Source organism: Pan troglodytes, chromosome 3 (assembly GCF_028858775.2).
Source record: "Pan troglodytes isolate AG18354 chromosome 3, NHGRI_mPanTro3-v2.0_pri, whole genome shotgun sequence".
Taxonomy (NCBI): Eukaryota; Metazoa; Chordata; class Mammalia; order Primates; family Hominidae; genus Pan; species Pan troglodytes.
Genome location: NC_072401.2, coordinates 141,774,736 through 141,901,245, shown reverse-complemented (window position 1 = coordinate 141,901,245; position 126,510 = coordinate 141,774,736). Strand labels below are relative to the sequence as shown.

At 37.8% G+C, this 126,510-nt stretch overlaps 2 protein-coding genes, 1 long non-coding RNA gene and 2 pseudogenes across 7 annotated transcripts; 4 read left to right on the top strand and 1 right to left on the bottom strand.

The window, feature by feature from the left end:
* Positions 1 to 12,962: 12,962 nt before the first annotated feature.
* Positions 12,963 to 51,962, top strand: CLGN (calmegin). Of its 3 annotated transcripts, none has more exons than XM_016950982.4 (15): positions 12,963 to 13,299; positions 27,726 to 27,878; positions 30,180 to 30,253; positions 30,912 to 30,970; positions 34,691 to 34,832; positions 38,387 to 38,468; positions 39,903 to 40,095; positions 41,413 to 41,602; positions 44,196 to 44,309; positions 44,432 to 44,582; positions 46,367 to 46,582; positions 47,697 to 47,822; positions 48,082 to 48,190; positions 49,687 to 49,787; positions 51,111 to 51,962. In XM_016950982.4, the coding sequence occupies exons 2-15, from the start codon at positions 27,735 to 27,737 to the stop codon at positions 51,189 to 51,191; spliced, it is 1,782 nt and encodes a 593-aa protein (XP_016806471.1). In that variant the 5' UTR covers positions 12,963 to 13,299; positions 27,726 to 27,734; the 3' UTR covers positions 51,192 to 51,962.
* A 5,901-nt stretch (positions 51,963 to 57,863) lies between these two features.
* SCOC (short coiled-coil protein) lies at positions 57,864 to 97,082 on the bottom strand. Of its 3 annotated transcripts, none has more exons than XM_054683392.1 (4): positions 96,835 to 97,082; positions 61,209 to 61,280; positions 60,749 to 60,832; positions 57,864 to 59,456 (listed from the first exon to the last, which is right to left on the bottom strand). In XM_054683392.1, the coding sequence occupies exons 1-4, from the start codon at positions 96,902 to 96,904 to the stop codon at positions 59,314 to 59,316; spliced, it is 369 nt and encodes a 122-aa protein (XP_054539367.1). In that variant the 5' UTR covers positions 96,905 to 97,082; the 3' UTR covers positions 57,864 to 59,313. The 3 variants fall into 3 exon arrangements, with proteins under 3 accessions (XP_054539367.1, XP_001139435.1, XP_063665945.1); XM_001139435.6 differs by lacking the exon at positions 96,835 to 97,082 and adding an exon at positions 66,691 to 66,944; XM_063809875.1 differs by lacking the exon at positions 96,835 to 97,082 and adding an exon at positions 66,186 to 66,472.
* Positions 66,905 to 79,640, top strand: LOC107974419 (uncharacterized). The gene is made up of 3 exons (XR_001717168.3): positions 66,905 to 67,145; positions 71,047 to 71,087; positions 79,496 to 79,640. It is a non-coding gene; the product is annotated as an uncharacterized LOC107974419 (long non-coding RNA).
* On the top strand, positions 73,531 to 74,356 carry LOC100613038 (large ribosomal subunit protein eL14-like; annotated as a pseudogene).
* Positions 97,083 to 107,269: 10,187 nt separating the features above from the next.
* On the top strand, positions 107,270 to 125,110 carry LOC107974050 (NADH dehydrogenase [ubiquinone] 1 beta subcomplex subunit 4-like; annotated as a pseudogene).
* Positions 125,111 to 126,510: the final 1,400 nt, after the last annotated feature.

Sequence of the window (126,510 nt, the reverse complement as noted above, 5' to 3'; positions counted from 1 at the left end):
GCCAGTAGAGACAGAAAGCTTAAACTAACCAATTTTCATAGAAGAAATAGAGAAGGTTATCAAGAAAAAACAAATGATCACAAAGAGACAACAGACCCAGGTAGTCATCTGCACAGGGAAATTCAACCCAACTTTTAGAGACCAAATAGTCCCAATATCTTTAAATTGTTTCAAAGCATGGCAAATAAAGAAAATTTTAAAATTATTTTAATGATATAAATATAACATCAGCACCTAATCCTGGTAATGGCAGCAAAAAAAAAAAAGAAAAGTTTAGAGCAATATCATTTATGACAATTGATGCGAAAATCTGAAATACAATTTAGAAATAGATTCCCAAGCAACATTCAAAAAAAAAAAAAACACCACAACCATGACTTGATATTTATACAAAGAATGCAAGAACCTGTTAGCATTCTGTTAGGAAACCTACTATTAGAGTGCACAATACTAATAGGACTAAGAAGAAAAATCACACGGTTACCTCCACAGATGCTTAAAAAGCCTTTGAAAAAAATTCAACTTATGTCCTATTAAAAAAAAGAAAATTGCAATGAATTAGTTCTTAACATATGGAAATAAACACTCTCATACACTGCTTGTGGGAATAAAAAATGACACGATTCCATGTACCTACAAGACATCCCAGCCATTCCACTCCTAGTTATTCAAGAGACTTGAATAACTCTGTATTAGGCCTTTTTTGCATTACTATAAGGGAATATCTAAGACTGGGTAATTTATAAAGAAAAGAGGTTTAATTGGCTCATGGTTCTGCAGGCTGTATAAACATGGCACCAACATCTGCTCAGCTCCTGATGAGGGCCTCAGAAAGTTCACAATCATGGCAGAAGGTGAAGGGGAGCCAGCATGTCACATGGTGAGAGCAAGAGCAACAGAGTGAGAATGGGGAGGTCCCAGACTCTTAAACAACCATAACTCACATGAACTGAGAACTCACTTATCACAAAGGAGATAGTGCTAAACCATTCATCAGGGATCTGCCACCATGATCCAGTCACCTCCCACTAGGCCCCACCTCCAACACTGGAATCACATTTCAACATGAGATATGGAGGGGACACACATTTCAACCATATCAGCATCTTTATTTATAACAGCCAAAAACTAAAAACAATCCAAATGTCTATTAAGAGGTGGATGTATAAATAGTTTCATATCTGTATGGTGGAATACTACTGAACAATAAAAAGGAGCAAACTATCGATGCACACAAACACATGTATGGATCTCAGAATCATTATGCTGACTGAAAGAAGCCAGAGAAAAAAAGAGTACATGCTATATTGTTTCATCTATATATAATTCTACACATGGCAATCTAATCAATAATGACAGCAAACAAATCTGTGATTGCTTAGGGATAGAGGGCAAGGAAAATTTGGGGGTGATTAATATGTTCATTATTTTTGTGGTGTTTCTTGGGTGTATATATGTCAAAAGTCATCAAATTGCATGTCACTCAATATGTCACATTGCAACTAAATATTTTTCCCGAAATTTAGGGTTAATCCTGTCACTCTGCTGTTTAAAATAATCTGATGGTTCTATCTGAAGAATAAAGTTTAATTATCTGCCATGACATTCAAGCTCCTTAATAAACTGGCCCCAATGTACTATTCCTGAATCATTTTCTGACATTTACTTTCATGCCCTCTACATCTAACTAAAATGGACTAGTTTCCATTCTCCAGATATCTCATGCTGTGACCATGATAGCCAGAATATCCATTTCCTCTGCCTTTGTCACACAGTTCTAATGTCACTTCTTTGATGAAGCTTTCATTTAGGAAGAATGAGTAACAACATATTTTATGCTCCCATAGCATTTTGTCTATGCTACTATTATATAATTTCTCATATATTATAGATATTTGGTTATATGTCTATTTCCCTAACTACATTATTAGCTATTTGAAAGCAGGAGCCACATGTTTGTCAGTCAAAATTTTTGCACACTGCCTAGGACACAGAAGATGCTCAATAAATGTTTGTTAAGACTTCTAGTAAGAAGTGAATAAAAGCACATGAGCCTTCCACTCTGAATTCTTATTAATATATTCATTAAAATAGATAACTAGGTACCCCCTGAAACAACATTCCAAATTGAGAATAAGAATTAAACACATATCAGAAACTTGGAGTTTTACATATTTTCACATCAATGGGTCAGGTTAACAACCTGTTTAGCTCACTTTCTGAGCTAAAACACTAAGACTAGAAGCAAGAGTAGGACTTGGCTGATTTAATGATAGCCGCAAACAAGGAAGGTGAGGAGCGGAGGCAAGCAGAAAGTAAAGCAGGATCTCAGTGTAAAAGGCAAAAATGTCCTCATGAAAGCTTCTTAGGGAAAAGCTTTTTCTTGATGCTTTCTTTTACCTCTGTGTGCCAATTACATTAGATCTAGTGGTATTTTAAAAAGCCTTGTAACTGGTCTTCAATGAGAAGAACCGTATGTGATGGCATTGTTGTACTTACCACTAGAGAGGAAGCCTAGTGGAAAGCTTCATCTTTCCTTCCTCCAGTTTCTTGTCAATGCCTTTCATTGGCTGACCCCACAGAAACCATTAATGCCATCCATAAAGGCCACCTGCATGGGTCACAGAGCAAAGTGGAAGAGGATAGGGACTACATCTAGTGGGGCAAACAGAAAATATTTAGCATATTTCACCCCCTTTGTTAGCATATATTCTTGTTCATATATCTTGCCTTGGTGAAAAATGTATTCACACAAAATCCCCAGTAACATATCATTATGAGGTGATGCCAAGTCAGTTATACTCTTACCTGAAACCTAAAATCTTAGCTACCACCTGTGCTTCCACATAAGTAGCAAAGGAAAAAAAGGAAGCCAAAGGAAACAGATCACAAGACCCATTCTGAGGTTTGTGATGAGTCCTGGGTTGATTTTCAAACTTCCTTCTTTGATCATTCTTTTATGGTCCTCTTACCCTCTCCTGATACTTGAATGGAAGGGGTTGTATGAAAATTGGTGTGACTCAACTTTTCTTCCTGTAGAATTTGGGCCCTTGGTGGATGTATCTTCCATTGATCAATACAGTTGAGTAAGGACTTACTAAGAAGTGCTAGGTTTTAGATATAGTTCTCTATTGCCCCCATTTTGTAACAGAAACCTATTTTCTCCTTGGTAATCAAGATCAATCACACTGTATACTAACCTTTCCTGCCTACTGGTTAAGCAGTACAGACTGTTAAGAAACAGCCCCACATTCTAATTTAATGAAACTATGATTGTTCCCTCCTCAAAGCATTCCTCCCTGGGGCACTGGGACATTCAAACCCATTGAACTGAAAGTCTTGAGGATAAGAACAAAAATTGTGTTCAGGAGAGGATTTGTTGTAATGAGAGTGGCCACTTCCCCCTCACCCTTGTTTCCTACATTGGTCACCAGATTAAGACATAGTAAATCTAGTAGATCAGCACCCCAATCTCCCAAATGTTATTTTCACGAGGAGCTACAACTGAGTCTTCCAAAAGCCATTCCATCATTCTAACAAGGCAACTTCTTTTGGGTGATATGGTACATAGTCAGACTAGTGAATCCATGGGGGTAAGACCATTATTGCACTTCCTTCTCATAATATGTATTTCTTGTTGGAAGCTGTATTGTGTGGGCTACCATGGCAATGGATGAGATATTCTGTAAGTTCATAAATGGTAGCTCTGGCAGAAAGGGAATAGACAAATCCACAACCAGAATGTGTATTTCTCCTTTGAGGACAAATAGCTGCTTTTTCCATCATGAAAGCATTCCAGATCCTCAAAATACTGCTAGACATCTGCCTGATCCCCATAAAAGATAATTCCAGCAAGACTTCCACATTGGCCTCTGCTGTTGACAGATTGAGAATTCAGTTACACTGGTAGCTAGATCACCCTCATGAATTAAAGCCCATTTTATTAAATCAATGCATGGCCTCAACACCTGCCTCCATGACCACTTTGTATATGGGGCCTTTGAGCTTGCATCGTTGGCCAGAAAGGGGGCTGACGTGGATATTCTTATCCATCTGGATTCTGAGAACCTCCTCTGCAGTGGATACCTGTAGGGGGGCTTTATGTGGAACATACATATCTTCACACTCTGTGCCCACTCCAAGAAACCCATCCACAAACCTCTCTTACAACCTGCCTCGCGATCAGCATGTCATTCTTGTTCTTTCTACATCCCGGGTCAGCCAGCCTATCTGCTAGTCCACATATTATGAAGATCTATATTAAGGCTATCTTTCTTTCCACATGAGTAGACAACCAGAAATTCTGCCCACTGGAATGATTTCAGCTCACCCCTGCTTTTCCAGGACTTCCCTGAGTGGGGCTGTAATGTAGCAACTGTCCACTTCTCACTGCTACAAATATAGCAGGGCAGATCCATCCACAAACCAGGTGGTACTTTTTCCTTCATTGTTAACTGGTCATAGAGGCCTCTTCATCAGGCCATAGATGCAGAGTGAGAGAGAAACAATAAGGAACCGTGTGAATCTGAGCCATCAGCATATGCAGTTTTGTTATGCTTCCTACACATGATCACATCTGTCCAATTTTGTGACTTGGTGAATCAGATTACCTCAATTCAGGTCACTTCATGTCTTATGGGCAGGCATTCAGTGTTTATGAAGATCCAGTAGTACACCAGGAGTTGCTTTTCAAGTGGAGAATTGTTGTCAGCAGAAGAGAGCATCTCTTACTGCAAAATCCTAGTGGTATGTTCTGTGATCCTCTTATTAGAACTTAACAGAAATTCCTCACCATGTCTTTATCAGCCATTGACACTTCTAATGCCACTGAATCTCCTGAGTCATAAGGCCCAAGTACAGGGACACTCCTTCTGTAGTCTGAACCTGTGGCAAGTTTCAGGCCCCACTCAAATATGGAAGTTTTACAGATACCCAGGAAATGTGTCCTAGCAAGCTGTCCAAATGTGGTGTATGTTATATCCCAAATCTGAGTAGGCCTGCCAGGTGTTGTGTCTCTTTCTTTTTGGGGGGTGGCCCAGGGTACAGCAACTTGTTTCTCACGAAGTGATATCTTGTCATAGCCCTCACTCCATGGAGCAGGGAACAAACACGGGGGATTCTGTTAGTTACTGCATATATTTAGCCCTATTACATATTCTGGAACTAGAGAAATACTACAGGTAGGGGGCTGTGACTTCACTGGACTCCTTTGGCATAGGGACTTAGGCCAAGACTCCATCTAGCATGTGACCTCCATAAATTCACAATCTGAACATAAGTACATGACGGTGCTCGGAGTCTTTAGGAATTAGTGTCAGTTCAGAAACAGTACTTTAAAAACTCTAGAAGGTCTGGATATTTCCCTTCAGCTAGTGCATAGTCACCCTGGTTGCTCTGGGGAAAATTTGGGGAAAAAATCATAATATACATGACTATTGATGCTGTAAGCTCCTTCCTCAAGAAAACAGCCTTCCCTTAGTACAAACGTGCATCCAGTAACTTTGAATATCTCATTGAATGAATGCTTTTCTGGAAAAAATATTTAAAATTATATAGCAGAAAGTGGAAAATCTGAGTAAATGAATAATAACTCAGGAAAATTCAATGAACCAATCCACCAAAACATTAATGCCCATAAAGTTATAATAAACTTTTCAAAATCTCAAAAAACAATATAAAATTTCATACTATATAAATGATTCCAGGGCATGAGAGAATTCTTAAAACTTCCTAATTCATTGTATAAAATAAACTTAATTCTGTTATCAGATTCAGGCAAGAAAAATTATAGACTATCTCAATTATGCGTACATATGTAAAAAGGCTAAAGAAACTTCATAAATAGAACTGAGCAACAAAATAATGGAATAATCAGTTATGAAAAGGTTAGTGTCTTATTCTTTTTGGCTGCTATAACAAAATGGCGTAGAGTAGGTGGCTTCTAAACTACAGAAATTTATTTCTCACAGTTCTGGAGGCTGGTATGTTCAAGAACAAGGTGCTGGTAGATTTGGTGTCTGGTGAGGGATTGCCTCCTCAAAGATGGCACCTTCTCACTGTGTCTTCACATGATGACAGGGGCAGAGAGTTCCTGGGGCCTTACCCTTATGACCTTATCACCCCCTATAGTCCCGACCTCCTAATACCAGACTGTGGGGGTTAGGATTTCAACATATGAATTTTGAAGCAACATAAACATTCAGACCATTGAAGTTGTCTTTATTCCCCAAATGCAAGATTGTTTCATATTCAGGAAATTTATTATTAATAATCTCAACGTGGGTTGAAAAGGCATGTACTGGAATTCAACACTCATTTCTAACTATTAAAAACTACTGAAAAATAAAAACAGGAAATTCATTTCACACAAAGAACAGTATTATACTATGATAATTTTTAATGTTATTTATTTAATTGTACAATTAATGCATAATTACATCCTTGTTATTAAAAAAAACTATTACCAACCAGGCAAAACTTTTACCTGACAACCAACCAAAATCCCAGTCCTTTTCCCAGAAATTATTTCTGATTTCAATTTGGTGTGAATACTACTGTATATTTCCTATGCATTTACATACATATGTACTTATTAGAATATATGGTATTGCTTTGGATTTTTAAAAGCCTTTGGTTAAAATGCCAGTTGATTTTTCACTCAATATTTGTTACTTAATTTTTTCTGTGTTACCAACATGGATCTAATTCTTTCTTTTTAACATCAACACAATATTCTAAAATATGAATAGAGCATAATTTATTTAGCATTTCCTCCTCTGATGCAGAAATTGATCCATTACTATTTAAATATTTTTTTCAGTGTTACAACAGTGTTTCAATGTACATTCTTCTGGGTGCCTACTTGAGCATAGAGTCTTTTTCCTAGTTTAAATAATCAGAAGTGGTATTGCTGACTCAAAAGGTATGAATATTTTTAATTTTAACAGATACTGCCAAATTGCCACCAGAAATAGCCATATCAACATATATCCCCAAGAGTAGTGTTTGAAAGCAGCAGTTTTCCCAAGTCTTGCCCTTTGCTATTAGTGAGCTTTGAAATTGTTGCCAGTCTAGTGAAAGCAGTATTTTGTTATAGTCTTAGTTTGCCTTTCTCAAATTACAAGTAGGGTTTAAATTTTCTCACATATTTATATCTTTCCTGATTTTTTTTTTTGAGATGGAGTCTCGCTGTGTCGCCCAGGCTGGAGTGCAGTGGCGCAATCCCGGCTCACCACAAGCTCCGCATCCCAGGTTCATGCCATTCTCCTGCCTCAGCCTCCCGAGTAGCTGGGACTACAGGCGCCCGCCACCATGCCCGGCTAATTTTTTTTTTTTCTATTTTTAGTAGAGATGGAGTTTCACCATGTTAGCCAAGATGGTCTCGATCTCCTGACCTCATGATCTGCCCGCCTCGGCCTCCCAATCCTGATTTTTTTAATGAGCTATTTGTCTTCTTCTTCTTCATTTAAATATGAGGTTCTTAAAACACATACAGGAACCTAATTAAACTCTTAAACTAAATATTAATAGTTTGTCATATATGCTAAAATTACTTTTCTCAGAAAGTCTTTTGTCTTAAACTTATTTTGTATTGTCTTTTGACATACAAAATTTTCAACTTTGAGATAGCCAAATATATTAATAATTTCTTTTATGACTTTTGCACTTTTTATATTGTTTAAAACAACCTACCTACCCACATCAAGCATATAGTCCCATATATTATATTATAAAACTTCTATAATTTTTAAAGTTTAGGTCTCTATTTCCATTAAAATAGTGTGTGTGTGTGTGTGTGTGTGTGTGTGTGTGTGTGTAATGGTAGAAAATCCAACTCTAAATCTTTCCACCCCAAATGTAGAGCCAGATGGCCCCACTGATTTATATATTTATTAGTCCATTTTCATGCTGCTGATAAAGACATACCTAAGACTGGGCAATTTACAATAGAAAGAGGTTTAATGGACTTACGGTTCCACATCGCTGGAGAGATCTCAAAATCATGGCAGAAGGTTAAAGTCACACCTCACATGGTGGCATACAAGAGAAGAGAGCTTGTGCAGGAAAACTCCTGTTTTTTTAAACCATCAGATCTCATGAGAGTTATTCACTATCACAAGAACAGCATGGGAAAGACCCACCCCCATGATTCAATTATCTCCCACCAGGTTCCTCCCATGAGACTTGGGAATTGTGGGAGTTACAATTCAAGATGAGATTTAGGTGGGGACACAGCCAAACCATATCATTCTGCCCCATCCCCTCCAAAATCTCATGTCCTCACATTTCAAAACCAATCATCCCTTTCCAATAGTCCCTCAAAGTCTTAACTCATTTCAACATTAACTCAAAAGTCTGCAGTCCAAAGTCTCATCTGAGACAAGGCAAGTCCCTTCCACCTATGAGCCTGTAAAATCCAAAGCGAGTTAGTTACTTCCTAGATACAATGGGAGTACAGGCATTGGGCAAATACAGCCACTACAAATGGGAGAAATTGACCAAAACAAAGGGGCTACAAGTCCCATGCAAGTCTGAAATCCAGCAGGGCAGTCAAATCTTAAAGCTCTCCTTTGACTCCATGTCTCACATCCAGGTCACGGTGATGCAAGAGATAGGTTCCCATGGTCTTGGGCAGCTGCACCCCTGTGGCTTTGCAGACTATAGCCTCTCTCCCGGTTGCTTTCACAGGCTGGTGTTAAGTGTCTGCAGCTTTTCCTGGTGCACAGCGCAAGCTGTCAGTGGATCTACCATTCTGGGGTCTGGAGGATGGTGGCCCTCTTCTGACAGTTCCACTAGGTGGTGCCCCACAAGGACTCTGTGTGGGGGGCTCTGACCCCACATTTCCCTTCGGCACTGCCCTAGCAGAGCTTCTCCATGAGACCCCCGCCCCTGCAGCAAACTTCTGCCTGGGCATCCAGGCATTTCCATACATCCTATGAAATCTAGGTGGAGGTTCCTAAACCTTAATTCTCAACTTCTGTGTACCCACAGGCTCACCACCTGGAAGCTGCCAAGGCTTGGGGCTTCCACCCTCTGAAGCAGCAGCCTAAGCTGTACGTTGACCCCTTTTAGCCATGGCTGGAGCAGCTGGAACACAGAGTACCAAGTCCCTAGGCTGCACAGAGCAGAGGAGCCCTGGGCCCAGCCCACAAAACTGTCTTTTCCTCCTAGGTCTCTGGACCTGTGATGGGAGGGGCTGACATGAAGACCTCTGACATGCCGTGGAGACATTTTCCCATTGTCTTGTGGATTAACATTTGGCTTCTTGTTACTTATGAAAATTTCTGCAGTGGAGATTTTCATTTCTATCACATTGTCAGGCTGCAAATTTTCAAACCTTTCATCTTCTGTTTCCCTTTTAAAACTGAGTGCCTCTAATAGCACCCAAGTCACCTCTTGAGTGCTTTGCTGCTTATAAATTTTTTACACCATATATCCTAAATCATCTCCCTCAAGTTCAAAGTTCCACAAATATCTAAGACGGGGCAAAATGCTGCCAGTCTCTTTTTTTATATATGCTGTGTGGTATGGATTGAAAAATGTACTTATTACATGTGAATATTCAATTGTACTACCACAATTTGTTGAAAAGACTAGGCTTTCTCTACCAACTGCATGTGTACCTATGTTGAAAACCAGTTCCCCACACTGTCTTATTCTGTTTTGTGTTGCTATAACAGAACACCTGGGAATGGGTAATTTATAAAGAAAAGAGATTTATTTAACTCACAGTTTGGCTAGCTGGGAAGTTCAAGAACATGGCTCTGGCTTGTGGTGAGGCTTTTGTGCTAGGCCAAAAGATGGCAGAGAAGGTCAAAGGGGAAGCAGACGCATGCAAAGAGGGAAAACCTGAGGGGCACCCAGCTTTATAACAACCCATTCTCATGGGAACGATTCCAGTCTCGTCAGAGCAAGAACTCACTCACTACTGCAATGGCATCAAGCCACCTACGAGGACAGGACCTTCATGACCCAAGTACCTCCCATTAGGCCCCACTTTCCAGCACTGCCACACTGGGGACCAAATTTCAACATGAGTTTTGGTTGGGACAAACCAACCATGTCCAGGCCATAATACATACACATGTAAGCCTATATAGAATCTATTCTGTTCCATTGATTTGTCTGCCTTGATACTAATACTCTTTGATAACTCTTTGATAACTATAGCTGTATATCATTCTATAAATCCTAAAGTCAGGTAGTGTTTCTGAGGGGGTTATCTTGAGACACTAGATAAAAACTCAGCATGGGCTCATTCTGCCAACTATATAGTTTAACCAGAGGAATTCTGGGAAAAACAATGATGACTATTGTCATTACTATTATTTACTATTGTTTGAAATTTTTGTTAAAGTAATAAGGAAAAAACCTCAGAAAATAAGTATAAGAAAGAAAAGATCATTTTCTGCCATAGACATAATTATACATCTTGAAAATAAAAGTCAACCCACTGGAAATACTTGTGGAATACTTGTTTCCTTTTCTCTATTTTCTGCACCATTAAAAAGCACATTCCTAAACATATGAAAATATACAAACATTTTTAAAGTATTATTTGAATTATCTAAGTTATGAGTCCACTCATTGTATTTGAGTTAAAACTTCATTCTGCATAGCTCTTTAATCCTGATAATCAAGGCATTTCCTATATTCTGCATTTTTCAAGTGGCAAGGTGTTGTGGAAAGAGCACAGGCTTTGAATCCTCACTCTGCATCTTAAGATCTGTGTGAATAAGTTATGTAACTGATCTGGGTCTATTTCCTCATAAGTAAAATAAGGATGATACCTGTGGGTCAATTGCATATAGCAACTTGCACATAGTAGACCATTAATAAAACACAGCTCTGATTTTAATTACAAAACAGGCTTCCAACAGGACATCACTCTGTTCCATCAAGCAACGTGAACCTTTCTGCTTTTTTTTTTTTTTTTTTTTTTTTTTTTTTTTGACACAATGTCTCACTCTGCCATCCAAGCTGGAGTGCAGTAGCACTATCTGGGCTCACTGCAACCTCTGCCTCCTGGGATCATCCCACCTCAGCTTCCTCCCATCTCAGCTTCCCAGGTAGCTAGGACTACAGGCATGCACCACCACGCCCAGTTAATTTTTTTGTATTTTTTTGTAGAGATGGGGTTTCATCATGTTGCCCAGGCTGGTCTCAGGCAGCTCGGCTCAAGCGATCTACCTGCCTCAGCCTCTCAAAGAGCTGGGATTACATGCATGAGCCACCATGCCATGTCACCTTTCCTGCTTTTTATGTTTTTCTAGATTTCTGATTACTCTAGTCCCTCCAATCTTGATTACATTGCCTTGGTCTCTTCTCAAATCTCTCTTCAACTTTGATGTGTCAGAACACTTCACGACTCTACCATTCAGCATTACCTTCTGGGACTCCTCCACTTGTGTTATTAAACACTACATCACTCTCAAAAGCCATACCCCTGGTCTTATTTTCAGATTATTCTTTCTCCTCTGACATTATCACACTATATTATTCTGATGAAAAGTGCCTATTAAACAAATTATAAATATCATATTCAATCATCCTTTCAATAAGTGGCAAATAATTTTGGAGATATGTTAAGGCCTTAAATTTCAAGGTTAGAGATTAGATTTCATGCTGTGGGTAATGAAGGGTCATTGGAAACTATTGAATGAGCTGAGGATTAAACTACAAAGTGTAGGTGGGAGGCTCTGAAGGGGTGCAACTAGTTAGGTAACTCTGAACAACAGTTTCTAAAGTAGTGAGAATCTAAACTAGAGAAATGGCACAGGGACTGAAGGGGGTGAGGACCTCTTTTAGGTGATTTTATGGAGTTAGAGTTTAATTTACAGAGGCAATGAATGTAGCAGCCAAAGAGTAAAAAAAATGTTCTCAAGGTTTTGAGTACTATGTGACCAAGAAGATACTACTAAATCTTGCAAAAATTCACTATTCTTACATTTTTAGTTTTCAGCTTCCTCACTGCAAACTTTGAATGGATCCTTTAAAAAATCCCTCTCTAGCAGTTCAAGTGTATTTGTTATGGGCCACAGAAGTATGTTGAATAATAGAAGTCAGAAGGATGGAAGAAAGAAATAAAGGGGATAATATTGTTACAAAGTATCTCAAACAAAATGTCTTTTTAACCAGTAAATTTTAACAGTATCCAAACACTCTCCCAGAGGTGACAAAGTCAAAAGTTTAGAAATGCTGGTCTTAATTAGTGAAGCAATGTGAAAAAACTCAGTGATCTTGACCCCTAGCCAATAATGATACATTGTGCACGGAATGCCACCAAACCCTTAAGACTGAAACTCTTCAACAAGGGTGTTAGACTCACAAGTCAATTAAATGTCGTTAATTAATCTTCCAATAAAATTAAATTGTTATACCAAATTCAAAGTCAAGATTTACTATAAAATATTAAGTAGTAAAATTAATATTGATCCAATATATAAAAGGCAAAGCAGCTTGTGATTGCATAATCATAGCATAAACTACGTTTATGCTAAGTTTTATTTCAATGTGTTTGAAACTACAGGCTCTGAGAGAGACAGGCCTGATTTACATCCTGTTTCCACTGTTTATGTGTTGTGTAACTTCGAGCAAGTTGCCATCAGTTTCATCACCTGGGTTGCCACGAAAGTTAAGCAATGAAGGTAAGCCCCTTAGAGCACAATCAACACAATAAATGTTAGCAGCTCTTATTAATAGTGTTGTTCGAGAGAAAAAGAACATATTGTTTTATATATAATGTATTTATTAACACTTAACGTATCTGTATTTGTCATATACACACACCAGACAGGAAAGCTCCTTATTAATCACCATGACCGCAGATCTGTTAACATCTAGAACTCTGGAGAAAGCCTAGAGCCCTAATCTTGCTGCACTTATTACTGGACGTTGTTCATAAATATGATTTACATAAAATTCAGGACCCAATCATTGCGCAACAGGAGGTAGCACGGTCTGCAGAGAGGGCGGGAGCTCAGAAGAGGAAAAGTCTTCGGACTTGCAGGGGGAATTCCTCCTGGGCTAACCCGGGAGCGGGGTCCACGCCACAACCGGCCAGCGGCGGCACAGGCTCCATGTGCGGCTCCCCCTGGAGGCGGTTGAGCCCCTCGGAGCAGGAGCGCGCAGCACACACCTCGGGCATCCACTGCCTCCCGCCCGCCACCGCACGCGCACGCGCTGTTAGTAGTCGCTGCTGCGCGGCCGCCGGCGGGACTGGTCTGAAGAGACGCGGGGACCAAGTGGCAACGACTTGGACATCTGAGCTGTCACTGCCGAAAACAGGCCGCAAGAGAGGTGCGTGAGCAGCAGGCCGCGTTCCCGCTGTCCCGCTGCCCTTTGCGCGCAGATTGGGGTGAGGAAGCGGAGTCGTTGCTGCTTCCCCCAGGCACCCCGTTACTTTGCCGCCAGAGGGCTGAACCGGTCGGGGCCAAGTGAGGGTAGATGTTGAGTCTGGCGATGGGGCTGCAGCGAGCTAGAGTCTTGACTGGGCTCTGGCGGCCCCGTGGGTGGACGCAGGAGGTGGTGCCACCTGGGACCCTTTGTGTCTCCAGCACCGCCGCATCCACCTGCTGCGCCCGGGCTGGGGCGGACGAGCACGGGGACAGCTAGGTGCCTAGCCCGGCCGGCCTCCCCTGCGGGCTTGAGGAGCCACCGGGAGCCGAGGCCGTTATTCCAGCGGTTGCCATTGCAGCGCCGTTCCACGCTTGAGCCCCGGGGCGCTCTCCCAAGGGTTGTAGAGGGGGCCCGGGGCGCGTCTGGGCGCTGCTCACTCTGCTGACTGCTCCTTACAGAAACCCAAACGAGATCAAAATAGGCTCGGCTGTCTCAGTCTCCACTTATGTGGAAGCGAAGGGACCCCACTTCACGGCGATGGGGCCAGGGACTGTTGGCCGCTCCCTCGATACCCGCGCAGAGCCCAGTGTGCGCCGCCGGGGGGCGGGCGAAAGGGCTGGGTTGAATCCAGAGAGGCCCTAATTACTAGACTCATTATCGCCCCAGGCCTGTTTACCATCAATCAGACACTTTCGCTGATTTTATTTATAGCATCTGCCCAAGCAACAAAGAGGAGGTGTTTGCTTGGGAGTTAAAAGCAAATGGCAACCAAAGCTCAGGACTGGGAGAGAAAAGGAAAGTAACGTGGCCACGGGAAGAAGTCTCAAATTAGAAAAGAGTTCATTAACGTATAAACTTTTTGTTGCTTAAAAGCAGGCAAAATCCCGATCTCATCTGATGATTTTGCTTGCTTTACAAATGTCGACATCACTCGAGGTAGCCCTCCTTTGGGTCATTGTAAGTTTGACCTGTTTTCAGTTTGGAGTTTTGCTTTCACGTCTTATTGGTTTGATCTTCCGGTAACATTTAGATCTCCTCTCCAAATCCTCAGAACAAGATATTCTGTACTCTCTGTCTTAGCTAGTTGATAAGGTTAATTGTTGTGTGTAAATGATGTAAGTATGTTGATACATCTGTCTAGAAATTGAAGTGTTGTAAGTTAGCTGTAGTACTTTTTAAGTACCTAATAAATATTGGTGTTTTTAAATAGAAAACTAGAATTATGAACTTTAAAGAATCTTTGGATTGTCTAGTTCACGTCACAAATGAGAAAACAGGCCCGGAGCAGTTTTTATCACTTGTCTTCTTAATAATAAAACTAGAAACTTGGTGCGATGGTGCCAGGTTCGGTGTACTTTTTATTATATCATTCTACATTGCATTCCTGAAGCCACATGACAACTAAAACTTTAAGTAATAGGTGATTGTCAAACACCACTTCTGGAATATACCAGTGTTGGTCTGATCCTCAGTCAGCCATTAAAACTGAATAACAGCAGAAAGGCATCGCAGTTATAAGAAATAGCATGTACAAAAAGTGTGTTAAATAGGTGTGTTGAGAGTGAAAGAAGGCCCGGCGCGGTGGCTCACGCTTGTAATCCCAGCACTTTGGGAGGCCGAGGCGGGCGGATCACCTGAGGTTAGGAGTTGGAGACCAGCCTGACCAATATGGTGAAACCCCGTCTCTACTAAAAATACAAAAATTAGCCGGGCATAGTGGCGCGCGCCTGTAATCCCAGCTACTCGGGAGGCTGAGACAGGAGAATCGCTTGAACCAAGGAGGCAGAGGTTGCAGTGAGCTGAGATTGTGCCACTGCACTCCAGCCTGGGTGACAGAGCAAGACTCCATCTCAAAAAAAAAAAAAAAAAAAGGAATTACAAAAATGTGTCACAGAAACATAAAGTGACTATAGTGTTGGAAAAGTGGCAGCTGTAGACTTGTTCAATGTAGTGTTGCCAGAAACCTTCAATTTGTGAAAAATGCAATAAATCAACGTGCAGTAAAATGAGGTATGCCTGTATGTACACACACACACACACACACACACACACACACTATTGATTCTGCTTCTCTGATGAACTCTGACTAATAAAATGACTCTCTTCAAAGTAATGACTCAGGGATTCTGCAACTTTCTACCTTGGAATTTTGCCATTTTCAACCATGACCTTCAAAATTGCTTGCATCAAACCAGAAGGGGAAAAATCATAAAGAATTATAATTCATAATTATAGGAAGTTTTTATGGGCAAGGGCTGACAATGGCAAACAGGTCTTCTATTTACATTCTGTTGGCTGGAACCAGGTAATTGTCACATCTAGTGCCAAGGAAATTACCCTTGTGATCAGCCAGCAACTTCTCCCACACTTTACAACACATATTGCATATCCTGTGATTGTCTTTTCTTTGTGTGCCTTACTTACCTTTGATGTGACAGTGAGCATTACTTCAATACCAGTACATGAGCTGCACTTCATAATTTGTAATTTGGGGGTGGTAGTGGAGAACCAGTAGGGTTTTTAGGAGATATTGGTGTAATTATTTAAAGTAGACCAGACTACTTGATCTAGATTTCAAAGATTGGGAAGAATGGTATCTCATTCATGGATAAAGTTACTTGTGCTTCAATTTGTTATTGAACTACCACAGAAGCAGTGCAGAGAACATACATGAGATCAAAGATACATGTTGGTGCAGAAGGATGCAGTTCTTCAGTGCCTCCCTTCTTATGAAGGCACAACTGATATTTAGTGATCTCAGCAAGCCTCATGGAGTGAGGAATACATAAGAAGCTTGGAACCCTGGGCATGCTACCTTTTAATTTATAAGGAGGGAAGAGGGTGACATTAGCACTAAATGTTCTACCCTATACCATATAAACAAATTCTTGCTGTACTAAAATTATATAACTTAAAACAACCATACAGATCAATAAAGAAATAGATAACACCACAAGCCAACTAAACATAATAAACATATGGACAACACTGTACCCAACAATAGCAGAACACACATTTTTCTTAACTGCACATAGAACATTCTCCAGGATAGACCATATTAGACCACAAAACAAGTCTTAATGAATTTTAAAAGATTAAAATCATACAAAGTAAGTTTTCTGAACACAAAGGAAAGAAACTAGAAATCAATAGTAGAAGGAAAACAAGAAAAATTCACAAATATGTGGAAATTAAACAGCACACTCTTGAACAATGAGCCAAATAAGTCTCAAGAAAAGTTAGAAAAACATCTTGAGACAAATGAAAAGGAGAACAAAAGATACCAAAACTTATGGGATACAGTGAAAGCAGTGTTAAAAGGGAAATTTATAGCTTTAAACACTTACATGAAAAACAAAAGATCTCAAGTTAACAACCTAACTTACACCTTGAGGAACTAGAAAAAGAGCAAACGAAACCCAAAAGTTAGAAGAAAGAGGGAAATAATAAAGATTAGAGCAGAGAGAAACAAAATAGAAAATAGAAAAACAAGAGAGAAAACAAGTGAAATCAAGAGTTAATTCTTTGAAAAGGTCAACAAAAAAATTAACAAACCTTTAGTTAGATTAAGAAAAATGAGAGAAGACTCAAATAACTAAAATTGGTAATGAAAGGACATTACATCTGATTCTACAGAAATAAGAGGGATTAAAAGAGAATACGCTGAAGGATTGTATGGCAACAAATTGGATAACCTAGATTAAATGGATACATTCTTAGAAACACACACCCTATCAAGATTAATCATGAAGAAGTAGAAAATCTGAACAGACCTATAACTGGTAAGGAGATTGAATCAGTAAACAAAAACTTCCCAGCAGATAAAAGCCCAGGACTAGGTGGCTTCACTGGTGAGTTCTACCAAACATTGAAAGAATTAACACCAGTCCTCCTCAAATTCTTCCAAAATATTGAAGAGGAGTAAACACTTCCAGATTCATTCTATGAAGCCAGCATAACCCTGTTATCAAAGCCAAAGACACTACAAGAAAACTACAGAGCAATATTGCAGATGATTATTGATGCAGAAATTCTTAACAAAATACTTGACAACAAAATTCAGCTGCATATTAAAAGAGTTATATACTATGACCATGTTGGATTTATTCCTAAAATTCAAGGATGATTCAACATAAGAAAATCAGTGTACCATGCCACATTTACAATGTAGGGAGGGGAGAACACGTGATCATCTTTATTCATGCAGAAAAAGCATTTGACATGATTCAACACTCTTTCATAATAAAAAACACTCAGTACACTAGGAATAGAAGGAAACCACCTCAACATAGTAAAGGCCATATATGAAAAGCCCACAGTTAACATCAGACTAAATGGTGAAAGACTGAAAGCTTTTCCTTTAAGATCTAGAATAAGACAAGGATGCCTGCTTTTTCCACTTCTCCCGAGCCAGAGAAATTAGGGAAGAAAAAGAAAGAAAAAAGACATTCAAATTGAAAAGGAAGAAGTAAAATTATCTCAGTGGATAACATGATCTTATATGTATGTACAAAACCCTAAAGATTTCACGAACACAATACAAAAATCTGTTAGAAATAATAAATGAAGGCCAGGCATGGTGGCTCATGCCTGTAGTCCCAGCAATTTTGGAGGCCAAGGTAGCCAGATCAGTTGAGTCTAGGAGTTTAAGACCAGCCTGCGCAACATGGCAAAAACCATCTCTACAGAAAAATACAGAACATTAGCTGGGCATGGTGATGCTTGCCTGTAGTCCCAGCTACTCGAGAGGCTGAAGTGGAGGATCACCTGAGTCCAGGAGTTCAAGGCTGCAGTGGGCCATGATGGTGCCACTGCACTCCAGCCTGGGTAACAGAGTGAGATCCTATCTCAAAAAACAAACAAATGAATTCACTAAAGTTGCAGGGTAAAAAAACTAGCACACAAAAATTAGTTGCACTTCTGTATACTAACAATGAACAGGAAATTAAGAAAACAATTCCATTTATAACAACATAAAAAAGAATAAAATACTTAGGAATAAATCAAGGAAGTAAAATACTTGTACATGAAAAATTATGAAATGCTGCTGAAAGAAATTAAGAAACAAATATTAATCAATGGAAAGACATTGTGTTCATTGGGATTGGAAGACTTAATAAGATGGAAACACAACCCAAAGTAATCTACAGATTCAGTGCAATCCCTACCATAATCCTAATAGCACTTTTTGCAAGAATAGTAAAATTCATATAGAATCTCAAGGGACCCCAAATAGCCAGAACAATCTTGGGAAAGAATAAGTTTGGAAATCTCATATCTCTGTTTCAAAAATTACAAAGCTATAGTAATCAAATCAGTGTGAGACTGGCATAAAGACAGACATATATATCAATGGGACACAATAAAGAGCCTAGTAATAAATTCCCACATATATGTTCAAATTTTTTTTTATAAAAGTGCCAAGACCATTTTGTGAGAAAGGACAGTCTTCTCATGAGATGATATTGGGGAAACTGGCTATCCACATGCAAAAGAATGAGGTTGTAACCTTACCTTAAATCATAGACAAAAATTAACTCGAAATGGATTGAAGACTTAAACATAAGAAAACTATAAAACTGTTAAAACATGGAAAGCTTCATGACATTGAATTTGCCAGTAATTTTTATATGACACCAAAAGCACAGACAACAAAAGAAAGTATATATAAATTGGAAAACTCAAAATTAAAAAGTTCTGTGCATCGAAGAACACAACAAAATGAAAAACCTATGCAATGGGAGAAAATATTTGCCAATCATATATTTGATAAGGGGTCGGTATCCAGAATTTGTAGGAATTCCTACAACTCAAAACAAAAACAAAACCTGATTTTTTAAATAGGCAAAGGACTTGAATAGACATGTTTCCCTTGAAGATGTATAAATAGCCAACAAGCACATGAAAAGATACTCAGTATCACTAATCATCAGGGAAATGCATATCAAACCACAATATGATACTACGCCATATTAGGACCTATTACAATGACTGCTATTAAAAAAAACATAATTTTGAACAAATGTTGGCAAGGATATGTAGAAATTGGGACCCTTGTGCCTTGTTGGTGGGAATGTAAAATGGTAAAGCCACTGTGGAAAACAGTATGAGGATTCAAAAAAAAATAGAATTATTGTATGACCAAGCAATTCAACTTATGGGTATATACTCAAAAGAATTGAAAACAAGGTCTCAAAGAGTTATTTGTATACCCATATTCATTGTAGGATTATTCACAACAGCCAACAGGTGGAAGCAACCCAAGTGTCCACTGACAGATGAATGTATAAACAAAATGTGGTGTATACACACAATGGAATACTGTCCAGCTTTAAAAAGGAAGGAAATTTGATACATGCTACAACATGGATGAAGCTTGAGGGCATTATGCTAAGTAAAATAAGCCAGTTACAGAAAGACCAATACTGTATGATTCCACTTATATGCAGTACCTAGAGTAGTCAAAATCATAGAGATAGGTATTAGAAAGATGGTTTCCAGGGGCTGGAGGGAAGGGTAGTGGGGAGTTGTTAAAAGTGTATAGCGTTTTAGTTTTAGAGCATGAAGAAAGTTTTGGAAATTAGTTGTACAACAATGAGAATATGTTTTACCACGTGATTTAAAACAATTTTAAATGCATAAATTAACTACTTCATTTTCTTGTAGTATTACCCCAGCATCTGGCCTCTCAGAGTTTCAGTACAGACTTGTCAATAGCATACCTCTCTCTAAGAAATGAGATGTGACAAACCTCATAGTTTTGTTTGGAACTTCATAACATGTTGGCACCATTGTGAGACAGATTTCAATACTGTGAACTTCATGATCTAATTCTCAATTGTCAGCTTGTGCAGCATTGAAGAATGATAGGATACTGCAGCATTACGCAGAAAGTATTAAGTCTGTATTTCTGATATTTTTTTTAAAAAAAGAACAAATAAAAACAATAGAACTGCATTGTCTACAGAATGCCTTCTAACCAACTGCAGTTCTTTAAAAATCTCTGTTTTTGTTTTGTCGATTGGGAATAGTACCTACGCTATTCATGTCCTGGGCTGCAAAGATTAAATTAGCTAGTCCTTTGATGTGAAATAAGATCATAGAATTTTAAAGAAGAAACAAACTTTCAAGATAAAGTGTTTTCTGAACTGTTTTCGAAAGCATTGGAAACTATTTCTAAGGAAAAGTCAGGAAAAACTATAATATAGAATACAAATAAAACTGGGGTGCTCTGGTTGAATTAAGGGTAGAGTTCCAGATAGAGCACTACCTGCTTGGCTTCCTCTTAACTCTTTCTTGGCAGCCCAGTACACGAGAGCTCAAACAAAGCACTTAGAATGTATTTTTTTCAACAAATTAATTATTTGGAACCTAAAGTGTACATTCATTTGAAAGAGAGGATATGGGTCTAAAGTTATATTAATGTTCATTATTACTAGTATTATTTTATGTGTTTTTATTTTGCTCAAAAATGATTAATAGCCAGTCAAGCAAAGTGCCTTTTACTATGTAACATGGAAGGCCCTTAGACTTTTAGAATAATGAAGCTTTTAGAGTTCACAATTAATAAGCAATTTGCAGATATACAAATTTCTGTGCCAATAACTAGGAAATTAAGGAAATAAGCCTATTTCATTGTGTCAAATTGATCCCTTTACATTTACTTCCTATCCCAGTTATACCTCTTTTGTGATTTAGAGAGATCAAATCCTAGTTAATGACAGCACCCATCATTTTTGTCTTTGTCCATAAATATATAAGTAATTATGTAATTGTGGAATTATAGGAATTATATATGCAAAAGAACTTTCTCCATAGCAGTCTACCTGATTACAATAAGCCCTATATTTGTTTGATCTTTTGAATGTGCTTTGATTTTAGTAAAACACTACCACATTAAATCTGTGATAAAAAATTTTTTGTATCTTTTCTCAGCATTTATATATAAATGTATTTTGGTTTTATAATTATAAAATTTCCATTTTTATGTTTATATACACTTAAGCAACATTATAATAAAAACAATTTCAGTGAACGTTTAGGAATCATGATACTTTTAAAGAGGTCTACATATTATTTGTGTTTGATAACTACCATCATCTTTATCTTTAGATTTTTTTTTTTATTATACTTTAAGTTTTAGGGTACATGTGCACATTGTGCAGGTTAGTTACATATGTATACATGTGCCATACTGGTGCAATGCACCCACTAACTCGTTATCTAGCATTAGGTATATCTCCCAATGCTATCCCTCCCCCGTTCCCCCACCCCACAACAGTCCCCAGAGTGTGATATTCCCCTTCCTGTGTCCATGTGATCTCATTGTTCAATTCCCACCTATGAGTGAGAATATGTGGTGTTTGGTTTTTTGTTCTTGCGATAGTTTACTGAGAATGATGTTTTCCAATTTCATCCATGTCCCTACAAAGGACATGAACTCATCATTTTTTATGGCTGCATTGTATTCCATGGTGTATATGTGCCACATTTTCTTAATCCATTCTATCATTGTTGGACATTTGGGTTGGTTCCAAGTCTTTGCTATTGTGAATAATGCCGCAATAAACATACGTGTGCATGTGTCTTTATAGCAGCATGATTTATAGTCCTTTGGGTATATACCCAGTAATGGGATGGCTGGGTCAAATGGTATTTCCAGTTCTAGATCCCTGAGGAATCGCCACACTGACTTCCACAATGGTTGATCTAGTTTACAGTCCCACCAACAGTGTAAAAGTGTTCCTATTTCTCCACATCCTCTCCAGCACCTGTTGTTTCCTGACTTTTTAATGATTGCCATTCTAACTGGTGTGAGATGGTATCTCATTGTGGTTTTGATTTGCATTTCTCTGATGGCCAGTGATGATGAGCATTTTTTCATGTGTTTTTTGGCTGCATAAATGTCTTCTTTTGAGAAGTGTCTGTTCATGTCCTTCGCCCACTTTTTCATGGGGTTGTTTGTTTTTTTCTTGTAAATTTGTTTGAGTTCATTGTAGATTCTGGATATTAGCCCTTTGTCAGATGAGTAGGTTGCGAAAATTTTCTCCCATTTTGTAGGTTGCCTGTTCACTCTGATGGTAGTTTCTTTTGCTGTGCAGAAGCTCTTTAGTTTAATCAAATCCCATTTGTCAATTTTGTCTTTTGTTGCCATTGCTTTTGGTGTTTTAGACATGAAGTCCTTGCCCATGCCTATGTCCTGAATGGTAATGCCTAGGTTTCTTCTAGGGTTTTTATGGTTTTAGGTCTAACGTTTAAGTCTTTAATCCATCTTGAATTAATTTTTGTGTAAGGTGTAAGGAAGGGATCCAGTTTCAGCTTTCTACATATGGCTAGCCAGTTTTCCCAGCACCATTTATTAAATAGGGAATCCTTTCCCCATTGCTTGTTTTTCTCAGGTTTGTCAAAGATCAGATAGTTGTAGATATGCGGCGTTATTTCTGAGGGCTCTGTTCTGTTCCATTGATCTATATCTCTGTTTTGGTACCAGTACCATGCTGTTTTGGTTACTGTAGCCTTGTAGTACAGTTTGAAGTCAGGTAGTGTGATGCCTCCAGCGTTGTTCTTTTGGCTTAGGATTGACTTGGCGATGCGGGCTCTTTTTTGGTTCCATATGAACTTTAAAGTAGTTTTTTCTAATTCTGTGAAGAAAGTCATTGGTAGCTTGATGGGGATGGCATTGAATCTATAAATTACCTTGGGCAGTATGGCCATTTTCACGATATTGATTCTTCCTACCCATGAGCATGGAATGTTCTTCCATTTGTTTGTGTCCTCTTTTATTTCCTTGAGCAGTGGTTTGTAGTTCTCCTTGAAGAGGTCCTTCACATCCCTTGTAAGTTGGATTCCTAGGTATTTTATTCTCTTTGAAGCAATTGTGAATGGGAGTTCACTCATGATTTGGCTCTCTGTTTGTCTGTTGCTGGTGTATAAGAATGCTTGTGATTTTTGTACATTGATTTTGTATCCTGAGACTTTGCTGAAGTTGCTTATCAGCTTAAGGAGATTTTGGGCTGAGATGATGGGGTTTTCTAGATATACAATCATGTCGTCTGCAAACAGGGACAATTTGACTTCCTCTTTTCCTAATTGAATACCCTTTATTTCCTTCTCCTGCGTAATTGCCCTGGCCAGAACTTCCAACACTATGTTGAATAGGAGTGGTGAGAGAGGGCATCCCTGTCTTGTGCCAGTTTTCATAGGGAATGCTTCCAGTTTTTGCCCATTCAGTATGATACTGGCTGTGGGTTTGTCATAGATAGCTCTTATTATTTTGAAATACGTCCCATCAATACCTAATTTATTGAGAGTTTTTAGCATGAAGGGTTGTTGAATTTTGTCAAAGGCTTTTTCTGCATCTATTGAGATAATCATGTGGTTTTTGTCTTTGGCTCTATTTATATGCTGGATTACATTTATTGATTTGCGTATATTGAACCAGCCTTGCATCCCAGGGATGAAGCCCACTTGATCATGGTGGATAAGCTTTTCGATGTGCTGCTCGATTCGTTTTGCCAGTATTTTATTGAGGCTTTTTGCATCAATGTTCATCAAGGATATTGGTCTAAAATTCTCTTTTTTGGTTGTGTCTCTGCCTGGCTTTGGTATCAGAATGATGCTGGCCTCATAAAATGAGTTAGGGAGGATTCCCTCTTTTTCTATTGATTGGAATAGTTTCAGAAGGAATGGTAGCAGTTCCTCCTTGTACCTCTCGTAGAATTCAGCTGTGAATCCATCTGGTCCTGGATCCTTTTTGGTTGGTAAGCTATTGATTATTGCCACAATTTCAGATCCGGTTATTTCTCTATTCAGAGATTCAACTTCTTCCTGGTTTAGTCTTGGGAGAGTGTATGTGTCAAGGAATTTATCCATTTCTTCTAGATTTTCTAGTTTATTTGCGTAGAGGTGTTTGTAGTATTCTCTGATGGTAGTTTGTATTTGTGGGATCGGTGGTGATATCCCCTTTATCATTTTTTATTGTGTGTATTAGATTCTTCTCTCTTTTTTTCTTTATTAGTCTTGCTAGCAGTCTGTCAATTTTGTTGATCCTTTCAAAAAACCAGCTCCTGGATTCATTAATTTTTTGAAGGGTTTTTTGTGTCTCTATTTCCTTCAGTTCTGCTCTGATTTTAGTTATTTCTTGCCTTCTCCTAGCTTTTGAATGTGTTTGCTCTTGCTTTTCTAGTTATTTTAATTGTGATGTTAGGGTGTCAATTTTGGATCTTTCCTGCTTTCTCTTGTGGGCATTTAGTGCTATAAATTTCCCTCTACACACTGCTTTGAATGCGTCCCAGAGATTCTGGTATGTTGTGTCTTTGTTCTCATTGGTTTCAAAGAACATCTTTATTTCTGCCTTCATTTCGTATGTACCCAGTAGTCATTCAGGAGCAGGTTGTTCAGTTTCCATGTAGTTGAGCGGTTTTGAGTGAGATTCTTAATCCTGAGTTCTAGTTTGATTGCACTGTGGTCTGAGAGATAGTTTGTTATAATTTCTGTTCTTTTACATTTGCTGAGGAGATCTTTACTTCCAAGTATGTGGTCAATTTTGGAATAGGTGTGGTGTGGTGCTGAAAAAAATGTATATTCTGTTGATTTGTGGTGGAGAGTTCTGTAGATGTCTATTAGGTCCACTTGGTGCAGAGCTGAGTTCAATTCCTGGGTATCCTTGTTGACTTTCTGTCTTGTTGATCTGTCTAATGTTGACAGTGGGGTGTTAAAGTCTCCCATTATTAATGTGTTGGAGTCTAAGTCTCTTTGTAGGTCACTCAGGACTTGCTTTATGAATCTTGGTGCTCCTGTATTGGGTGCATATATATTTAGGATAGTTAGCTCTTCTTGTTGAATTGATCCCTTTACCATTATGTAATGGCCTTCTTTGTCTCTTTTGATCTTTGTTGGTTTAAAGTCTGTTTTGTCAGAGACTAGGATTGCAACCCCTGCCTTTTTTTGTTTTTCATTTGCTTGGTAGATCTTCCTCCATCCTTTTATTTTGAGCCTATGTGTGTCTCTGCACGTGAGATGTGTTTCCTGAATACAGCACACTGATGGGTCTTGACTCTTTATCCAATTTGCCAGTCTGTGTCTTTTAATTGGAGCATTTAGTCCATTTACATTTAAAGTTAATATTGTTATGTGTGAATTTGATCCTGTCATTATGATGTTAGCTGGTTATTTTGCTCATTAGTTGATGCAGTTTCTTCCTAGTCTTGATGGTCTTTACATTTTGGCATGATTTTGCAGCGGCTGGTACCGGTTGTTCCTTTCCATGTTTAGCGCTTCCTTCAGGAGCTCTTGTAGGGCAGGCCTGGTGGTGACAAAATCTCTCAGCATTTGCTTGTCTGTAAAGTATTTTATTTCTCCTTCGCTTATGAAGCTTAGTTTGGCTGGATATGAAATTCTGGGTTGAAAATTCTTGTCTTTAAGAATGTTGAATATTGGCCCCCACTCTCTTCTGGCTTGTAGGGTTTCTGCCGAGAGATCCGCTGTTAATCTGATGGGCTTCCCTTTGAGGGTAACCAGACCTTTCTCTCAGGCTGCCCTTAACATTTTTTCCTTCATTTCAACTTTGGTGAATCTGACAATTATGTGTCTTGGAGTTGCTCTTCTCGAGGAGTATCTTTGTGGCATTCTCTGTATTTCCTGAATCTGAACGTTGGCCTGCCTTGCTAGATTGGGGAAGTTCTCCTGGATAATATCCTGCAGAGTGTTTTCCAACTTGGTTCCATTCTCCCCATCACTTTCAGGTACACCAATCAGACGTAGATTTGGTCTTTTCACATAGTCCCATATTTCTTGGAGGCTTTGCCCATTTCTTTTTATTCTTTTTTCTCTAAACTTCCCTTCTCGCTTCATTTCATTCATTTCATCTTCCATCGCTGATACCTTTCTTCCAGTTGATCGCATTGGCTCCTGAGGCTTCTGCATTCTTCACATAGTTCTCGAGCCTTGGCCTTCAGCTCCATCAGCTCCTTTAAGCACTTCTCTGTATTGGTTATTCTAGTTATACATTCTTCTAAATTTTTTTCAAAGTTTTCAACTTTTTTGCCTTTGGTTTGAATGTCCTCCCATAGCTCAGAGTAATTTGATCATCTGAAGCCTTCTTCTCTCAGCTCGTCAAAGTCATTCTCCATCCAGCTTTGTTCCGTTGCTGGTGAGGAACTGCGTTCCTTTGGAGGAGGAGAGGCGCTCTGCTTTTTAGAGTTTCCAGTTTTTCTGTTCTGTTTTTTCCCCATCTTTGTGGTTTTATCTACTTTTGGTCTTTGATGATGGTGATGTACAGATGGGTTTTTGGCGTGGATGTCCTTTCTGTTTGTTAGTTTTCCTTCTAACAGACAGGACCCTCAACTGCAGGTCTGTTGGAATACCCTGCTGTGTGAGGTGTCAGTGTGCCCCTGCTGGGGGGTGCCTCCCAGTTAGGCTGCTCAGGGGTCAGGGACCCACTTGAGGAGGCAGTCTGCCTGTTCTCAGATCTCCAGCTGCGTGCTGGGAGAACCACTGCTCTCTTCAAAGCTGTCAGACAGAGACATTTAAGTCTGTAGAGGTTACTGCTATCTTTTTGTTTGTCTGTGCCCTGCCGCCAGAGGTGGAGCCTACAGAGGCAGGCAGGCCTCCTTGAGCTGTGGTGGGCTCCGCCCAGTTCGAGCTTCCCGGCTGCCTTGTTTACCTAATCAAGCCTGGGCAATGGCGGGCGCCCCTCCCCCAGCCTCGCTGCCGCCTTGCAGTTTGATCTCAGACTGCTGTGCTAGGAATCAGTGAGACTCCATGGGCGTAGGACCCTCCAAGCCAGGTGCGGGATATAATCTCGTGGTGCGCCATTTTTTAAGCCTGTTGGAAAAGCGCAGTATTCTGGTGGGAGTGACCCGATTTTCCAGGTGCCGTCCGTCACCCCTTTCTTTGACTTGGAAAGGGAACTCCCTGACCCCTTGCGCTTCTCGAGTGAGGCAATGCCTCGCCCTGCTTCGGCTCGCGCACGGTGCGCGCACCCACTGACCTGCGCCCACTGTCTGGCACTCCCTAGTGAGATGAACCCGGTACCTCAGATGGAAATGCAGAAATCACCGTCTTCTGCGTCGCTCACGCTGGGAGCTGTAGACGGGAGCTGTTCCTTTTCGGCCATCTTGGCTCCTCCCCGCTATCTTTAGATTTTGTGCCATTGGCTCTTTGTTTTTGGATGAAGGCCTGCAGCTATAGAATCTGTTTCCTACAAGATTTGAAGTTTGTATTTTCACTTGCTCAAAGCACAATTTAAATAATTTTGTCAGTGATTTGTTTTAAAAGCCATCCTAGAATAAAGGAGCTATTATGGAGAAATTATTTATTTCTACATATACTTAACACTTATTTTCACAACTTTGTTTTATTTTCACTAATTACTTTTAATTTCACAGATAATCAATATGCGTTTCCAAGCCTTTTGGCTATGTTTGGGTCTTCTGTTCATCTCAATTAATGCAGAATTTATGGATGATGATGTTGAGATGGAAGACTTTGAAGAAAATTCAGAAGAAATTGATGTTAATGAAAGTGAACTTTCCTCAGAGGTATGGTTATTGAGAAATGGGTTATAAATTATTCCTTTACATAGTACAATGAAGTGATTGACCTCTGGTGATTCATTTCAGTTCAAATAATCTTCATTTTAGAGATAGATAGAAAAACATTGATTTTTTTTCTAAGTATCTTATTACTTTATTTTTTAGAGTGCCCATGTAATTCAGAAATTTGTTCATGGCATCTAGCACAGTTTCTTAAACAAATAAATATGGGGGAGGTTTTTACTATCAAAACAGGAGTTTGTCACAGATTAAAGAGAACTAAGCTAATAGTAAGGTTTTTATTCATACTTTTGACATTGCTAGATCTTTTCAAATAAAAGGCTATATAATTTGCAGTTCCTTGAGAAGTAAAGTATTTGTCTTTATTTCTCTGAGAAAAGAAAATGCTAAGGAGGAGGATGAATTAGAAAAGGAAGTGAGGGTGAGGGGTGGGCATTTAGTAAACCTGACTCGTGTTTCTCTCAGCATTGTTAAAACGTATATTTTGAAGTAGTGATTAACAGGAGTCTGAGAAATTGCAGGGATTTTTGTATACCTTGATGATACATAAGAGCTTTTACATTGAGGATATTCATATCTAACCTTGTGATAATCAGAAATATTTTTGATGGTGAGAAAGCATTAATTGTATTCTGCCAGCTACTGTTTGAAGGGCCGAAGGGAATAATATGTAGTTGTTACAGATTTCTTTACTTCATTTCCTCTTATTAAGTATTTTTCATTTGCAAATGTGTTGTTTCATTGTTTAAGGTGAACAGTATGTTTCCCCTGTTAAATTGAAGCTCTGTAAGGACAATTTTTTTTAAAGCCTATTTCTATAATCTGCAGAAAGTAAGTACTCCGAGTACTAATAATTACTGACTTGGATACAGTTACTACAGGGTCTTTGAAGGTTAATATTAATACTTCAAAGAAATTGACAGGTAACTACCACTCGACTTATTTGGTGATACTTTGAGAATATGATAGGAAGTGGGAAAGAATGATTTTTGATGCTTCTAATTTTATAGCATGAGTAATCTACATAGGGTGAAGTATAAATAAAGGGCAAAATAAACTGATTTTAGGGGTGGCCTATCAGAAGGAAGCCTCTTGTGACACCACTGCCCATTTTGTCAATCTATAAAAATATAGAGAAGAGTAAAGTTGTAATTCAGTAAACTTCATAGAAGATTGGCAGTTTTGGTAGCTGAATCTTGACCCTGTCAGTAATTACGTGGAATTTTGTGTAATTACTGATTTCCCTCCCTTAGACAGGAAGTGTTTTGCTCTCAGGGTAGGATAGGGACAATGAAAATAGAAAAAGTATTTCTGCACCCTTTTCCCTAAAGCCTACTGGAAGAAATCTCACTAATCATACAGATACAATCTAATCTCACTAATCATACAGATACAATCACAGGCTGATTCTGAGAGGATCCAGACTAACCTATTACTTTAGGCAAATTTTTATTTATTCATCCTCAGTTTAAATTATCTTTTGATAGTTTATCAGTCTTTACTCTTTTAAATTAGTTTGTTGGTAAATTCTGTATCATGTAGTAAAAATGTATGAGCTTTGGAGCCAGACAGTCTTGGCTTTATATGCAAGTTCTACAATTATCTAACTGGACAGCAGTAAGCAAGTTACTTTGTCTGTCCCAGTTTCCTCATATATAAAGTGGTTACTAATGATACTTCCCCCATAGAAATATTATAAGAATTAAAGGAGCCACTATATCATCAGCAATACCACTGCCACCATCATCATTATTGCCACCCTAACAGCTAACACTTCAAAGGCACTTGAAACAATGCTTTGTTAATAATTGCTTTGCAATGCTATCTCCATAGAATCTTTTCACTCTCTGGGTTCCTAATCTTGGAAAATTATATTATTATCTTTTAGGGTACGTAACAGTAAAACTTAAGAGTTAATTTTAAAAGCCTATGTGCTTACTAAGCTCTACATCTTACATGCTTTTCATTATGCTGTTTCCTTTGCTCCCAAAGAGTTTTATCCATAAATATTGTCACTTGTCAGAGTCCCTTTGTTCCTTCTGTGTTAGAAGGGGTCAGTGTATCCACTGTTTGTACGTATAGTATTTTTGTCATCATGGTATTTGTTATATTTTCTTGTACCTTATCATTACTAGGATACAAAGTTTTGTATCCTATTTGAGTTTGTCACCTCATATCTGTATTACCTGTATGTGCATTACATACTATGTTCTTCACTAGGAAGATTATTTAATTGAAATATTTGTGAAAATGAATAACTTTAGACTTGGAAAATTTCTTTTCTAGATTAAATATAAGACACCTCAACCTATAGGAGAAGTATATTTTGCAGAAACTTTTGATAGTGGAAGGTTGGCTGGGTGAGTATTCATTCAAGAGAATGTTTTCTTTGATTTATTAGCTTTTTTGAAGTTATTAGGTTTTGGCCTATGAAAATTATCTCTACTACAGATCTGTAAAAAATTTTAAAGTAGTTTAATTGACAATGTAAATCAGTACTTAGTATATTTTTGTAATTGATAGAATGTTTAATTTGAATAGTTATTTATTCAAAGAAAATATACTAATTCCGAATGCAAAGATGAAATTTATAACATTTCTTTATTCTCTAGGACAGATTAACACTCTTAAGTTCAGATGACAAATATGAGTACTGCTCTACTCTAAATAATGGAAAAAACAAAAGTTAATATTAAAATGATTATTATGTGTCAGATGTCCTTAAAAAAAGTAGATAATTACCATATTTAATCCCCATTTTACAGGTGGAGAAACCGAGGTTTCTTGTACCTTACCTGTGATCATACAGCTAGTAAATTATAGATTCCAAATTCGGTTTAACTCTAGCCCTTCAGGATTATGTGTAGGCATCCTTATTTAGCATCTAAGTATGAATTTATTGTTGAATGAAAAGTGACTGTATTGGGTGATCTTTTATTGTGTTTCTGTATGCCTTATATCTATAAATTGCTGATTTTATTGTTAATGACATATATGTATGTTCAACTTTATTTACAGATGGGTCTTATCAAAAGCAAAGAAAGATGACATGGATGAGGAAATTTCAATATACGATGGTAAAATATTTATTTAAGTATTAGATATAACCAGTATGGCCTGGAGTTCACTAACCTTTGAGATTAGATTTTTGTTAAATTGTGTTGGCTGGAGTCCCCCACCCTGCCTCACAATAAAATGTTCAGTCTTTTATCTTGTCCCTCTTCAATATTTCTGAAAAACCCTTCACTATTTCTGAAAATCTCACTCTTAAGCCAGTTAATCTAGTTTTCTAACTGAACAGTTGAATTTTCACTCTACTGCTGTTAGTCTTTTGCATTTCCTGAAGCAGTATTTCCCAGGCTACTGCTGTCTCTATGGTTTCATCTCAAGCATAGACACACCTAGATCAAATTATAATTTATGGTAAGATTCTCCTAGCAAGTAAAAAGCAGAGGATAGCTAATGAGAGCTACAAGATATGTGGCTGCTTCTGGAATCCTCATCTCCAGGTCTATATCCATTATCATAGGGTGTCTGATAGGATTATCTTCAACCTTAGCTCTAGAAAGAAATGTCCTATAGGCAGGGGTCATATTGTCTTCCCTAATAGGACTACCCTAGAGTATGACCAAATATTTTCTTCTTTGTGGTCTAAAAACCAGCCTCCTTGATTGTTATATGCTGAAGCAAGATCAGCCTCTTCTCACAGTGACTGATAGTGATAATTTCTTCTTTCTCAGAGGACCTCATACTCATAAACATGTGGCCCTGCACTCAGACTCTGATAAGCAGTTACATCACAACAACAAAACAGATAGCATGTTGGATGTCAGCTATCTGCTTCCTTTTCATAGTTTCTGTTTAGTGTAAGATAAAGATCATACCTGCATGTCTTCCTTTGCATGGTGTTCGCCATCCCAGCAAATCCCCTGTGTATATATATACACATATATACATATATACACAAATATATATACATATACACATATATGTGTGTGTGTGTGTGTGTATATATATATATATGCTTATCAACTCAAAAAGGACACCACCATATGCACAGAAAAAGCAGTAGTGGGATTTCTGGATCAAACAGTAGATCTACTTTCAGTTTTTTAATAAACCTCCGTGCTGTTTTCCATAGAGGCTGTATTAATTTACATTGCACCAGCAGTGTATAAATGTTCCCTTTTCACCACATCCATGCCAATTGTTTTTTGACTTTTTAATAATGGCCATTCTTACAGGGGTAACGTAGTATCTCATTGTGGTTTTAATTTGCATTTCTTTGATGATTAGTGATGTTGAGCATTTTCTAAACATGTTCGTTGGCCATTTCTATATCTTCTTTTGAGAAATGTCTATTTATGTCATTTGCCTACTTTCTGATGGGATTAATTTTTTTCTTGCTGATTTGTTTGAGTCTCTTGATTCTGGATACTAGTCCTTTGTCAGATTCATAGGTTATTAATATTTTCTCCCACACTGTGGGTTATCTGTTTACTCTGATGATTATTTCTTTTGCTGTGCAGAAGCTTTTTAGTTTAATTAGGTCCCATTTATTTATTTTTGTTTTTGTTGCATTTGCTTTTGGGTTCTTGGTCATGAATTCTTTGCCTAAGCCAATGTCTAGAAGAGTTTTTCTGGTGTTATCTTCTAGAATTTTCATGGTTTCAGATCTTAGGTTTAAGTCTTTAATCCATCTTCAGTTGATTTTTGTATAAGGTGACAAGTAAGGATCCAGTTTCATTCTTCTATATGTGGCTTGCCAGTTTTCTCAGTACCATTTATTAAATAGGGTGTCCTTTCCCTAATTTATATTTTTGTATGCTTGGTCAAAGATCAGTTAGTTGTAAGTATTTTGCTTTATTTCTGGTTCTTTATTCTGTTCCAGTGGTCTGTGTGTCTACCTGAGACCATTACCATGCTGTTTTGATAATATGGCCCTGTATAATTTGAAGTCAGGTAATGTGATGTCTCCAGATCTGTTCTTTTTGCTTAGGATTACTTTGGCTATTCAGGCTCTTTTTTGGTTCCATATGAACTTTTGGATTTTTTTTCCTAATTCTGTGAAAATTGTTCTTGGTGTTTTGACAGGAATCACGTTGAATCTGTAGATGGCTTTGGGCGCTATGATCATTTTCATGATATTGATTCTTCCAATCCATGAGCATGGGATGTGTTTCCATTTGTTTGTGTCATCTATGATTTTTTTCAGCAGTGTTTTGTAGTTCTCCTTGTATAGATAGATCTTTCACCTCTGTTAAGAATATTCCTAGGGATTTTTTTTTTTTTTTGCAGCCATTGTAAAAGTCATTGAGTTCTTGATTTGATTTTCAGTTTGGTCGTTGTTGCTATGTAGCAGTACTACTGATTTGTGTACATTGATTTTGTAAGCTGAGACTTTTATTGAATTGATTTTTCAAGTCTAGTAGTCTATTGGATGAGTCTTTAGGGTTTTCTGGGTATGCAATCATATCATTAGCAAACAGTGATAGCTTGACTTCCTCGTTTCCAATTTGTATGTCCTTTATTTCTTTCTCTTGCCAGATTGTGCTGGATAGGACTTCCAGATAAAGTTGTTACTTCTTAAAATAAGACCTTTATAGGGGGTGAGAGGCAAACTACAAGTTAGTGATAATACAATTCACCATCAATGTGAGAGAAAGAAAACCAAGTACATTAATCTTTTTCAAAAAAATATAATATGACCAAATTAGGGGGAGAAAGAAAAGAAACTTGGAAACTTAATAAAAACACACACATTTTTAAAAGTCTAAAAATGTATGTACAATTATAGACCAAAAATTACCCCTCTTTGATTTATAAGACTGTGTCTGGTTCTTGCATTATTTTTCTTAGAAAGAAAAAAAATGATATGAGAGCATTTGTGATTCAAAAGTGCTCATTAATGAATATTTTGAGTTGACACAATACTGGAAAATAGCCAGTTTTGTCGAATTGAATTTTCTTGGAATAGGCAATACCTATCATTTTCAAAACAGAAGATTTTACACAAATTAATATAAGTTGATTTTCTATTCTAAAACCAGTAAAGGAGTAAAGTCTAACATATAACTTTTGGGCTACAGGTAGCCCACCTAGCTTTGCATTGTATGTGCCCCATAATCTAATTTCAGGAATGTCCTGATCTTAACATGGAAAATTGTAACCCAGAGAAGGCCTAACTCAGTTTTGCCTTGTTGTAGCTTAGCACTTATGCAGTGCTTTGCTGCCTTCCTGGCCAAAAGTTCTGAGAGCTGATTAGTGTAGCCTGATAAGGGTTTGTGTGAATTAAGCATGCAGTTTTCAAAATGAACTTTAAATCTTTACAATAACTGCTGCAAGTAAGAAAAGTAGCTGATGAGTATTGTGCATTTCAAAATAAATAGACTACTCATTTTGTGTTATGTGTCATATGCAGTTTCAAATATGTCATTTTAAAAATACAATATTGGCATACCCTATTGAGACAAACCACATTTTATAATTTCATTGATTAAAAACTCTTTCATAGAAAAACCAAACTAATTCAGCTTTAAGAGTGACTTAATTAGACACTATAGTGTTTGCTATTAGTTTTCACAACTTTAGTTAAGAAGATGAAATCATTCTTTGATAGAAAAAAAAAGATAAATGAGCAGGCATACATATATAGTTGAAGATATTTCCTGATTTAAAATTTTTATTTTTCCCAAGTCAGCCTTCCTGGATAAAAATTATTGTTCACAACTGCTGATAAATAATTCTTAGGTCAATGTTTTCTGTTTTAGTTTAATTTGCTTTGCTTTATTTTTTAGGAAGATGGGAAATTGAAGAGTTGAAAGAAAACCAGGTACCTGGTGACAGAGGACTGGTATTAAAATCTAGAGCAAAGCATCATGCAATATCTGCTGTATTAGCAAAACCGTTCATTTTTGCTGATAAACCCTTGATAGTTCAGTAAGTGTTGCTATGTTTTTGAATACTTTTTCTGAATTTTGTATTAGCTTTGGCTTCTGAATATAGCTTGTATTTTGAAAATGGATGTGAAAATCTAGATCTTCCTTTTTCGTTTCACTTAGTTAAAACACAAATGTGCATATACACACAAACATACCCATGCTTTCAATAAAAAGCAGGTAAATGATAAAATTATACAAAGATCAACCATTCTTATGGCCTAGTACTAATATTTATATTTGTTTATTTCAAGGAGTTGTATGTGGGCTATTAAGCAGTATATTTCCTTTGGTCTGAGTGCTTGTATTGACTAAATGAGGAATAAATAGTTTGGCTCTCTTAAAAAAATTTAAAAATTATGTGATACATACTGTAATATATACAATTCTGCTGTCATAAACTATATAATGCACAGTAAAAATCACCATTTTTGTTTTACTCTTAAAATTACTTGTTATCAAAATATTAAACTTAATATATTCAGAACAGAATAATAAATATCGCTATTAAACCAGTGATAAGATTCAAAGGCAGAAAATTTATTTCAAAAATAAATGTTTATGAATACCAGTGTCTTTCAAGCAGGGACCCCTTTTAAAGGTCACATTCTCACAGATAATCCTTTCTTTCAACCTCTCCACCTCCCCACCATGCCTGGCATGGTGCCTCATGCCTCATGTGTGTAATCCCAGCACTTTGGGAGGCCTAGGTGGGCAGACAGCTTGAACCCAGGAGTTCAAGACCGACCTGAGCAACATGGCGAAACCCCGACTCTACAAAAAAATTTTAAAAATTAGCCAGGCATGGTGGTGCCCGACTGTAGTCCCAGCTACTCTGGAGGCTGAGGGTGGGAGGATCACCTAAGCCCAGGAAGTCGAGGCTGCAGTGAGCCAAGGTCACACCAGTGCATTGCAGCCTGGGTGACAGAATGAGATCTTGCCTCAAAAAAAAAAAAGAAAGAAAGAAAGAAAAAAAAAAGAGGACCAAGAATTGAATAGCAGTCTTTCATATGTTTAAAAACAATTCAAAGGAGAGTGAATGTTTGTCTCCTCTTAATATTGATAAAATGAAATGGGGTAAATAAAATGAAGAGATTTATATTCAATGCTATAAATGCTGATTTACAACATAACTTTACTATAAAGCTGCTTTTCCCAAATTGTGTACATGTTAATATATATGAATATAATTGAAGATGAAGAATATTCTAACTCAAAACATAGGAAGTAAAGGCCTGGCGCAGTGGTTCACACCTGTAATCCCAGCACTTTGGGAGGCCAAGGTGGGTGAATCACGAGGTCAGGAGATCAAGACCATCCTGTCTAGCATGGTGAAACCCTGTCGCTACTAAAAATACAAAAAAATTAGCCGGGTGTGGTGGCAGGCGCCTGTAGCCCCAGCTACTCGGGAGGCTGAGGCAGGAGAATGGCGTGAACCCAGGAGGCAGGGCTTGCAGTGAGCCAAGATCATGCCACTGCACTCCAGCCTGGGCAACTGGGCAACAGAATGAGACTGTCTCAAAAAAATAAAAAAAATAAATAAAAATAAAATTAAAAAAGGAAGTATGTTAGCTCATTAAAGACTGAGAAGTTCTACATATGAAAACCTGTTTTCAGCATTACTACTGTGTTTCCCAAACACATTTGATCACATAAGTTTATTTTCCCACCTAACAATAATTGCTATTTCATGGAACAATTTGAGAAATGATACTCTAAAGAAATTAAGGTTACCATATACTCTGCATATGTCCTTGGTTTTCCTATGACTGGAAGTTTAGCAGTAGTCAAGCTGTATGATAAACATTTTGTTGATCCTCTAATCCATTGTGAATCATTTATACTAGGTAAAAGTTAATTATTTGAAAACTCTTAAAGTTTGCAGTATAAGAAATGGACAAAGTGATTGAATCTAGGCATAATGGAACAATGAAACTATGTTCACATTTATGCAGCCACAGTACAAAATTGTTTTTTCCAGTTCTTACCTTTTTACAGAATGCTCTGTCCTGAGATAATCTATTATAAAGCAAAATCTTTTAATTTTTTTCTAAAAACAGTGACCTTTAAGTCATATCATGCACCACGTGTTCTACTTATAGTCTTCAAATACTTAAATTCCATGAAACAAAATTTTGTCAGCTATTGCTTAAAATAAAGATAAGACTTTGAGGAAAACAAACTGTCCTCTATTTAAAAAATGAAAAAGAACAAAAGAATACCTTCCTTCTGATTATCATAGAAGCATTTTGAGCATGTATTTGCCACTCATTGGGCATGATATCCTTTAATCATCATAACAGTCCTTTGAGGTGTAAGTATGGGCCATATCTGCATATTATAGATGAGCAAATAGAGACTTAGAGCTTAAATGACTTGCCATTACCCAAGGAGTCACTAGAGTAAGTGGCAGAATCAAGAATAACTCTCAGGTCATTTTGACTTTAAAGTACATGCTTGTGGCCACTGTTGTAGATATAGCTTAAGAAATAAAGCATGGTAAAAAGTATAGGAGAAAATCACCCCTTTCAAATCAGAGATACTTAAAATTTTGTTTCCTCTTTTTTTAATACAAAGTATGTACACCAATTGCGTTCAAACTGTTGAAATTTTGTATGCTATCATGTTTTACCTTCTTGTCACTAAATTTCTTCAGATACATTTACAACTATAGTCCTTTATTAAAATGATCATTATTTCTGGTTATTTCTCTAGTTTTCATGTCTTTTTGTTTTAATTCATTTAATGAAATCATAACCTTTTTTGTTTTTACTGTTTGACAGCCATTTCCTCGTTGATTTTTGTCACATATAATTCATTAATTTAACAACAAAAAATCTCGTAAGTCTATGCCTCATTGCCATAGCAAGGCTATTTCCTTTTAAAGTTACCAATAAAGAAAAAAAACTTTGCTGAGAATTACACTGTGTTGTAAATTCATAAGAGACTCTCATGTTCATTCTTTTAGCTGTTATACTAAACAGTGAAAATTTCCCATATCTCCTGGCTCTTTAGGTCTGAAATCCAGCTTATTGACTGAGATTATGAATCTCTTTGCTGGAGCTATTTAATTAAATGTACAACTTATTTAACATGGTAAGGTGTAATGAACTCTAGGTATCTAAGATCATTAGCAATTTCTTAGAAATCTTGCTGTAGCTGTGGTTCTTACGGCCTTTGTTTTTTTTTAGTTTATAAAGTTTAAGTATAGTGCCTACCTTATCAGAATTTGAAATTTCCTGTTGTAGTTTTAGTCACAGTATCTTATGCTTAATTTATCAGTTTTGATGGAAAAAAATTTAAACAAATTGATTGGTTTGTCTGCAGTTGATTGTAATCATTCCATTTTTAATATTTTAATGATGTGTCTTGTTTCAGAGTAGTAGAAAAGCGTTTCTGCTTATTTCCTGTAGGTTGTAGATATGCTTTATATGAGTTTTCTGATAATGTAAAAAAATTTATACTTACATGAATTGAGAATAATAAGATTATATTTTAAAGAGCAATTAGTAAATTTTATTTATCAGTAGTACGGTTCTTTTTCCCTTTATTCAGATATGAAGTAAATTTTCAAGATGGTATTGATTGTGGAGGTGCATACATTAAACTCCTAGCAGACACTGATGATTTGATTCTGGTATGATATTTTAATATTTAAGAAAACCTTATTAAAATTAATAAGTATTTTTAAGGAACAATTGATAAAACTGAAAATTTTGTCTTCAACTGAAATTGAAAAGAATTGTAGATATCTTTTTTCAATGTGAATTTACATAGCTCTTACAATTCGCCTTCTAGTTTTATATAAAGCTGTGTTACTTGAAGGCATCAATTTTATAATCTTTAACAACATGAAAAAGTTTACCATGTCTGTAGGACAAAAACTACGTGATACTTATAAATTCTTTTGAAATATAGCTTAGAGTTATTTTCTTTACAGAATAAGACTCTTAAGTTTGTTTAGAGAAGCATAACAAAGCAAAGCAGTGAAACAAAATGGCCGAAGAACCAAATTAAAAGGGGTTAGCAACCCACAGAAAGTAACTAATTTTAAAAACTTTTCATGATGAAATAGGTTTATACTTCTAAGAGGTTGTATTAGGACCATTGGAAAGTTGGGGATATTTCTTATAGCCTTCTCCTGTAAAAGGCTGTTTCAGACTTTCTGCATATAACAGAAATACGATAGATGAGACATCAGGGGTATATTTTTCAGAACACTTAGCTGTACATAAGCTATGAAATGTAGATGGGAGACTTTTTCATGTACTACTCATTATTATTAGGATCAAGTGAAGGAGAGGCCATTGTAGTATATGTTGAAGCTCTTGTTTTAGATGAACACTTGAAGGTAGGATGACAAAAAAATCTAATGCCAAGTATTTCTATAAGCACTTTATCTGATTAATTCACTTAATCCTTAGAGAACTCTTATAAGGTAGGTACTATTATCATCTCCATACTTCAGAGGTGATGAAATGGAGGTGCAGAGAGCTTTAAAAAATTTGACTCAGGGTGACACCCAACTAGTTTAGGAGGCAGTGGTAGGATTTGAACCCCAGTATCTGACTCCATACCCCATGCTGTTACCCACTATGCCATGCCAAATAAAGAGAAATTCATGTCCTCGTGTCTGTTTTTATGTCTGAATGAATCTCTCTTCATCTTGTGCTCAGAGGGTCATTTTCTGGTATCTTCCTAAGTAATAGTAATGGGTAATAATTTTAGTCTTAAGGCCATAAATATGCTTTCCTCTAATGCCTAATTCTCTCAATAAAAATATTAGTAATATAGATTTACATAGAGAGTTAAAGCATATTATGGTGTTGCTAGAGTATTTTCAGCTTCTGTCCCACATCTTCAGGAAGTAGTGTGTACTTAAAAAAATCTATATTGAAGTAAAATTTGTCATTTTTCCATGTCCTTTATTGTCACTTGTGTTAAATAGCTAGCTCTTTGGTGAATTACCATTTAATATATTTTTGTAAACTCTACCCATTGGATAAAATACAGAAATGCATTAAATAGTCTGTGATTCTGGACTAATGCCAAGACTCATCTCTCTTTGAAGGAAAACTTTTATGATAAAACATCCTATATCATTATGTTTGGACCAGATAAATGCGGAGAAGATTATAAACTTCATTTTATCTTCAGACATAAACATCCCAAAACTGGAGTTTTCGAAGAGAAACATGCCAAACCTCCAGATGTAGACCTTAAAAAGTTCTTTACAGACAGGAAGACTCATCTTTATACCCTTGGTATACCCTTTTAATTCATTCATGTATTCAAAAATATTTGCTGACTATTGATGTATTCATGGCAAGTGCTTTACAAGAAAACAAACGTGTACCCCATCCTGAAGGAGCTTATCTTTTTCAGAAAATAGGACATGTATAATGACAGCACAGGTAGAAAATAAAGTACCATATAAGAAAGAGAGATGAGGCACAGCTAAGAGTTCACAAGCAATATTACTTCCAGCTTAGAGACTTGGAACAAAGCTCGGAAAGATTATATTTGAACTCGTCTTGAAGTACAGATAGAATGTTGAAGACAGTAGGGTGAAAGGACATTTTAGATGTTGTGACAGTGGTGCTGTAAGAACAGAAAACTAGAAAATAAAAAGAAGAGGCCAGAACAGAAAACTAAAAAATAAAAAGGAAGAGGCCCTTAATGCCAGACTAAAAAGTTTAGACTTTATTCTGTAGGCAGTTGTGATTATTGTTATGTCCTACCTTGTGTTGGTTGTGGCATGTACTTCGAAAGGAGAAGCATTGAGCAGCCATATATTAATATACTTAAGTAAATAGGAATTTGCATAGATATGGGGGTGAGGGACATCATAAGGAGTTGTTTCTCCCATTCTCAAGTATAATGGCTGTAGAGCTCTGGTCAGCCCACTATCAAAATCAGAGCATATTGGAACCTAATAGGACATTTTGAAATGGCCCTATTGGCTTCCTTTCTCACGTCTCAACTCCACCCAAGATTAAAGTATTTCAATCTTTTTCCCCAAATGCTGCAGTTGTAGAAACATTCATTTTGTCTGCTCGGGCAATGCCCATTTCATCTTCAATATCAGATGTGATATAATAAATATCTTTATGAAATAATTGAAAAAACTAGGCATTTGGGGGAACACCAAGTAAACTGTAGAAATAATGAGAAAATATTACTAGAACAGAATAAATTAATTTTTTGTGTTATACTTACAACACTTTAAGATGGTATCAAAAAAATTAAATGCTGAAAAAGATTAGCTTGTATTTTGTAACTATAAAAGAGTGAAGCTGACTCGTTATGAGTCCCAAAACAGAGCTATTTGGTATTATTTTTTATTTGAGAAGTAATGGAGCATTTTATTGTAAAAAATACAGTTTAAAACAAAATTTTATCTTTAGGAAATGTATCTAGTGATTTTAGAATGTTTTAGTTCAATACATTGGTTATTCCTCTATTTCTGGTTGGGAAAAAAGCTTTACCCATGGAGTTAAGGGTAGTTACATTATTTAGAAGATTATCTTTAAAGCGTATATCAAAATGATAACTATAATTTATTTAAATTGGTCCCTTAGTGATGAATCCAGATGACACATTTGAGGTGTTAGTTGATCAAACAGTTGTAAACAAAGGAAGCCTCCTAGAGGATGTGGTTCCTCCTATCAAACCTCCCAAAGAAATTGAAGATCCCAATGATAAAAAACCTGAGGAATGGGATGAAAGAGCAAAAATTCCTGATCCTTCTGCCGTCAAACCAGAAGACTGGTAAGCAAATAATTCGGTAGCAAAGCATTATCTGGCATAACTAGGTAATGAAACAACATATAAGTGAAGTTTACAACCCATGAAGTTTATTTTTTTAAACATCAGAACTACTTATTTTTAGTATTTTGGGTGAAATATTTTCTAAAATGGATTTTACACTTCCCTCCCTGTAATTTTTTTTATTTCTATTGATAATTATGTTGCATTTTTCAATATATATTTATTTTTTATGTTTTCAATGCTGTGGATAAAAAATTTCATAAATCCAAAATACCAGTGCTTTAATTTTCATTCCTAGTTTGATCTTTATTGTATGTGTGTGAGAGTCCGAGGTGGGCAGATCACCTGAGGTCAGGAGTTCGAAACCAGCTTGGCCAACATGGCGAAACCCCATCTCTACTAAAAACACAAAAATTAGCGGGCATGGCGGCGGGTGCCTGTAATCCCAGCTACTCGGGAGGCTGAGGCAGGAGAATTGCTTGAACCCAGGAGGCAGAGGCTGCAGTGAGCCCAAGGTCGTGCCACTGCACTCCAGCCTGGTGACAGAGCAAGATTCTGTCTCAAAAAAAAAAAAAAAAAAGAGTATGTTTGCCCTTAAATGAGAGAAACCACATATAACTGCTTCATTCTGATTGTTGAAATGTGTTAGAGTTTGTTTTACGAAGTACTAAAAGAAATGCTCCATTAAATTTTAACTTTTGGTTACTCTGAGCACTCAGAAACTCAAGATGACATTGGTATCAGGCAAGCACAAATCTATACATTTGTAAAGTTCATTATTTCTGTTTATTTTGTAACTCATTTGGAAAATCATGAAGTGGCCTCTTGTTTAAAATTTCTATCTTTCTGTAATGATGAAAATTGTATTAGTAGTTCAGTACCTTATGTTTATATACTTCAGAATTTACTAAGTGTTTTGTTTTTGTTTTTGTTTTTGTTTGAGATGGAATCTCGCTCTGTCACCCAGGTTAGAATGCAATGGCGTGATCTCAGTTCACTGCAGCCTCTGCCTCCTGGGTTCAAGGGATTCTCCTGCCTCAGCCTCATGAGTAGGTGGGATTACAGGCATGTGCCACCACGCCCGGCTAATTTTTGTATTTTTAGTAGAGATGGGATTTCACCATGTTGGTCAGGCTGGTCTCGAACTCCCGATCTTGTGATCCTCCCGCCTCAGCCTCCCAAAGTGCTGAGACTACAGGCTTGAGCCACCACACCAGCCTAAGTGTTCTTTTTAAAATAAGAATGCTAGAATTAAATAAGGAGAGTTTTAAAAATTATATTGGAATAGGGAAGAACTTTCCAAATATGACATAAAATCCAAGAATCCTTTAAAAATAAGTTCAACTACATGAAAATAAATGATTTGTATATTGCAAAAAAAAAAAAAACCTCCCTAAACTATTTCAAAAAACACACAAGAACCAGGAAAAATTATTTTCAATCATATAGCTGACAGAGAGCTAATTTCTTAGTATAAAGGTAATGAGCTAAGAAAAAATAGTTTTTGTGTATCACTTATGCTACTAAATGTACATTCAAAGTTCAGTGAGATACCATTTTTCACCTACCACATGGGCAGAAATCAAGAAGTTTGGTAACACTCTTCGCAAGGACAGGAGAAAATAGGTACTTTTGCATGCTGCTGGTAGAACCGGAAGTGGAGTGTAACCATTATAGAGAGTAATTTGGATGCTACTATCAAAATTTAAAATGTCGATACTCTTAACAATTATATTTTCACAGATGAGAAATGGCATATATTCTAGGACATTCACTCTAGCATTGTTTGTATTAATAATAGTAAAATTTTGGAAACACTAAATGTCCTCCAAGAGGAGATAAGCTAAATAAATTATGGTGTATCCTCAAGTAGAAAACTATGCAACTGTTAAGAATGAAGCTATATATATATATACACACACATATATATATATATGCTCCAGCCAGTCATGGTGGCTCATGCCTGTAATCCCAGCACTTTGGGGGGCTGAGGTGGGTGGATCACCTGACGTTAGGAGTTCAAGACCAACCTGGCCAACATAGTGAAACCCCATCTCTACTAAAAATACAAAAACTTAGCCAGGCGTGGTGGCAGGTGCCTGTAATCTCAGCTACTCTGGAGGCTGAGGCAGGAGAATTGCTTGAACCCAGAAGGCAGAGGTTGCAGTGAGCCGAGGTCGCACTATTGCACTCCAGCCTGGGAAACAAGAACAAGACTCCACCTCAAGAAAAAAATAATAATAATGGAGCTCCTCGAACAGTCTTGACACATAGTAAGCATGCAATATATATTTGTTGATGAATGACTGAGTTTTTAAGTAACAAAAGCAAGGTCTAATACATTATGTATAGAATGCTATCATTCGTATTAAAAAAAAGAATGTATACGTGTGTGCATGTATGCATAGAGCACAACAGGGAATATGTACCAAAAATTGGCAAGTTAGCAAAAGATTTAGGTGGGTGGTAGATGAGGACAAATAACAGGCACAAACAAAAGGGAGGGAAATAATTTTATGGTACCTTCTTAGTGTTGTAACATGCATTTTTAAACTTTCTGAATAATTAGTAATATAAAACGTTGTATTTACAGGGATGAAAGTGAACCTGCCCAAATAGAAGATTCAAGTGTTGTTAAACCTGCTGGCTGGCTTGATGATGAACCAAAATTTATCCCTGATCCTAATGCTGAAAAACCTGATGACTGGTAAGCACTCCTCATCTTCAAATGTCGATTTCAAATGTTTCTTACATGCATTTTTGTTACTAGTTTATATGACTGATCTGAGACTTGAGGTTACTGTATTTGCTTTGTTTTAATATCCTAAGGAATGAAGACACGGATGGAGAATGGGAGGCACCTCAGATTCTTAATCCAGCATGTCGGATTGGGTGTGGTGAGTGGAAACCTCCCATGATAGATAACCCAAAATACAAAGGAGTATGGAGACCTCCACTGGTCGATAATCCTAACTATCAGGTAACAACCGCTTGTTCCAATTATTTAGTGAAGTTAAAAATGTTGTGATCTTTTCTATTTAAATATCTAATTACCTATGTCAACTTTTGGAAGTTTCATTTTTAATTTTAAGATGTCAAAGAAAATAGACCCCAACTAATTTATATTTTAAAAGTAGAGCATCAATTATGTAATTTTCTGGGGAAATAAATCACTTCATACTATATTCTTCCCTAATTATCAGTTGATGCTCACTTTGAAATAAAGTTCTATTTTAGAAGTAAATATAAGAAGTGAATTTTGATCAAATAGACTCATATTGTACATTTTAGTAATTAATGCCTGTGCTTAATTAATGTACTTATTATTTAGTATTATTAAAATTCTGATTTTTGGCCAGGTACGGTGGCTCATGCCTGTAATCCCAGCACTTTGGGAGTCCAAGGCGGGCGGATCACGAGGTCAGGAGATGGAGACCACCCTGGTCAACATGGTGAAACCCTGTCTCCACTAAAAATACAAAAAATTAGCCAGATGTGGTGGCACACGCCTGTAGTCCCAGCTACTCAGGAGGCTGAGGCAGGGGAATCTCTTGGACCCTGGAGGTGGAGATCGCAGTGAGCTGAGATCGTGCCACTGCACTCCCGCCTGGCGACACAGCAAGACTCAAAAAAAAAAAAAAAAAAAAAAAAAAAAAAAAAAACCTGGCCTGGCGTGATCTTGGCTCACTGCAGCCTCTGCCTCCTGGGCTCAGGCGATTCTCCTGATTCACCCTCCTACGTAGCTGAGATTACAGGCACACCCCAGCACGCCCGGCTAACTTTTGTATTTTTAGCAGAGACGGGGTTTCACATGTTGGTCAGGCTGGTCTCGAACTCCTGACCGTGATCCGCCCGCCTTGGCCTCCCAAAGTGCTCAGGTTACAGAAGTAAGCCACCGAACCCAGCCCTGATTTTTTTCTGATATCAATCGACATCTTTTGAGTGTATCTAGCTTTTTATATTAAAAGTTTCTATGTTATCCACTTAACCCTCTAGTTTTATCTTTGTAATTATTTATGGATACATTCTAACATTATATATATGCAGTTTCATATTCTAATTACTCACTGTAGTTTTTATTAAAAGCATTTAACACAAAATGTTTCTTTTGGTAAATTTTTTGTTTGATGTCTGTCTCTTTTATTCGACTTTAAACTCCATAATACAGGAACCATGTATGTCTCCATCATCTGGCATAGTGCCTGGCCTAGAATACATACATGTGATGGTGGAGTGAGTCAGTGAGCAATGATATTGTTGAATGTATTTGATTTAATGGACAGTTTAATCATTTAAGATCTAATGGAAGTTTTAGGTTGAGTAGTTGTGCCGAGATTCAACCATACCTGATTAATGATATTTGTCATGGGTACATGTTAAATGGAGTAACTCCATTTTTGCTATACAATGATCTTTCTGATTTGGACAACTTGAATAACATTTTGCAATGAATAACTTTACTAAATCTAAAAATTTGTCCAAAGTAGACAAATTATGAAATTTATTCATGTTTCCGTTTATGTTGGATTTTCCCTTTTCCTTATTTTGCAGAATTTAAAGTTAGTATCACTCATAGGGAACATTGTGTACACAGCAAAAGAAACAAGATTTTATATCCAGGATATTACTAATGAATTAATATCAGTTAAAATTCTCTTTTTTCCAGTTAGCATTGCGAATTTCATTCAACAGCAGCTACTTATTAAGCAGCATTTATAATGAAGTTATTTTATTTGAAAATGTCTTCAATTACTTTTCTTCCAGGGAATCTGGAGTCCTCGAAAAATTCCTAATCCAGATTATTTCGAAGATGATCATCCATTTCTTCTGACTTCTTTCAGTGCTCTTGGTTTAGAGCTTTGGTCTATGACCTCTGATATCTACTTTGATAATTTTATTATCTGTTCGGAAAAGGAAGTAGCAGATCACTGGGCTGCAGATGGTTGGAGATGGAAAATAATGATAGCAAATGCTAATAAGGTATGGTGTTGACCAATAGCAGTAGTGATATAACTATGAATAATAATACTTGGTCTTGGTTGTAGGTTATTCAGATGGCTCTTTTAAATGCAAATAAATGTGCAGTAACTACTAAATGCCAAGGAAATGTGTTTGAATAAGTTTATGTAGACAGAATATTTTGCTTTTTATGTTACTTCATTATGAGCTATATATGCATATGTAAGTCCTCATTTTATTCATTAAATTATAACATCGTTAATGGGATTTAATGCTTATTTACTGTTCATAGAAGAAGACTACTTAATATCTTTGTCATCTTGCCAGTTCAAGACCTAAGTGACAATGATAATCTAAATATTACTGTTTATTTAACTATTTTTTACTTAGAGGAATGTACAAAGAATTTATAGTTTAACATTATTAAATTCTGTTCCAGTTTTTTCCCGAAACCTTAACACTGTTTAGAAAAGGTTGGGCTAAATATTTCAACACAATGCATCTTAGAAAATGTATCATTAAATTCAGTTGCTATAAAGAAAAATTCTTACCTTACATTTGGTTCCTTGGGTCACTAGCGAAAAACCATCAAAAGAGTAGGTGAAGAGGGATTCTTGTTTTGAACCTCTTGTAACTAAAACATTTGATTTTTTAAATTTTATTTTAATAAGAGAAATAATATCCTTACTGAGGGTCTTATGTGTGAAATGTGTTTATATAAAAAAGAAAACAATTCTGAGGTATGATTTTTAGTAGGTTCTTTAAAAGTACAGAATGAATGATCAGAGTACAGAATGAATGATCACTTCAAATAAACCAGGTAATACATCCATAAAAGGTAGTTCTATTCTGAAATTTACCAAAAAGGAAAATTACCATTTTTCTTGCCAGTATGTTAGAAGTTTCCACTTTTGTCATAACATACCTTCTGCTATCAAGTCTCACTCAGTGATGCATGCTAATAATTAAATTAGACTTTACAAAGTATAAGGTGGGAAAATGAAACTTCTTTTACTTACGAGTTCATCACTCCTTAATGTAAAATGCCTGAGTAAATAAGTTTTTTTGTATCTTGTGTTACCCAGTAAAGGTTTGTAAAATTTGAATTGCATTTTTATGCTTATCTCATCTATAGCCTGGTGTATTAAAACAGTTAATGGCAGCTGCTGAAGGGCACCCATGGCTTTGGTTGATTTATCTTGTGACAGCAGGAGTGCCAATAGCATTAATTACTTCATTTTGTTGGCCAAGAAAAGTAAAGGTAAAGAAAATGGATTTCCTTCAACTTTTTTCACCCAAATTTCTTGTTAAGAGTTCTATAAATTAAGCAAGTGATTCTTAAAAGTAATAAACTAAATGTCTCATAAGTTTTACTGATAGTTCATTATGTATGTTATCAATTATTGCAAAAAAAACTTTCAAAATAGCACTCTGCCTTTAGTAAAAATAACTTATGTTAGCTACCACAGAAAAAATATAAAGATACAGAGTATAAAAAAACCGACATATGTATACCACAGACAAAAGGAGTACTAGAGCAAGAAGAAAAGGAAGAGAAAGCAGCCCTGGAAAAACCAATGGACCTGGAAGAGGAAAAAAAGCAAAATGATGGTGAAATGCTTGAAAAAGGTAAGATGATGAGAGTGATTTATAATGGAGACTCTGGGTAAAGCTCATAAAACAGTATATTGCCTTGAAATAACTAGTTATTACACTTGTTTATTATCGAGTTTATACATCTGAATCTCCCAAGAATATGTGACTGTGGCAAGAAGGAATAATAGTCCTCTGAGCAGCCACCCTGTTTATAGTTTTTGCATTCTAGGAGGAAGGAGATTTAAATAGTGTTCAGTTGCTTGAGAGCCTAGCAGTTAATGAATCCCATAGGCCATAGCTTTTTGCAAGGATGTTTCTTGGCTCTGGGAGTGTAGAAGATGAGATGGAGGGTGATAGAGGGTATCTATCATGGCCTCTGTAGAAAAGGAATAGATATAAAACAGATGATTGCAGCAACAAAATCAACACCAAGTCTTCCAACAGCTATTGTTAGTCAGATGCTTATCATATAGAAGAAATAATTTAATTAATTTTCTGAAAGGATTGCTGAACCTATATCCCCTTCTCACCCTATGTTAAACTCTTGAAGATGTTAGAACTGAAGTCACCCTTTGGTGGCTCTCCGCTGAGACCTCCTTACATAAGGTAGAAATAAAACTATTGATTTGCCCAGTGTCCCAAGCCAAATGTCTTGAAGCACAGTGTTTAACTCACTTAATGAAACAGTTGACTTAAAAACACATATGTGTCTATCTATTTTTTAAGAGACAGTATATATATATATATATACACACACATATACATACACATGTTCATGTGTGTATTAGGATAGGTATCTAAAACAACAAATGTTTCAGGTTGTAAGTTGCCAGCCTTGTTTTTGTAACTTCTTAGTGCTTAGTATATTGATGTCTGGATCAGCCTTATTTTGAGGGAATTTAAGTATCAGAGGGGCCTGCTTGTATAAAGGTACTTTCACCACTTTCTCCTATACACATAGTCCCACATTGGAACTACGTAGAAGAAGTAGAGTTGATTTTTCAACTTCCCTTTCCCCAAAGCCCATTCTTGGTGGGGGTAGGAGTTTTTACTCTATATAGCTCCTAGGACGTGCTTAATATCTTTTGGTTAATAATGATGACAAAAGTTGGAGGTTCTGCTAAATGGAATCCTAAGGAGGGTCAATAACTGAAAAAATGCATGATGTCCACAGAGAACAAACATAAGTAAATAACATATTGAAGATTAAAAGATCACCAAAAATTAAAGGAAGTATTTTCCAAGACAGGAACACAGGAAAGATTATTATTTTTTGGTTTTCATATTACAACAGACTGAATGCTTAAGAATTTTTTAAACTTGTCCCCAAACTCAAATATGATTCATTTATAAAATATGATAATATAATGAGTATTTATAATTTTTAAATTTTTGAATGGAAGAAGTTGCTTCTAAATCTTGGAATAAATCTTGGAATTTAAATAAATCCCCTTTATTGTATTTAATACTTTTCAGTAGCAAAATTCTAATTTATTGAGTCTTTGCTTTTAACAAAATCTGTATTCTAGAAGAGGAAAGTGAACCTGAGGAAAAGAGTGAAGAAGAAATTGAAATCATAGAAGGGCAAGAAGAAAGTAATCAATCAAATAAGTCTGGGTCAGAGGATGAGGTAACAGAAAATAAGCTGGTTTCTATGTATAGTTGTTATCCATAAAAAGTTTTTTCAATAAAAGCACCAATATGGTTTATGAAAGAATTTTTGCCATATTTCTCTCAGCTTTTATAAGAGCCTCTATATTGTTTTTAAAACATATCCATAAGGAAGGAAAGAAAAATACTGTAATTTATATTGTCTCAATGCCTAGTAAAACAGTATAGAGCAAGCCTGTGACGTACAAAATATAAAGATAGAATACATGTATCCAAAATTATGACTTTCTCATTGAAATTCTATTGAAAAGCATAATAAACACATTGTTTGAATATTTAAAAGATAATTATCATTATTATAATTTTTATAGCTGTTGTAAAACATCTTTATTGTCTCAACATTTTACTCTCACGTTTTAAAATATTTCATTCATTGGGTAGTTGAGTACTATCTGCCTGATAGGGTATTTTTCTCAAATCTTTAGTGAACTTTTCTCCCCCCTTATTAGTCTACCCCTTTTTGTGTCCTGATATAAAATGGAACTTTGCACAATGTTTTTTTTTTGTAAGTTATTATGGAATGAGAAATCCCGAGTATAATTAGAGCCAGAGCTGTCTTTTTTCTTTTTTATTTTTAACCCAGCATAAACCAAAAACCAGTTTTCTCTGGCCCTTAAAGAGCTGCGTAGCCTTACCCCACAGAGTCACCATCCTAACATATTACATTCCAACTATGTAGGTAGGATAAAAGTACAGTTCTGCCTGCTCTTGCATGTGATGAAATGAATTTTGTATTTTATCTATTTAAAGAAATCCTCCAAATAAATTTGCAATTATTGTTAAGTCTTTCCTAATGTTTAATCAGTACACCTACTGGTTGCTGGTCTTCCTGCCCTCTGAGTTTTTATAGGGACTTTGGGACCATTATTTAGTATGAATATCCATATTTAGGGAGAGCTAGGTGAAGAGAATTTCTTCCAGAGCCAAGTTTTAAATAATCATTGTTTCTGCTGTGACTTTCTTAAAATAATACCTGCAGTCATTTACTTGAATATGTATTATATTTACATTTACTTTACAAAACATTTTGTGTACCTTCGAAAACATCTTAATTCCATCTTTCAGTCTTTCCATCTTCTTATGTGTATGTGTCAGTGAGCTAGAATACATCGATTTTTGTATAGCCTTGAGAAATAACTATAACTTTATTTCATATAATACCTTCATAATAGCACTTGATTGATAGCACGTATATTTTAGAGAATAATAAATATATTGTTTACTACTATCTACTAGTTACGTGTTATACTAAAAGAAACCTTTTCATAATTATTTTTTCTAGATGAAAGAAGCAGATGAGAGCACAGGATCTGGAGATGGGCCGATAAAGTCAGTACGCAAAAGAAGAGTACGAAAGGACTAAACTAGATTGAAATATTTTTAATTCCCGAGAGGGATGTTTGGCATTGTAAAAATCAGCATGCCAGACCTGAACTTTAATCAGTCTGCACATCCTGTTTCTAATATCTAGCAACATTATATTCTTTCAGACATTTATTTTAGTCCTTCATTTCAGAGGAAAAAGAAGCAACTTTGAAGTTACCTCATCTTTGAATTTAGAATAAAAGTGGCACATTACATATCGGATCTAAGAGATTAATACCATTAGAAGTTACACAGTTTTAGTTGTTTGGAGATAGTTTTGGTTTGTACAGAACAAAATAATATGTAGCAGCTTCATTGCTATTGGAAAAATCAGTTATTGGAATTTCCACTTAAATGGCTACACAACAATATAACTGGTAGTTCTATAATAAAAATGAGCATATGTTCTGTTGTGAAGAGCTAAATGCAATAAAGTTTCTGTATGGTTGTTTGATTCTATCAACAATTGAAAGTGTTGTATATGACCCACATTTACCTAGTTTGTGTCAAATTATAGTTACAGTGAGTTGTTTGCTTAAATTATAGATTCCTTTAAAGACATGCCTTGTTCATAAAATCACTGGATTATATTGCAGCATATTTTACATTTGAATACAAGGATAATGGGTTTTATCAAAACAAAATGATGTACAGATTTTTTTTCAAGTTTTTATAGTTGCTTTATGCCAGAGTGGTTTACCCCATTCACAAAATTTCTTATGCATACATTGCTATTGAAAATAAAATTTAAATATTTTTTCATCCTGAATACCCTATTTGACAGGTTATTATTGGGGAGGCTTTATATTATTTTCCTTATTACTAAGGGATTCTAATGGCTGATTTCAATTCTTCATGCTTTTATATATTTTTTTTTTCTTGTTTCCAGTGGGGTTGGAATGCTTTTGTATATTTATCTTTTTTTTTTTCCTGAACAAGTTTCAATCTATTTTAAGTCTGTCATCTCATCTATGAATAGCTTCAAAGCTGCCACTGAGGCGGATAGGAGCAACTATTATTATTGCTCTTCTTTTTAAAGCAGTTACCACGTCACTAGACTACATTAAAATGGAGCTGTGTTGTTCCACTTAAAATATTTTATTTATGAAATTCTTATGTCTGGGTAACAGGTTTAGACTCTTTGGAAGAGGATCTAAATCTTTGAGACCACAGAACTACTTGAATACTAACTACCTAGAAAACTTTCCGCTTGTTAGGTAAGATTTTGGATTCCTTCATAGACGTACACATACCCCATCTTTGGGCAAGCCCTAAACTATTACAGGTTCCCATACAACTCCTTCCCCAGTAGGTAAATTTAGAACTTATGAATAAGGAAAATAAGTCTCTAGCTTCTGCTTTTACTGAAGGAAGCCAAACATAGCCACTAATACTATTCACTCCTTAATTCAAAGAGTGAATTGAAAAAGAAAATAAGTTATTTACTCCATTGCTATACTCTGAACTTCTATAAATTGGTGCTAGAAAATCTTAATACATAGTATTTAGCCATACTTTGTATTTATTTAATATGAACTGAACACATCTTGCAAGCATTCTCCCTCTCTAGCTCACTTTGCATTTGGAGTGTAATAATCCTAGATGAGAATATTTCTGAAGGTAAATCACTACTTCGGGACTTAAATTTTTTTAATCAAAACCTTCTTGCCTGGGAAGTCTCTTGCATGTGAACATTTTTTCTAAAGATTGTTTAAAGCTTGTTTATTTTTTTTACTTTCTTGATTGCAGATTCATTTGTTTGGTTAAACTCCATGAGCTTGCAGTGGTAAAATTTGAGCAACTGAATTTCCCAAGTCACTGCTAATTCCTGTGCACACACTCGTTTGTGGATGTACCATAACTGACAGGTTTAACCAAAACTAAAACTCTAATTTATGACCTGTACTATATCCATGCAACAGACAGTCTTTCTTAATAATCAAATGGCTTTTTCCTTTTACTCCCTGACTCTATTGTTCAAAATGACCTACATTTTATCCATAAAGGAGAGAAATAGTGTATTTTGCTTTTCTTTATTTTTGTTTGCCTTTTCAGAGGCTTTTTAACTTGATCAGTGTAAAGTAACATCCGTTTTCTTGAATATTTTTTACTGATAGTCTTGCTTCCATTAATAATTTCTCCAGGAAAACTTCATGTTTCTAGAATTAGTCTTTTTGAGGTATCAGTCCACATTTGGAGGAGAAACATGATGGAACTGCTTACATGCTAAAATGAACCACTAGAAATGAATTTAATGTATGGTAAAATTTCAGAATTCTAGTCCAAAAATGGTTTTGTATTCAATAGAAACTATTCAGAATAGTTAAAACATAAATACATTACACTCTAGGGTTCTGTGAACAATTTTTTGTTCTCTTTTCAATTGTGGCTATATGTTTTAACTTTAGCAGGATTTAAAGATTGTAAGATGGCTAAAGTAAGATAACTAAATATTTTATATGTGATTTATTAAAACATAAAAGAATATCTGCATAAATTTCAACAATTTCTTCCCCCCCAAAAGTATATAACTCCCATGTATTTCATAGTATGAAAGCTGAGTTTGGGAAATAAAATTATCCCTAATCTGAAAGGTCAGATATGGGGCAAGTTGATGGGAGAGAGAATGCATGGAAAAGCAGAGTAGTTTTAGAGAAGATGGGCAACATGATAACTGGAAAAATGGGCTTTTACCACCTAACATAGTCATCACATATTTTGTGTTTGTTAAATGAATACTTTTTTGGTAAAATTTGGGGATATTTCCAAGTTTTAATAGTACTTGATAAGCCATCTATAAAGTATACATTTTAAAACAAGATAAAATACATTGTAAAATTGATTACAATGAATGTACAACTTCAGCTTCTGTTTTCTCTCAACCCACCCTTTCATAGGTCCAAAGGCCAATGGCCAACATAAAGTCCCTGTTATATTAAATGTGCCTTTTTTGTTTGGTTTGGTTTTTGTTTTTTGAGGAGACACAGTCTCACTCTGTTGCTCAGGCTAGAGTGCAGTGGCACCATGCAGCTTTGAACCCTGGGCTCAAACAGTCTTCCCACCTCAGTCTCCCGAGTAGCTGGGACTACAGGCAAGTACCACCATGCCTGGCTAATTAAAAAATCTTTTTTTGTAGAGACATGGTCTCACTGTGTTGTTCAGGCTGGTTTCAAGATCCTAGGCTCAAGGAATCCTCTTGCTTTGGTGTCCCAAAGAGCTGGGAATACAGGTGTGAGCCACCACACCTAGCCTTGTAAATTGGTCTTTTAAATACCGTTAATCTCTGATTTCAGTGAAATAAACTACAGCTAGTTTTCTGATAAGAGTAAGAGGGAATTAAGTTTCTTCCAATTCTTAACCTTTCATGTCTTCACATTATCTGTTCTTTCATGATTTACAAATGGTCTTAACAACTAATCTCTGGTGTCCACTGGCAATAATTTTGGATGCATGCACATTGAAGAAGAATCTAATGACAATCACCAGAAAGTGTTCAGGGAAAAATAAAATTTTTATTGGGCAAAGTAAAGAATGGCTTTACATTCTAAAGATCTATTTTGCTTTTCTTCAGACGACAAAATTAATTTTAGATTTTATAATTCAACTACCATATTTCTCTTACAAAAGGGACTAGATCACAGGGAAGAGTGACAGGAATAGAGATGCGACATTAACTAGTTGGAACTAAATGCATACATGATTTTGGTTACTCTTCTACAAAAGGTTTTGTTGCTACAATTCCATGACCAAAAATCTCTGAAAAGTTAAAGATTTTCCTAGCATTTTGGCAACAAAACTCACCTGGTAGCTGAGCCTCACTTCCCCGGCAAGGTTTTATGTATATATGTAGTCTTTCTTTATCCTACTTTAATACTCATTTTGCTACAGAAATGTTAATATACTTGATTATAGGTGTTGCCCCAAACCATATTGGTGTCTGAGTCATAATATTTTATAAAATCTGGAAAACTCCAAATTCTAAGACATCTGGCCCTACAAGTTTCACACGAGGATCTGTGATGTGTAGTAACCTGCTGTGAGTCCAAAGGGAATATAAAGAGGACACATTTTGCATAGAATGGCAGTGTCAATATTGGGGAAATTCGTATTGGGAAACAGTGGGGAAAATGGGTGCCTTAAACTATTTGGGATGCTATAACAAAATATAGACTGGGTGGCTTATAAACAAATTTATTTCTCAGTTTTGGAAGCTGGAAGTCTGAGAGATCAGTGTTGAGGGCCCTCTTCCAAGATGCAGACTGCTGTCTTCTATGTGGCAAAAAGAGAGCTCTCTGGGGTTTCTTTTAATAAGGACACAATCCCATTCATGAGGGCTTCACCCTCATTACCTAATTATCTCCCAAAAGCCCCACCTCCTAAAAGCATCACATTGGGGTTAGGATTTCAACCTAAGAATTTTGGGAGGACACATTCAGTCCATAACAAGGAGTATGCTGATTTTTCCCTACCAAACATTATTCTACCAGCATGTAAACTAGGAAGTATTAAAGGAAAAACCATTCTGACACTTGTTAAAGCAGTAAAGAAGACTTTACTCAGGACTGTATATGTTAAGACCATCACCCAATAAGGGAAAGAAACTGGGCTCAACTAACACAGCAAATACAACTGAGGATTTATAGTCAATGAGCAGTGATGAGGTCAGTGGATGGAAAATTACTAAGTGGAGACATCAAGAGTAGGGTGAGTCTTGCCAAAGACAGGCCAGGTTGACGATCATCAGTTGAGGATGGGATTATCTCTAAACTCATTTAGCAGGATTTTTGCTAAAACTGGACTAGTCAAAATCAGGGCTCAGAGGTGCCTGTCTAAAATTTGGTCGAGTCTTTTCCAGAAGCTGGACACAGTCCCTGTGCACACTGTGTACCACCTATATTTCTAATGAAGAAATTATCCTGAAGTATTGCATAGCAAAAACTAAGTATATAGCATTAGCTTACCATTAACATGACAAGCAGTGGGGATATATTTTGACACCTACTAATCTGATAGCTCTAGTTGGAAAAAGCCAGAATGTTAAGTGAATTGGCTATTCCTTGCTTTTAGCAAGGTATCAAAAAAAATTGACATTTTCAAGCAAAGATGGAAGGGAATAGACAAAGTTTTGATACAAGGAACCTCATGAAATTAAGCCAATTGTTTCTGAAGTCTGAATAGCAGCAAAGGTTGAAAATTATTTTTGAGGTGGGGGAGATTGGGGGGAAGCCCATGAAGACTTCTCTACCAATTGTTAAGCCAAAGGAACCCAGCTTTGCAGTGATGATCTGCATGTAACATTCCCAGTGTAATCTTATTTTTAGTTGATCTCAAGATAGCCTCCATTAAAGAAAGGCAAAAATAATACATACTTTGAGAATTTGGTCAAAAGCTTGGTTGTGGTTCCTCAGCATATGCAATCAGAAGCACATTGATAAAAAGGCTTGAGTTTTTGAGAGAATCGTATTCCAAAGAAACATGAGCTTGGCCTTAAAATGATGGGCACCAAGTTCACACCAGCAGGAAGTGGACTGTCTTCACAATTCCCATGGAGTGAACACCCAATCTCTACTTCCGAGGTAGCCATGGAAGAAAATGGATAAGGAGTAACTTTCCAGAGGGGAAACCATGGAGTTCAATGAACAAGGGAGTCCCCTGCCAGAAATCAGAATCATAGTTGAATCAAGGAACTTCTCCACTGCTAGGGACAAAATCTTCATACATCTCCCAGGAGCATTCCACAATTTTTACGTTTCCCTTTATTCCATTTTCCAAATTGAGACTTTTTATTTGGCCAACCTGTCCCAACTACATTATAAATGGGCAGCAGCAAGGGTGAGAGCAAATAATTTGCCTATCAGTTTAGAGACTGTCAGACTATTAGAAGCCACATGTAAAGGGATGGACCTTTAATAGAGATCCTAGATTGTGAGCTGAATCACTAGCTGGATGAAGAGGGATTACTTTCTATGTAAGGGAAGATACTTGGTAGCACAAGAAGAGCTGTGGCTGAGGCTGCTAGCAGCCACCAAAATCTTGTATTTATAGCTGGAAGATGGCTTCTCAGCCAGGGACTACATTTCTCAGCTCCTCTTGTATCTAGATGTAACTAAGTCTCCACACCACTGGAATATGAGAAGATATATGAGCCATTTCCAGGCACAGCCCATAACACCTTGCATATGTACACTTCCATGTTCTTTTTCTGCAAATTAGAAGAATAACTAGAGTGACTTGAAAGCCATGATTTAAAATGGCAGCACCATCCTCAGCCAAAGTCCCTGAATAACTGTGTGAACAAGGGCTGCTAGCCTGCAATGCTGACCTTGGAACCACTGGTTGGGAGAGAAACGTCTATATTTATATTCTTTATCACTGGGTCTCTTGCTAAAGTAGCTTAGCCTACCCTAAAAAATACAACTTCCTTTTTCCCTGGAGATACTGGATCCTTTGAGTGCTTTGCTTTTGTTTTCCAAATTAATGTATAATAGCCTATGATATTTATATTGATAACCAGTTATAGTTTTATTAATAAAAATATTATTCCCCTAAATAATCAGTAACTGGGTACTTAAATAAGATACACTATTCTGTGGCACTGAATAACCCTGGATACACCACTATACCTAAGTACCCCATTTACTTAGGCAACTATATCAAAACACACACAACCTCTGAAATAGCTTTTTATTAAACGGCAAAGCAGAACTGCAACACAATTTAAATGTCTGTAAATTAGGTCACAAAAGGGATGCAAAATGTTTGCAGTTTGACTATTATATATTCACACAGCTAAAGTCATTCATCAACTCTTACACCAATACATAAGATTATTCCATGATTAAAAGCCCAAATCTAACAACCATAAGCTATATTAGTGGATCTCTTTTCATATTATAAGATTTTAGCAATACTTCCAATATTGATTTCCTTACCAAATGGAATCTAGAAGCTAAATTTTTAAAACTGTTAAAGGATGACTAAAACTCTTCAAACCCAGTAGCAGGGTTTACAGAAAATTCTAGAACAAGTGAGATAAAATACTGAGCAAGATAATAAGTATACATGTAAAACTTTCCCATTTTATTCACTATTCTAATACTAATACACCGTTATGGAATTTTGCAGAAGTTGACCCACTGGGTACGAATCAACTTAGAGACCAAACTCTTTGTAACTGTTCTCATCCAGATGTGGCTTACATAAGGGTAGTCAAACTTAATCCACTTTCATATATATTTCCCAAAAGATCTACTCTGTGCCAGAGAAAACACAAATCTGGAGTGAAAATATTTGGTTACTACTGTTTACCGAGTACTTTTCCACCCTATTTCCATTTTTCCTCAAAATTTTCTATTTTAACATACACATGACCAGAAATTATATATTTTCAGATAATACAAAATGAGTTATTTTGGGCAAAAAGAAGTTTTTAACAACAAATATTCCCAAGTTAATTCAGTTTCAAAGAAAAACCTTCATTTTTAGCCTCCATCTATTTCCAATTAATTAAAGAGACACTAGCATTCCTATCTTAACACTAAATACACAAATGAGAAGCCCTAGCTGAGACAGTATCTTATTTTGGTTAAGTTTCAACAATTAAAATACAGGTTACTCTCAGAGATGATTAACTATTAAAATTACTTTTACAAATGTGACACCAATTTTTTTCCTTAGCGGAAGGGAAATAGGAAGGAAGAGGCAAATGGAGAAGAGGCACAAGATGGTGGACAGGGTACATAAAGCTGTGCATTTAGTATATGATTTTGGTCACTTTTTCACAACATGGTGGTTATTTTCTTGTATATCTTACTAATCCTATAATAAAAGACAGTGCTAAACCTACAAATTCAATAAAACATTCATCTTTAAGTTTCATAAATATATGCAATTCTAATTATAAAGTCTCTACAATACATTTGCACGTTTTCATAGACTAACATAATACACAAACTTATGGAAGTCTCCTGTTATTGTGTTATTTTTGTCTACATCTGACATTATCTTCATAAATATTCAATGAAGCCACAAACAAAGGTACTGTAACTTTTGGAATCTATCCAAGTTTTAAAGAAAAAATGATCAGCAGCAATTCCATAAAACAGAAGGGTGTCAATCCCTTACTTTCTTTTGCTTTTTGTGTCAGTTGTTTGAAAAACACTAGAAGCTGACATGAGGTTTTCTATATATTGTCCAAGAACTTGGTTTTCTGATTTTAGCTTCAGATTTTCTTCCTTAACTGCATCTACTCTTGCAGAGAGATCTATATAAAAAATAAAAATGCCCATTATCAATAAAACAATGACAATGATTCCATATTACAAAATTCTTAGGATTCATTCTTAAATAATACAATCCTTAAATTTTAAGAATTCGGATTTTAGAGACAGCAAGGTAAACAAACTGAGTACAAATTAGTAGACAAATTCCTAAAAAGATATTTCACATTAGACTAAATGCTATTCTTCGTAAATAGCATTAATGTTGAGTAATTTTTTAAAAAGACTTTGTTTTTAAAATGTGAATTTTGGTTCATGTCTTATCAACATAAAACTATAACATCTTTACTAGAAATGTTTAAGATATACATCAGGTTAACACAACTGAATTCATATACTGAATACAGGCAGTCAGTTTCCAAGCAACTTATCATCTTGTATTGTAACATTATCAAGACATTCAACACATGCAGTTCCTGATGATCACATAAGAGGTTAATTCCGGCTGGGCATGGTGGCTCACACCTGTAATCCCAGCACTTTGGGAGGCCGAGGCGGGTGGATCATGAGGTCAGGAGTTTGAGACCAGCCTGGCCAACATAGTGAAACCCTATCTCTACTAAAAATACAAAAAAATTAGCTAGGCATGGTAGCAGGTGCCTGTAATCCCAGCTACTCGGGAGGCTGAGACAGGAGAATCGCTTGAACCTGGGAGGCGGAGGTTGCAGGGAGCCGAGGTTGCGCCATTGCACTCCAACCTGGGCAACAAGAGTGAACTCCATCTCAAAAAAAAAAAAAAAGAAAAAGAAAGCTAATAGGGAAGTCACAGATGACTTTTATTAACTCTGTAAAATGTAAATCAGTGGGAGGTTCTAAGTGACATGATCTGCTCACTGTGGCACCAAAAACACAACCTCTTAATTTCATTAAAACTCAAAAGATGTTTCAGTGTATTAATTTTATGCAAGACTTAGAAAATGAAAAAATTCAGATGAATTCCTTTTTAATCTCCAAGGCTAATACATTGTTTTTACTTTAAAATAAGCTTTATTAAAGCGGACTTAGTAACACATTATGGGGACTTAAAAGGGGGTCTCATACTAGCCAGCATTATGTTAGGCTTCAAAGAGGGAAGCACAATAACAACATTTGACTTGACTGAAGTGTATCTGTTCTTTAAACTACCAAAGCAGGAAGATAGATATATATATGTGTGTACTTTGAAGTTCATTCTTTTAAAAATTATACATCCTAACAAACAAAATTTAGCAATATAAATGTTTACAAGTTCAATTAATTGGCTGTCATTCAAATAAACTACAAAATGCAAGCTAACCTTCAAGTGTGTGTTGGAGTTCCAACACTTGATTAATAAGTCTTGTTTTTTCCTCCAGTTCCACTTGATTTTCAGCATCAACTGCTGTAATATAAAGGTTCAAATTTACTATTAATTAGCATTAGGTACATTTGTGTAGGGTAGCACTTAAAAATCTGCAAAATGTTTTATATTCATTCTTACTTGACTTATACAAGAGCCCTGTGAAATAAAATTTTGTATCCCCAAATTGCAGATAACACCACTAAGGTAAAGAAGATAAAAACAACTTGCCAACCTCTCATAGCTAAGGAATGGAAGCTGCTTTGGTTGGTCCTTTCTAAAACTAGATGAGATATAAATAAGTAATTAGCCAAGATCAAAGTCTTCTAAACATGGTTTCTCTGCCCTTTCCATTGCTTAATAAAGCAAAAGCATCCACAAAACCAGGAGTATACAAAAAAGAAAATGAAGAACATACCATCCATGTCAGCATTCATCATCTTGGGTAACAAACTTTTGGGCCTTGGATACAAAATTCTTGATGAATGGTCTACAATAAGAAAAATTCAGAAATATAGACACATACAGCAATAAACTATAAGCCTGTTTTTCAAAGGAGGATGATTTTGTTAACTATGACATAGTAGGACTTTTCATATGCTTTACTAAGAATAAAATAAATGCCTAATGGGTAAATAAGCAAAGGATATAAATAGTTTGAGAAAATGTTGAGCTTCTTGATAATCAAAAAATACATAAATACCACTGTACAGTTATTATTTTTAAAGGAGATAATGATCAATACTAGCAAAGAGTTATGGAAAAACAAATACACAAACACTGGACACAAATTTTAAATATGTAATCTTTTTGGAAAGCAGTATGATAATAAGATTCATAAAAACATTTAAATCTTTTTTAACTGAGTATTTTACTCTTGGAAATTTAGGCTAAGGACAATAATGCAAAGAAAGTTATATACATAAAAATCACTTCAATTTTATTTACAACGAAGTCAATCAGAAACAACATAACTGCCCACTCAAAGTCTGGTAAATTACAGTTGTGATTTTCTTTTTAAGAAGATATATTTTTATTTATTTATTTAGAAATAAGGGTCTTGCCAAGTTGCCCAGTCTGTATTAAACTCCTGGACCCAAGCAATCCTCTTTCCTCAGCCTCCTGAGTACAGTTATAATTTCTAATGGAGTGGCTACTGAAAATAATTATGACTATACTACATGAAAGAATGTGTATAAAATTGCATATTCACTGATGTAAATTATGTGAAATATATATAAATATGCATAAAAAACATGAAAATGAAAAAATGCTCTGATATTAAGGATGACGGTATGGATGAAGATAAAATTTTTTCAAATATTCTTCTTCATTAAAGTATTGCTTTACATATACTGTTTAATTTTTTACAAATAAAATTCAAAAGATAAATACTAGACCATCTAAAATATTAATGTGGAATAAATGAAAAAATGTCTATTCATCAGCTCCTAGTCAGGGTTAAATCAAAACAGACTAATCAGGATGTAAATAAGTAAATAAATACTAACATTTTATTATTACAATGAAGACTTCTAAATATTAGAACAAAAAATTTCTATAAAACATGTTCTGCTCCATTGCTAACAATCATTTCATTCAATGTGTTCAAAATATATTAAATAATGTCACCAGATTATTACTGAAAACAGATTTGTTAACCAATCTAATCTACTACATTGAAGCAACCTAGACCTGTCAGTGTTATTCTTTCAACAAGTATTTACTGAATATCTTCTATGCCCAAGGCATTGTTATGCCTCCGTATCTTAAACAGTAGAAAGCAGACCTATTAAATAAGGATATCTACATACTAGAACTAGAATCACAATAAAGAGATATCAGTGTATTACACATTCTCTCACAGCTTCTGTTAATACAAATCTTGTTGTACTTCAGATACTAACATGAAATTTGAAAATGCCCAGTGTACATCTACATAAATCCTGTTACACTTTAGATACTAACATGAACTTCAAATTAAAATGCCCAGTGTACATATACATAAACTTCAAGTTTAAAGTTCAAGTTAGATAGCACTCACTAGTCTAGAAAAAAATATGAAATATCCCTTGTATAACATTATTAAATAATTAACTATAAATGGTATACAATTAACTTAATAATGCTGAATAAACCTACTCCAAGTCTTCTAGCATCTTTCCCCTTATCTAAACCGCACTTAAAGTTGCTCTGCCCGACCTCTTTTTCACATGATTTAATTCTCAGGTTCTCTGCATTTCAGATTACTAAAATTTTTCCAACAATTCTTTTTTTAAAAGTTATTCGGCCTACTGTAGTATTTAAAGACCACACTCCAAAAACTATTCCTCTCCATTGAATCAACATGTCTCTTTAACTATAATTGAAGAGGAAGAGTGTTAGTGAAAACTTGATTTGACATTTCCCTGACAGAGAAGCACACCTGTAACCAGGTACTACAGTCATTCTCTTTTCATACCATTTCAACCACTGATCCAGCTAAAAGAGGTCTGAGTAAGATGAGAGAGGCAACAGCCAAAAGCAAAAGTGATCGTGGGAGTGCTCAGCAAGAGTAAGCTGCAATTTGGCATCTGTCTTTGCTAAGTAATAAATTAAAAGTGCTTCAAATTTCTCATATCCAATGATTTTAAGGCTACAGCTAGAACGAATTTTCATGATAGCTAAGAAGAGTTATAAGATATACAAGCCAAAGCAACAGATAATCAGAAAATCGACACAGCTGATTTTGAAGTTAGATATAATACAGTGATAGGGTAGTCTTCTTTTGCTTATGTTTCAGACTAATATTTAAATTAAACCAAAAAGTCTGCAAAAACACAAGTATTCCAAACTCACCAATATAAGAGGTAAAGAAAAAGAAGCCAGTTTCTGAAATTCTGACCACATATAATTCAAACAATAGAAAACCTATGCATGGTTTAGCAACAGTGTGACTTCATCTGAAAAAGTGAAAGAAAATAAAAAGCAGAAAAACAGGGTGGAGAGGGCTTATTAAAGGAAAAATTACTCTTACACTCAAGATTGGGGTAGAGGCAGGAGCACAAAAGTAGTGCCACAAGAACAGTGCTATAGGGTATACAACGCGAGAGAGTACAATACACACCACAGTCTATTGTAAGATTGCACCCCAAGTGTTGCACAGTGAAAAACCCGCCCACTGTATCTGGCAGCCCTACGAATAAGGGCATTACTCTTTAGTACAGTGGACCACAGCATTACCTGCTGCCTTTCCACGACAAAAGAACAAGAAGCAATTGTATTTTATTGTGATGTGATCAAATAGACCCATCTCAAAATGCTACTATTGTATTAATATATATTCAAAGTCTTTCAGTAGATTTAGGGCAATAAACTGATTTGTTTGACATATGGGATCAAAAGACTTGCTGAGTTCTTTATGTCAAAGTATTTTAGCCATGGATTTTTTCTTTTAAAATAGTATTGATCCCCAAACTGCCCAAAGTCTACATTAACACAGTACTACATCATAACAGATACTTAATACTGAGCTTTTCAAATTTTTCAACTATAAAATCCTTTTTTACCTATAGTTGCTATAACATCAATCTAATTCCATGTCAAATATGCTCTTAAGAGTTCACTTTCAACTCCTTCTGCTCCTATATATAAACGCAAATCTGATGAAAAACGAGAAAATTAAGACCAAGTCTGCTCAAGCGTGGGAACACTGAAATGAATTTGGGGCGCTGAGGCTGCTCTGCCTATCCTAAACCACCTTACCCCAGAAATAGACATGGTTCGCTGAGATTCTTCAGCTCTGATGTATGGCTAGGTCAGACCTTTCAAAGGTTTCTCAAAAAAACACAGTAAATTCGGGTATCTAGCCTTGGTTAGTGGAAGGGAATCTAGAATTATTTTTTTGATTATTTAAGTCCACGAGGCAGAACGCATAGAGAGAATACAAACCAGGAAATGTGGCAAACATTGGGACAAGATTCATTTAATTAAATAATTTTTGCCATGCACACACACCTGTGACCAAAGACGATCATCTTACCAAATATGCCCCTATCTTATTTTACAGTATCTCTAATAGTGTACAATATCCACAATATCATTCTCCTCAAGAGGCAGCCTGGCACAATGATCAACAACATGGATTCAGATTACCTGGATTCAAATCCTAGCTCTGCAATTTATAAGCTCTGGAACCCTGAGCAAGGTTAACACCTCGGCCTTAAGTTTCCTCATTTGTAAAATGTGGATAATAACCGTACTTATCTCATGGGTTTGTTGTGAGAATGAGTGGATAGATACAATGTGTTTGCAACAGTACCTAGTACATAGTAGGTATTCAATAAATGTCTGCTATCGTCTTCTCTACCTTTTAGCTCTAATTTGGGCAACAGAAAGAATTTAAAGAAAACCATCTGGTCCAGCTGCTTCATTTTACAAAATCAAGGCCAAAGATGACAATGGCTTACTGAAGACCACAGAAGTAGTTAGCAACAGGGCCAAGACTACAACAAATGCCCAGTGTTTTTTCCACCATTCCACCACAACTATTGTCACATCTGAGCCTGCAGATTTTGAGACTTTTTCCTAATACCCGTCCATCTTCAGCCACTCAACTTTTCTGCATCTAAAATTGATTTCACCATCTGTCATACTAGAGAACTACTAAGACTGCTAAAATAATGTCTTCGTGCATTAATGTGCTAAACGCTTTGCATATGTTATTTCATCAAATCAACAGAAGGAAACTGCAATTTACAGATATGGACACTAAATTTCAGAAAGTCTATATATCTTTCAGAAAAGCTGTTTCAGAGGTTTCACAGCCAATGTCTCTACCAAGAATTTGAACCCAGGTCTAACTTCACAGTCCATGCTTTTTCCATTATGCAATGGAAGAAACTTTAATATGATCCTAATCTTAAGTTTGCCAAACATTTTCCTACCACTGATGTCAAACTCCTCTGGAATCTTTACTAAGCAAATGAAAATAAACTCCATTCCCTTCAAGCTACGTCAACTTCAATATAATGTCTGTTCAGATCTGTTCAAGTTCTGCTTTGACTTGTCCTGGTTAAATAAATCCAGTTTCAAATTCCACAAGATCAAGGAATTGTTTGGCCAAATGAGGATTTAAACGGAAGCTATATACTCTCAGAGAATGGCTAGCTACACTGATTTTAATCAGGAATAGAGGCACCAGAATACATGGGCACAGCTTTGGGTCCTCGGGCATAGACAACGTGTTGGCAACCTGGAATGGCATCTGTCCTTATTGTTGCGTAAGTCTGAGGTTGACACACTGTATAACAGAAGCCCTGCCTTTCAGGAATGTATCCTCTTTCTCCTTTCCAAACCTTTCTTCCCAAAACTTGTTCAGCAGGACTCTGGGGGAGAAGACGATCAGGAAACAAACCCAGGTGCCGCTTTCGCCGCCTGGAAAAATGGTCCAATCCTTATTTTACAGCTCTCTAGGCTCCCTCCCCACCTCAGCCTCCCCTCCCATCTCTCAGGCTCTCGCAGAGCAGCCACGGGAAGGTCCAGGCGTGCCAGGTCCCATTCCACCCAAACGCCCCTCCCGCAGTCCAATTCCAGAGCCGAGAGCTGCAAAGCGGCTCCCGACCCAGGAGCTGCGGGGAGAAAGCTGCACGATGTCTGCGTCAGGGACCGCGAGAGGTCCCTCTCCCAAAGAACGCCTGGGCCTGACAACGAAAACAGGAGAAAAAGAGGTTGCGCAAGGGTTCTGCCGGGAGCCAGGCCTCCGCCGCCCACCAAATGCCCAGGCCCGAGACCGCTCCTCCCGGGCCCCCGGTGCGCAGGGCCGCGTCCAGCCCGCCCCGCCCTCCAGGCCCTCGGAGGTACTGAGGATGCAGCTCTAGTCGCCAGGGGCCAGGCCCTCCGCTGCCAGGGACGGCCCTCACCTTCCGCTTGAGGCGCCGGGAGAGGGAGGGATCCGGCCGACACCTCAGGCCGGGACACTTGGACCAACTGACGCCGGCAGCTCCGCCCACTCCGCCCACAGAACGTGCGCCGTGAGAAGAATCCCATCCCGTTCCAGCCGCTCGCCTGCCAATCCTGACTCGAGAATACACGCCTGCGCATTAGCTGCCCGCCTCACCCCAGTCGTCCAATCTCAAAGCACCGGGATCCACCTTTGCCATAACAAAAGGACACTGACATCCAATCAGGATTGAGGTCGCTGTGGGCGGGACCTGGAACAGCGACAGCCAATGACAGTAAAGAAGCGAAGCTAAGCAGCGCTGGTGAAGCGGCTCGTCAGGTTTATTAGGAAACCTGACAATTGGAGTGAGAATCCCAGTGTGGAAAATCAGGAAAGAGGCTGGTATGAGCGACAGAGAAGTCATTCAGGAAAGAGGTTGGTATGAGCGACAGAGAAGTCATTCAAGTTCAAGAAAAGAGCGTTTGCGAACCAAGCAGAGAAAGTCAACGCGACACCGTCGTTCCTTAATTCTAAAAGCAGACTTTTTCATATTTTTCTTATTTCCGAAATCGGAAAGCTTATAGTTGAGCTAGTGGAATGTTCCTCTCCTCACGCCCCTCCTCCCAAACTATTATTAAATCTGTAGTGCGTGGCCATTTAATATTTTAGAATTGAGAAAATACCCTAGTGGTACTGAGGCATAGCACTTGTGCTCACCTTACCCCTGTGGAGCCTCACAGCAACCCACAGAAAGGAACTGAAGCCTGAGCGTGAATACATTTCTTGCTCAAGGTCACATATACGGTATCAAGAGTGGAGTGTTCTTCGTGACACCGTTCATCGTAATCTAGCACTTGACACAAAGCGGCATCCTGCTTTAATATTCGTTGAGTACAAGGTAGACATCCACAGCAATACATTATTATTTTGGCTTTGGCACAGCCTCCTAAGCTGTAGAGACAAGCCTTATGTCTCCCTGTTTCTTGACTTTTTACTTCTGGCACAGTTTGCTGACACATCGCCTTAATCATTTTAAGAGCTATATAAAAATATCTTCTATTCAGTGTTTTGAGAACTATGCATTTGGCTGCGACTGCAATATTCAGTTTGAGGAAATTTACTAGAATGCAATGTAGGAGCTAAATAAATGAAAAAAATCCAACATAAATCTAATAGGAGTGCCAAAAAAGAGAGACTAGAGAGAATGGATGCAGGCAGTATTCAAAGAGTAATAACTAAGAATTTTCCAAGATTGTGGAATATTTGAATTTTCACATTCAAGAAGTACTTATTCTTGAGCAGGATTAATATAAGAATTCTATGCAACGGTGAAATTGCAGGACACCAAAGATCAAGAGAAACTATTAAAAGCAACTTTTTGTTTTTGCTAGAACAGTATTTTTAAATATTTTTAATTGTAGTGAAATATACATAGAATAAAATTTACCATCTTAACCATTTTTAACTTCAGTAGTATAAGATACATTCCACATTGTTCTCCAACCAATCTCCAGAACCAATCTCTCTTTTCATCTTGCCAAACTAAAACTGTATACCTATTAAACAGCAACTCTCCATTTCCTATTCCCCTCATCCTCTGGCAGTAATCATCTTACTTTCTGTTTATCAGTTTGACTACTCTAGGTACCTCACATAAGTGGAATAATACAGAATTTGCCCTTTTGTGACTGGCTTATTTCATTGAGCATAATGCCTCAGAGTTCATCCATGTTATAGCATATTGCAGAACTTCCTTTTTAAGGCTGAATAGTTCTATATATCATTTATTATGTGTATTATACTACATTTTGTTTATTCATCTATCAGTGGACGCTTAGGTTGCTTCCTCCTTTTGGCTATTGTGAATAATACTGCTATGGACATGGGTGTGCAAATGTCTCTTTGAGACCCTCTTTTCAGTTCTTTTGGATATACACCCAGAAGTGTGTATTAATTTGTGCTGAATCATATGGTAATTCTATTTTAAAGCAACTTTTAAAAAAGTGGTATTGACACAAGAATAGACAAAAAGAAAATTAGGAAAAAAAGGATACCTGGAAGTTGGTATACAATAAAGATGTCTGGTGAGGAATAACTGTTTCTAAGGTTGTGGGGAAAAAACTATTATTCATTACTGTTGGGAGTGTAAATTAGTATAGTAACTGTTCGTGGGATATAGAAAACACAAGTTATGGTGGTTCTAGTTAAATTGGCTATTTATATAAAAATAAGAAATTCAATCCTGATACCACAACAGAAATAAAATTAAATTCCAAATGAAATAATGATCCAAAATGTGAGAAACAAAACTCTAAATTTTTAGAAGAAAAGCGTATGTCTGTATGATATCACCGTAGGGAAGAAACAGCACGATTCATTAAGGAAAGATGTAAAATATTGATTATTTTAAAATTTGGAAGTTTTACAAACAGAAGAGAAGCCATCTCTAATCAAGTTAAAAAACAAGCCACAGGTTGGCAGAATATAGTAAAACTCTCAAAATATAAAGAATTCAGGCCAGGCGCGGTCACTCACGGCTGTAATCCCAGCACTTTGGGAGGTTGAGGCGGGTGGATCACGAGGTCAGGAGATTGAGACCATCCTGGCTAACACGGTGAAACCCCGTCTCTACTAAAAATACAAAAAATTAGCTGAGCGTGGTGGCGGGCGCCTGTAGTCCCAGCTACTCGGGAGGCTGAGGCAGGAGAATGGCGTGAACCCAGGAGGCAGAGCTTGCAGTGACATGGTGCCACTGCACTCCAGCCTGGGCGACAGGGTGAGACTCCGTCTCAAAAAAAAAAAAAAAAAAAAGAATTCAGACAAATCAGTAAGAAAAAGACAACTCAAGATAAAATATATGCAAATAACATAAGTAGGCCACTTACAGAAGAGGAAAACTGAAAGGCCAGAAAGGTTTTTAAAAAATGTTTACCTTCACTAATAATTGGGTAAAATAACATTAAAACAATTAGATAAAGGGGCATATTCATCAAGAAGACGCAAAATCCTAACCACAGTGCTACAAAATAGAAATGAATCAAAAATTAATTGAATTCAAACAGTTCATTACTCCCTGCTCTGCAATTTGTAAAACAAGTATACAGATAATTTAAGTATACAGAACTCAGGTCCCAAACTTTTCAGTATATTAGAGTCACCCGGGAATCTTTTAATTATTCTAGTGAACAGACCACACCTCAGAATAAATTACAGTCTTAAGGAGTGAGATACAGGCATTAGTATTTTTGAAAGTTACAAAGGTGATTTTGAAAAAAGGCTGGCAAATTTCTGAACTATTGATATAGAAGACCTGAACAATCCTATCAGCCAACTTGACCTAATGGACATTTGTAGAACATTGCACCCAATAACTGAAGAACATGCTTTCTTTTCCAATGCACTTGGAAAATTCATCAAAATAGACTCCACTGTGTATCATCAAACAAATCTCAGCAAATTTAAAATAATTGAAACAATGAAAATTATTGTCTCTACCCGCAAATTAAACTAGAAATCAGTAACAGAAAGATATTTGTAAATCTCCAAATAGTTGGAAATCAAACTATGTACTTCTAAACAAACCATGGGTCACAGGGAAAGTCACACACAGAAAAATTAGAAAGTAATTTGAAACTAAAATGTAAACATAAAAGGCAGCTCTTGCATGACTCAGCTTTCAGCTTATTTTCAGCTTTCAGACTTGGGAGGCTGAAGCAGGAGAATTGCTTGAACCCAGGAGGTGGAGGTTGTAGTGAGCTGAGATGGCGCCATTGCACTCCAACCTGGGCAACAAGAGCGAAACTCTATCTCAAAAAAAAAAAAAAAAAAATCCCCCTTCTGAATAAGGAAAGGCTATAAGTACAAATAGAAACCACTGAGATTGCATAGAAATATTTGATTATAAGGTGAACATTCATGCGACCTGGACTATGTGAATATTGATAATATAGTTCATCTAAATAAAGACACAAAATTACATTTTTTTCATAGAGAATGGGGGAAGTCCTAATTGAAAACTGTACAAGGCAATGTATTATGTGGGGGAAGAAATTATAAATAATGAAATAGAGAACTTCCAAGATCTTTTTGATGTTCCAGTCTGGCACACTCTCATTGTGCACATACAAGCTGCTATTTTGTCTTAATTAGAGTGTTCTAAACATACTGTGGATATTTTAAGGTGAAATATGCTAAATGGAAGCATTTTTGATAACTTTCAAGTATAACCAGGTGTGTTGTCTGATGCTTTAAGCTCATTAATTTGCAAAACATGTTCCATCTCATTCCTAAATAAGAACTCACATTTTCTTTTTTACTCATTTTTTTCACTTGAAAGGTTATTGAATTCATTGGAGAATGAATGCTGTTCTGAATTTGGTGAGTAAATAATATAACCTATTTGTTAAAACTTGATTTCAAAACTAGACATAATTGTATACTACAGACTAGTATACTATACTCAACAGTATACCTTATAGCTATTTGGTAAATTAAGGTGTTCATGTATACTTTTCTCAAGATTATAATTTCTGATAATAACCAAGAGTAAATAAATTTGATCAGTCATTTTCATTTATTTGTTCAATAGGTAGAGGAAATGTAAGAAATTACCAATGTACTTTTAGAGTTTTTTCAAGCAAGAATTCCAAAGGATTTCAAGGTCTTTATGGAATCAAGCTTTGGACTTTATCATAAAAATGGAAATAATTAGGAATGATTCTGTGCAGTCTCGGTGCTGTGAAAGGAGAATAAAAACTCGAGACTCCAATTCACTCTGCCAGAAAGAAAAAAATAAGCTGAAAGCTGAGTCATGCAAGAAGCTGCCTTTTCTTCTGTTCCTAAGCAGATAGCTACAGATAAAAGGTTAAATATCTCCATAGGTAGCTACTCTATGTTCACCCTATTTCATGTAAAGTGCTGATTTGCAGCGCACAAGATGAATGCATCATTCACCATTCCCCTACCTGCGCCTTTTCTCCTGCAAAGTAGATTACTATACCCTCGCTCTTACCTCTCCAACCCACTTTTCCCCTTTAAATACTGAAGCTCTCGAAGTCATCCTTGGATAAAGGAACAGACCAGAGACTGTTTCTGTGATTCTGTGTCCTTTTCTTCCAGGTATGTCCTTAACCTTGGCAAAATCAACTTCTAAATTGATTGAGACCTGTCTCAGATACTTTTTGGTTTACAGTCCTTATTTTTCTCTAGATAGTATTTTCAAATTAGCATTTCCCCCAGAATTGGTACTTATACCTCTGGTTGTACAAGATGAATTTTTAAAAATAGTTACATGTTTATTTTATTATAATAAATATGAATAATACAAGTAATTCTCAATTCACAGATGTTAACATGTTGCTTAGAATAAAGCTAAGTTCAAAACTGATTTTAATTAAATGGTTAATTTAATGTGGCAAAAATTATGATGTTGGTATATGATTGGTTCAGAAAACTCTGATCTGCCAACAATGTGACAAGCATTGGTTTGAAGAAGAAGAAACCTGGGTTCTTGTTCTGGCTCAGCCTAGATTGAATTCATTCCATTCTTTGCTCATTTAAAAGTTTAGTTTTGTGACTATATCGTGAGCTAGATACTGTGCAGCATTCAAATATTTGAAATTAACCATGAGACTGCAGGGAGTTAGTCACTTTCCTGTCCACCCCTGTTTCCTCAAGTGAGGGCTTGGAAGAGAGTTCGTTTAGCTTCTTAACATGGTGTAAAATAACATTAAGAACTGTATCAAACAACACTACCAGTGAGTTAAGTGAATGGTTCCCTATATTTAAGAGTCAATCTTTGCTGGTAAGATTGTGTCTGACCATCCAGCTTTTGGCACCCTGCCTGCCACAGGTTCTCAAAGCATATTTTCTGAGTGAGTTGTAATTGAGCCACCTCATTCCAGCTTTTGTGATTTTGTGATTTTGTGATTCTGTGATTCTCTAAACACTAATCTACATTTTCAATCATGTCAGCTGGGTACTTGCTCACTAAAATTTTATAAAAATAATCTGGCTTTAGACTGGGCACAGTGGCTCACATCTGTAATCCCAGCACTTTGGGAGGCTGAGGCAGGTGGATCACGAGGTCAGGAGATCAAGACCATTCTGGCCAACATGGTGAAACCCCGTCTCTACTAAAAATACAAAAATTAGCCAGGCATGGCAGCACACACCTGTAGTCCCAGCTACTCGGGAGGCTGAGGCAGGAGAACTGCCTGAACCTGGGAGGCGGAGGCTGCAGTTAGCTAAGATCACGCCACTGCACTCCAGCCTGGGCAACACAGCAAGCCTCCATCTCAAAAAAAAAATAATCTGGCTTTAAAATCAAGATTAATCATATGTGTCTGAGACATTAAAGGAGATTCTGTTTTTAACAAGCATAAAGTAATTCTCTGAAGAGCATAGAAGTCAGGGTTACAGTGATAACTAATATTTTTATTTATTTATTTATTTATTTATGAGAAATGGTCTTACTCTGTCACCCAGGCTGGTATGTAGGGTCTTGCTCTGTTGCCCAGGCTGGAATGCAGTGGTGCGATTTTGGCTGACTGCAACCTGCACCTCCCAGGTTCAAGTGATTCTCCTCCTCAGCCTCCCGAGCAACTGGAATTACAGGTGCCTGCCATGACACCCGGCTAATTTTTGTATTTTTAGTAGAGATGAGGTTTCACTATGTTGGTCAAGCTGGTCTCAAACTCCTGACCTCAAGTGATCCACCCACCTGGGCCTCCCAAAGTGCTGGGATTACATGCGTGAGCCACCACACCTGGCCGATAACTAATATTTTATAAAAGAATGCACCTGGCCTTCTTCCTTCTTGCCAAACGCCACCAACATGGTGTTCAGGCGCTTTGTGGAGGTTGGCCGTGTGGGCTACATCCCCTCTGGACCTCGTGCCAGAAAATTGGTTACAACTGTAGATGTTATTGATCAAAACAGGGCTTTGGTTGATGGACCTTGCACTCAAGTGAGGAGACAGACCATGCCTTTCAAGTGCATGCAGCTCACTGATTTCAACCTCAAGTTTCCACACAGAGCCCACCAGAAGTATGTCAGACAAGCCTGGCAGAAGGCAAACATCAATACAAAATGGGCAGCCACACGATGGGCCAAGAAGATTGAAGCCAGAGAAAGGAAAGCCAAGATGACAGATTTTGATCATTTTAAAGTTATGAAGGCAATGAGGAACAGAATAATCAAGAAGGAAGTTAAGAAGCTTCAAAAGGCAGCTCTCCAAAAGCTTCTCCCAAAAAAGCACCTGCTGCGAAGCGTGCTACTGCTGCTGCAGCTGCTGCTAAAGTTCTAGCAAAAAGATGACCGCTGCAGGCAAGAAGGCTCCAGCTCAGAAGCTTCCTGTCCAGAAAGCCACAGGCCAGAAGGCAGCGCCTCCTCCAAAAGCTCAGAAGGGTCAAAAAGCTCCAGCCCAGAAAGCACCTGCTCCAAAAGCATTTGGCAAGAAAGAGGTGATTAGAAAAGTAATAAAAGTTCTATTTGGGAAAAAAAAAAAAAAGAAAGAAAGGAAAGGAGGCACCCAAGATTGCAAGCAAGGCTCTAAAATGCTAGGCTGCTCATGGATTTTTAAAATTGCATTATACAAACATGATCTTTACAGTTTTCTGTTTCCATGGTAACCATTTATGATAAAAATAATCAACTTGTTAGAGTTCCTCTGTCAGCTTTTGTCAGGATCTGGGATGTTACCCTACAGTTTGACCCTTGAATAATGTGGGGCTTAGGAGGTGCCAATACCCTGTGTAATGGAAAATCCATGTATAACTTTTGACTCCCCCAAAGTATAATTGCTAATAACCTATGTTGACTGGAAGCTTTACCAATAACACAAACAGTCAATTAACACATATTTTGTATATATGTTGTATTCTTACAATAAAGTAAGCTAGAGAAAAGAAAATGTTATTAAGAAAGTAAGAAGGAAGAGAAAATATATTTACTTTTCATTACGTGGAAGTGGGTCATCATGAAAGTCTTCATCTTCTTCATCTTCACATTGAACAAGCTGAGGAGAAGGAGGAAGAGAAGGGGTTGGTCTTCCTGTCCCAGAGGCAACAGAGGCAGAAGAGATAGAGGAGGAAAAGGGAGGAAGGAGAGTCAGCCACTCAGTGAAACTTTATGAAAATACATTGTAATTTCTGTCTGACTTTTTGCTTCTTTTCATTTCTCTTAGAATGTTTCTATATGGTAACACCTTTCTTCCACTGCTTTGGTTTCAGTGCCTTTATCAAAGAAGTTTCAGTGCCTGTATCATAGAAGACATGCCATTCTTTTTGTCCAAGAAGTCAAAAGCAGTCTTGAATAACTGGAACCCTTCTGCCAGATTGTCTAATGTCAATTTGTTTTCTGGCACTGCCTCTTCTATGTCTTCTTTCTCATCATGTGGCACTGGTTTGAAAGCACCAATCTCCACCATGTCTTCTTCTGTTAATTCCTCTGGTGTGGTATCTATTAGCTCTTACATTTCTCCAAGATCCAGATCTTGAAACCCTTCACTTTTCACTTTTTTTTTTTTTTTGCCATATCCATATCTTTCATGATTTCTTTGATTGGCTCTGTGGTAAATCCTGTGAAGTCATGCACAATATCTGGATAGTTTTCTCCAGCAGGAATTTATTATTTCAATCTTCATGACCTTCACAACTTTTTTTTATAACAACGATGACATCTTCAATGGTGTAATCCTTCCAGACTGTCATGATGCTCTCTCTATCAGAATTCTCTTCCATGGCATTGACAGTCCTTTCCATTGAGTACCCTGTGTAATAAGGCTTAAGGGTTCTTAGGAGCCAAGGATCTAGAAGCTGAATTAAAGACATTGTGTTTGGGGGCAAGTAGACCACATTGACAGCTTCAGTTTTGACCTCATGGGGTTCTGGGTGGCCAGAGGCACTGTCCAATATCAGAAAAAAATTTAAATGTAGTCCCTATGGGCAAGGTAATTCCTGACCTCAGGGACAAAGCATTGATGGAAACAATCCAGAAAAAGGGTTCTCATTGTCTGGGCCTTCTTGTTGTACAGCTATTAAGACTGGCAGCTGATGTTTTTCTTTTCCCTTCAAGGCTCAGGGATGAGCAGCTTTATAGATAAGGGCAGTCCTGATCATAACCCCCCTGCATTTGCACAAAACAGTATAGGTAGCCTATCCCTTCCTGCCTTAAATCCTGGTGCTCACTTCTCTTCCTTACTAATAAATGTCCTTTGTGGATTTTTTTTTTCCAGAATAGGGCACTTTGATCTGCATTAGAAACCTGTTCGGGCAGATATTCTGTCTCCTCAATGATTTTCTTAATGGCATCTGGGAACTTGTCTGCCGTCTCTTGATTGGCAGAAGCTTCTTCTTTAATTATCTTGACATTTTTAAAGCCAAACCTCTTCCTAAAATTATTAAACCATCCTTTGCCAGCATTAAATTCTTCAGGTTTACATCCTTCGCCTTCCTTTTGCTCTAAGTTGTCATATAATGACTTTGCTTTTTCTCAAATCACATCACAGTAGGTATGCCTTTCTTATAGCAATCCTGCATTCCCACAGAAAAACTGCATTTTCAATACTAGATAAAAAGGTATTTTGCAAAAAGTGTAAGTTTTTCATGCTTGCTGGTGTAGCTGCAGTGATAGCTTCATGAATTTCCTTTTCTTTTTTTTACAATCTTTCTTAAGCTGAATTCATTTATCTTGAAACGGTGGGCAACCAAAGCTGCAGACTTCAATCTACAATACATATCAAGCAATTCAACTTTGTCTTGTAATGTCATGAATTTTCTCTGCTTCTTGGGAGCACTTCCAGCATCACTAGTGGCACTTTGTATGGGTGCCATGGTGTTATTCAAGGTTTACAGTATTGCACTAAACACAATGAAAAAACACTAGAGAACCACAAGAGATTACTTTTTACTGTTATAGGCAATTTACCAGAGAGATGAACTGCTCACACAGAGATAATTAGCGTCCCATGGCATTTTAAGTGGATACTCACAGCACTTAAGCTCACAGCAATAGCAACAGGAAGTGGCTGTGAAATTATTACAGTAGTACAGTATGTACTACAGTTAATTTTATGCACTTATGATTTAATACAGCATCTGTACATTTGTTTACATTTCTCTCAACTGAAAATGGTGCCATGTGTGGTCTGTAAGCATGTGCATAAGTTTTGATAAATTGTAACTTTTTATAATAGATTTGTGATATTTTATGGTAATAAATAGTAACACAGACTAGTATCTACATATGTTTATACATTTGTGACATACCTAATTTTTTTATATATTTCTAGGCTATGAAGTTTGTGAATTTTTCCAAATTGTCACAATCTCCAAAAAATTTTCCATTATATTTACTGAAAAAAATGCATACAAGTGGACTCATGCGGTTCAAACCCATGGTGTTCAAAGGTCAGCTGCACTTACAAGCTAACGATTGCCTGTTTCATGAATGCTGGCGGAAGACATGAGATGTCTGGGTCAGAGTCTAAGGACTCTCTTACTCCCAGCTCATCATGAGCTTCGTGCTGCTTTGTTGCTGTTACCTATGTCCCCCAAGTCCCACAGGGACGAGGCAGAGGGCCCCTGTAGATGCCTGTACATGCAGTGGGTTATGATATAGGAGAGGAACATTGAGTTTGGGGAATCTTTGGCTTTTATGGCAAGTGGAAGCAAGCTTGCTCTTTAACCAGAGAGGCATTACCTCATCCCTTAAAGTTGCTCTCTGAAAACATACCTGAGTAAAGCCTGGGTTGGGGCCTGTATTCTTGGCATACCAGCAAGAATATGCAAGAAAACTCAGGGCCCATCCCAGTTTGCTTCTCCCAAAAACCTCTAAATTGAATGATCTTTAGTTCTGTGTCAAACTCCTGTTTTTCTTCCTCCTTCCTTATATAGTATCCTAAGGGAAATACTACAAAATGTCTCAGAAAATGTTGGTTGGATATCTAAAGTTTAAAAAGGAAGAGAACCACACCAGCTGGAGATTAAAGAAGCATCAGTAGAAGTCAGTGGCCATTAATAGAAATATTTTAAAAATAAGTCAAGTAGTATTTTTGTAGCTCCCTCCCTAACCTTTCTTTTCCACTATTTGACCAAACCCTACAACAATAAGAAGTAACAGCTGGGCACAGTGGCTCACGCCTGTAATCCCAGCACTTTCAGTGGCTGAGGTGAGCAGATCACTTGAGGTCAGGAGTTCCAGACCAACTTGGCCAATATAGCGAAACCCTGTCTGTAATAAAAATACAAAAATTAGCCAGGCATGGTGGCTTGGCCTGTAGTCCCAGCTACTTGGGAGGCTGAGGCAGGAGAATCGCTTGAACCCAGGAGGTGGAGGTTGCAGTGAGCCAAGTTCACACTACTGCACTCCAGCCTGGGCAACAGAGCGAGACTCTCACAAAAAAAAAAGAAGATAGAAGAAGGAGAAGGAGAAGGAGAAGGAGAAGAAGAAGGAGAAGAAGAAGAAGAAGAAGAAGAGACACACCTGTCTGTAGCCGGTCTTTAGTTTGTTTTAAAACAATTGCTTAAAATTAGTAATTACCAGGATAGTTAGTAACACTCATCGCAATGAAGCAAATCATGCCCAGTGTGAAGCAAAGATATGGCCAGGCTCTCTTTTTCCTTCTTCAGTGAAGGCAGAAAACTACAGAAAGCCTTGCTACTAAGGGATAGGGGCTGTGTCTGTGTCGTGCTCAGAATAACTCTCAGTGTCTGCTCTAAAGGCTGATGACAACCAATTTAAATCAAGTTCAAGTCCCCTTCAGCCTTAGAAGAAATAGCTCCTCAAGTTATTGAAAGAGCCCAGAATTCCTTGCAACTCATTCTTTATTATAGAATTATGAGTTCTGGAGTTTGTAGATTTTCTTTTTGTACTACATGAAGCACATTACAAGAAAGTATCCTGTAGCTTTCATTTTGGGAGAAAATAGATGTAGTCCTCAGAGGTATTCTGAATCCATTCTTGTCACTCACAGAAGTTTCTTCACAGGAGATCTCCATGACTCTTTACATTTCAAGGTATTAATTTCACTTGGAGCATTGTGTGTCCCACCCAAAGAGTTTTACGTTAAAATACATTATTTTATTTATTTATTTAGAGACAGGATCTCGCTTTGTCACCAAGGCTGGAGTGCAGTGGCACAGTCATGGCTCACTGCAGCCTCAACCTCCTGGGCTCAAGTGATTCTCTTGCCTCAGCCTCTCAAATAGCTGGGACTACAGGCACAGAACCATGCCTCGCTAATCTTATTTCTTGTAGAGATGAGGTCTCATTATATTGCCCAGGCTGGTCTCAAACTCCTGGGCTCAAGCGATCCTCCCACCCTGGCCTTCCAAAATGTTGAGATCACAAGTGTGAGCCACTGCGCTGGCCTAAAATACAGTTTAATAGAGTTTTTCCTAACAAGCACCATTGGCCGCAACTGAAGTCAGCATTTTAACATTTTCATGTGACAGTCAGTTCTAGCTTTGATGTAAAAGTCCTAAAGTGTACTCTTATCATCACTTTCCAGAAAAAAAAAAAAAAAAAAAACCCACTGCCGTGCTGCAAGGGACCATTGACAGAAATGGTGATTACAGTGCTTGTCCCTACAGGTCTGTCAGCAAGATAAAATAAGAAAATCTGAGAGAAGTTGCCTGGCATGGTGTCAGTACTCTTGGCATACCAGCAAAAATATGTAGCGAAACTCAGGGCCCATCCCAGCCTGCTTCTCCCAAAAACCTCTAAATGTAATAATCTTTAGTTCTGTGTCAAATTCCTATTTTTCTTCCTCCTTCTTTATACAGTATCTTAAGGGAAATACTACAAAATGTTGCAGAAGGTGCTGGATGGATATCTAAAGTTCAAAAAGGAAGAGAACCACACGAGCTGGAGATTCAGGAAGCATCAGTAGAAGTCAATGGCCATTAATAAAAACATTTTTTATTAAAATATTGAATCTGAATAGAAACCTCCTGTACTTCATTTCTTAAATCCCTTGAGGGTAGTAACTGCATCTTCTCCATTGATATAGCCCCTGCCAAGCACAGTGCCTGAAGGCAGGTCCATAGACATTGGCTGAATAAATGAGTGCTCTGTCCCCAGTCCATACTTTCTCTGTGTCATAAAAAAGCTGACATGTCTGTGCTGCATTTGAGGATGACACTGGATTTCCACATTGCCTTTTCGCCTCAGAGCTTATATTACTTCCTATCAAGTTATCTCTCTGCCCCTCATCGCATCCCAGTGAGAAAGCAGAAAATCCTAGAAAGTCATTTTCCTTACTGTTCCGGTGGTGGCTCTTCACGCTTACAGAATGTTAGGCACACCTGGAACATCACCTAGAGGGACACTGACATCACCTCATCATAACATACGTCTCTGACAACTGTCAGGAGATATTCCAAGTAAATGAAAAGACACCGTGAATGCCACTTAGGGGTTCTACACAGGGAACTATTAGTAACAAAAGCCTATTTATTCTCTTTGAGATGGTATGCTGGTGACCTCTAGTGGCAAAATTGGTTCAAAATCAGCTTCTATTTCCCACAAAATTTACTTCTTTATTAATTCATACTTTAATTTTATCCTTTATTTAGTAACATTCTCTACTTGTGGAATGTTCTTAATTATGCACAATGATTTGTGTCTGTTCATATCCAAGTAGCACAATTTTGGCATTTCACGAAATCACAGAACTTTTGAGCTGAAATAGTTCTCAAGGGATCTGTCAGTCTTATTTCATTATACCTGGAAAATGAGACCCAGAGGAGTCAAGTAGCTTGCCTGAAGCCTCACCACAGCGGGGCGACAAAAAGTCTTCTGACTCTAGCACACTGCCTGCCTGGTAGTAGAACCCAAGCGACTAAAGAAAAAATGGGATCTTGTTTAGAGTTCCATGTGGAGGAAGAGCATGGATGCTGTCCTATCCCTCACTATTGTATCCTGGGTGTGTGAGGAGCCTTTAATTCACAGGTCTTTAGAGAGAGTACAAAGCATCTGAAGGACCATCCCTGAGGAGCCTCACTCATATCTGCATGGGCATCTTTAGATCCCACGTCTCCAGCCTGAGTCTGACGTCATATTGAATGAGACTTCTGGGGTGTCTTGAGAGAGTAAATGTATTTTGCATTTGGAAGGATGTAAATTTAGAAGGATGTAAATAATCTGTGTCCAGAGGACCAGCTGTGGTGATTTTTTAAGTGGTCACAAATCCCTTGACATGCCCTCACAGACATCCTCTCCTACGTTCCTTCCCCTTGAAGCTGAACAGGCTTGGGACTGCTTCCACCCAGAGAGTGTAATGGAAGTGACGCCGTGTGACTTCTAAGGATCAATCATAAAAAGTACACACAACCTTCCTTGTTGGTCTTAGAACACTTACTCTAGGGAAAACTAGCCACCAAGTAGAAATACAATTCCCCCCAAACCACTATACTGAAGAGACCATATGTAGGTGCTCAAAATGACAGCTCCAGCTCAGCTCCCAGCCAGCAGCCAGCTTCCACAGTGGCTGTGTGAGTGAGCCACCTTGGATACACAGCCTGTCTAACTTCAGATGACCGCAGCCCCCACCCACATCTGACTGTAGCTGCAGGAGAGACCCCTAAAGGAGAACTGCTCAGCTAAGCCCTTCCTGAATCACTCAGCCACAAAATAGTGAGCAAAATGAAACGCTGTCGCTCTACAACACAAACTTGTGGGTAAATTGTTACACAGCCATAATATACAGAACAAATAGTTTCTTAAAGACATTTCTCTCATTCTGTAACAAACACTGAATGAAAATGCAAAATAACATATACATGTTAAATCCTGGTGGAATTGCAGTTAATCTGTTCAACTTTCGTAAATCAAAGAGTTTTTGGTCCAAATGAATAGGTATTCTAGGTGACAGAAATATAAGTTCTTCCTCTTTCTTGAAATGGTGATTCCATTTAATAGAATGGTGATTAAAATGGAATGGTGATTCTATTTTAAGAAGGCTAAGTAAATTTTATGCAGTTTTCCAAAGGGAATTTTCTATTTCAGAATCCTAGCCTTTCTCAACCAGGTTTCCCCAAATGAACCACAGAACACAGAAAAGGATTTGAGTGACTACTTTCTGAATTCTCCCAAGGGTGTTTTATAACTAGTACCTTTCTAGATGCAATGAAAGAATTTAATTCAATGCATACAATGAACACCTTAGGAAGTCTTAGTTCCCTCTCAGAACCCAGGCTGAGAAGGCTGGGAGGCACTATAGGCTAACTCAGCCATACAGTAGCGTTATCAACAGGAAACTGAAGTTTAGAGAAGTTAAATAATTTGCCCAATGTTACCACAGCTAGCTGAGCAAGGGTTTGATTGCAGGGACTTCAACTCTAGAGCTTGGAAACTTAGTCATTACTCCTCAGTGTTTCTAAGAAAAATACTCCATAAATGGGTAATAAACAAGGGAAATGTTAGCTCTTAGCAGCAATGTTTGTATGTGAACAGTTAATGGACTTAGCAGCAATGATTGTAACTATCTGGTAATGCAAATTACAAGTGCGTAAACTCAAAGTTATCTGAGCCAAAGACTTCTTTTTCCTTTTACTTAAAATAATAAAGGTAAAACTTTTTTAAAAAGTATTCAACTCAGGTGTTGCTTTATCTCCAAACCTGTAAGCCATCAATACAATAGGGAGTGTGAATCAGGGGAAGGACAGAAGAGTGGAGTGCAAAGGTCAGGCCCTGAGACCAGGGCGAGAAAGCAAAGGGATTAGGAGTGCATAGGCGTGAGAGAGAGAGAAAGGAAGGGAAGGAAGACAGAACACAACAATGGAAAGGAGACACACACCACAGAAAGCACTCAAGAGAGGATCAGAGGCAAGATTACAACAAAGGACACAGTGGATAAAACATTTGTTGAGGGAATGAGGAAAAGGGGAGAAAAAGAGAAGGTGTGGGGTATAACGAATTAAAGATGCTACTATTCGTCATTCTTTATTAGAATGACGAAAATAATACCAACTACGATGGGTTAGGAAAAGTAGTATAGTGAGATGGCAAAGGCAGCTCTGATCTGTCTCACCATTTTGACAAAGTGGCATATCTGATATGTAGAATTTAAGGTCATAATCCTAATGTGAGTCCTGGCTTTGAGATCCAAGTGAAAATACCAATGTTTGGTTTATAAACACCTTATCTCCTTAGGGAAATTAAGGTTAACAACTTCAGGAGCCCAGCCACATGGCAATAGGAACATGCATTGTCTACACCCACTTCCATCCAGTGGCATTCACTGCAGGAGGTGCCAGGCTGAGAGTCAACTCAGATACACGGAACTGACAGCTGGGTATGTAATGGGTGAATGGATAAAGGAATATTCCACTTTTCCTTGTTGAATGCCCTTCCGTATCTCTACTGGTGAAAAATTTGAAGACAAATTTACTGGAGAAGAAATGAAGTGAATATAAGTGTAAATTTGAATAATTCAAGGCAGTAGGAATAGAATCTCTGTACACCTGATTACCATATATAAAAGATTTTAAGGCTGGGTGCAGTGGCTCACACCCGTAATCCCAGCACTTTGGGAGGCTGAGGCAGGCGGACCACTTGAGGTCAGGAGTTCGAGACCAGCCTGGTCAACATGGTGAAACCCTGTCTCTACTAAAAAAAAAAGTACAAAAATTAGCCAGGTTTGGAGGCAGGCTCCTGTAGTCTCAGCTACTTGGGAGGCTGAGGCAGGAAAATCGCTTGAACCTGGGAGGCGAAGGTTGCAGTGAGCCGAGATTGCACCACTGCACTCCAGCTTGGGCAACAGAGCAAGACCCTGTCTCTAAATAAATAAACAAATAAATAAATAAAAGATTTTAAGGTACTATGTATCTCTTCCTTTTATCCTTCTCTAAGGATATACTGAGGATTATAACTCAATAAATTGGGAAAAAGTAAATTATTCTGATATAAATAAATAAATAGTTTGATGTGAAATGAAATATTTATATAGTCTCAAAATATCTCCCTCTAAAATACGTGCTAATTACTGAAGGAAAAATGAGTCAGACACCACCCGTAATCAAGAGCTCAAAGTTAACCTCACTGGTAAAGAGAAAATAGAAATTATATACCACCTGACAGTATGCAATGAGAAGAACACAGTATCATTCTGCTATATTCTTGCCAAACTTATTGATCATGAGGAAACATCAGAAAACACAAACTGAGAACCATTTTACACAATGACTGCTCTATAATCTTTTAAAGTTATGAAAGTCAAGTAAAGATGGAGGAACTGTTCCAGATTGAAGGAGATGAAAGTGACATGACAGCTACATGCAACATATGATTTTAAAATGATACTTTTTGTAAAGGATATTATCAAGACAACTGGTGAAGCTTCAGTGGGCTTTGAAGATTGGGTGAGAGTGATGTAGGGATGCCATTTTCCTGATGTTATTGGTTGTATTGTGGTTACGAAGGAGAAAGTCTTCGTTTATAAGAAATATACACTAATGTATCCAGGAGTGATAGAGCACAGGCAACTTTCAAATAACTTAGGAACAAAACAGAATCTTCTTTAAGTTACTTGAAAATTTTCTATAGTTTGAGATTATTTCAAAATAAGGGATAAAATGCAAAAGACATGACTGTGCTGAAGGGTGTCATTTACAATTTGTGCCGCGTCTCCTTTACTCTCCACCCTCCATGCCTTGAATATCCTGTAGCTAAATTTGCCACTTTCTCCATTTTATTTTTCCTAAACAACTTTTCACATGCATCACCATAGTGGTGTTGCGATAGATGTCCATAATCCAAACACTGATATTTTCACATGCTTCTGAAAATTATCACCCATGTTAGGATTAATACCTTAGTTCTATATATTAGAAAAACTCTAGTATTAATCTCATTTTTTATGAAAAAAATTGCATAAATATAACATGAAAATCTAATAACCTGTAATCCCTTCACACTAATACATACATTTTTCCAAGTTCCCTTCCCATTCTAGTCCATATATATAAATTACTTTTGCATGGTTGTAATCGCAACATAGATACAATTTTATATTCTATCTTTCATGTCTGAGCATATTCCAATATTGGTAGAGAGCCTCTGGGCTCTTCTTGCCCTCTGATTCTATGATTACATTTTTGAAACAATGACCTCATAACATAACTAGAGGACCATATTTCATTATTCAATACCTGCAATGCAGGCACCTTATTGCTTCTACCTAATCAGTACAATGCAGAAATGCTATCTATCTAGTAATTTCAATTCTGATGCATTGTCATTTGACAGAGGCTTTTAAGTCACCTAGACCTGGGCTTGAATCCCAGCTCTGCATTGTTCAATGTACTAAACCTTTCCAAGCCCAGTTTTCAATCTGAAAAACAGGGATAATATCAATAGCATGATATTTGTGTGGATTGAGATAATGCATATAAATTTCTTAGCACAGTGCCTGGCATATAATACATTTTTAATGAAAGCTTATTATCATTATTCACCTAAGAGACTGTATTAGTCAGGGTATCATTGTTCTATAACATTGTTTAATATACATTATATATATATACACACATATATATACATACATATATATATATATTATATATATATATATATAATGTATAGGCTGAGAAGTTGGGCCAGTCTCACCTTCTTACATTTTTCTGCCTGCTTTATATTCGCTGGCATCTGATTAGATTGTGACCACCAGATTAAGGGTGGGTCTGGTTTCCCAGCCCACTGACTCAAATATTAATCTCCTTTGGCAACATCCTCACAGACACACCCAGGATCAATATTTAGCATCCTTCAATCCAACCAAGTTGACAGTGTTAACCGTCACAGAGACACATGACTAGTTAGTAAAGTGTGGGGTTACTCCAAACATTTGAGACTCTTAGTTTTATTTGCGATGAGTGATGACGGGTTGCTTTTTAGATAGAAATAAATATCCAAATAGTTAACTAGGATTTCCAAAGAAAAATTGTCACCAGAATTGAGAATCTACAGGAAAACTAGAATGACATTTGATTAATCATTTTTTCCAACTCCTGCATTAATCTTCCTCCCTCAAAAAGGTATAAAAAAAAACCCTTAAGGATATAATCATTAGAACATGCAGTTTGCTTTTTAAAAATAATCAATTAGTTATGAATTTGTCGAATTCCTTTCACAGTCAAATGATTACACGTTACCTAAAAAGCATAAATGTCCCAGCCTACAAAATGGACAAATAGAGGAGTTACTGTTTGTGTTGGTAAAAAATATCCTGCAAAAAAAAAAAAAAAAAAAAAAGTTCTTTGAGAAATTCCTTGAAATATAGGCTCTCCCAGGGCAATTGTATGTGGACGATCACTAAATATTTCACAGAGAGACACTAGCTGAGAAATGTAGCGGTTAGGGGTCAACAGTCACTGTAAACTGAAGAGTCTCTCAAATTATAACATTTTATTACAGAAATTCCATTTTTACAGTATGGCAAAGGGCTCAAAGCAGAAGGGACAGGAATCCACTGTGTCAGATGAGAAGCACTGTAGCAGCACAAAGCTCAAGTCATTTAAAATTCCAAAGTAAAAAAGAATGATAAGAAACATTGTTTAAAAAAAAATCTTCTAAACATTTTTATAAAGGAAGCTAACCTCCTAACCACAAATGAAGATGAAAGCAAAATATTCACACGGAGGAACAAACAATAGTAGAGCCTTTTGTCTGCTAAGAAAAGGTAGTAAAGATTTTCAAGAGGGATAAGAAAAGAAGAATGTGTTTTAAAATACAAGCTTTTCAAACAACTTTTACTAACGTCACGTCACACTACGAGCAATGAAAACCACGCATGTGCGCAGTCAAGTGCTCTGAGCCAAAGTCATTAAGCTGACAATGAAACATGTGTATGGAGAAAGAAGGGAACAATGATTAAATGGGGAAGAAAGTGAGTAAGGGCTGAAAAGAGCCTGCTGTTGACTGTGTGCATCCCAAGAAGGCTGGTGGAGGGAAGACCCAGGTCACTGTAACAGAAAGGCGGCAAGAGAGGCTCACTGTTCTTCCAGACCATTCATGTGAGCTACCACTGAGTCTTTTATGTTCCCAATGTTGAGGACTGAAAATGAATACTAAGCCGGCATGGTGGCTCACGCCTGTAATCCCAGCACTTTGGGAGGCCGAGGCGGGCAGATCATGAGGTCAAGAGATCGAGACCATCCTGGCCAACATGGTGAAACCCTGTCTCTACTAATAATACAAAAAAATTAGCCGGGCATGGTGGCGTGCACCCATAATCCCAGCTACTCAGGAGGATGAGGCAGGAGAATCGCTTGAACGCGGGAGGCAGAGGTTGCAGTGAGTCAAGATCATGCCACTGCACTCCAGCCTGGCGACAGAGAGAGACTTCGTCTCAAAAAAAAAAAAAAAAAAGAAAAAGAAAAAAAGAAAATGAATACTAACGCCTATCTAGGAAAGCAAAACACCTCTTTCTGGAACAGTTTTTACAATAACTTTGATTCTGTGATTGGTGGATATATTGTTTCAGCAGTGTCACTTATAAAGCTTTTGGATCATTTCAAATGTTTATTTCTAGGCTCGTGGATCCCCATAGAAGCTGATTCATCTGGTTTGTCCTGTTCTTTTGGGGCCCGTGTCCTCCTTCTCTCTGTACCCAGACTATCTTTGAAGGCCAAAGAAACCCTTAAGTTCTCTAAGGAAACCAGGCTTTGACCCTGAAATTCTGAACAAGTCAAGCAGGCAGGAAGCCTGTGAGGGAAAGTGTGTCCAAAGCTGATCCCATCCAACTGGAGCCTTTGTGAAATGAAGGGCCCTGTGTCAGCCCCTCTTCAGGAATGCAGACTTGAGACAGGTCAGCATCTTATTAGCTCATGAGCTCAGGTAAATAAAATTCACCCCTGATTTTCAGGATCTCCTCTGGATTTCTCCCTAGAAAAAATTCACCATAACTATGAAGGATTTTGTACAAATTTAACAGGAGAAAATTCTAATGCCCCCCTCCCTTTTTTTGTGGTTATTCTAATGACGTAGAAAAAACATAGGCAACCAATGGATGTTTTTTGTCTTTGAAAGGAAGAGTCAAAATATTACTACTTATCCTTTGCTGAGAAAATTAGAGAACACTCTCGATTACTGAAAACATTAGATACTGCGCTAACATGCCATTTCTTAAGCTTGTTTACTGAAACTAGTTTTTGCTTTATGCTAGATCATTTATTTCAGTTAAGTGGATTTCTTCTGATTGAAGATTTCTCTGCAGAAAGAGCGCTTACAATTTCTAGCAATACATTGGTGACCCTAGAGCCATACCACTCCCAGAAGCTGCTGAGAAGCAGAGTTAATCTCCTTTTTCTTATTGAATCTCTTATGCTAAGTCTCTAAGGCATTTTGCTGGGCCAGGGGAGGTATTCCTAATGCCACTGTCCATATTATCTTTAGCTTACAGGAACAGATATTTTACTCTGCCAATGGCATTATCCTTACTTATATGGATCCCAAATGCCAATTAAGATTTGCTGAAACTTTTTGCCATTGCTGGTGCAATTAACATACTTGTTTGATTTCACTAAAAACAACATTTCCAACATACTAGAGATGATCTTTTTCAATACCCTTAAGGATATGGGAATAATCTTTTAAATTAGTATTCATAGCCAAATTCATTGGAGGGTGTAAAGAGAAATGGCACTGGTGGCAGGAGGTTCTCTAGTCCTGACCAGAACACGCTCAGCCAGCACTTGCCACTTCCTTGTGTACTTATTTAACCATGTCCCCACTCTGGAACTCTCATCTGCACAGTTGTCTCCCAAGATGTCCAGTGTAACCCAGCAAAGCTGGCAGTGGCCGCTTGGCAGACACTTGGGAGCATGGCGCTGGCTGCAAACACTGGCTCCATTCATATCAGAAAAGAAAGGCCTGCTCCCTTTTCACCGACAAGACTCCTGCTATGGCTCAGTGTTCTCTCAGCTGGGGAGCCACAAGTCTATTTCCTTCTTTAGCCCATATTATAATGGAGGATGAGATGAAAAGGAATACAGACCCTTGATACCTTTTACTTAGAGTGCTAACTAATGCAGGGCCTCGTGTCTGATCTTCTGCTTGGCTGAGGGGACGGCAGATGGCCTTCTGAAAGCTTTTCAAACCCGGGCTGCTTTCAGCAGGGCGTGAGGGGGTATTGTTACATTTTCCATATAGTGGTAGGAAGCATCACTGAATAAAAGCACACAACAATTGTGCCACTTCTCTGGGAAGCATATTACAACCTTACAATGAGGGCTAATTGGCCGACACCAAAAGCAGACGCAGACGCAGCTTTGAATATTATTCAGGAGAGGTTTTAGAGAGCAGAGTCAGGACGGAGGCTGAGGCATAAAGGAGAGGAGCGACGGGAAGGACATCGACGGGGAGGCGGCGAGGGCCGGCATGAAGAGGGAAAAGAGTGGCTTCATTATATTCATCAGAAAAGAATCGTGCTCTTGTATAAAGAGTTCCTTCATATCCACCTCCCCTTCCTTATCAGGAGGACGTCAACAGGCAGTCCCAGCTTACAGCGCCATGTCCACAGGACACTGTCATTACCATGAGAACTGATGTGGCCAAATCTCAGAGCCTTCTTCTTCTTCTTTTTTTTTTTTTTTTTTAGAAAAAGTCTCGCTCTTGTTGCCCAGGCTGGAGTGCAATGGCGCGATCTCGGCTCACTGCAACCTCTACCTCCCGGGTTTAAGCGATTCCCCTGCCTCAGCCTCCCGAGTAGCTGGGATTACAGGCACTTGGCACCACGCTCAGCTAATTTTTTTTTTTTTTTTTTTTTTTTTTTTTTAAGTAGAGATGGGGTTTCTCCATGTTGGCCAGGCTGGTCTCGAACTCCTGACCTCAGGCGATCTGCTGGCCTCAGCCTCCCAAAGTGCTGGGATTACAGGTGTGAGCCACTGTTCCTGGCCCAGATCTCAGAGCCTTTTAGGAAACTTTTATGTGAGCTCCTTGAAGTGGGCAACAGAGGAAGGAAAATGTACCAAGCACTCACTTTATGCCAGGCTAGTTCAAGACACCACCTTTATTATTTCATTTAATCTTCAAATCAATTCTGAGACTTATTCTTATGATCATTTTGCAGCTGAGGGAATGGAGGCTCAGGGATGGCAGATAGCTTGCACAAAGTCTAACAGATTCAAATCCAGGCATTTCTGACTTCAAAGTTCAAGCCCTTCCTGCCACAGTCCCCTGTGCCAATTCTTCAAATAACCAGGTCCTGCCTACTACCTGGCATATGACAGTAGCTGCTCAATAAATGCATTCTGAAAACAGAACTAAACTTACCCAGAAGTGTGGATAGAAAGAAGAGACAATAGAAAAGAAGTGTCTAAAAAGTAGAGACAATTTAGGAAAACCAACCCTAGGAGTCAACTCTCAGCTAGGGGCTGGCCTGCCTAAACTGGCACTTATCCCAACACACACAAATTTCATCAGAATTCTTTAATCAAAAGATGTTAAGCCATTCAACTTGTGCTGGATGCTGGGAATACAGATATTTGAAAACCCAGGCTGTGTTTTAGAAGCTGGCAGTCTATTGAATAGTCTGTTCATATACTATGAAAAAAAAATGCAGATAGAGATAAGTTAGGGGTTCTCAGAAAGGAGAAAGGAAATCTAACACAGCCTGGGAAGATCAGGGAAAGCTTCCTGAAGGTGGCATGGCCTGAATGGGGTCTGAAAGGGTGAGTAGGAATTGACCAGACAAAAAGAAAGGTGGGTAGTGTTATTCCAAAATGAGAAGCAGCACAGCATGCAGAGGCATGAACTAGGCACTGTGTGGAGGGAACATTAAGTGTCTCCTACTGAGCTCAAATGGTGTGGCCGGAAATGACACTGAAAAGATAGGGAGAGCTGGGAAAAGGGAGACCTTCAATGCTATGCTAAGTGAATCGGACTTTATCCTTCAGGGGCTGTGAGGCATTGATTATTCTCTACAGGCAGAGGTAGTGATGTGGCCACTGTGGAGGGTAGATTTGAAGGGATAAAATTTGAAATAAGATAAACCATTGGGAGGCAGGTGCTGTGGTTTGTGTTGGGGATAATAAGGACCTGGTGAGGGAGGTGGTGGCAGGGATGGAGAAGGCCAGATTTATTTGAGAAACATTTCCAAGGTCAAGTCAACAAGAATTGGTGATTGATCAGATTGTGAGAAAGAAGGAATGACATATGGATTTCTAGCTTTTGTAACTGTGTGGATGGTGGGGCCATTAATTAAAATTATGAATATAGGAGTGGGAATAGATTGGGGGGAGAAGATAAGTTTATTTGACACCTGGGAGATATCTAGGCAAGCAATTGGATTATGAATCATAAACTCAGAAGAGAGGTGAAGACAAGATTTGAGAACAGAAGTCTGAAAATAGTTTCCTCTGCAGTCACATCTGTCCTGCAGATGTGCTTTGTTTGGATCTCTATGCTATTGCTTTTAAAACTAGGATTAGGTGAAAAACATGGAAAAACCAGGAAATTGTACAAAAAATTGAAATATCCAGTGTCTCTTAAAGTTTCCACTTATTTGCATTTCTGTCCCTCCATGACAATAGTGAACCAGAAGCAAAAGGCAGCTCTGCCTTTTGAGCCGGGCACATGCTCTCCAGGGAGCCTCAACCCTCAACCCTCCTGGCTGGACCCAAGGCTCAGTGTTGGTTGTCATTCTGTCATCACAATTGCTCTGTTGTTTTCTTACTGCAGAGTTAAGAGGAAAGTAAACTATGTTGTTCCCTTACTTCAGTCAAAAGTGGAAAATGCAAGAAAACAAATATCCCAATTTAAAAATGGGTAATGAGTCTAAATAGATGTTTCTCAAAAGAAGACATACAAATGGCCAATGGGTATATGAAAATGAGCTCAATACCACTAATCATCAGAGAAATGCAAATTAAAACCACCATGAGATAACATCTCCCAACTGTTAGGATGGCTATTATCAAAAAGATGAAAGATAACCAGAGTTGGCCAGGATGTGGAGAACAGGGAATCTTTGCACACTGTTAGTGGGAATGTACATTAGTACAGCTACTATAGAAAACTGTAGAGGTTCCTCAAAACATTAAAACTGGAACTACCATATGATCCAGCACTCCCACTACTGGTATATATCCAAAGGACTTGAAATCAGAATATTGAAAATATATCTGCATGCTCGTATTCATTGCATCATAATTCACAGTAGCCAAGATATGGAAACAACCTAAATGTCTGTCGACAGATGAATAAAGAAAATGTGATATGTGTGTGTGTGTGTGTGTGTGTGTGTATATATACATATATATACACACATATATATACATACATATACACACTCACACACACACATACATATAGTGGAAGAATTCAGCCTTAAAAAAGAAGGAAATCTTGCCATTTGTAACAACATGGATGAACCTGGAAGACATTATGTTAGCCAGGCACAGAAAGACAAATACTATGTGATCTCACTTCTATGTGGAATCTAAAAAAGTGGATTGGAACTCATAGAAGCAGACAGTACAATGATGATTATCAGAGGTTGGAGGGTGAGGATATTGCGGAGATGTTGGCCAAAGGATACAAAATTTCAGTTCGACAAGATGAATAAATTTAAGAGATCTTTTGTACATCACAGCAACTATAGTTAAAAACAATATATTGTATACTTAAATATTTCAAAGAGAGTAGATTTTAAGTGTTCTCACCACTAAAAAAATAACTATGTGAGGTAAATTATATGTTCATTAGCTTGATTTAGCTATTCCACTACATATATGTATATGTAGCCATTCCACTACATTATATATATAATGTACACCATAAACCATAAACATATACAATTTTTATTTGTATTTAGTAAATAAGAAAAAAAGTAGAAAATGAAATCTAGTCCAAGAGGACTGTGTCTCCTAAGGAAAATGGTGAGAAATGAAGAATGTTCCCATAAATTTAACATGCAAACAAAGCATGTCCTTGAAAGAATTAACCTTGAGATGCCATTGTGAAATAAACCATAGTAAGAGCAATGTCTGGTATATGTAAAAGATGCATGATGAAAAACTTGATAAACTAAAAACAGAATTGAAATGTCAATAGCTTGTGTTAGAAAAGTAGGGGAAAAAATTATGATATACCATTGCCCCTTTCCCACATACACATTGCCTGGCCCTGAAGGTGTTTGAATTTGTGATTTCTGTTTTAGAGTCGCTGGGATATAGCAACGGGCAGTGAGAATGGAACTAGGAGTAGATAGGATCATCCAGAGCATGTGTCCAGAGAGAGAACAGTAGCCAAGGACAGAGTCTTAGGGAAACGCTGGAGGACACAGGTTCCCAAAAGAGCCTGAGATGAAAGATGAAAGAGGCTGAAGAGGAACCTGAGCCGTGCGGTGGCATCAAAGCCAGGGGAGCGGAAGCATAGGAAGGAAGGAGAGATCAATGCCGTCTAATGTCTTTTGTCCTGCACTGTATGGCTCCCACCTCTAAGGTCCCAGAAGTGGGGCCAGTTCAGCTACAGTACAGTTGAGACCAGAGATTCCTAAACTATCTTAGTTTATGGTGCCCTTGGTGTCTCAGTAATTTTTTCACAGTACTCCAAAGCCAAGATAAACACCAAACAGTTCCATATATTAAGTGTTTAGATCCAAACATCTTATTAACATTGTTATGTCCAAAAAACCTAGTAGCCATTAAAAAAAATTACTGTACCTAAATTGAAAGAAAATATATTTTTATTTCATTCTTAAAGGAACGCACTTACTTATGGGATGTGTGCACCTGTTGGGCACTGCATAACTTCTCCAGCCTTCTCAAACTGCCGCCCTCATTATCTGTTCTACAATTGACTTTCATACAGAACTTGCTTTTTATCACAGCAATTGCAGAAAACCCAGGATTGAAAGAGATGATGTCATTGAAAGATACATAGTTCAATCTAGTGTGAAACAATGAGTGACCACCAGCCAGTAGTCCTTTCAGTGTCTGAGAGAGGTTGAGATGCCCTCATGGAACCCCTGTGAGTTTGCTGCGGTGCCCTGGAGCGTCTTGGCACACAGTTTGGGAGCCATGTGGTTAGAAGGCATGGACAGGTCTGGAATCCTATCATTTGTAATGTTTCTTTGGGGACATTTGTTCTGAATCCATACAACTCACATACAAGTAAATTTATGAAGCACAACTGGTTTGTGACTTGAGTAACTACTGGCATTGCCCGTTCTCACTGCTCCATACTACCAGGAAGTAGAATTACTTAAATAAATAAAATTCAAAGTAAATGAAAGTTTGACTAATGCCTTCAATCCTTTCCTCAAACAAACCTTCTCAAGAGTTAGTGGAAACTTCCTTCTCCTTTCTCTCACCTTCCTCTGAATAAGAAAAGAAGCAGTATAAGGGGGAGGCGATGGAGGTAAAAGGAGACAGCGATAGGTCTGACCAGTCACACAGGGATCAGTGCCGGGGACTCGAGGCCTTTCTATTCAGAATTAGAAACGAGTGGTCCTTGTGTGAGAGCCTCTGTATCCAGCAGCTTCCAATACCGCACTCGGCTGGCATCCAGTAGCCGATGTCTTTCTGGACAATCACCAAAGCCAACCCATTAGGGCCTATAATCCTTACAGTTTTTAGAGTTCCCTAAAAGGTGCAAGGCTTTCTCTGGTATCCAGCTCCAACAATCTACCAAAAAGCCCAGCATGAACAAACACGCCACCGCCACTCAATATCCATGCAGAAACTGTAAGATGAGAAGGGTGCTCAGATGGAATGCCCGCAACCATAGGAGACTTGGATTGGGACTTTGGCTCTATCACTTCCTGGAGAGGCCTTAAGCAAGTTACTAAAAAAATATGAGCTACAGTTTTATCATGTGTAATGTAGGACCATAATATCATGATGATGTTGTAAAGATGAAATAAGATGTTAAAAGGACGTAGCATTGTATCTGGAATCCAGTAAATGTATTGAAACTATTGCATTTAATATTGACTCTATGAATTTATTGAACATAGGAGTTTGAGAAATGCTTCCTTTCTAGGTAGTCTGGCTCTGCCTCTAATTGGCTCTGTGCTCTTGGGCAAGGCACTTAGTCTCTCTGGGCCTCCCTTACATATATATATGTGTATGTACACATGTATGTGTACACATGTATGTGTACACATATGTATGCATATATGTATATTATAAAAAGAAAAGTAAGAAATTGAACTAAACTTTCTTTTAATATAAGCGTACCTTTTTAATGCTTTACTTTTGCAAGGATTCCACAATTTGAATGAATGATGTCTGCTAAACAAGCTCCATTTTTTAATAATAATTTGTTTTCCTATTTTTAGTTATCAAAGCCCAAGAACGTTTTATTAACAAAGATGAACCAGTGTTACCATGTCAAATGAATAAAATTGTCTCCAAAAGCCAAAGAAACATGGTGTTTTTGTTAACTGGCACATTTTCATCACAAATATATGAACAATTTCCATTTACCATTTTGAAATATGGAAACAGCAGAAATTAATACTAGTTCCTGAGTCTACCACTGGTTATTATGCTGGACCAGCTCCAAAGGCCTTTTGTGCACTGAGATTTTGTGACTCAGTCTAACAAAGGAGAAGGAGGCGGCAATTGGGAGCAAGGAGACGTTGGTCCTCTCGTGTGGTTGCCGGCACTCTCACTACCAACCAGAGAGCGTTGCTCACTCTTTCCTAGTTCTTCAGCGCCCATGCCCACACGCCCAGCCTCCATTAGCAAGCAGCTCCTATGCAGCCCCTCTCAAAACCAGTGCCAACAGTGGACTGGACACCTGAACTTAAATTTCCTGCCCTCTTGCTCTTTCCTCCACCGGAAGTGTGAAAGTGGCAGAAGATGAGACGTGGAGGGGAGAGTTGAAGGGGTGTGATGAGGTGCATCAGAGAGTTGCTGTAGAAAGGCCTGGCACCACCAACCGTCCCCACTTTCAGGCTCAGCCCATGCAGAAAAAATTCTGGGCTGAGTCACATTCTAAGCAAGCAAGCTTTCTATACGAACTGCATCCTCCCACAGCATATAGGGCTCCCCATGCGCATGCTCATCTCGCCTCCCGAAGCTAAGAAACATGGGTTTCCCCTGTCTTTGTTTCCTTCACTGCCTTCTGCAGCTCTGTCTGCTTTCTAAAACACCCTGGTGGGAGCATGTTAAGGACAGCGGTATCCCATTTCTTCAACAGCCCAGTACCTCGTACCTTTCCTCCCCTTATAAAGACTGAAAATACTCCTCTTTGATTTCCAAAGACCCCAGCATGTTTATGCAGTGCCAGGAGGGAAGCTTAGGTCTGGCTGGTGGTTTGTGTTAATTGTCTGGCTGCACTTTAGAAAGACGCTTTTTGAATCTAAGCATTTAGGGAGAAAGTGGAGAAGCGTGGCTGTATGAAAGAGCAATTGATTTTAAATATTCATGCTCTTGCTCTCTGTTAATCAAAATTAGTAACCCCCATTGCTTAGCTGCAGTCTTGCTGGCTTCATACTATGATTGCGCTAAAGGAACTTGGATAGAAAGCAACAACCACCACACACACACACACACACCCAAGGACTTGGGTGCTTATAGGTTTGAAGTGTTTCCAGTTAACATTGTGCAATTCAGCACTGTCTATTTTTTCCAAGATGTTGAATGAACCATGGTTATCCTTTCCATCAGCATTTTAGAACTGCTCTCCCACTTGGTTCCTTCTCTCATGTTGAATTCAGCAAACTTTAGCCTTAAAAATCAGACATTTTCTGCAATAATCCTTAAAGCTAATTGCAGCATAGTCTAGTTCAGTTTTCAGTAATGATACAATTATTTTACAAGATAGAAAAGAAACTGACTATAATTGAACAAAATGTGGCGATATTATAGGTTGTTTTCGTAGCAACTTTGACGTCATGTTTCCTGAACTTTTAGGAAATAAATATTTTATGTTTTTATTTATTTTAAAAAGTACATGTTATATAATGACAGCAACTTTAAAATTATCACTTAATTTAAAAGGAAAAAGAAAAACAGCTCTTAATTAAAGCCTGTTTTTGTAACTATATTTTTTCAAGTTTTCTACAATGAGTATGCTTTATCATTATACTGAAAATAATAAAAGTTATATTTTTAAAAAACTGAGCTGTTGTTGAATTGTATGTTTGAGAAGTTATCCATTTCTTCCTTACCTATGTCATCTGCAAGAGAAATGTTGGTGAATGTGCTGTCTTCCTCCTCCTCTTTCCTGGACCCGTCCATCTTGTTCAATTTTCAGACCTGTTAGTAAGAAAAATGAGGGCAGAGAAAAGCAGCAGTTGTCCCATGTGACCGCCCTTGTTAAATCATTAATCAGTGAACTTCCAAGCAGGTGCTATCTGATCCTTGCACTAGCCACCCTCTTCCTGCTTTCCACCTGAGAAGTCCTTACCTGAGTGTTGCATTCTTAACCGGAAGTGGTAGGAGACCCAAGTTAATGACTTACAACCCTTGACCGGAGGCTGCTGTGCTGGCACGGCTGCTGTACCCTGGCTAGATGCCAAACCCTGCCTTCAAGTTTCCTTAGGCTGAATTGCACAAGGAAATTGCCCAAAAAGCATAAGGATAAGGTTGGGGGAAGAAATTGACTTTATATGATTAACATATCTTTTAGATACCCACGGTAAACTTCTCAAGGATTTATCAATGACCAGAGCATGACCTGGGGGTAAGTCACAACCCCTCAGAGCCTCAATGTTCTATCTGTAATATGAAGATAAGTCTGTTGTGAGGATTAAATGGAAACTGCCTGGTACATGTATGAAGAAATAAGATTCTCTATATGGCATATATGAAGAAATAAGATTATATATTGAGCTCATCAATACTCTCTCATATTACTGTTCAGACACCTCATCCTGTAAAAGTTCATTGAAACAACAGGGTCTCCCTTTTCTGTTTCTGGAGTTGAGCCCAAGAGGAGAGATGTTGGCTTCACTAGCCCTTAGGCAGGGACCCTTTGTTTGAGGAGAAAGTATTTCTTTACAACTATTTATCCAGGTGCCCTAGTTCACATTTGTATACAGACACAAAGCAAAACTATTTTAGAATTTCAAATAATCACTCCTTTGTGGAAAAAAATAGCCAAATTTGATGAAGCATTTTAAGCAGATATTAAAATTGTTACTATATGCTACATTCTGCACTAAGTGCTTTGATACATATAATTTTTTTTTATTCAGGCAAGTTCATTGTTACTATATCAAGCACAATGGATGTGAGCTGTTGGAAATCCTGAATTTTAAAAATTAAATTCACTAGAATAGAATTCCCCCAACTTTTCAATTATATTCTGCAAATATTGAGTGCCTATTCTATACAAGCTGAGCACTTTGGAGGTTCAAAATAAAAGGTTTATTTATTTGCTATTAATAAGCTTATAAAAGTGTTCAAAAACAAGAATCCTGGAGGTTTACAGAAGGGAAAAAAATATATGCAGTTGACAGGACCCTGAAAGGCTTAGAGAAGGGGACATTTGAGATGCATGATCAATGAAAAGTGGGATTCAACAGGCAAAATTGGTCAGGTAGTGAGTGCTTTCTCAGTGAAGGAGTATGGGCAAAAGCTCAGAGACAGGAAGGCATTGGGCACATGCAGAAACCAAGAGTATGAGATACAGGTAAATAAGAGGTGGGAGATATGGTGGAAAATAGGATGTCATATCTAAGAGTGGTTTGAATGCTAGATTGTGTTAGTTCAAGTCCTCTAAGAATCAGACACCAAGATGGGATTAAAAGGATGAGATAAAATAGGGAGGGAGGCAGAAAGGTTGGAGGGACATTGGCCCATGATACAAGTCTGACAAAGTGAAGTGAAGTGAAGACAAAGTGGAATGGAAGGTCCAGCTTGATCATCAGAATAAAGAAATTTTGACAAAGATGTCAAAGAATACTTGAGCCAAAGTTGACCATAAGAGGAGTCCCGTGTCTCCCAGAAATGACCTCCCTTAGTTTTCACACAGCACTTAGTTACTGGCTGGGAGCAGCTGGCGGAAATTGAGACCTCTATGCAAATGTAGTTATGGATTTCAGAGCACAGTAGCTGAGGTCCTTGATTAGTTACACTCCCTATAGTTGGAGGTCTACAGGGCACAGGCTCAGGGCAACCACATGAGCTGCTTTTTCTAGCAACTCTGTATATAATCATGGACCAGTATTTTAGGAAGCATAAAAATTCCTCTCTTGGCTGATCCATTTTCTGTCAGTCCTAGAAATAATGGCACACACTTTTAAAATGCCTACTATGTGCTAGGCAACAGTCCTACGGGTAGGCACTAATATTATTCCCATTTTAAAGATGAGGGAGCTGAGGCATGTAGAGAGTTTAAAAAGTGACAAGATGTCATGCAGCTAAGCAAGTGGTGGAGCTAAGACTGGACTTCCTGCCCTCTGGCTGTAGGGTCTGTGCTCTTAACCATTGTATTATCTACTCATAATAAAATTATCACATGAGGGAGGGGATGCAAGAGAAGAGTTAATTGACTTAATAAAAGAATTTATAAACCAAAGGGTGTATTTGGTTTAATGCATATACTTGGTTTTGTTTTTATTATTTACAACCAACTTTATGTTTTGATAGGATTGACTAAGCACTTGATTCTTTGCCTTCTTTCTGATATTCTTCAAGGATATTTCTTATGAAATGTCTATCCTAATGGATGGGGGAATGAAAAGAAAGAAAACTCGGCTGGGCTCATGCCTGTAATCCCAGCACTTTGGGAGGCCGAGGCGGGTGGATCACAAGGTCAGGAGTTCGAGACCAGCCTGGCCAGCATGGTGAAACCCTGTCTGTACTAAAAAAAAAAATACAAAATCTTAGCCAGGCATAGTGGCACACGCCTGTAATCCCAGCTACTCAGGAGACTGAGGCAGGAGAATTGCTTGAACCCGGGAGGTGGAGGTTGCAGTGAGCTGAGATCTCGCCACTGCACTCCAGCCTGGGCAACAGAGCGAGACTATCTATCTAAAAAAAAAAAAAAAAAAAAAAAAAAAAAAAAAAAAAAAAGTTAGTCAGCATTGCTATCATCCCCATATTCACTGAGCACAAGTTATAATGGAAAAGAGGCTCACTTTTAACTGAGGTAGAGAATTATCTGTGGATTTAAATTATCCATGGTGAATATTTTCCCTTTTGTTTTCTTCTACTAGTTGTATAGTTTTAGCTCCTATACTTAGGCTATTGATTTCTTTTGCATTAATTTTTATACATGGAGTGAGAGGTAGGGATGCAGCTTCATTCTTTTACATTTGGATATCCAGTTGCCCAAAATTTATTTGTTGAAGAAAATTTGTATTTTCACCACATTTTCTTTTCTTTTTTTTTATTATACTTTAAGTTTTAGGGTACATGTGTACCACGTGCAGGTTTGTTACATATATATACAACATGTATATAACATGTGCCATGTTGGTGTGCTGAACCCATTAACTCATCATTTAACATTAGTTATATCTCCTAATGCTATTCCTCCCCCATCCCCCCACCCCACAACAGGCCCCGGTGTGTGATGTTCCCCTTTCTGTGTCCATGTGTTCTCATTGTTCAATTCCCACCTATGAGTGACAACATGAGGTGTTTGGTTTTTTGTCCTTGCGATAGTTTGCTGAGAATGATGGTTTCCCGCTTCATCCATGTCCCTACAAAGGACATGAACTCATCATTTTTATGGCTGCATAGTATTCCATGGTGTATATGTGCCACATTTTCTTAATCCAGTCGATCATTGTTGGACATTTGGGTTGGTTCCAAGTCTTTACCATTGTGAATAGTGCTGCAATAAACATATGTGTGCATATGTCTTTATAGCAGCATGATTTATAATCCTTTGGGTATATACCCAGTAATGGGATGGCTGGGTCAAATGGTATTTCTAGTTCTAGATCCCTGAGGAATCGCCACACTGTCTTCCACAATGGTTGAACTAGTTTGCAGTCCCACCAACAGTGTAAAAGTGTTCCTATTTCTCCACATCCTCTCCAGCACCTGTCGTTTCCTGACTTTTTAATGATCGCCATTCTAACTGGTGTGAGATGGTATCTCCTTGTGGTTTTGATTTGCATTTCTCTGATGGCCAGTGATGATGAGCATTTTTTCATGTGTCTTTTGGCTGCATAAATGTCTTCTTTCGAGAAGTGTCTGTTCATATCCTTTGCCCACTTGTTTGTTTGGTTTTTTTTTGTAAATTTGTTTGAGTTCATTGTAGATTCTGGATATTAGCCCTTTGTCAGATGAGTAGATTGCAAAAATGTTCTCCCATTCTGTAGGTTGCCTGTTCACTCTGATGGTAGTTTCTTTTGCTGTGCAGAAGCTCTTTAGTTTAATTAGATCCCATTTGTCAATTTTGGCTTTTGTTGCCATTGCTTTTGGTGTTTTAGTCATGAAGTCCTTGCCCATGCCTATGTCCTGAATGGTATTGCCTAGGTTTTCTTCTAGGGTTTTTATGGTTTTAGGTCTAACATTTAAGTCTTTAATCCATCTTGAATTAATTTTTGTATAAGGTGTAAGGAAGGGATCCAGTTTCAGCTTTCTACATATGGCTAGCCAGTTTTCCCAGCGCCATTTATTAAATAGGGAATCCTTTCCCCATTGCTTGTTTTTCTCAGGTTTGTCAAAGATCAGATAGTTGTAGATATGTGGCATTATTTCTGAGGGCTCTGTTCTGTTCCATTGGTCTATATCTCTGTTTTGGTACCAGTACCATGCTGTTTTGGTTACCGTAGCCTTGTAGTATAGTTTGAAGTCAGGTAGCATGATGCCTCCAGCGTTGTTCTTTTGGCTTAGGATTGACTTGGCAATGTGCGCTCTTTTTCAGTTCCATATGAACTTTAAAGTAGTTTTTTCTAATTCTGTGAAGAAAGTCATTGGTAGCTTGATGGGGATGGCATTGAATCTATAAATTACCTTGGGCAGTATGGCCATTTTCATGATATTGATTCTTCCTACCCATGAGCATGGAATGTTCTTCCATTTGTTTGTATCCTCTTTTATTTCATTGAGCAGTGGTTTGTAGTTCTCCTTGAAGAGGTCCTTCACATCCCTTGTAAGTTGGATTCCTAGGTATTTTATTCTCTTTGAAGCAATTGTGAATGGGAGTTCACTCATGATTTGGCTCTCTGTTTGTCTGTTATTGGTGTATAGGAATGCTTGTGATTTTTTCACATTGATTTTGTATCCTGAGACTTTGCTGAAGTTGCTTATCAGCTTAAGGAGATTTTGGGCTGAGACGATGGGGTTTTCTAGATATACAATCATGTCATCTGCAAACAGAGACAATTTGACTTCCTCTTTTCCTGATTGAATACCCTTTATTTCTTTCTCTTGCCTAATTGCCCTGGCCAGAACTTCCAACACTATGTTGAATAGAAGTGGTGACAGAGGGCATCCCTGTCTTGTGCCAGGTTTCAAAGGGAATTCTTCCAGTTTTTGCCCATTCAGTATGATATTGGTTGTGGGTTTGTCATAAATAGCTCTTATTATTTTGAGATACGTCCCATCAATACCTAATTTATTGAGAGTTTTTAGCATGAAAGGCTGTTGAATTTTGTCAAAGGCCTTTTCTGCATCTATTGAGATAATCATGTGGTTTTTGTCTTTGGTTCTGTTTATATGCTGGATTACATTTATTGATTTGCGTATATTGAACCATCCTTGCATCCCAGGGATGAAGCCCACTTGATCATGGTGGATAAGCTTTTTGTTGTGCTGCTGGATTCAGTTTGGCAGTATTTTATTGAGGATTTTTGCATCGATGTTCATCAGGGATATTGGTCTAAAATTCTCTTTTTTTGTTGTATCTCTGCCAGGCTTTGGTATGAGGATGATGCTGGCCTCATAAAATGAGTGAGGGAGGATTCCCTCTTTTTCTATTGATTGGAATAGTTTCAGAAGGAATGGTACCAGCTCCTCCTTGTACCTCTGGTAGAATTCGGCTGTGAATCCATCTGGTCCTGGATTTTTTTGGTTGGTAAGCTATTATTTATCTCAATTTCAGAGCCTGTTATTGGTCTATTCAGAGATTCTACTTCTTCCTGGTTTAGCCTTGGGAGGGTGTGTGTGTCGAGGAATTTATCCATTTCTTCCAGATTTTCTAGTTTATTTGCATAGAAGTGTTTATAGTATTCTCTGATGGTAGTTTGTATTTCTGTGGGATTGGTGGTGATATCCCCTTTATCATTTTTTATTGCATCTATTTGATTCTTGTCTCTACATTTAATTGTCTTAGTATTCTTGTTGTAATTCAATTGGCCATAGATGTTTGGGTTTATTTCTGGAATCTCATTTCTAGTCCATTGGGCTATATATCTACTTTTATGCCAGTACCACACTGTTTTGATTACTGTAGCTTTGTGGTAAATTTTGAATTTAGGCAAGTGTGAGTACTCCAACTTTATTTTTCTTTTTCAGTATTGCTCAGTGTATTTAGAGTCCCTTGCAGTTCCTTATGAATTTGTGGATCAACTTGGATTTGCCACAGGATTCTTAGATTGACACTAAAAGCACAAGCAACAAAAGAAAAAATAGATAAATTGGACTTCATAAAAATTAAAAACTTTTGTGCATCAAAAGACATTATCAAGAATGTGAAAAGCCAATGTACAGAATGGGAAAAAATATTTGCAAATCACATATCTGCTAAGGGTTTAATATGCAGCATATATAAACAACTCTCACAACTCAATAACAAAAAGACAAACAACATAATTTTTAAAAATGCACAAGGAATTTAAATAGACATTTCCCCAAAGAAGATATACAAATGGTCAATAAGCATATGAAAGGATATTCAACATCTTTGGTAATGAAGAAAATGCAAATCAAAACCACAGTAAGCTACCACTTTATACCCACTAAGATGGCTTTAATTTAAAATGAAAACAAAACAAAATGGGAATTAAGCATTGGTGAAGATATGGAGAAATAGAAACATTTGTATATTGCTGGTGGGAATGTAAAATGATGTGGCCATTGTGGAAAATAATTTGGCAGTTCCTCAAAAAGTTAAACATAGAGTTATCATATGACCTAGCAATTGCACTCATACATATATGCCCAAGAGAAATGAGAACATATGTCCACACAGAAACTTGTGCATGAATATTTATAGCAGCATTATTTATAGTAGCCAAAAGGTAGAAAAAACCCAAATGCCCATCAATGGAGAAATGGATAAATAAATTGTGATACATACATTCAATGGAATATCATTCAGCAGTAAATAAGAGCAAAGTACTGATACATGCTAAAACTTAGATAAACCTCAAAAACAGTGTGCTAAATAAAGGAAGCCAGGCACAAAAAGCCACATATTTTATGATCCCTTTTACATGATATATCCGGAAAAGGCAAGTCCGTAGAGACAGAAAGCAGGTCGATGGTTGTCAGGGGATGAGAGAAGAGGAGAATAGGCAGTGATTACTTAATGGCTATGGGGTGTGTTTCTGGGGTGATGAAAAAGTTTTGAAATTAGTGAAAGGTGGTGGTTGCATCACTTTGGGAATATCACTAAATGCCACTGAACTGTGTACTTTATAATGGCTAAGTTTATATTATGTGAATTTTATACCAACTTTAAAATAAGATTAAAAAATACAATTCAGAGAAAAAAATTATCCATGGTGTCCCTGTCTCTACATAGTATGAATAAATACATTATTTATAAGTATATTAAATTGTAACTACTTTACAATTCAAATTCAACAGAAGACTAGTGTACCATGTATCACAGAATCAAGAGGGCCAGAATACACCTGCATCAAAGGATGTCAAGGTAAGAATGCACATCTTTATTGTTGAAACAATCTTCCCTAAAACAGGACTCAAAAGCATAAACACTGAGGTCAATATGAATATATAATAAATCTCATTTTTTAAGTGGGCAGTGAGATATAAATGTGTGTGTATGTTTGTGTGTGTGCATGCTAATTGGTATTGGGTTACAGAGCTGAAGAAAGCATAAAATGAGGAAAATTAGTAAATTAATCATCATTCTCACGCTCCCTTTGTCATGATCTCAAAATATCAATATCAATAATGAAGAACATTGGAAGCCAGTGTTTGCTATGGGCTTTCTCAGAGCTTTGTATGAACAATAACCAGGGAAATATCTCTAAGAGCTCTCAGTACCAATTATGACATCTGGAGTGTATGCAATCAGGAGATTCCCGGAGAGAAACTGGCATCTCTAAAGAAGGTGCGAGTGTTCCTCTTTGGTATAAAGGTTCTCTTTCTTTAGGAGTAATTTTATGCGAAACTGTTTGGATATTTTTGACAAATTAGTGCAAATTGGATTAATTTAACCCATTAGCTACAAAAGGAGAATGTGATGGTAAAACTTTATTTTCATTATATATAGCTAATAGCAATAGCTAGTATTTATTGAGTGACTACTCTTTGTTCAGAACTATTCTCAGTGTTTTACCTCTATCATCTCATTATCCTCACAACAACTCTATAAGGAAATAGAAACATGAGGACAAAATGGCTTGCTCATGACCCACAGCCAGGAAGTGGCAGAGCTGGGATCCATGCCCAGGCAGTCCAGGTCCCAAGCCCACACTCTCACCACAGTGGCGGCTTCTATAACACATAGGCATTAAAATACACAATCTGATTAATATGCATATTGTGTTTTTACCTCTACATGTTCATTTTAAAGATGAAAATCAAAGATGTAATAAAGATGTAAAAAGGAAATATTAGGAAATTCTAGATTTCTTACGTGTATATATACCTAAACATACACACATACCAAGTGAAATAATCACTTTGTATAATGTCTTCAAGATTCATCCGTGTTGTTGCATATTGCAAGATTTCCTGTTTTTTATTTTATTTATTTTATTTTTGAGACAGAGTTTTGTCATGTTGCCCAGGCTGGTCTTGAACTCCTGGGCTCAAGCAATCCAGCCACTTCGGCCTCTCAAAGTGCTGGGATTACAGGTGTGAGCCATCATGTCTGGCCCATGGGGTGTCTAAAATAGTCAAACTCATGGAATCAGAGAGTAGAATGGTACTGGGGCTGAGGGGAAGAGAAATGGTGGGGAATTGCTATTCCATAGGTATAAAGTCATAGTTATGCAAGATGAATAAGTTCTAGAGAACGGCTGCATAAAATTGTGCCTGTAGTTAACAATATGGTACTGTACCCTTACAAATTTGTTCAGACGGTAGAACTCACATTAAGCGCTCTTACCACAATAAAATAAAAATTAGGAAAAAAAACAGTTTCGTTATTAGTGTTTTTTTAATTAAAATTTTCCCTTAATTATATTCTGTTTTAAATGAATTTATCTTTTTGTTTTCACAAGTGTATTTAAATTATATGTCATTTAAATTATGGATTCAATTTCAGTAAATATACTTTAATATGCTAACAGCTCACATCAAGACAGGAATCTTTACATAAGCAATTAGCTTTGGCAATAAAGTGATAAATAGAAACACAATTCTTGACTTTACTGATGGATATTCTCTTATAAGACATCAGTCTGGATTCTTCAGCATCAGCAATAATGAAGCATGACATTCATAATATGCTTATTTAGGTAGGCAGATAATGCATACAAATTCTGTTTAATAATAGAATTTGGCTGGGCATGGTAGCACATACCAAGGCAAGATGATTGCTTGAGCCTGGGAGTTTGAGACCAGTCTGGGAAACATAGTGAGACACTATCTCTACAAAAAAGATTTTTTTAATTAGCTGGGCGTGGTGGCATGCCTGTAGTCCCAGCTACTCAGGAGGCTGAGGTAGGAGGATCACTTGAACCCAGGAGTTCAAGGCTGCAGTGAGCTATGATCACACCACTGCACTCCAGTATCAGTGACAGAGCAAAACGCTTTCTCTTAAAAATATTAATAATAATAGTAAGAGAATATGGCAGCAATTGGTAAAAACAAAATGCAGTATATATAATGTTTCCTAATTCAACATAACAACAAGGGGTTAAATGATGTGGATTTGTAGCTTCCTGTTTTGTCCAATTATCTTTAAGCCATCTACTCCAGCAACAAGATGTCAGATTTCATTCCACATTCATCAAATATTCATGTGGCATCCACTGTTCTTCCAGGGTAAACACTGTATTTCTTTAAATGCCTTCCGAGACTCCCAGTTCTGCTTGGGCAACACAGAAAAATTTAAGGCAAAATTTAACACATTTTATTTTACACATTGTATGTAACTTTTAGTCAGTATATAAGTTACCTAGATTCAGTCAACATTCATTCAACAAATATTTATCAAATACCTGCCATGTGCTAGGCATTGTTCCAGGCACTGAGGTTATAACATAAATGAAACAAAATAATTTTAATCACAGAGTTTACATTTTTGGTGGAGAAGGCAGACAATGATTAAACAGATAAACATATACATACACAAATATATATACTACATGTGTATTCAAATATATACATTATATGTATATACAAATATATATACCACATGTATGTATACCTAAACACACACACATCCAATGGAGAGGACAGAAGTGCTATGAAGAAAAAATTGCAGGGTAAGGCACACAGAGAGTGATAGGAGTGTGGGTGTTATTTTATATACGGTGTCAGGAAGGCCTAGCTGATGCAATGACATTGGAGCAGGGACTAAAGGAGTTGAAGGAGCCAGCCCGAGGGCATCTGAAGGAAGAACGCTGGCAGAAAGATCGGCAAGTGCAAAGACCTTGAGGTGGCATGAACAGGTTTGGCATGCACAAAGAAGGTGTTAGAACAGGGAGGTTTGAGTGCTGTTTGGAACTATATCAGGGACTGACCATGTAGAGCCTCACAGGCCCTTTTAAGTTCCTTGGGTTTCACTCTCTGAGATGGGATACGTTATGCAGAGGAGAGTCTTCTGGTTATAGCAGGATGACTCTGACTGTAGTGAAGAAAATAGACACTGGTTAAAGGGTGAGGGGTAGGGGAAGGCAGAGTCAGGGAAGTGAGTTTAGAAGACTATTGCAGTAATCCAGGCAAGAGATGGTGCCGTGATCTGGACTTGAGTGGTCGCTGTTGAGGTGGTATAAAGTAGTCAAATTCTGGACAGATTTCAAATCTGGATCCAAAGGCATTTGCCAATATGGAGAGTAAGAGAAAGATCAGTCAAAGATGACTCCAGGCCGGGCGCGGTGGCTTATGCCTGTAATCCCAGCACTTTGAGAGGCTGAGGTGGGCAGTTCAAGAGGTCAGGAAATCGAAACCATCCCGGCCAACATGGTGAAAACCCGTCTCTACTAAAAATACAAAAATTAGCTGGGCATGGTGGCACATGCCTGTAGTCTCAGCTACTAGGGAGGCTGAGGCAGGAGAATAGCTTGAACCCAGGAGGCAGAGGTTGCAGTGAGCTGAGATCATGCCATTGCACTCTGCACTCCAGCCTGGGTGACAGAGCAATACTCCGTCTCAAAAAAAAAAAAAAAAAAAAGATGACTCCAGAGTTTTTGGCATGAGCAACTAAAAAGGGAGGTATCATTAGCTCAGGTGAGAAAGACTATGAAACACATAGAAGGAGAAACTTAAGAGTTTGATTTTGGGCATGTCTAGTATGAGATGCTTTTAAACATCTGATATGGTTTGGATCTGTGTCACCACCCAAATCTCATGTTGAAATGTAATCCCCAGTGCTGGAGGTGGGGCCTGGTAGCAGGCGGTTGGATCACGGGGGCGGTTTCTAATGGTTTAGCACCATCCCACTAGTGCTGTTCACATGATAAGAGTTTTCAAGAGATCTAGGCATTTTAAAGTGTGCGGCACCTCCCCTATCTCTCTCTTCCTCCTGCTCCTGCCATGTAAGATGCCTGCTCCAGCTTTGCCTTCCACCATGAGTAAAAGCTCCCTGAGGCTGCCCCAGGAGTAGATGCTGCCATGCTTCCTGTACAGCCTGAGAAACTAGGGGCCAATTAAACCTCTGTTCTTTAGAAATTACCCAGTCTCAGATGTTTCTTTAAGCAGTGTGAGAACAGATAAGACAAAATCCAAATGGAAATGTTCAGTAAGCAGGTGAAGATGAGTCTGGAGTTTAGGATGGAAGCTAGGGGAGATATAAACTTGAGAGCTGTGAAGGTGTGTAAAGCCACAGGACAGATGCCTTGTAGCTGTCCACACTTAGAAATCAGGAAGATGAGGAGGAATCAAACCAGGAGACTGAGAATCAGCAGCCAATTTGGAAGGGGAAGAAGCAAAAGACTCATGTTCTGGAAGCCAAATGAGGAAGTTATCTCCAAAGGACAGAGTGATCAACAGTGTTAAGTGGTCAGATCAAATAAGGTAAGGACTGAGGGATGATCCCATGTAAGATGTTTAAATGGATGTCTGGTTTCAGTTTCTAACCAGCGAGAAAATCTGATGAAGATAGTGGCTACAAAATAAGGAAGTGGGGACTGATCAGGAAATGAAAACTATAAAGAAAAAGGCCACTTGGGAACTACAAGCAACTCTTTTCCAGCAGGGTGGATCGGAAGCAGAGGAGAACAGGATGGAAAATGTTTATTTTCATAGTTCAGTGGTGAATCCAGAATTTTTCTGCAGGAAGAACCTGGGTCAACATTCTGATTGGCAGAAGAGAGGTGGGCAACTAGTCTTGGAAATGCATTTTATATTAGATTAAGAAAATGCTATTGTCCTTATCAAAGAATTGGAGAAAGGAAAGATTAAAAACTCTTCCAAGCATCCCCTTGGAGCCACCATTGCCCAGACTTGAGGACTGCCACATATGGATGTTAGCCTTGCACAGAGCTGCCTAATAAGGGAAAGTGGGGTCTGAAATCCATCCCATGCTCTGCTCACCAAACCATGCCCTAAACCTCCCAGGTATGCCTTTTCCTAATTTGCATATATACCAGCCGTACGCTGCATTGATGCGATAAAAACTGTTTTTTTCATCCCAATGGGCTCAAACTGTATTTATCTATTAAATTCTTGTATTAATGAAGAGAACTGCCAGCACTCAACTCTCTAACTGAAAATTATTCAGAATCTGTAAAGTGTTTTTTAAAGGTGAGCTATTCTTACTTTCATGTCCATATCCTCACAAGGCATTTATTAGTGTTAAAACTTTCAAAGTCATTTGACTCTTACTATTAAAACATGTCTACTATTGAGAAAACAAAGCCATGAATTAAATCTGACTTCAATAAATTTTCACATGCCTTCCTTGAACCAAGCAATTGATACTTGCTTATGCCTCAACTCTGCAGCCCTTGTCTGAAAATCTTGATTTGTAGCTCACTAAGGTCAGTATGTTCCTACTATTGTGGCTTTGTTGGCTCCCTCTGGTGGATAAATTATGGGAACCTTAATTTTAAGTGCTCTTTAACAAAAAGCTTCAGCATTTTTTGCTTTTTAATTTTTAATTTTTTTATTTCAGTAGGTCTTTGGGGGAACAATGGTGTTTGGTTACATGAATAAGTTGTTTAGTGGTGATTTCTGAGATTTTAGTGCACCCAGCACCCCAGCAGTGTACACTGTACCCAATGTGTAGTCTTTCTCCCAAGTCCGCAAAGTCCAACATATCATATGAAGATTTGTATCTTCATAGCTTAGCTCCCACATATGAGTGAGAACATAGGATGTTTGTTTTTCCACTCCTGAGTGACTTCACTTAGAATAATATTCTCCAATTCCATACAGGTTGTTGCAAATGCCATTATTTCTTTTTATGGCTGAGTAAATGGTATATATATACATATACCACACTTTCTTTAGCCACTCATTGACTGATGGGCATTTGGGCTGGTTTCATATTTTTGCAATTGCAAATTGTGCTGCTATAAACATGCTTGTGCAAGTATTATTTTTGTATAATGACTTCTTTTCCTCTGGGTAGATACGTAGTAGTGGGATTGCTAGATCAAATGGTAGATATACTTTTAGCTCCTTAAGGAAACTCCACACTGTTTTCCACAGTGGCTGTACTAGTTTACATTCCCAGGTCCCAGCAGTGTAAAAGTTTTCCTTTTCACCACATCCATGCCAGCATCTATTATTTTTTTATTTTTTGATTACGGCCATACTTGCAGGAGTGAGGTGGTATTGCACTGCGGTTTTGATTTTCATTTCCCTAATAATTAGTGATATTGAGCATTTTTCCATATGCTTGTTGGCCATTTGTATATCTTCTTTTGAGAATAGTCTATTCATGTCCTTAGCCCACTTTTTGATGGGATTGTTTGTTTTTTTCTTGCTGAGTTGTTTGAGTTATTTGTCAATTCTGGATATTAGTCCTTTGTCAGATGTATATTTTGCGAATATTTTCTCCCACTCTAAGGATTGTCTGTTAACTCTTCTGCTTATTTCTTTAGCTATGCAGAAGCTTTTTAGTTTAATTAAGTTCCATCTATTTGTTTTTGTTTTTGTTGCATTTGCTTTTGGGCTCTTGGTCATGAAGTCTTTGCCTAAGCAAATGTCTAAAAGGGTTTTTCCAATGTTATCATCTAGAATCTTTATGGTTTCAGGTCTTAGATTTAAGTCTTTGAGCCATCTTGAGTTGATTTTTGTATAAGGTGAGAGACAAGGATCCAGTTTCATTCTCCGACATGTGGCCTGCCAATTATCCCAGCACGATTTGTTGAATAGGGTGTCCTTTTCCCAATTTATGTTTTTGTTTGCTTTGTCAGAGATCAGCTGGCTGTAAGTATTTGGGTTTATTTCTGGGTTCTCTATTCTGTTCCACTAGTCTATGTGCGTATTTTTATACCAATACCACGCTGTTTTGGTGACTGTGGCCTTATAGTATAGTTTGAAGTTGGGTAATGTGATGCCTTCAGATTTGTTCTTTTTGCTTAGTCTTGCTTTGGCTATGTGGGCTCTTTTTGGTTCCATATGAATTTTAGGATTGTTTTTTCTGGTTCTGTAAAAGCTTCAACTTTGTGAAGCCTTGAGGGCTTTGCTGTTCAAAGTGCATACAGATTTCCTGTGATTATAAGCTAAGTAGATACAGGACATTTTTGGGAGCAGTAGGTTGGGAGATGCCAAGGAAGGGATAGCCAGGGTGGCAGTGACAGTCTTGTAGACATGTGTCAGATGGAATCACTCTTGATAGGCAAAGGGCTTTAAAAAATGTTTAATTGGGTATAACATACATACAATAAAGTGTGCAAATTATAAGAGTACAGATACGTAATATGTATCCAACACCCAGATCAAAACCATTTCCAGAACTTCAGGGTAAGAATTTTTTTAGTTGGTTTTGCTTATTAGCATTCAGGTCAATTTTGAAGCAGAAAAAACAACTTGTAATTACAGGATTGCAGCCAGTAGTGTACCCAAATGAACTGTGAGGAATAATTTGTTAAATGCATTGAGGTGAAAAAATGTTGGGCACAGAGGTCGACTCGAAGGTGGCACACAGAAATTATTATCCTACACTCTGAGGTGAAAATTACTCATTTTTGTCCCTTGCTTGGTTGTGTTCATCAATTTGCTCTTTTTTGAACAATTTTCCAATTCTATTCCCTTTCTTCAGTTCAAAACACTGAGTGTTGTATGCTCAGGACTGTGGATTCAGAGAGGAATAAGTTGTGGTCCCTGCTTCTCAAGAACTGATAGACCAGTTAGGTTTAAAGCAAAAATAGGAGATGGGTGACTGTAATCCAATGTGTTAAGTGTGTCAGTAAGAAGAGCTAACATGATAGAGCATGTCCTGTGTGCTAATCTTTCTTCTCAGCATGTTCCCTGCATCTTCCCATTTAAAACTTATCACCACTGTTCTTCCATTACTGGTGAGGAAGCAGAAGCACGAGGAGTCTGGTGATGTCCCCAAGGACTATGTGGCTGGTGAGTGTGGCTGCCAGGACTTGGCTCACGCATATCCACTTCTCAAGTGTGGTGTTGGAGGCACCTGCTGGCAGGGAGATCTTTGAATATCTTGTCCTTTGAGCTGCCCAACAAGCAGCAATGCTCAACACTACAGAAAAAAAAACATGCCAAACAGCTTCTTTCCCTGATACAGTCCTAGTCCAGCCCCAAACTTGCCATTTCACAGATTCAAACAAAAGCTGGCTGCATCCTTGTAAAAATTCAAAGGCATGTTTTATTTTCATATGGAATACAGCAAAGTGTTGGATTACTCCAGAGTGAACGCTTGACTATTCATTGTTATAGCATGGATTTCTCCAAATCATAGGTAATCAACATAATTAGTTGTCAAGCATTTCAAACAAAACATTTGTTTTGTTTGAAACAGGGTCTCACTATGTTATCCAAGCTGCCCTTTACCTCCTGGGATCAAGCCCCAGCCTCCCAAGTAGCTAGGACTACAGCCATGTGCCACTATGTCTGGCTATGTGTCAAGCATGTTTTTAAAAATAATTTCTATTTAAATTGCTGGTTGAATTGTCCACTAATAAGTGATTTTTTTTCAGTATTGAAAGCACAGTAGAAAGAATTATTGTAACCTTAGAGAGCTCCATATAGTTCAAAACAGATCAGTTTGATGGTGCAGGATTTTGAAATCCCACCTGAGAGTGGTGTTTGCATCTTCCTCCTATCAGAATTTGCTAAAGCAGGCAAAGACTGAGGACAAAGACAGCAGAGCCTTCCCACATAATCACAGAGTCCTTGCTCTTCGAACAGAGGTAAATTCTGTTCATCAGCAACACTGTGATGGCTTCACACTTAACACTCCTTAGAGGACAAGGGCCAAATTTAACATAAACTAAATTTTGTTTATCACAGGTTAGATGCAGGTGGGAACAGGAAAATCATAACAAGGTCTAGTAGTAGTTTTGATGGTGCTGATGTAGGAAGTGATTTTCAACTTCTTCAAGCCGTCCTATACAACATCAAGGTTTGCTGTGAAAATGATGTTTGTGTAATCATTAGAAGAGAGAATAAAGGTGGAAACATTTGAGTTCCAACATTTATCATGGCTGCCCACTTCCAAGACTAGACCACAGGCCTCAGGAGCAGAGTCACATTGTGAGCAGTGATTGAGTTTCACCAATGAATGTTATCAGATTGAGCTTTACTGGGGCTCCAGTTCTTTGTGTCTAATTCATAATTTTGTTATGGTCTCCTAGGTGTATAAGAATTGTAAACACAAGCATTTATATATTTGTATGTTTAAACATATGTTTAAAACAAGATAATAAAAGACTTTAGCATTAGAAGTCCACGGGAGGTTTGTTTTCTCCCTAACAGTGTGGGGGGGGGGTCTGCCTATAACTCATTTGAGAAATGCTGTACTGTAAAGCGTGGGCCTACAGAGGGAGACAAACACAGGCCTTGCTTTTCAGGAGCTCACATTGACAGAATTCACCACAGTGGACACAAGTGAAGAAATTATAAATGAACTTTTTTGAAGTCATGCCACTATATTTATTGCTGTTTTGTTTTTTTGTTTTGTTTTCTTTTGTTTTAACTCTCTGGCACCTTTAAAAGTTGCTGCTCAGCAAATAACTTTTTTCTGTGTTGCCTATTGGGATCTCCCCCAAACATCCTTGTTGATTTTTTTTTCAATTTGCATACAGTAAAGTTCACCCTTTGTAGACTACTGTTCTATGGGGTTTGAAAATGCATAGAGCCATGTATCCACCTGCCCAAGTAATGTATAGAACCGTTTCATCACGCTAAAAATTACTTCTCATCCAGTCCCTTTGTAGAAAACCTCTCCCGTTTCCCTCAACCCTGCTAACCACTGAACCACTGACCTGTTTTCTATCCCTATAGTTGTGCCTTTTACACGATGTCATAAAAATGAAATCATATAATATGTAGGCTTTTGGGTCTGGCTTGTTTCACTTACAGAATGCATTTAAGATCCGTGTTGTTGTGTAAATCGATAATGCATTCATTTTTATTGTTGAGCAATAGCCTACTGTACGGATATATCACAGTTCCTTATTCCATTACCTACTGAAGGACATTGCAGCTGTTTCTCATTTGGAATGACTGTGAATAAAGTTGTTATACACATTTTTATATGAATTTTTGTATGAACATTAGTTTTCAACTCATTTGGATAAATGCCTTGGATTGGGATTTCTGGATCATGTGGTAAGTATATGTTTAACTTTATAAGAAATTTCCAAATTGTCCTCCAACCTGGTTGTGCTATTTAGTATGCTCAACAGCAATGAATGAGAGTTCCTGTTGCTTTGCATCTCACCATACTGCCACATTTTTCTCTATTCCAGAAATTCTGATAGGTATGTAGTGCTATCACATTATGGTTTTCATTTACATTTTTCTGATAACAAATGATGCTGAACACCTCTTTTATATTTATTTGCTATTGATATCTTCTTAAAGAAATATCTGTTCAGATATTTTGCCCGTTTGTAAGATTGGGTTGTTTCTTATTACTGAGTTTTAACATGTCATTATATAGAGAGAGACATATTATATATACACTCTGGAAACGTGTCTTTGTCAGATATGTGATTTGCAATTTTTTCCCCAGTCTGTGCCTTGTCTCTGTGCCAGTCTTTTTATTTTCTCAACTGCATCTTTGGCAAAGCAAAGATTTAAATTTTGATAAAGTCAAATTTATCAGTTTTTTTCTTTTATGGATTGTGCTTTTATTGTTGTATCTAACAACCCATTGCCAAACCCAAGATCACACAAATTTTCTATGTTTTCTTTTAGACATTTTATAGTTTTATGTTTTGCATTTAGGTTTATTATCCATTTTTAGTTAATTTTTGTTTAAGGTACAGGGAGATTCATTTTTTGCAAATGGACTATTCTGGCATCATTTTCTGAAAAACTATCCTATGTCCATTGCATTGTCTTGGCACCTTTGTTAAAAATCAGCTGACAATATTTCTGTAGATCTATTTATGAATTCTCTTTTCTGTTCCATTGCTCCATGTGTCTGTCCTTTAGCTTATTCAATACTGTCTTGATTAGTATAGGTTTTGAATAAGTCTTGAAATCCTAGAGCATGAATCCTCCAACTTTTTTTTTCTTTTTCAGCATTGCTTTGGCTATTCTAGGTCCTTTGCCTTTCTATATAAGTTTAAAAATTAGCTTGTCATCATCTATAAAAAGCTTACTGGATTTTGATTGGGATTTCATGGAATCTACAGATCAAACTGGGGAGAACTGGCCTCTTAATAATATTAATGCTTCCAAATCATGAACACAGTGTATCTGTCAATGTGTTTAGATTTTTCTTTAATACCTTTCATCAGTGTCATTTTCAACATATAGACCATACACATGTTTTAATAGACTTATACCTAAGTACTTAACTTTTTCAGTGCAATTGTAAATGATCTTGTTTCTTAATATCAAATGACAACTATTCATTTCTGGAATATAGGAATATGATTGGTTTTTGTATATTGACCTTTTTAAATGTACTTATGAGTTCTCGGAGTGTTTTGTATATTTTTGGAATTGTCTACATTGATAACCATGTCATCTTCAATTAAAGACAGGCTTATCTTTTTCCTTTCAAAGCTGTATGCTATTTATTTGTTTTTCTTGGCTTATTTCACTGGCTATGACTTCCAGTCTGGTGTTGATTGGGGATAGTCAGAGAGGACATCCTCGCTTTATTCCCAGTTTTGGAGGGTAAAACGTTCAGTATTTTACTCTTAAGTATGATGCTAGTTGTAGGTATTTCATAGCTTTCCTATATAAAGTTAAAGAAGTTCTCTTCTATTCCTAGTTTTCTGAGACTTTTGTCATGAATGGATGTTGAATTTCATTGATTTTGTTTTTGTTTCTATTGAGATGAATGTATATAATATAATGAATTACATTGATTGATTTTTTAAATGTAAGCCTGATTTTCTTTCCTGGGATCTGATATAAACCCCAATTGGTTATATACTATTCTTTTAATATATTGCAATGTTTGATTTGCTAATATTTTGTTGAGCATTTTTTGCATTTATTTTCATGAGGTATCTTGGGCTATAGTTTTCTTTTCTTGCAATGTGCAAGCTGGTTTGAGTCTTAGGGTAATGCTTACCTCACCAGATGAATTCATAAATGTTCTATATTCTGGAAGATATTATGTAGAATTGGGATTATTTCTTGCTTAAGTGTTTTGTAGATTTTATCAGTGAAACCATCTAGGCTAGGAGTTTCCTTTTTAGAAGTTTCAAAACTATAGTTTCAATTTCTTAATAAATATTGGAGTATTCAGGTTAGGTATCTTTCTTAAGTGAGTTGTGGTGGTTTGGCTCTTTAAAATAATTGTTTCATTTTATCTAAATTGTTGAACTTATGGACATAGTGTTGTCTGTACTATTCTCTTATATTTTTAATGTCTGTGAGATCAGTAGTGATGTCCTTTGTTGCATTCCTGATGTTGAGAAATTGTGTCTTCACTCTCTTTTTCTTGGCCAGCTTGACCAGTGACTTATCAATTTTATGACTTTATCAAAGAATCAGTGTATTAGTCCATTTGAATTGCTATAAAGGAATACATGAGGCTGGGTAATTTCTAAAGAAAAGAGATTATTTGGCTCACTATTCTGCAGGCTGTACAAGCATGGCACCAGCATCTGCTTGGCTTCTGGTGAGGAAGCTTTTACTCATGGTGGAAGGTGAAGGTGGAGCACACATGTCACTTAGAGCAGGAGCAAAAAAGAGAGGGAGGAGGAAATGCCAGGCTCCTTTCTAAACAACAAGATCTCATGTGAACTCATTACTGTGGGGAGGGCACCAAGCTATTCATGAGGTATCTGCCCCTATGACCCAACCACCTCCCACCAAGCCCCACCTTCAACACTGGGAATCACATTTTAACATGAGATTTGAAGGGGACAAACATCCAAACTATATCAATCAGCTTTTGGTTTCATTGATTTTATGTATTGTTTTCCTATTTTCAATTTCATTTATTTATGTTCTATATTATTTCCTTTCATCTGGTCACTCTGATGATATTTCTCGGCCTAGCACTCTGAGCCTGTGGTGGGCATGGCGGCCTCTAAAGATCTCCAAAATGCCTTCGGGGTCATTCTCTTGTTGTCTTGATGAATAGCACCTGGATTCCTTCTATCCCTACTAATTTCCTTATCAAATGGTCACTTGGCCACACCCATGATTTTCTTTCCTAAACATGTTTTCTTATTCTTTACGTGGCAGACTGAGATTTTCTGAATGTTTATGTTCTGCTTTTCCTTTCATTGTAAATTCCATCTTTAAATTGTTTCTCTCTTCTCACATTTTACTATAAGCAATTAAGAGAAGCCACTTAGCATCCTAAAATACTTCTCAGCTTCGAGATTTCTTCTGCCAAATATCCTAGTTCATCACATTTAAGTTCTGCCTTTTCCATAAAATCCTAGGACATGAACATAATTCAGCTAAGTTCTTTGCTACTTTGTAACATGGGTGGCCTTTCCTCCAGTTTCCAATGTTTGTTCCTCATTTTCATCTACAACCTCATCAGAATGTCCTTTACTGTCCATACTTCTACCAGCATTCCATTCATGACCACTTGAGTAATCTCTAAGAAGACTGGGGCTTTTCCTACACCTCTGTTCTTCTTCAGAGCCCTCACCAGAATCACCCTCAATGCTCTTAATGTATTCTCACGGCAATATAGGCTTTTTCCAGCATTCACTCCAAAACTGTTTCAGCCTCTACTCATTACCCAGTTACAAAGTTGCTTCCACATTTGTAGGTATTTATTACAGCAACACCTCACTCCTCTCGTACCAATTTCTGTCATAGTCTGTTTTAGACTACTATAACAAAATACCACAGACTAGACAATTTATTTTAAAGAAACAGACATTTATTTCTCACAGTTCTAGAGGTTGGCAAGTCCAAGATCAAGGTGCTAGCATCTGGTGAGCCAGATGCTAGCTAGAGCTCCTTGCTTCATCCTCACATGGCAGGAGGTGGAAGGGAGCAAACCTACTCCTGCAAGCCCTTTTTATAGCAGCATTTATCCTTTTACAAGGGCAGAGCCCTCATAATCTAAACACCTCCCATTAAGACCCATCTCTAAGACATTGTTGCATTAGGGATTGAGTTTTTAACACATGAATCTGAGGGGGATACATTCAGAACATAAGAATGTCTGTCAGTAATTAGAAAATTGCCAGCAATTATTTCTTAAACATTTCTTCTACCCATTCTTTCTTCTCATTCTGGGATTTCAAATTATGTATATGTTAGACTGTCTAATATTGTCCCATAGCTCTTGGAGATTTTGTCCTATTTTTTTCCACTCTGTTCTCCTTCTGTTTCAGTTTGAGTAAATTTTATTGACCTATATTCCACTTCATTAATTATTTCCTTGACTATATCAAGTCTACTGGTAAGCCCATGAAAGACAGTCTTCATATCTACTACTGTGTTTTTGATGTGTAGCATTTTTAGTTGATTCTTTCTTGTTGTTTCTATCTCTCTGTTGAACTTATCTATATGATCTTGCATGTTGTCCACCTTTTCCATTAGTCTTTAACATATTTGTCATAGTTATTTAAAATTCCCTGTCTGATAAATCCAACATGTTTATGAGGCTGGTTCTGTTGATTACTTTGGGAAACACAGTTTTCCATACTGTGTTTTTTCTTGCCTTTTTGTGTACCATGGGATTTTTTGATGAAAGGTAAATATATTATACAGGGCAGTAGATACTATGTAAATATTTTTATGCTTGGAACTGAGCATGCCTTTCCTTCTGCTAGACTTTTAATGTGGGAATTTGTGTTAATTTAGTCCAGAGTTGGACTGGAAGTTTGTTATTGCTATGGTTACCCTCAGGGGTCCAGAAGCTTTAAACTCCCCTAGTGATATATTGTTTCTGTCTCTTCTCTTGGTTTTGAGTCTCCCCTTTGCGCTATCCTCCAGAGAGAGTCTGTATGTAGTTCTCCAAACTATATTCTGATGCAACTCTTGTTAGCATGGTGGCTGAGAGAGGGAGAGGGGTGACCTCTTATATTCTTACGAAGCATCAGTCTTAGCAGAAACTGAAAACCTGGGTCTCAGTGGCTACTGCAACTTTTCCAGCTGTAGTGCTGGCCTAGCAAATATTCCTGCCCTGCCCCCCAAAGTGAAGCTTCTTTTCCCTCATATTCTCCTCTCCTAGCTGCAGTCAGTTTCCAGTGGTACAGTTTTGACCAACTTCCCTTTGCAGATTAAAGCTTTGTTGGGTAGGGAAGATGAAGGGAATGTATCAGGGTGGTGTTTGGGCAGTGGCTGCTATTCCCCTTCTCCAGCCAGCATCTTGGAGGACATTTTCTGAGGCTTCTCCTTGATCTACCCTGTGAGCTCCTATTGTTCTTGGAGGGAAAAACTGTAAGACAGTGTGAACCCTCTGTGTCTGCAGCCCCTGGGACTTCACACTCTCATGCTAGTGTTACCGGAAACTGGTCCTGATCCACACCCTAAGAAAGGGTTCTTGGATCTTGTGCAAGAAAGAATTTAGGGCGAGTCCATACAGTAAAGTGAAAGCAGTTTATTAAGAAAGTAGAGGCATAAAAGAATGGCTACTCCATAGACAGAGCAGCCCCGAGGGCCACTGGTTGCCCATTTTTATGGTTCTTGATGATATGCCAAACAAGAGGTGGGTTATTCATGCCTCCCCTTTTTAGACAATATAGGGTAACTTCCTGAGGTTGTCATGGCATTTGTAAACTGTCATGGTGCTGGTGAAAGTGTGTCAGTGAGGACAACCAGAGGTTACTCTTCGTGGCCATCTTGGTTTTGGTGGGTTTTAGCCGGCTTCTTTACTGCAATCTGTTTTATCAGCAAAGTCTTTATGATCCGTATCTTGTGCAGACCTCCTATCTCATCCTGTGACTTAGAATGCCTAACCATCTGGGAACACAGCCCAGTAGGTCTCAGCCTTATTTTACCCAGCCCCTTGGAGTTGCTCCGGTTCAAATGCCTCTGATACTAGCTCACACTTGGCCTTTAGCAATTCTTTAAACATTTCTAGCATAATCTTCTTACCAGTTTTTTATGGCATTTGGCAGTATCTGTTCTAGGTAAGCGTATGCTTGAATACTGTTTCTCCCTGCAGGCCCTTGTGTTTCTCTTGGTTTTAAGAAAGTTATTTGCCTATAACATAAGTTCTCTCATAGGTTCAAAAAAGTTGTTAATTTTGTAGTTTATCTAGTTTTTTTTTTTCTCATTGTTAGAATGGGAGAAGTACTTTTCTAACCTCTTAAATCTCCGAGCTTTAACAAGAACCATTATTTATTTTAGAATTTTAAATTTCTCCAGCATTAACTTGATCTTGAAAGTTTTAGAGAATTTTTGCAACAGCCCCAAACCATCTTTCTGTGTATATTTGGAAATTAGAACTGAGAATCACTAGTAAAGATGGTATAAAAATGAGAAAAAAATGAAATTTGGGGTCACTAAATTGTATTTTTTTTTTCTTTTCTGTATGTTTCTCTCACTCAAACTTGGAGCTGGCTGTGTTTCATATGGGCTCAAGGAAATTATTTGGTAGCACAGAAAGCAGAAATAACTCCACGAAGTTCTGGGTTTTGGGCCAGGCACAGTGGCTCACGCCTGTAATCCCAGCACTTTGAGAGGCCAAGGTTGGCGGATCACCTGATGTCAGGAGTGTGAGACCAGCCTGACCAACATGGAGAAACCCCATCTCTACTAAAAATATAAAATTAGCCAGGCGTGGTGGCGCATGGCTGTAATCCCAGCTACTCAGGAGGCTGAGGCAGGATAATCACTTGAACCTGGGAGGCAGAGGTTGCAGTGAGCCAAGGTTGTGCGGTTGCACTCCAGCCTGGGCAACAAGAATGAAACTCCATCTCAAAAAAAGAGAAGTTCTGGGTTTTGTTTCCAGAAGCCTGAGCTCACAGTAGAACTTAGAGCGTTTACAATAAAGAAGGAAAAAATGGGAGACTTGTTAGAAGAAACAAAAAGGATAACTGGAGGAATAGAAGGCTTCCTAGAGTAGAAAAAAGGTTCCTGCACCAGAAGTGGAGATGAAGGGAGGCCTTGGAATAGACAAGAAAAGATGCTGCAAGTGTAGCAGGATGAGCCGCAGACAAAACCCCTCAGACACTGAGTTAAAGAAGGAAGGGCTTTATTCAGCTGGGAGCGTCGGCAAGACTCACGTCTCAAAAACTGAGCTCCCCCAGTGAGCAATTCCTGTCTCTTTTAACGGCTTACGTCGGCATGAGAGGGTCGTGATCGATTGAGCAAGCAGTAGGTACGTGACTGGGGGCTGCATGCACCGGTAATCAGAACGGAACAGAACAGGACAGGGATTTTCACAATGCTTTTCCATACAATGTCTGAAATCTATAGATAACACAAGCAATTAGGTCAGGGGTTGATTTTTAACTACCAGGCCCAGGACACGGTGCTGTGCTATCTGCCTGTGGATTCCATTTCTGCCTTTTAGTTTTTACTTCTTCTTTCTTTGGAGGCAGAAATTGGGCATAAGACAATATGAGGGGTGGTCTCCTCCCTAACAAGAACCCATAGAGAAAGAGCTGCATGCAGTATCTAGGCAAACAACACCCCTAAGCCATCTTACAAGAGAGTCCCCTGTCTTAGGTGTGGCTTGGAAGCATCAAAATGTCAGCAGTCCTGAAAAGCCCTTAAGATCATGGACAACGGAACTGTTCGTGGAAACCTGTGGAACAGACGAAAACACCGAGTCTCCATAGACACCTTCACACTGCAGAATATGCTGGGCACTGACATGACCTTGAGAAGGGAGGGGAGGCTCCGACAATGACTCAGATTATATTTTCTCATGAGCCTGGAGAGATTAGTCAAATTTAATTGATTTCTAGAAAATAAAGAGATTTAGTATTGCTTGCATACCTTAATTTGTAGACTGAGAATCATACCTGCTACAAAAGTAATCCATTCCCAGGCACCTAGTTATCATAGTTTCATTGAAAATATTTTATATTTTAGTAACTGAAGAATTTTTCCACTCCAATGCGTCTGAGGGATTCAGCATGCCCTCAATTGTAATGATTCCTTCTGGGGTGCAGTGGGGTGGTCAGGGCAGCAAGGGAAAGGCACTTTGAATAAATCCCCAGGTGATTCTGAAAAGGACTCCCTCCACACACTCACTCCCTTTTTCCACCCCTTCTCTGAGAATCTGTGTTCACCTCTTTTGGTCTATGTGTATGTTTTTCAATTTGGACACTAAAACAAAGACACAGTTTGACTCTTGTAAGCAAGAGGTGTGTTCTTACAAAGGTGCACGTAAAGCAAATATATCTATATGCAAACATGTAATGCTATATACATAGATTGAAATAATTGCTGTTAATGGCATTACAGACAACTAAAGAATGGGTATGTTTGTGAATCTGTGGCTAAGAGAGAAAAATCCCTAGATTTCCTTCTAGGAAGTCGTTATTGACTTGGGAAACTGTCCCCGATCTGACCCAGCCTCCCACTGAGGTTGTAAGAAGGATCAAGTGAAACACACATAAGCATCTGAATGAAAATGTCCCCAGAGTGAACAATTGAGAGAATTACCACTATCCTCCCATTCACATCTGTTGACTGAGGCCCTGGAGCTGGCATACTGATGAGAGATGCTTGACATTATCATAACAGAGTTGTGTGACTTTTGTTGGTGTTTCTGCCAATGAGGCCTCATTGGGGTATGGCACATTATACGTTACATTTTCTAGAGCTTCTATCTGGTGCCAGTGTGAAGAAACACAGCTAGAGACCTGGTGATGGGACTTATTTTCTTATTTCTGGAAATGTTTCACCACCGAAAAAGCCACTGCAACCTGCTATCTTAATGCTACAGTACATGTTGGGCCTATTTCTCTTGTCTAATAAAATCATATGATAGCACATCTTCTCTCCCCTGGGTGGAAAAAAGGCCTGAGGCAGGGATCCCTTGGAAATTGCAGTAAAAAGCAAGAACCAGGTAAAAGTAGAGACTTCGAAAAATCTGGGTTAAAGCGTTCAAACAGCAAGCTGAGAGTGGTAGGTTATCCCTTGTGATTTTTCAGTGGAACACAGAAGACATACCCTGGTTCCACTAGACAGTGCAGGGGTCACAGGAGGCCACTGCAGAAAGTCCTGGGAGTTGCCCAAAGGCTCAGCTACTTGGACCTACTAATAGAATAAATCACTGGGAACAGAAATATCCTGTCAAGAAATTGGATGAGATGTGTTTTTCAGAGTTTGCTTTTAGTATAGCACACTGGTTAAGAATTCAAGCTCTACAGTTAAAACCAAATTTGAACCCCAATTCTACCACTTAACTAAATTGGGTGATCTCCAGTCACTTACTAAAATATAAACAGGGAATAGGATTATACCCATCTGAAAGGGTTGTGGTGAGAATTAGATTAGGTAATGTATATTCAGTGCAGAGCCTAAAGAACCACACAATAAATGTTAGATACTGTTAGGCATACCCGTTCCTTTGAAAATACCTAAGCTACTATCTACTACTTTGTACTGTTACTCAGAGGTCACTTCAGAATGAACCTCCTTGAAAAGGAATGTCTTTGACACACAGGGGAAGAGTGGAGATTTGCATTTTTATTATTTCACTCACTGAAGAGAGAGAATATGGAGTTCTTTACAGGGAACTTGTTGGGATCAAAAAACCAAGTTCTTTAAGTGGGAGTCCTAACATATAGGGACACTAAATTGCCCCTAGTCCTCAGATCCTTGATAGAAACTGTGACCCAATGTTAGATTCTTTTGGGTTCAAGGGACACAGACCCAAATTTGGTGGTTGGGGGTTATTGTAAGAATGAACAGGAAAGTGAGAAAATGGAAAGGAACATTCAGCAGCCACACAACCACACCTTGTGGAGAACTTGGTGGGGGGGTGGAGTTCACAGCTGTTCGGGCTCTCAGATCCCAGTGGCACCCCTGGCCCTGGACATCTCATTGCCTTCTGAGGCCAACTTCTCATTGCTCCCCACACTAGTGTCTCCACTTAGCACCTTGCTAGCTGCTCTGCCAACTTCCACATCTGCCTCTCTTGCTTCCCTCTCCCCTTAAGATTTATATGCAAAAGAGAGAATCTGCCTGGGATATTTTGCTATTTTCCGTAAGAATTCATGAGAATTCTTATTCATGAAAGCATTGGAATTCCAAAAGAACACAAAGAATGAGATCTGGGCTGGGTGGCCAAGATGTAGCTCCCAGTATACTCCATCGCGACTGGCCACTCTGCCCTCAACCCTCAACCCAGCTGAATACGACATATCTCTGGAGACCCAGTGGGCACAAGCTGAGCGATTGGCCATAAGGGCCTGGCCTAAACAGGAATACCTGCTTCAGTACAACAACCCTAACTGCCAAGGGCTCATCCAAGATACTGCCTTGATTTGTTGGACCTATGCAAGATCAGCAAGTGTCTATCCCAATTTCAGACCCGCTCCCAAAAACCCTCTCTTGGGAGCTCTCTGTGGAATTGGGCCCCTCTTCTTCTAGTATTATGTTTTCAAAACTGACAGGGATAGAAAAGAAAAACTTATCCAGGAAGGAAAATTGGGCTGAACATTTAACATCTCATGTCAAGTCTGGCAATGGCAATGATGACCATATGCATTCTTTTTTTTTTTTTTTTTTTTAAACAGGGTCTCAGTCTGTCACCCAGGCTGGAGTACAGTGGCGCAGTCTCTGCACCTCCTGGTTCAAGAAATTCTCCCATCTCAGCCTCCAAGGTAGCCAGGACTACAGGCGAGTGCCACCACACCCGGCTAATTTTTTGTATTTTTAGTAAAGACAGGGTTTTGCCATGTTGGCCAGGCTGGTCTGGAACTCCTGACCTCAAGTGAGCCACCCGCCTCAGCCTCCCAAAGTGCTGGGATTACAGGCATGAGCCACCGCACCTAGCCGACTGTATGTATTCTTGCTTAAATAAATATTCTCTTAATCATTTAAAAAAAAAAAAAGGACTGAATTCTTTCATGAAACGATGGCTTTGTTGCTTTTACTCTTGGCTTTACATTGCGTATTAGCAAGAGGGTCTTGAATTTAGTGGCTGCCTCCACCGGGATACTAGCTTAGGCTCTTAGGTCCGAGACCTCTATCTCTTAGGTGCAGATGGAAGATTTGCAATAAAAGATATCAATTTTCTGCCATTATTACTCTCCACACTTGTTCATATGCTAAGTTTAAAATCTATATTTCCGCCGGGCACAGTGGTTCATGCCTGTAATCCCAGCACTTTGGGAGGCTAAGGCAGGCACATCACCTGAGGTCAGGAGTTTGAGACCAGCCTGACCAATGTGATGAAACCCCATCTCTATGAAAAGTACAAAAATTAGCTGGGTGTGGTGACACGGGCCTATGATCCCAGTTCCTCAGGAGGCTGAGACAGGAGAATCGAGAATCGCTAGAACCTGGGAAGCAGAGGTTGCAGTGAGCTAGATCGCGCCATTGCACTCCAGCCTGGGCAACAAGAACAAAACTCCGTTTCAAAAAACAAATCCGTATTTCCAGTCTGATAACATTTTGCTTACAGGATAAACTTCAGGTTAGTGACTTTTAGTTTATTTGTTCAATGGAAGTACAATGTATGGCAAATGCATTAAGTAACATCAGGATTCCCTGGCATGAAAAGCTGGAGGACTGACTCAGCGAGAGTTTCCCTAAAGTACCTCTCACATGGGCTTTCCAGCTGGAAAAGAGAAACAGAACCTAAATGACCATCATTTATGATGTCACTTTTACTCAGTTAACATGTAAAATGTCATCTCAATTTTACAGAAAATTCATATGAAGGCTGATGTGACCTTCAAATTAATTTCTGTCTTGATAGGTCTATAGGTTGTAAAATTCCTAGATGGTATAATGGCCAGAATGTTGAGTTTTTCTTAAAAATTCAGCAAAAAGGCATTCTCTTCTTGTTGTAGCAACAATTACAAGGTTATGACATGTGACAACAAAAATACCTAGATTTAAGGATAATTTTACTTCAAACTACCAATTAA

Bases quoted from the DNA above. Each gene is read 5' to 3' on its own strand.
- CLGN (XM_063808309.1), top strand. From the start codon at position 27,735: ATGCGTTTCCAAGCCTTTTGGCTATGTTTGGGTCTTCTGTTCATCTCA. The intron at 40,096-41,412 runs GTATACCCTTTT...TTGGTCCCTTAG, and splicing joins GACTCATCTTTATACCCTTG to TGATGAATCCAGATGACACA. The intron at 47,823-48,030 runs GTAAAGAAAATG...TAGCTACCACAG, and splicing joins GTTGGCCAAGAAAAGTAAAG to AAAAAATATAAAGATACAGA.
- SCOC (XM_001139435.6), bottom strand. From the start codon at position 66,871: ATGCGCAGGCGTGTATTCTCGAGTCAGGATTGGCAGGCGAGCGGCTGG. The intron at 61,281-66,690 runs GTGAGGGCCGTC...TTCTTATTGTAG, and splicing joins CCCGGCGCCTCAAGCGGAAG to ACCATTCATCAAGAATTTTG. The intron at 60,833-61,208 runs GTATGTTCTTCA...TTTATATTACAG, and splicing joins GATGAATGCTGACATGGATG to CAGTTGATGCTGAAAATCAA.